General features: G+C 40.6%; 1 protein-coding gene across 1 annotated transcript; it reads left to right on the plus strand.

Moving 5' to 3' along the window:
• Positions 1–14,760: 14,760 nt before the first annotated feature.
• On the plus strand, positions 14,761–92,409 carry HAPLN1 (hyaluronan and proteoglycan link protein 1). Its single transcript, XM_059694160.1, has 5 exons — positions 14,761–14,970; positions 61,733–61,858; positions 78,433–78,804; positions 86,533–86,835; positions 88,816–92,409. Exons 2-5 carry the CDS (start codon positions 61,759–61,761, stop codon positions 89,103–89,105), a joined length of 1,065 nt encoding a protein of 354 aa, XP_059550143.1. The 5' UTR covers positions 14,761–14,970; positions 61,733–61,758; the 3' UTR covers positions 89,106–92,409.
• The last annotated feature ends 51,654 nt before the right edge of the window (positions 92,410–144,063 follow it).

Here is a 144,063-nt window from a genome sequence, read left to right on the forward strand (position 1 = left end):
AGAAGAAGAAGAAGAAGAAGAAGAAGGAGAAGGAGGAGGAGGAGGAGGAGGAGGAGGAGGAGGAGGAGGAGGAGGAGGAGGAGGAGGAGGAGGAGGAAGAGGAGAAGGAGAAGGAGAAGAAGGAGAAAAAAGAAAAGAAAAGAAAAGAAAAGAAAAGAAAAGAAAAGAAAAGAAAAGAAAAGAAAAGAAAAGTCAGGTCCAAAGTGGAAATTCAAAAGGTGGGTATTTAATAAGATTGCCCAAGAGAGCTTGTTTGTTAAGTAAATTATTTAGCATATAGTAGTTAAAATTCTCTGTGAATACAGTTCATAGCATTTCTCTAATAACTTTGTTATTAGTTAGCATTACCTCATGTGAAACAGTGAAACATAAACCACTTGAGATACAAATTTTCTAGGAGGAAAGCACACTCAATAAACTATTGCTTTTATCAGAAATCAAAGGTTTCCTTTTCCCCCATACTTGAGCTAGCGAGGTAGATATTAGTACCTCCTGATGCAATTTGGAGCCTTCAGGGGGTTTTGTTTTTGCATAATTAGCCACATTTTAATGCTACAGTAGAACACATTATCACCTTTACTAAGGAGAAAGCAGAAAACAGAAAGGCAAACATAAAACAAGACAGCCAGTAAAATTGAAAAATCTCAGTTCAGTCTACCTGTGGAGGGAATAACCAGTCCTTCCTCCTGTGTTTCCCTTTTACTCTCACACTACTACACTCACACCGAACACTCACTCCTAGTCACCACATCTGTGGAGGTTTTCCCCACACCAAGAAGCAGCACCCAATTACACTGGCGGTTACAGTGACTTCCTCCAACTTGGAATGTCAGTCACACACCCAGATGGTTACTTTCACTTGACTGGCCAGCTATGAAACAGAGATTCCCACAGCTCCCTTTGGGTTCAATTAATTTGCTAGGGCAGTTCACAGATCTCAGAGAAACATGTTACTTACTAGATCACTGGTTTATTATAAAACATATAACTCAGGAACAGCCAGATGTAAGAGATGCAGTGGGCGAGGGATGGGGAAAGGACTGGAGCTTCCATGCCTTCCCCCAGCAAGACACTCTCCCCACAGCTCCGCTCTGCCCCCATCCTTAGATGAGGTCCAAAAGTCACCTCATTTACGTACAAGAGATACCTTGTCCCTCTTATCACTTAAGAAATTCCAAAGGTTTTAGGAGCGCTGTGCCAAAAATTGGGGTAAAGACCAAACACAGCATTCCCCATTACCTGTGTGGGCCATGTTCCAAGCCCCCCAGTGGATTCCTAAAACCACAGAAGTTACTGAACCTCTATATAGACCAGTGATGGCGAACCTATGACACACGTGTCAGAGGTGACATGCGAACTCATTTTTTTTGTTGATTTTTCTTTGTTAAATGGCAGTTAAATATATAAAATAAATATCAAAAATATAAGTCTTTGTTTTACTATGGTTGCAAATATCAAAAAATTTCTATATGTGACACGGTACCAGAGTTAAGTTAGGGTTTTTCAAAATGCTGACACGCCGAGCTCAAAAGGTTCGCCATCACTGATATAGACTATATTTTTTTCTATACATAAATAGCTATGATAACAATTTATAAATAAGGCATAGAAAGAAATTGACAACAAAAACTAATAATAATTTAGGACAATTACAAGACTATACTATAATAAAAGTTATATGACTATGGTCTCTCTCAAAATATCTCATTGTATGGTATTCAATTTTTCATTTAAAGGAATCACTTCATGGCATCTCTTTGGCATTATCTGCATTGCCAGCATCACTACTCTTGTGCTTTGGGGTCATTATTAAGTAAAATAAGGGTAACAAACACAAGCCCTGCAACATAGCAACAGGCCATCTGATAACCAAGCCAGCTGCCAAGTGACTAACATGCACAGTGTAGAGATGCTGGACAAAGAGATGATTTACATCCCAGGCAGGACAGAGCAGAACACATGAGATTTCATCACAATACTCAGAACAGTTCAAATTTAAAACTTGTAAATTGTCTATTTCTGGAATTTTCCATTTAATATTTCCAAACCACAGTTGATTACAGGTAACTGAAACTAAAGAAAGTGAAACTGCAGATAAGGGAGGATTACTGTGTATATTTCTTACTATCACTATCTTCACAATATCACAATCACCTTCAAGTAAAACAACCTCAGACGCACCTCTCCTTTGTTTCCAGGCTTAGGTGACTGGGCACATGGTATCCACATAAACCATCTCTTCTGACAAGGTCTCATTGCTTTGATGACCTTTGGGTTGCTAAGCAACTCCCTTTTCTCGCCCCCATGTCTGTCCCACTCATCAGTGCTCATCAAACGCTGGTCAGGTCATCCCACATACTCCATAATAAAAACACAAAGTAATTCATGGAATTTCCACATTCCACAGGTTCTTTCATGCTTTAAGAATATTTCATTTTGCTCTCCTTTTTTCTTAAACTTTGCAGAAACAATCTTGTAGTTGATATTGTTTTAACCTCTTACCTGCTTACCTTCCTTTAAGGAGTAACTTCTAGTCCTTTCCTAATGCTTAACATATCTTTTTAGAGTTTTTTTCATTCTTTTCAAATTTTCATATGGCTCATCTGTGCCTATGTAACAAATGTCATATGTCATTTTCCAGGTCAAAGGGTAATCTTTCACAAAACAACCCTTAATTAAAAGTCCTGCCCTATAAAGGAGTTAGTATATCATTTTGTTTTTACAACAACCAGAATAAATAAGTTTAAAATGGTTCTCCCAGGGACACTTTCACAACACCAAGAACAACAACAAAACAGCTCTAGTGATGGGAACTCCAAATACTGTGGCAACCAGATGGGAGCTATTTTTGAACTGACAGGCTGCTCTCAGTGCCTCAAATTATACCACTGGTGTTACTCTTTTTATAAGTGGGCTCATCCCAGCTCAAAAGACTCCAATACCATTTCTTATTAATAGATCTGTAAGGAAGATTTGTGAGGAAGAATGTGTAAATTAGGGTAGGAAAAAATTTTCTCTCTAGTGTCAGTGCCATGCAGAGTCAATTAAGGACACCTTGGACATGAAATCCAATTTTTGTTATGAAGTGTTGTTCTCTTTAATTTACTTTTAAAATAAAACAATTTTTGAAACTTTTGACAAATATTTGTCAATAACTTACAACATGCTAGGCCCTAAAGATATAACGGTGAACGTAATGGACTTAATATGTGTCCTAGGGTAGCTTAAACTCTACCAAGGAAGACCCAATATCAAACATGTCACAAAAATACCATGTATGGAAATTCAGGACACCAAGGGAGTATACGACAGGGAAGCTGAAGCTATAATTCTTAAGAAAAAAAATTAGATATCATTTCCTTCTACTTCTATTACAGTTTCCATAGTTAATCATTCCTCCCATAAAAACTACCATGAGGAAATACATTTGAGAAAAGAGAAATTAATCGAGGCCCTTTTCTGATTCTTGTTTGCATGTAACTCTACTCTTAATTTCTAAAAATGGTTACAACTTGGTAGGTAGTAAACATGTATTATAACTACAACAGCTAAAGCCAATTTAAAATATAACTGTATAGTGATTGAAATTCAAAAACATCATAGGCAGAAGTCTTTCAGCATTTTGGCAGATTAAGTGGATGTTTTTTTCCCAAAAACTATTTCTCAAGTACAAATAAGACCAGAAGTGATTACATCTCCTTTTTACAAATATGCTGGTAAACACATCTTAGGAAGAGAGAATCATATGATGTCTCTGAGGGAAAAAAAAGAAAGAAAATGTATCTGACAAGGCAATTAGGGTTCTTCTGTAACTTTCCAAGCACCAAAGATTCCCAGGTATAAACCTTTCCTTCACAGGTGCTCTGTTGAACAGGAGGACTCAAAGATCTCTGCAGAGTATGGTTTGACAAATATGTAAAGGAGAAGCCAACCTAAACTCCACATACATATACATAAATAATATAGGCTTTACAAGTATATATACATATATGTCTATGTGTATGTGTATATATAAATATATGTCTATGTATATATATGCATATATTCTATTTTTTATTATTTCCATTGTCTGCATGACAAGTGAATAAGTCAAAATAGCTTCAGTAACTGCTGATGAATATTTTGATGCAATAACACAAGCTAGATGATTCAAAACATTAAGAAAACATTATTATTTTATGTTATTGATTAATTCATCAATTAATTGTTATTGCCTAACCTATGACTTGAGGTAAAATCTGCTTCTATTTTGGAGCGAAACGACGAAAACCCTAACAAGAATGTTCATCCTGTCAAAACAACAAACATGGATTATTCAAACCCTCCCTTCCTAAAGGCCAAGTAAAGAAAGAATGGAAATGACAGCCATGGGTCTATTACTTTTCTCATTCTTTGGTAATAGCAGCATACAGAAAGATTATAGACATTAAAATTAAGTATTTTATTTTATAAAAGTCTTTTTTTCCCTAAACTCCAAGGGAAAAAAAGATAGCTTTTGACAGCCAGAACTTTGAAGAATCAGTGAGGCAAAATATGCTTCAAGTTCAATTATTTTTTAAATGGTGCTAGAAAGCCATTTTCAGAGTTAACTTTAAAAGGGTAGTCACAAAGTGACATAAATATTTCACATTGAGATAAAAATAATGCTATGAACCTTAATTTCACATGAAATTATGCAGTTGAATAAAAATAATTAATTACGTTTCATAGCAATATTACTAAGTAGAAAATAACACCACCATTAATAAAGATTGAAAGAAGGCTAACGATTGCACATCAGTAGTAGTGAAGCAGCCTGCATAATAGTCCATGAGACAGAAATGAGGCACTACTCTTAGTAAAAGGCCAAGAATATACCCCTAGTGCATTGAGTTACTTTACCTCAAAACTTTTAATTTATCCCCTTCTACAGAGAAGCTAGAAAATATTAGGACATATTTAAAAAAAATAACACGCATTTTAAAAGCTCACAAATCAGTGCTCTGTTATGTTTTCTAAGTGGTTGCTAGGACTGTATATTTTCATTCAGGATGGGATCTCATAGAAGCTCACTGTTAGCTTCTTAAAATATCTAGAGGCATTAAAAATGGAAACTCAGTGGTTGCAAGGAGTTAGGTGGAAGGAGGGATAAATAGGTGAAGCACAGAGAATTTGTTGAGCAGTGATAATATTCTATATGATATTATAATGGTAGACATATGTCATTACATATTTGTCTAAATCCTTACAATGCACAACATCAAAAGTGGATCCAGATGTAAACTATGGACTCTGGGTGATAAGGATGTGTCAACATAGGTTCATCATTTGTAATAAATGCATCACTCTAGGGAGAAATGTTGATAATGCAAGACACTATGCATGTGTGAGGACAGGAGGAGTTTGGGGAAATCTCTATACCTTCACCTCAATTTTACTGTGAACCTAAAACTACTGTGAAAAAGTTAAGTATTTTTTAAAAATGGAAATTCAACTCAGCAAAGTACACAGTTTTTTTAAACTGATATTTTAGTTATGGGAAGGGCCTTCTGAACTCTCTACACACTATTCTAAGTACTCAATGAATAAGTAATACTCAAATAATACACATCCCCCCCCACACACACACACACATATATTAGGAGTAGCCCAAGTCTGATAAACAAGTATACTTACTCAACTTGATCCAAAGGTAGTTTCTACTGACTCCAAACGACTTAATTAATTCAAATAGTAAAGAATGCCACTCTCAGGCCAAGTATAGTAAATCAGTGTAGATTTTTAAAGTCTAGGTCACAAAACCAAATACAGGTTCTCCCGCTATCTAAAAATATAGTGTTTCTATGAAACCTTTTGTAAACCAGAATGGTATACAGCAAAGAAACAATTACCACCTATATATATAAAAGCCTAAGCGACCTTTAGGACCTGATGACCAGACGACTAGCTGGTAGCTGACACACTCTGACCACCACTCAAAGTAGGAGATGCCCTCTGGTGGTCATTGCACTCCCACAGGCAACCTCCCATGGCCAGCCAACCTCCCATGGTCTCTCCCCTTGGCTGGCCAACCTCCCGTGGTCTCACCCCCCTGCCAGCCAGCTCCAATTGGCCTGATTGAGACTGGATGAGATGGCCCCAATGGCCCAATTGTCAGCCAGGCTGAGGGACCCCACTCGTGCATGAATTCGTGCACCGGGCCTCTAGTTAATTCATATGGAAACATGTTTGAGCATACACAGACTCCAAAAATAAGCTACCAAATCATATCAAATACACTTCATCTTGTCCAGTTTTATGCTAAGGGTAACACTGATAGATACCTTAGGGCACATCTTTGCCAAGGGCCTCACAAAAGAAATCAAGATAAAGCACGGATGTTCCCGTTCAAAGCTATGGCAGCATGAGACTAAGATGCTGGGTGTTGTTCCCAGGAAGGAGGTGGGCAGGCCTACTCTCAATGCTTGGGGTGCCTGCTGCCTCTGTAAGGCTCAGTGCAAAACAAAGAAATGCTGGAAGTTATCTTCACTTTTCTTCATTTTTTTAAAGCATAAATCCTCTTCAGATTTCTTTCAGGTATTGAAAACAGGTGCTAACATAGTTCTGTGGTAAATTTTCCCTCCACGTCCCGCGTGGTTCAGGGTTCAGGATCTGGAAGAGGAGCCGCACACAATGAAAGAGAAAAGACAAGAGATAATTTGGAAATATTGGGGGACCAGGCGGGCAAGTCCAACTCAAGGAGAAGGACTTCCCCTGGTGCTCAGGCCATGCCAACCTTTTATTGGTTCGGGATACACCCATAGCCCTTAGGCAGGCAATTTCCAGTAACAGGCAGACTAGCCCATCAGCAAGGATTTACATAATAATAAATGGGGAAGTTGCTTCAGCTACCATTGTCTGGACTAACCGAGGTGGTGCACAGCTCTGGCCTTTGCTAGGGCTTCAAAGGTCACCAGCCTTCCAGGTTCTCTGTCCACACCTCTCTGCTAGTGAAGACAATAGGTGGTCTCCCACAAGTTCTTTCATTAAAAGTAAAGTGAATTGAGGGATGCCTGTACACATCTTGGTTTTTTAGAGTTCAAGTGAATTGAGGGATGCCTGTACATATCTTGGTTTTCTAGAGTTCAACTCTCCAACCAGCCTTGGAAAAATGTTTTTGGTGAAGGGAGTGCTATGTACAGAGTTATGACAGAATGAAATAGCATGATAAGCATGGAGAACTGGACCCCTACAAAGGAGAGCTAAGAGTCAGGGAGGGCAACGAAGATGCTACCAATAAGAGTGGGGTTCAAATAAGAAAGCGTTATTCAAAATGAGAAGAAGGTGACAGGTGTGAGAAACATTTCCAGCCTTTTTATAGAGTCAACAGAATCTTGACACGATAATTTCCAACTTGTAGGAAAGATCAAACATTTGTAGTGCTAGGCATTGGGAGCAGAACTAACCGGGAAGAGCGAAGGACCAAAGGCCATAAAAATGAGTTAAGTCAGGTCCACAAATCAAAACACATTGCTATTTTTTAAGAGAAGATAAACCTAAAAAGTTGAACTAGAAGTCACTTTCCAATTTTTTCCTGATAACATACTTCCTCTATGGTTTGATGCAATTAAATTCAACAAACTTTTCTCTATCCCTAAATGTACAAGGAATTGTGCTCAAGGTGGCATGGGAAGCAACACTGGAAGACTGAAGAATGAATTCGACATAAATAATCTATTTGCTCATAGTATATAAGAGAGATAAATATATGCTTAACTAGTGAATTTAATTGTACTAAGTTCCATAATAGAGATATAAGGTAATAAACAGTGAGAGGAAAATTAATTCTTAGCCATTTTTTAGAAAAACACATTAATTACAGCTGCATTCTAAATACTTTGATTTGCAGAAATAGTTGGCAAACTTACTCCAGCATACCAGGATGACATTGGGACAATTTCTTAATCTGGTGTGAATTCTCAATTTACTTATTCAGAAAGTCAAGGATTGTGTTAGCTCATTTTAGCTTACCTTCAATTCTAACAACTTTCTACTTCTATTTAACTGTGATTGAAGGGGATACAGAGAGTTTAGAATAGAGAACATTAACAGGGAAAGACTTCCTAGAGATTGTTAGATTCTAAAGGTACTGACAATTCTTTCCATTACAAACTGAGAGATAGTCATCTGAACTTTGCAAATTTTCAAAACTTTTCGTGTTCCCAAATTATCTGTGTCTAAGCTCAAAAGAGATCCAACGCCAGGTGCTTGCACCAGCAAGAATTATCTAGTTGGCATTTAGGGCAGGATTACTAAAGAATTATTGTGCATTTAGCAAAAAGGCTAATAGCAGCTAGACACATAGAGAAATACTTCCTCTTTTTCATTTCTTCATTTACTCATAGAGCCTTCATTCCAGTTTAAACTTTTGTGCCTTAATTTAGCCATATGTTGGAACAACTTGATTGTGGTTAACAAAGGAGTACAGATTTCCTATTTATAGTAGAATCAATTGGCTGGGCTAGTCTGTGAAAGGAAGTATTCAAGATAAATGTATGTAGGGTTATTTCCACATGCACTGTTCAAAGGCTTCTTCCAAAATCCTTGTACTTCCTCAATGCTTAAAATAAACCACAGTGAGCTTTCTAATGACCTCAATGCAAAATATATGATTTATGTATATGTTGTATATATAGATATAGATATGCACTTTAGCAATTATTTTAAATACTACCTAGTGTTTGCTTAATATTTGGTTGTAAGGAAAAAATTAATTTTGTATTCCTGGTGAGATGAGAAAAAAATTTGATTTTATCTATCAAGTTTAGTATAGGCTTGCATATAAAATTTAAAAAACATACAGATATTTACTCAAGACCATTTAAATTAAAATTTAGTTAGGTGTTAATATTCTCTCTAGTCTTCTGGTAGAACTGTTCCTAAACTTGGCATTTGACTAATCTCTCCTTTTTGAAATTCTTCTTAATAAGCTTCTGATACAACACAATCCTGTCTTTCTCTCCATCTTTCTCACAACTCTAGACTATTTTTCTTCCCTTCCAAATAATCAAAGCCCTATACTTTGGTCTCTCCTAAGTAGTCTTGCCCTATGCCAACCTTGATGCATTAGCTAATTCAAACTCATTTTATCCTAAGAAGGACTATATATAAATCATTCCAGCCCAATTAAACTTGGCATCCTTTTCTCTGAAGGTTGTAAGAAGAAATAGTAAGAAGAAAATACGATAAGGACCACATTTACTGATAGTGATAATTGGTTTAAATTAAAAATAACTATATAAATGCAAGTGAAAAATCAATATTCTAGTGGCTGATAATGTAATTCTAAGATAAAGCCTTATTTTTCACTAGCCACAGCCTATTTTCTTAAAGGAATAAAATATTTACCTTCATTGATTATGATTTATACCATCACTCATCAGCCAAGCATGGAAGAAAAATATGTGTTATGTTTCTTTTAATTCTATGAGATCAATAACAATGACATGAATTATTAATCAACCTTTGATGATTTATTATTTATGCCATTGGCTATTAGATGCAAAATACTCTAAACTAGGTTTTTTTTTGGTGGTATCACCTGCTGTTTTATTTTTTAATTGAATTTATTGTGGTGACAGTGGTTAATAAAATTAAATAGGTTTCTATAATACATTATCTGTATATTTTATCGTGTGTTTACTACCCCAAGTCGCCACCCTGATACCTTCTTCTACCTGCCCCCTCCCCCTTCTCCCTCTGGTAATCATCATACTGTTGTTATCTGTGTCTATGAGTTGTTTTGTTTTTAACCAGCTTTTTCAATAACTAGCTTTCCTTATTCGTTTTTATTTTCTCTACTGAATATAAAAAATCTTATCGTCATCTTCAACAATAGCAATAAACATTTTTTGGTAAGCTTCTAACAGCAAGGCTGTTTGCTAAAAAGTAAAGATGCAAAGATATAAATATCGTCCCTTAGGGTGTTTACAGTACACTGGGATTAAAAAAAACACCTAAATACATGAAAGTACAAATAAAATACAAGGCAATATAAAAGTGACAAATGCATGTTCTTAGCGGTAATATGGGATTCTGAGAAAGGAAGAGCATTCCTAATATTAAGACAAAGAGAGCATGACAAAGGACTCAAAGCTGGAGCTTAGTCTAAAATTAGTAGAATTTGTACTAATGAAATAGACATCACTTTATTGAAAAAAATGAAGAAAGGCTTTTGGCATTCTGGATAAAGAAACACGTGAGAGAACAATAGGTTACAAGAAGGTGCTGTGAACCCAAACCAAACAACAGGGAGAAGGGGAAAGCAGGCCCTTACTTCTCAGGAGTTGAAGATATTTATCACATGGTAGGATATTCCTATGGCCTCACTAGCTTCTGAAAAGGCTCTGCTCTTAACAGTTGAACAATTTACTGCCTAATTATTTCGTTTGCCCTTTTGAGGAGCTTCGCTGCAGGACACTTTCCCAGAGTGAGCGAACAAAAAGTGGGCCCCTGGAATGTCACCCCTCCACACTGCATTAAAAGCAAAATAACCTTTTATCAAATGCTTTGTGACCGTTTAGAATATTGAATTTGTGTTTTCATCATGGAGTTCAACAAGAATATAGCCAGTGGGAAGGACTTAATTACAAATGATGTCTTTCTCATGGTTAGGCTGGTGATCTCCAGGGACGCTTTAATGAAGTGCGGAGCCCGCAGACAGGAAAGGTCAAATGGCTTCCCTCCCCACTACCCCAAAGTGCACATAGCTTCACCTTTATGCCAGCAGATGGTCAAGCAGGTACAATACTAGCCTGAGGTGGAAATTCCAGGGGACTGAAACTCACATGGTTGTAGTTCTCTTCAATTCAGTGGATAATAGAGCAGCCTCTTTTAGAGTTAGAAGAGGAGGTAATTTTAAATATAAGTGTATATTTCGTTCTAAGTGTTATATGCTGGAAGGAATGCCATTCTACTGGTGAATTTATTACATATTCATGGTATTTTAGATCGATATTCTTTAAATGGTAAAAATGTTCCTGCTATGTTTATAGTATGCACACATTTAAGTTTGTATTAGGTTAAGCCAGATAAAATTGCCTTTTTGGATTGGTCAAAAATAGTTGAATATTCCATTTTATTGGGTTCAGTCTGGTTATTCAAATTGTCTAACAATTAGCAAAAGAATACAAAGTTACATTTTATGACACCATTCTGATTTAATTTTCATTCTTAAAAAATACTTTTGTACACGATCTTTTCAAAATGTGCAGATTCATATATTCATTATCTCTAACTTTGTGTTTGCTTTTTCAGAACTGTCCTTGATTTTCAACTTTGATTTTTGAGCTTTATATCTCTACAATAGCCAGGTAATTTATAGGAAATGTGACATAAAGTTTAAGCACATAAGTCATTTTTAAAATATTTGGTGTGCTTTTTTCTTGAAACTAAAAAAAGCTGGTCATCCTGCCTTCTCCAAAGTAAAAACAAAAACACCTCAACGTGCAATGGAAAACATGGGTTTCCACGTGAATTAATAATGTTAATAACTAGAGGGGATCTTTATTTACAGAACACCCTTTTGATATGGTTTTCTTTTGAGAAGATATTTGGGTCTTTAATATATTTTTAACTTACACCTTTGTAAAATAGTTGGTCATGAAAAAGATTCGTATTTTATTTATTTACTCAATTTGTTTAACCAAAGCTTATTATGACTTTGCTTGATACATAATAATACTGACTGGTCAAAGTAATGTGCTCCTCTGTAAAGCACTATTTAGTGGAATGTTCATTAACAAAACACAAAAAATTTTAAAGACATGAAGGTAATTCCAATGTAAATTTTCAATAATGAGTAAAAATGAGCCCCAAAAGAATGAAAATGTACATTAATAATTAAATTAAGCCTGAATAACACTTAAAACACACATATTGCCCTAACCGGTTTGGCTCAGTGGATAGAGCATCAGCCTGTGGACTGAAAGGTCCCAGGTTCGATTCTGGCCAACGGCATGTACCATGGTTGCAGGCACATCCCCAGTAGGAGGTGTGCAGGAGGCAGCTGATCGATGTTTCTCTCTCATTGATGTTTCTAACTCTCTATCTCTCTCCCTTCCTCTCTGTAAAAAAAATCAATAAAATATATTTTTTTAAAAAAACACATATTGACAGGTTAAGTACTTATGGTTAAAAATACTGGAGATCTTTTAACAAAGATCAGCAATCAGGCAACTTGGAAGGGGAGGTAGGAAACAGGGGTGAGGAAGGAAGACAAGGAACAACAGAGGTGAGTAGCTGCCATTATTTCTTGAAGCTTATCTCAATTGAGGTTATACCTGAAATTGAAAAAAAAAATTCTAATGTAACTCATTGTGGTCTAAGTTGCAAAACAGATGTTTTTGTGTGGATAACAATTTCAGAAGAGAATGCACTGTGTGCTCTTAATGTTCTGATGAAATAAATATAGGAAGCAGACTCCAGATAAGGGGACAAGGGCCATCATGGGCCAGCTGACCTATCTTCAAGGAAGTTCCCAGAAATTCGTTTTTTAAGCTGAGGGAACACGGTCAGTATTTAAACTATCCTTATATGATCGCATAGGCACACACCACCAGCCTTACCACCTTTATGGAGCTTTAATATAAAGGATATCTGTTTTTAAGTCTAATTCCTTTATGTTCCTTTAAACGCATAACATTCTGGACATTTACAAGAAACTGCATAAACACTCTTTTCATCCTTAACAAGCAGAGGTGTATCATATTCGTATTGGCAGTTAATGTATTGTAACAGCCCTTGAAATAGCCACAAAATTAACGACATAAAATTGCAAATCTTTTAGGGGCCTGTGGGGGGGAAAAACAATAAAACAAAAAAATCAATGAAAAGAGGCGTCTTGCCTGCTAGGTTTTGAAATTACAAGAAAGGTATTGAATGGCCTGTTGGAGGATTCATTTTTAATTATTTCATTTCGAAAATAACTGTCTTCGTTTAGTGAGGGTTTGTGAGTAGCTGGTTTGTCTTTGGAATGAAAGCTTTCCAAGAGGCACGTGTTAAATTTCCAAAAATCCGAATGGTTGGCCAGGGCGAGCCGGAGCACAAGAGCTGGAGAACTGGTGAAACACGTCAAGGAAAAGCAGGAAGATGTCTTACTGTTTTTTTAGACCTCTTTCCCGCCTCTCTCCAAAGAGGAAGCTGCCTTGATGGTTTAGGATTTATCTTTAAGACAATAGCGCCGCTAGCCGCCTCCGCACAGCTCCGACTGCGCGCTCCCTCTCCGCGCGCCCCTCGCGACCCGCGGCCTCTCCAGCTCCGTCGCCCTAGGGGTCACCTGCCCCACCGATCGCCCTGCCTCACCTGCTCCCCGTCCCATTAACGTCCGTCCCTACTGGCTCGTCTGCCCGCGAGAACCCCCGCTCCATTACGCACCCCTCCCGCACCAACCCTCTGCTCCCTCATCCTCTGGCCCAGGAGACCCGCTAGCCCACTGGTCCCGGTCCGGCGCCCCAGCAGCAGCGGTTGTGATGAGCCCGAAGTCTGCCCCGCTCCTCACCCAGGCGGGTGGACGGGAGCCTGGAGCGTGGCCGCGAGCCCCTAGAAACCTCCAGCGCCCACCGCGCCCACCGCGCCCACCGCGCCCACCGCGCCCACCGCGCCCACCGCGCCCTGCACCCGCCTCTCCTGCCCGCCAGCTTGCGCCTCGCCTGGCGAGCGCCCCTCGGGCTTGTTTGCTTGTCCTCGTCCCGGGCCAGCCCCGCGCCCTCCTCCCGGCTGCCTCAACAGCCTTTGCTTCCTGCCGTGTGTTTCTTTTTTCCCCTCCTAGGCTCCATCAAAGGTGGCTCTGTTATTGAAATATGAAGCCATTTCCTCTCCAAAACCCTTGGTTACTCAAGGCGGGAATCAATGGACCTATATACTCTCCCAGGAGTTATAAATAAATGTCTGTTTGTTCAGGAGGCGTTTTCCCGCGTGTCCCAGCATCTTCCAGCGCTTATTTTAGGGGCGAGTGTGTGTGTGTGTGTGTGTGTGTGTGTGTGTGTGTGTGTGTGTGTGTGTGTGCCCGTGAGCGCCCTGTGCCCATCTGGTCTAATCCTGGGTATGGATCCATAAGCCAACCCCACCCATCTCGTCTGCCCCTCGCATTCCACGCTCTATAAATAAATCCAGGTTTCTGAGCTCTGTCATCCAGGGGTACAACAGTTGTTTGTTAAAGGAGATTCCAGCCCAATAGCGACACTGAGTCCAGAAAACAAGAACATATCCCTCTGACAATTGCAGCGGAAGGGCACCTCCAGTTTAGGAAGCGTTATCTGCTGTGGTCAGAACTTGCCTCCCTACCTGGCTCCCCTGGATCTACTTTGGGGAAACGGAGGCTAGAAAGCCACGACCTCTCTCCTACCCTTGAATTTCCCTTGTTAAGCAGAGGCTAAACAACAAAGCGAAAGTTCCGTGTCCCGGGGCGTCTGCCTCACCCCGCTGGCCCACACATCATTTCCCAGAGCCCCTGGCCCCATCCCCTCTGGACGCACCTCAGAGCGGTGAGGCTGCAGGAGGTGTGGTGTGGGTGGGGGCTTGTGGTTGTAGCTGTTGCTTTCCCTGTACTTGGGGATCCGAGCAGAGGGGAAAGTCATCTAAGAGCTGCTGTTTCACAAGGTCTGGGCACAGAGCTGCCCCTCCCTTCCTCCCTGAAGTTTGCATGAAGTGCACGTTAGGCTGTAATTAGGGGATCTGGGAGGAAAACTTTCCTGGTGACGCTTTGCTTTTCTTCTGCTCTTGGTGAGAAAGTGCCTCCTTCTTCTCTGGAGCAGGACCTCTGCCATCCAGCGCCACAAAGACACATTCTACACACAGACACACACATACAAACACACTCGTGCGCGCGCGCGCACACACCCTTGCCCAGAGACAAACTTAAGGTGAGGGGAAAGAGCTTCAGCTCCACTGGATCTCCAGGCTCCAACTTCAGCAGGACTTGGGAGCATCTGAACTTCTGGATTTCGGGACAAGGTAAAACTTCCGCAAGTTTTTTACTCTTTCGTCCAAACCTTGGTGCCTTTAAGATTTCAGAGAGCAATACATATCATGATATATGTATACATTAAAATAAATTTTCTTATTATTTTCTTTTGAATTTAATGTGACACCTCAATTTTTTTTAGGATTCCTGTCACGTAAAATACTGTATTGCAATAAACAAGCTCAGTTGAATTGGGGTGAGGATTAACTCTAGTATCCTGGCATTTGCCGGTGCTACTATAAATCTGGTAGACGTCTGGTTTCCAAGTAGTGGCTTTTTCATCTGTATTTCAACAGGCATTTTTATAGCACCTGAGATGGAAAAAAAAAAAAGAATAGTATAGGCTGAAGGAAATGCTGAGGAAGGGGACTGTCCATTCCAGACTTTTGAGTTATGTTTTAGGGAATCCCCCCAAAATGTATACACACATTAACAGCTGATAGCTCAATTTTGAAAAGGAAATATATTTTAATAAATACTGCCTTTATAATTATTCAACGTGTGTGGGCATATTTTTTGGGGTATCCTATATATAGGTGTATGTGGAAATGAAAGTTATTACAATCATAGATAATGGCAGTTAGGTAGATCATCTTTGAGATGTTACCAATTTTGGTCCAGGCCTTGCCAGTTAACTGTGAATTTAAGGTCATAGAATTATGATGCATTTAATATATTGAATCATATTGATGGGTAATGTTAATACACAACAATTTGTGTTATAGCTGTTAAGATTACTTTTAAAACTTGATTAAAGGAATTATGTAAGTGTTGAGACTGTTCACAACCCTAAGCAAATCTGAACTTTTGGGGGCTTAAATGAAGTTGTTTTCTTCCATTGAATATAACTGTTGTGTTGAAAATAAGATAGTTTATTATTTTGAAAATAGATTATTTTATTCTCATTTATCACTGGAAAAATACACAAAGTGGCCAGTACATTTGGGAATTTTTAGGGTGGAAAGTGTTCCTGTACATGTTCCAGCGTGATGTCATAAACTCAAACATATTGGCTGGCTTCTTGGAAGCTAACGGTTCTTAAGAAATAAAACCTGTGAATTAATTTCTAAGTGAATGTAATATTTATTCATTATGAATGTAGTTTCTGGTAACCATTTTTATTTGATTATTTTGGTGTACTAACTTTGAAGTAATTTTATACACACTTCAGTGACTTCAATATTTTAATGGAATCATAAAATGAGAATTTTGTTCTACCAGAAATATAGCATAGTAATTCTCCTTGGATAACTTTTAATGTAATGTTTCTTAATCCTTACATCAAGTTTTAACTTTATTTCCATTTATTCCTACCCATAAAGAAGTTTTTCCTTCCATTCTGTAAAATGGAATGTATGACAAAGGTTTGGTGAGCATTTAAGCTTTAGTCTTAGTTATTTGGGGGCTATCTGTTATTAATTTAATTGTTTAAGCTAAGAGAGAATGACTACATTTTTGGTAGTCTCTTCATAAAACTGAAGACAGCTTAAAATGGAAACACTAGATAAGGAGAAGTAATTTTGCTTCCTTTTAATTAAATGATCAAGAGAAAACAAACAGTCTCTAGAGATCAGTGGTCTCCAGGAAGAATGAACCCAGAGTCCAGTATTCCAAATAGGAGACCAGTGAGCCTGGACTTTCTATGAGAAACAAGAAAGAAGGGAACATCGTGTTCTTATAAAGAGAGCCATTTATGTCAGCAAGAGCCTGTCTCTCAAAGGAATGACTGACACTGTAATTTAGAAGTACTGAAGAGACTTTCACAGATGAATCAATTCATTATACACCTAGTGCAGTGATGGCGAATCTTTTGAGCTCGGTGTGCCAGCATTTTGAAAAACCCTAATTTAACTCTGGTGCCGTGTCAAATATAGAAATTTTTGATATTTGCAACCATAGTAAAACAAAGACATATTTTTATATTTATTTTATATATTTAAATGCCATTTAACACAGAAAAATCAACCAAAAAAATGACTTCGCGTGTCACCTCTGACACGCGTGTCATAGGTTTGCCATCACTGATAGTGGTTTCACCTCCTTTTCATCCCTTTGGGAGCAAGTAACACATCCAGGATAAATACATTCAGAGTAAGCAGAGTTTGAGGAGATGGTCGTCCTGCTTTTTAGCGTCCTGGGTGTGAAATACCGGTATTTTACTGAGTAGTCAAAGAAGTCTTTGAAATCTTCGGTTGCACTGTACTTCACCTTTGTAAAGATGAACAAGAGTCATATTCAGAAAATAACTCCCCTTGCCAGAAAGTACTAATTTTCTTTTCTTTTCATGCACGTTTTATCTTCCAGATTATATTTTTAAGATAATGATATTCTACCAATTAAAATTCCAATAAAATACAAAACAAATTTGAAAAAAAAACAACAACACTTTCACATTATAGTCTTCTGTTGCCTCTAGTTAGTTTTCCAACAGCCTGGATTTACTATTAGTAACCATAGTACCTGGTCTATGTTATTAAATGTACTTAGTCTGTTATTCAAAGGAAACAAAGTGTTGTTGGGGGAAATAGGGAGGGATGGAAACCTGACTATACTTAGGATTTTAATCAATAGTGTTTAAGGAGGATTAGAGGAAGCAGCTGGTTAAATAAATATTAGGTGTAGAGTGGACGTGATGGTATAAATTAATAATGCAGCTCTTTATTTACACCATGAATGAGAAGGTCTGTGACGGTTCAGTGTGTGAAGCACGGTCCCGGGGTGCCACCTAGTGGATGAGTCAAAGAAGGCGTTCACAGCAACCTTCTACTAAAAAAAATCTGAGACTTCCATTCTGTAGACACTGCATGCAAACTATAGGCAGACACTGGGGTAGGTGCTCAGAGTAAAACTACAGCAAGGGACTTTTATGTAATTTAAAAACTGAGGCACCACTTAACACTTGATTAAGTTCCCGGTGGTTGCATTTAAAATCAGTTTACTCTTTGTTGGGTAATTTACCATCAACTTTCCGCCTCTATGAGGATACAGTTTAATAACTGAAACTTGCTTCTAATATAGGATTTGTGTTGTGCAGAGTGGTCATGACCTAGTTCAAAAAGAGTGGGAGAGGCTGAATCACCAATCACCTTTTTTTTCAAGTGGAAATAAATTTCTGTAAAATGTATTGTTTTCAAGTTTAAAAGGGTAAATACTAGCTTAAAAGTTTAGCACACAGTATCACATATTGCTATGTACATATTCAGATTTTTTTCATTATATATAAAAAAGATAATAGTGAAAATTGCTTTTGGGTAAGTGAGGTTTGCTTTTTATTTTTCTGAAATATTGCTCTCAAACTCTAAAAATTAGCATATAGAACAACTTCCTCTATACCTGTTTATTCATAGGTAGTTTTTGAAGCAGGAACATTGCTTCCATTAAATTGTCATAATGGGGGAAAAAATCCTACACAGGAACAATTACCAGGAAAGCCAGTGTTTGAAAGAAGCTCCAGGATATCATAGAAGATTAATCCATCAGAATATTAAACTGAGAGTTTTGAAAAACTTTTCTCTAGGAGATATATGAATTATTACTCCAATTGGCTCTCAGCAAGATCTATGGCTTAATGGTAATGGTGTTCAGCACATCAGCATTAATCAAGACCAGCTCTGAAATTCAGATGGGAAGTAAAATGCCTCAGTTGGAAAAAAATGATTAATTTGTTACTTGCTGAGTCTAGAGGTATAATCCATAAATCGGCCTGCCCGGGTGGAACGGAAGTTTCCTATTTAGGGAACTTTGGTTTTGTGTGTGGCAGTGAGAAAGAAGGAAGCTGCTCATCAAGTCACACTAGTACTATGTGCTGTAGCTCTCATTTTATACCTGGAAAATTAATTCTAACAAAATCACAAAGTCAAAATTGATGAAAACAAATCCAAAATATTCAAGAGCCTGAGTAACAGAAACAACAAAAAAGTTCTAGGCTCATCATTTTGTTTTCAGAGAATTTTGAGCAGGCATCTTGAAAGTCATTTTCACTTGTTTGCTCTCTCTTAGCTGAGTGGGTAAGAGCTTTCTTTCTTGGTTGTGTGGGCACAGATGGGCCTGGGAGGGCAGCTCTGACACTCCAGGGCTCCAGGAGGGCTATGCTTCCAACAATATGTCTAGTTGGACGGACAGGAAAAGCAAAAAAATTCACTTACACACAGTCGCTGTCCTCCAGTTTGCAACTAAAATTCAGACTGAGCACAGAGTGAGTGCGCACCGTTTGACCCGGGCGCCATGCTCGGTGTTGCAGAGTTAATTGGCTCAAGGACTTCACACGCTGGTGAAGAAGACAGATGGACACACATCGTGAATCACTAGTAAACATTGCCAAGTAGGTGCAGTTTGCCTTCTTAATCTCCTGGGACTTCTTCCTTTGAACTTATCCAAACTTCCCACCCCCCTCTACCTCATAACCTGAGACTCCTGCTCTCCACCCTTCAAGCCAGAGGATCCGATACTTGCCTGGTTTATTGATTTCTTGACTGACTACACACGTGTGAATGAGTTCCACTCATGCCTTTACATTCCAAGCTTTTTATCTCTTTAAAGTAAATGTTTTGTTTTCTGTAAAAACAAAAATTCAAACATCTGGAGGCCTAGCCATCTTTACACCAAAGCGTATAATTAAGTTGATTTACTTCTCCATGGTCTTCAACCTCTCAGGGACTCCACTCCAGAGGGATTCCCTCAAGGCCTGTTTATAAAAAACGTGAAGGACCTTGGGTCCTGTTAACCACTGGCTCCTTCTAGCTGAGGCTGATCAACCTGTCCTCCCACCCTGCCCCCATCCCCAGGGGCATCCAAACCCATTCTTTTGAACCCTTCCTTTTCACTTTGCCATAATCTACTTTCAAGTTCTCACAGCCCTCATCACCATGATTGGGCTGCTGCCCCTGAATAAGTGGACCACCTACGGCTTGTTATATTCTACTGATTGAGCCCTTACTAGTATGCCACCCCAAGTATCTGGGTCTAGAGGGGGGAGACGATGAGAATTCACACATTTGGTCCAAGAATTCCTCTAAGTCAAGGAGCTAAAAGAGGAAGACAGGAATATACACAGGGCAAGCACAGGAACTAGCTGCCACATTGAAAATACTGGTCAAAGCCAACTTCTTTTAGAAATATGTGGATAGGTACTTAACTGCAGTTGGTTTCAGAGACATTTTGACATTTATGCTGATTATAGATTCTGGAAAACTAACTGCAGAAAAAGGAACAGTAAAAATTTGCTGTAATCAGAGTCATTTGTTTAAATTCCATTTTATATTTAACATATGGCATGACAGTCACGTTTTATTAACTGTTTCAGATTTATGTTCTCTTTGATTCTACTTCTTTGATTATGTTTGATGCCCCTATAAGATACTGATCTGGTCTTATAACATAAAGGTGTGCTTCCAATTTTTTAAATTGCTAGGACTGATGGACCGGATTGAGAGAGTTGACTTCCTTCCCTTTCTACCCTGTAACCTAGAGGAGAGGGATCGTTGGCCTGCATTACTCACCACTCAGTGTGATATAAATGCTGGACATTCTGTAGGCACTCTATAAATACTTATTGTTGCTACAAGTGCCCAGCACAGTGCTGGAATGAGGCACTAGGGGTCTCCTTGTCTTCTATCCCAAGTGCTTATATTTCAAATGTCTGGACACCTCCAAAGCCCAGGCCATTCCCTGATTCTGTCTTTATTTCCTTATCAGTTGCTTTCCTATCTTTCAATGGTGTTAAATTCACAAACTCTTCTCAGATTTAAATAATACTGATTGGTATAAATATTATAATGTAATTCAAATTAATCAATAATTTTAACAAAATTTAAGGAAAGTGAGACGGGAGGTGGAAAATAAATTTAGAAGGTCTTGGAACACTATGGGCACAATTTAATAAGGCTGCGCTGACTGATGGAGGAGAGAAGTCAAGGATAGTGTGAATGTTTCAAGGGCAGAAGATAACATGAAGAGGGATGCAATTGACTAAGATTGGGAATAAATGAATAAAAGTTTCTGGAGACGAAGGGGAGTCTAATTTAGGAAATGGGACAGCCAAATCCCATCTAAGTTGTACATATCTTAAGCACAGGGGAGAAGTCATAACTGGAAATAGACATTTGGAAGTCTTTGGCATTAAAACGGGAGTTAAAATCATATGGAAGAGCTCTATAGAGCAGCAAGAGTCATCCACCCTGTGTTGCCAGAGCCAAGCACTAGACACCGAGAATTGCAGTGGAGAAAGTGTTAGGGTTGCTGAAGGAGGAATGCACCAGGCCAAACGTGGTAAGGAATTATACATTTATTAGGTCATCTGGATACCAGATGGGCTGAGCCCCAAAATGGTGCCAGCACCCAGGGATGGGGAGTCAGAAATTGCAAAAGACCCTACATGGGCTTTCTCTGGGTGGAAAATTCTCTGGGCAGGTCCGGAGGGGAAGGATAATGGTCTTAGCAAGTGGAATGTGATCTAAGCAAAAGTGAATATCCATTGTGAAGTTTCCTTAAGGTCAGTTCCCAGGGGAGGAATATCAATTCAATTATTTGATCAAAACTAACATTCCAGCCTTTTTGTTTTATGGAATAGGAATGAAGGCCATATCTTCAGTAGTTACTTCCTGCTGACGGGGAACGTGGAGAACATAGGGGGATGGACTTCGATAGTAGTCAGCTGGAAAACTGCATAGATTCCTCATGGCTGTAGCGCGGGGCGTAGCAGCATGCTCTCCCTGGGAGGCCACGTGATGAAGGCTCAAAGCGGTCCTGAAGGAAGAGGAAAAATGGCACAGAATGCATGGGCCAGAGATGAGGATGAGGAATGGGAGCATGAATGGCGCCACGAAGGGAAGTAGCCAGGTACACCAATTTGTATTTTTCAGTCAGTAGCCCCACGAATTTGCAGAATATGCTAGAGGAGTGGTTAAGCCCCCTATGGCAGTTGCTGAGGGTTATGAGGAGAGGGATTATCTGGACTGCCCTTTCGTGTCAGATATAATGGGTTACAGGGACAGGTAAAGACTGATTATTGAGGACTACATCTACATTGGGTGAGAGATAGACGAGAGTACAGGTTCCTGGTTGGGAGGCAGATGTATGTGTTTTCCCGGCAGAGGAAGAAAAATCCCAGATGGTGGAAGCAAGCTGAAAGGTGTAGGGAGAAGAGGTGGACTAAAGGGTGTGAGGTTCCTTTTCCAGTTCCATGTTACATGCTGAGAGGGTAGTCGCCATAGCGCTACCGATAAGGGGTGACAGATGAGTGGTTGAGATTTTATTACAGTGAAAGTGGGCAGGAACGCTAGAATGGGCTGTTATCCGAGGGAAAAGTGAAAGAGAAGGAAAGGAGTTGAAGCCTCAGGCATGGATGGTTGGATAAGAAGTAAAATGGACCAGCTGTAGGAAATAACCATTGGCTTCTGGGGAAACCTGGTAGTCAACCCATTGGGACCAATGGCCATTCAGTAGTTCTAGGTTAACTGTGGTGTTGCCAGCTGATGATGGGAAATGGCCTATTGTTACATTGCCCTGTGACCTTGTAAAGCATAAAGGGGCTTGAGCAATTAGTGGGGTGTGTAGAGTGATAGGACCTGTGCCCAGGATGAGGAAGGAGCAACTTTAGTAAGAAATTTAATATAAGTATGGAAAAGAAGGGAGGCTTGATCTGCCTGGACTATAGGATAATTACCTGAAAGGGTATCTGTCTTTTTGAGAAATATGGTTTCCTTTTCCTTTTAATAAGCTAGAGTGATTTTTACCTGATTCAATTTCTTGATTGGTATAGGGATGGTAGGATACACTGAAGAGGAGAGGGAAAAGCAGAGCCAGCAATTTCTGTCTAAGGTTGGATTGGTCTGGTTTAGGAGGGAATGGGCAAGGTTAAGTGTTCATTCAAGATGAGTGGAGGTGAGAAAGTTCCTTATGGGTATAGGAGAGGAGGGTTGGAGTAGGATGAGAAGGAGAGCTAATCCCCACTTCCAGGGTTGGGATTGTCCTAAGTGGGGGAAAGGGTACATTAGGGATCTAAAAAGAAGGAAATCTCATCCCATAGAATGGTGGTGTTCTGGGGGCGAGTTTTAATTTGGAAAGCAGAACCATAGGGTATGCCCCAATAGTTTAGCTGCAGTTGGGGTAGTACCCGATAATGGCTTTGCCATCAGGGCTGTAAATTATTTGATAAATGGATTTCCTTTAGGAGGACCCAGTACCCTGGCTGTAGAAGAGTGGGGGGATGGGGGGCGGGATGTCTCTCATAAAAGGTTGAGGGAGGACCTGATCAGCAAGATCTCTCAGTAATTGATGAAAAAGATTTAAAACCGGGACATAGTCTCCTAGAGGAGTCTCTGTGGAAGGGAAGTTTCCTAATAAGAAGGGTCTTCCATACATGATTTCAAAGGCACTAAGAAAGAGGGTGCACGGGGGGTTGCCCTGATGCACATAAGGGCTAGAAGTAGAAGAGTAGTCCAAGGTTCTTTAGTTTCAAGAGTTAATTTAGTTAGTTGAGAATTAAGAAATTCACCTTTTCTACCTTGCCTGAAGATTGGGGCCAGTAGGGGAGGGGGTATGTAACTTTTGGAGAGGAGGATAATGGTCTTAGCAAGTGGAATGTGGTTTAAGCAAAAGGGAATGTCCATTGTGAAGTGGCCTAAAGGTCATTTCCCAGGGGAGGGGAATCAATTCAAGTGTGTGATCAAACCTAACAGAAAGATTGGCTATTTTATTATGAATAGCGCCATCTAAGAGGACAGCAAGCTAATGCTCAAGACTGAAACTCCCCAGTGGCCTGCAGGATACAGGTTATATAGGGCAAAATTACAAGAAACCCTTGGTTAGTGGTTAGGCAGCGTGTTGGGAGCTGATTGTTTGACGGTGAGGTAAGGGTGATGAATCAGGTCTTGAAGACAGCTCTGAGTGTTTTTCCCCCTCTGTCTGATCTTATGGGAAAGTAGCCCTAAGGTTTGTTCCACCTTAGGACTCAGGAACTGATACATCACTTAAATCAAGATGTTATTGTCAGCCTACCAGAGGTGCAGATCATGTGACCATTAGGCAGGTGTTCTGTTGATTATCCAGGGGAGAGGATAGGTCCGGAGGAGGAGGAGGAGGAGGAGAAGAGAGAGAGAGAGAGAGAGAGAGAGAGAGAGAGAGAGAGAGAGAGAGAGAGAACGATTTTTAGAGCTGGATTTAAAACTAACTTTTTTTTTTCTTTCAGCTAAAGTTTCTTCTCCTATAAGTAATCAAATGAAGTAAAACATTCCTTAACAGACCTAGGCTCTGCCCTTCGGGACTGGCCTTGGCCCTTAGGGACTAGGTTCACCTCTGAGAGTCTTGGCTCAACTCTCCCGGGCTGGGTTTGGCTCTTCGGTGCTAGGGTCATCCGTTGGGGACTGTCTTTACCTCTTCAGGCCTAGAATCGACTCCTTGGGGCTACGCTAGGCACTTAGGGGCTAGGCTCCGACCCTCTGGACAGGGCTCAAATGTTTGGAGTTAGGCTGGGTTCCTTAAGCTAGGCTCGGCTTTTAAGGACTAGGCTGAGCTCTTTGGGCTAGGCTAAAACTAACTTTTTTAAAAAATATATTTTATTGAGTTTTTACAGAGAGGAAGGGAGAGGGATAGAGGGTTAGAAACATTGATGAGAGAGAAACATCAATCAGCTGCCTCCTGCACACTCCCTACTGGGGATGTGCCCACAACCAAGGTACATGCCCTTGACCGGAATGGAACCTGGGACCCTTGAGTCCGCAGGCTGACACTTTATCCACTGAGCCAAACTGGCTAGGGCTAGGCTAAAACTATAATAAAAGTCATAATTCTTCTTTTTCTTTTGATCATTCTTCAGTCTTGAGAGAGAAGGGGTGAAGACCCCTCTAGCTGCTTCCTGCTGAAAATTCAGGGGCAGAGTTTGGGATTAGAGGAATGAAACTGTCTTGTATTTACTAGTAATTAAAAATATTTTTTAGTTTCAGATCTATCATGAATACCCTGTACCTTCATAATGTTTGCTTTTTTCCTGAGAGCACTGTCTTTGGTCCTAAAGATGAAATATTTCCTCAAAGACATATGACCTTTAACAATTAAAAAACAATATGCTAAGGATTATCAATATAATAACAACCAGGAAAGAGACTTCCCCCAGAAGGTAGCCAGAAAAAGAGATCACAGTGGGTCTTCCTTTCTCACATCTTGTAACTAAGTAGCCTGTGTGATTCTATTTTTTTCTGAGTCTGAACTTCCCCAGAGGTGTTAATGTAGGTATAGCATATTGTGTTAGCTGCTTTATAGATGACTTTTCATTTTGCCTGCAAGTAATCTAGAGCAACCCTGTTGTCAAAGCATCCACAGGTGCTGAGGACTCTAGGAGATCTGCTGGAGTGTTAAAGTTGATCAGTAGAACAGGTAAATGGCTAACTGTTCAATTCCATAATATCAGGTATTTAATAAGAGATGTGTCTATGAAAACAAAGTAAAAACAAAGGCTAAGTAGAGCAAATTGTAAACCAGCTTCTGGCCTGGCCAATGTAGCTTAGTGGTTGAGTGTTGACCTATGAACCAGGAGGTCACAGTTCGATTCCTGATCAGGGCACATGCCAGGGTTGTGGGCTAGATCTGCGGTGTGGGGAGTGCAGGAGGCAGCCGATCGGTGATTCTCTGTCATTATTGATGTTTCTGGCTCTCCCTCTCTCTTCCTCCCTGAAATAAAAAATATATATTAAAAAATAAATAAATAAATAAATAAACCAGCTTCTGAGTTTTTAATGCCGTCAGTGGAGATTTCCAGATGTAAGGCTACAGGCATCTTTGGTAGTTTAAAATGTCTCTGATGACATCATCAGGTGTCCAGGAAAATTTTCTTCATGGCTTATACAGCATCAGTCATAGATTGTTTAAATGTGAGTTGTGGCAATTGTATATCAAGCTGTCCATCTTTAGTTTTCATGGCTTTAGAGAAAGATAGTTTTAGTTCTCAATGATTCCTAGACAAAGGATTGGAGAAAAATGAAACATGTTTGGAGAATCATAGCAGATATTGGAGGAAACTAAAAGAATTCAGGATCCATTCCATTTTATAAGCAGGGGAAAAACACACCAAAAGCCAATGAAAGTAACTAGAGTCTAATATCTACAGAAGAACAGATTCTTATAAAGAGAACAGATTCTTATTGAGCTTATGCAAATAATAAATTCTTATTTGTCTTAATCATTTTATGATTACAATTATTCCTTAGAGTTCTATAAATCTTTATCCATTTTAAAGGCATAATATTAAAGTTTATTCTCAGAGACTTGTATTGGGAATAAAGAATCCTCTCTATCTTTCTGAAGATGAAACATATTTGTAAAAGGATCAGAGTAAAATAATGACAAAAAAATAATAGATCTGATTATAATGCAATTGACAAAGAAATTTGCTTTTTTCTACAATATAACATTTTAAGATACCAACTAGAATTACAAGTAAAAATATTATATCAGGACTTTACAAACTCATGGAAAATATAATCTCTTGAAAATTCATTTTTAGTAATGCATACAAATACCATATAATTATTATTTCTTTATTTGACAAAGCCTTCCATTTACTTTAGTATATCAAATAGGCCTAATTTGTTTAAATTTTATCTTTTATAAAGAGAGAGAGAACAAATCTCTGAGGCATACCAGGCACCCACTGGAATTACCCAAATCCATATCCAGGTTAAAATAAATAATAATAATCTCCTTTTACCTCCTGAGCCCTGGGAAGTTTGTCAAACATGCTTGACCAAAAATATTACATATCATTATGAAACAATATTAAATTATCCATTTGCTCTGAGTGAAAGTAAAAGATGTCAAAGATAAATGTAGGTAACCTATTATCATCAAAGCCTCAGTTCTTAGGATTGAGAAAACTGTTTTCTTGAGGGATCTAGTACCTGATTAAGAAAACAAAAAACACACAAATGCATTTAAATAAAATATTCAGTCCTTGCTTTCTAAGCAGAAAACTTTTCATAATATCTGGTGCAGAACAATATAGGAAAACTTTGTCCTTGTGACAGTGTGAAAGAACCAAACTTCAATTCTGTATTAGCTTACTTTAGGTATTTAAGTTAACTTAATCTACTACTTTTATTTTAATACTAGAGGCCCAGTGCATGAAATTCATGCACAGGGGGCAGGGGTCCCTCAACCAGGCCTGCACCCTCTTCAATCTGGGACTCCTCGGGGGATGTCCGACTGCCAGTTTAGGCCCGATCCCTGCTCGCCTGCCTGATCACCCCTAACCCCTCTGTCTGCTGGCCTGATCGCCCCTAACTGCTCCCCTGCCTGCCTGATTGCCCCTAACCACCTCTGCTTCAGCCCCCACACCCGAGACCTGTGCTTGCCTCCCTCTGGCTGGCCACAGGCACCTGGGACCACGGGCGGCTTCGCCCGGGACCACGAGCAGCTTCTCCCGGGAAGCCGCAGACGCAGGTGCCCGGGACTGTGGGCGGCTTTGCCCAGGCCTGGCTTTGTCAGGAAGGACATCTGGAAGATGTCTGGTCTAATCAGCATATTACCCTTTTCTTAGTATATATTTTTCAGCTTGACCATTCATAGATTTTCCTTTCTTAGGATTCCTTCTCCACAAACCTCTACAACTTTCCTAGTCCCTCTTACTCTTCTTACTTATTCAGAAATAACCGACTGTATTTTAGGACAAACAACTTCCCTTTAATTCCTTAAAAAATGTATTTCCATACCTTATACCTTCCTTCACTGAACACATACATCATTTCTTTCCATATTAATGTGAATGCATAACCCTTATAACCTTAATTTTTACTGGCAACTAAAATATAAGTAATCAGTATTCTTTAGATTGGCAAATTTATAAATCATAACCTTTAGAAACATGTGTTCTTTTACTGGCAAAGCAACAAACATTTTCATTAACATGTAAATTTATCTTTTAGTTTCTCTGTTATAAGAGGTCAATAGTAAGCAAACAGCCTGGCTGGCCTGGCTCAGTGGTTGAGTGGTCGACCTATAAACCAGGGTTCAATTCCTGGTCAGGGCATATGCCCAGGTTGTCAACGTGATGCCCAGTAGGGGGCGTGCAGGAGGCAGCCAATCAATGATTCTCTCATCATTGATGTTTCTATCTCTCTCTCCCTCTCCCTTCCTCTCTGAAATCAACAAAAACATATATTTTTTAAAGTAAGTAAAATTAGACATATCTAGCAATTAATGTTTTAGTATTTCATGTTGTTATTTCATGTTAGCCCATGTTGTTTAGTTTAACATTTGAAGATTTGGAAATATCTAGATATTTAGTAATTTTTATTCCAAACTCAGTAAAATTCTAAAGTTTCAAGTTACCAAATAGATTTAGAAAATGATTTAAGTACACATAAATTATAATTATTGCTAAAGAGGTAACCTAAAAGAAAGGTTTTTACCCAATTTACATTCATTTAATTTACTTGCTTCTAACAAGTTTAGATTATTACGAAAAATTTACCATACCAAATTATTTTTCTTGCTGACAAAGTTTACAACACAGATAACATGAGTTTACTTGACTAATAAACTCAGGTAGAATAAAAGTATTATTTAATGCTGGTGATTTTAAAGATGTGCCTATATAACCTAACCAAACCAAACTCAGAACCAGCTTTAATGTCAAATATTTTTCCAAATCATGTGATTCTGAAAAGCATTTGGGTTAGTTTGTTCTATTTTTAAGTATTACCACATAACCATTTGTTTAAGCCAATTTAATATTAGAAATAAGCAATACCATTCAGCAGTAGAAATATGTTATATCTACAACACACATACATAGATATACATAAACATACAAATAAACATAAACAGAGATCTCAAAGCTTTAATTTTAATCACTAACTTTGTATCCCAAGTACAATTCAAAACTTAGAGGAACAATTAGATCCAAAGTATATTTCCAGCAGATGGAATAATTTATTATTTTGTTCAGATGACCAAAGCTTTGCATACAGTAAAACAAATAATATGGACAAGCAACATATCTCGCTCACTCACATTCCTATATCTACCCCAACCCCCCCCCCGCACCCGCGCACCTGACACACACACACACACACATACAATACTTTCAGATTTAATTTGCCAGCTTTAAACCAAACTCAAAATTGGCTTCAGTTAAAAACAAAATTCCATGGCTGGGTCAGGCTTCTGCTGCCCACTCCTTCAAGATCTGCTGAAATGTGGAAAAGTGGCCAGAGTTGGTCCCCCAACCCCTGAGATGCAACACAGACTCCACAAATAATAGATACAGTTCCAGTAGTCGATCCTAGTTGCTCGTTGTAACATCTCAGCGCCCTTTCCCTAATACAGCCATGAGGGTGATCCCCAAACCAAGTCAAATGAGTGCCTCAAGGGCCCAACCAAAAGAAATAGGGGTGTGTCCCTGAGATCGCCCACCTTGAGGCTACTCACCAGTAAACATCTAAACCAAGTACCCAGTTTCTCTCACTGAGAAATGAAAGCGCTGACGGTCAGGCGCGGCCAGTCAGGGGCGAGCCCTGAAGGTCCATCCCGGAAACAACCAGTCCAGGCAGCTGCTCGGACAGACCCTGGGAGATTGCTGCCAGCCAGGGGTTTCTGAAGAGGGAGCTGAAAGCCCGCTCAGGGCCGAGTCCCTCCCTAGTTGCCATTTGTGTTTCAGAACAGAAAGAATTTGCCCACCCAGTGCTGGCAGAGCCAAACTAGACACTGAGCATTGCAGTGGGGAAAGATTGGCTATTTTCTCATGAATGGCACCACCCAGGAGAACAGGAAGCTACTGCCCAAAGCTGAAACTCCCCAGTGGCCTGCAGGTTACAGAGTACATGGGGCAAAATTACAACAAATCGTGGGTTGGGGGTTCAAGGTCATGCTGAGAGTTGGCTGGTTGGAGGGGAGGTAGGAATAACAAGTCATTTCTTTGGGTCTTGAGGACAGATCTGGAGATTTTCCCCCAGCAACCCTGTCTGATCTCATGGGAAAGTAGCCAGGGGATTGCTCCACCTTAGGGCTCAGGAACTGGGACACCACTTAGATCAAGAGGTTGCCTTTAGTCTACCAGAGGCTGGGACTCTGGGACCATTACTCAGGACCGGTACTGTCTTTTGCTACGGGAGTTGCTGATTATCTGGGGAAAAGGCTGGGTTTCTGAGGAGAATATATAGGATTTAAAACTAAATTTAATCAAAGTCATAGGACCCTCAGTTCAAGAGAGAAGAAAATCATTTCAGGGAAAAACAATGGCAGGTGGTGGACCAAGAACTGAAACTCTGGGAAAAATTGGTAAGAATGCATTTGCCATTATTTTAACCTTTATATTATCAACTGTAAATGTGCACTGAGCTGGGTAGCATCAATGTTTTATTAACTCTTATAGCACAGAGTCGTAGTCCTCTGCAGATAGAAGGTATCAGACATGTTTGTTGAATTAAATGAAATTAAAATGTCATTTCCCAGCCTTGATGCTCTAATGAAAGATTTTCATAATGATAACCCTGATCCTCAGTAAGACCCCAGCATGTCTGAATTGTAGTTATTTATTCAATTTTGCCCAATACTGAGATGGCTTTAAACATATGTTGGTGCATTTTTTTTCTTGTTGTTTAAAAATCAGTAATCAATGTGTGGTGTAAGTGGTAATTCACCAGAGTACTTGATTAACCTTAGCCCATGTTGTTTAGTTTAACATATAAATGAGTTTGCCACAGAATGCAACTGAATTAAAGTCCATTTTTAATTATTTTCCTGGTTCCTTGATCCTGAAGACCTCTAAATCTTAGATTAGATTTGAAGACCAAAATCCTAAATTTCTCTGGTTTCTCAAAAACGTGCTTTTTTGGGTCTAACTTTCCTTTCCACTGCACCCACCACCCCACTAGGTTGGCCATATAAAATACAACAAATAATTGAATAATTTTAATATAAGCATGTGTCAAATATTGAATGTTATATACAAATACAAGAAATTATTTGTTGTTTATCTTAAGTTCATATTTCACTGGGTGCCTTGTATTTTGCAATGACTAAATTTGATAACCCTACTTATCCACTTGAAGTTACTATAACTAGAATATGGCGAAAAAAGAATTTCTCCATGAAACTAAAATCTAAACTCTCCTTCAAAATGTCAACAAATAAGATATTGAATTTACTTTCATTAGTGAGATAACTGTATTAAAGAGATAAAATAAAATTATCTAACTACAATATACCAACCAGATGCAAATTTATAAAACATTTATAACTATGGTGTTTCATACCCTATATAATAATAGCTATCTTAAGAATGCCAGAAATGTACATTAGTGATCATGTTTTAGTCTAAAATATTTTTTAAATAATGTGCGAGTTAAAAAATTAAACTTTTAAATTTTCACCTTTTCAAGTTGGCAATGTTGAAAAAACAATTTTAAATGAAAGAGCATACATTAAATTATATATATACTGTAAAATGGATATAAATTCTCAAATATTCTAACTACAGAATATCTAAAAGGGATCTTTTCCCTTGTAATGTTATATTGTAAATGTGCTGCCACCTTGTGATGTTTTGAGGTATGGCAACTTAACTCAGTACATTCACATGTTACACCAGATAGATAATTTGGTTAATTCTAAAATCATCCTTCAAGTGCTTAATATTTTTTTCATTTTACCCAAAATTTTAATATGGTTTAATACCAAAGAAGAGCTCTCAAGTACTTAATGCAATTATTTTCTAGGAGTTTAATATATTATCTGCAAATCAGTATATCATTCTTGAGATAGTTACTAAATTGTGTCATTTAGTACTACATTAATTTCTCTTTTATGCATGAATTTAGTTTGCATCTGCATGTGTGTTCAGTTCACTTGACCTTTCATCTTGAATTTCCAATAAACTGTAACTCAGTGTGTCCAAAATGGAACTCATTATCTTTCTTCTACCACAACATGTAATCTCTAAATGGATGCCAATACCATATAATTTATTATCCAAACCAGAACACTTTTGGAAATAGATGATATGCTTTACTAATTATTTCAGCTAAATAGGTATAAGCCAATACTAGCTCAAGCAAACTGGTCTCATTATATATAAGTAATTCTAGTTACCAAACTAGAAAATTTGGAGTTACGGACTACTGGTTCATCTAACTGAGTGGGAGCCTCCATCCCAGACTTCCTATATTCCTTCTACCTATTTTCTCCCTTCTGTCTTCACCTTCTTCTCCATTGTCCATCATACTGGCCGACATTCTCAAAGTCTTGTCCTGTTGTCTGCAGAGGGATCTGCCAGTCAAAAATTCCTTTTTAGGAAAAATTGAACTATTCACTCTCTCTGCTTGATCCAAACTACTGTAAACTGCTAGGAAAAACTTGTATCACCCTGAAGAATAGGAGCACCATACACCTTCTTGTTTCTGACTTCAGCTGGTCCTTAATGCTGTGTGGCTGTCCTACCATATTTCTTCAAAGTGTTTTGCTTCTTGATCTCTCTGCAGCGGATGTCCAAGCCTCCCTACTTTATCCTGAAAATAGAAGCCAGCTATAAAGAACTGCCTTCTCACCGTCCTGCCACCCGAACTAGTCCCTGATTTCTCGCAGCCCCACATGTTCTTTTACTCTTCTATTAGGAGAAAAAAAAAATGGTCTCCTTTGCCTCTACAGCAGTGGTTCTCAACCTTGGCTGCACATTAGAATCACCTGGGAATCTTTTTAAAATCCTGATTTCTGGGCCTCATCCTCTGAAAATTCTGTTTCTTTGTTACCAATATTGTGGCCCCACCCCATAACAAAGAAACAGAATTTCCGGAAGATGAGGCCCAGAAATCAGGATTTTAAAAAGATTCCCGGTGATTCTAATGCGCAGCCAAGGCTGAGAGCCACTGCTCTAGAGTCTAAGGCAGACATTGCCCCCTGAGCTTCATCATCTCAAAAACATCCATTATCAGTTAGCCTCTTTCCCTCTTGTATCTTCATCTTTCCCACTCTGGCTATTTCTTCCTCGTGGCATTTAATCATGGTCAAATCTTTTTGTCTTAAAATATATGAATTTCCCTACTCTCACATACATTCTATCTACCAACCTTACTCCGACCAAAGCCACACCTCATGGGTTACCTCTGCCCACTCTCTACCCCGTCACCCCTCCGCCCCTGAACTCACTGCAGCGTGCTCTTTCCCTCACCTGCTCCACTGAAAGGCTCCTCAGGAGACTCACCAGCGACCTGTTTCCAATGTTTTCTTCGTGGCATTTAATGCTGGCGGCCAAGTTCCCTTCACAACAACCTCTTGGCTTCTTTTTTAAAAATGTATCTTCATTGTTGATAGTATTGCAGATGCCCCTCTGTTTTTTCCCATTGACCCTCTCTAACTGGCAGCCGCCCCTCCCAAACCCCTGGGCTTCTGTGACATCGCACTTCCCTGACTTTCCCGGGACTTCTCTGATGACTCAGTCCCCCTCTCCATTTCAGGCGTCTAAGGGGAAGCCTACCTGCTCCTTGGCAGCCTGCGTTCTAGTAGCCCAGCGTGCCTGGCCCTCACTCCGCCTGCCTATTCTCCATGTGCACGTGCCTCTGCTTCCCTGCATCACACCACCATCACCTATGGGCCCATGGCTCCCAGATCACTGCATCTGTCCAGAATTTTCTCCTGAGTGTCCAAACCACAAGCATCTTATGACTAGGAGGTCTCATAAGCATCTCACACTCCATAGGTCCCAAATGAACAACTTTTTTTTTTCTCCTGTATTTGGCTCCATTTTCTCTCTACTCTGTTTCCAAAAATAAAAGCATGGGAGTCATCATGTTTTTATTCTATTTCATAAGTATCTCTTGAATATACACACCCTTTTCTATCTCCATCAGTAGAAAACTTATCCTTTGTTGCCGTCCTCTTTGCCTGAATTCTAGAAAATCTATCCATTGGTCTGTGTCTCCAGTCATGTTGCTTTCTCATGCATCCCCCCAGCCCCAACCACCCAGCGCCCCCTGAAGTTAGAGTAGTCTTTCTAAATTGTAAATCTGTAAATATTTGCCTACTTAAGCCCTTAAATGCCTTTTCTTTTAGTGAAAATTTAATGCAAATTATTTAATTCTAGAGGCCCAGCGTGTGAAATTGCGTGCGGTAGCCCACCGCTGCTCGCAGCTCCGCCCACCCGTCCTCATGGTGACTGGTCATTTGGTCATCAATGTTGTCATGGACATTGGCATTTTATACATATAGATAATTTGCAAGGTTCTCAGGAATCAAGTTTAGCTAACTTTTCCAGACTCAGCTCCCTTATTTAAAATAACCTAGCATACCAGCTAACAGGACCAAATAACCAAAAAATCAAGACAAAAAAATAGAAACAGATTAATATGAGATATAAATATTAGAGTTAGCAGATGCAGATTTTGTATGAGTAATATTAAAAAATCAGATTGTAAGAGAATTTTTACCAAAGAACTGGAAATGACAGGAAAAGGATTCAAATGGAAATTCTAGAACAGAGACACATAATAGCTAAAATTAAATAGTTCATGCATGAGTTTCTCAAAACGTTTCGGCACACTGAGGAGATGGTTAGCACACTGCAAAGTAGGTTTGAAAAAAATAACCAGACTGAAGTCTGAGAGAAAAAAGGAAGAAAATTACTGGGTGAGAGGTGGAAGGAAGAAGTGAACATATTATGTGGGATGTAGACATTGGCATCCCAGAAGGAGAAACAGCAACGGACAGAAACAGTCTCTTAGAAATAACAGCACAACAACCCCAATAGGATAAGTAATAAATAATCAAAAATAAAAAGTAAAAAACCCATGCTCAGACATGGCATAGAGAAACTGCTGACATGTCAGACTCTTAAAAGCTTCCAGAAACAAAGGACTTAGATCAACTAACAAGTAGCAAAATTAGCCTATTGGAAATAATGCTTTTCTTTCAACTTTAGGAAATGCCAAAAATCAGTGGGTTGGCTTGACTGCATTCTGGGTAGATATTATCTGCGTGGTCTGCTTTCTCTGAAAGAGCAAAGTCTTCCTGCACAGAGGGAAGTAGGTGCACCTGGGGCCCCGGAGAAGCTGGATGGAGATATATTTTAGTGTCAACCCATTTCTACAACTTGTTTTTAGATGCTGTACCATCCTATTGCTACCTAGGAGAATTACGGAAGCTGTCTGGGAGGTTTATATCCCTCTTTATCACTAATGTGATTATTTGTTTTAATCTGGAATACCTTGTATTTAAAGAACTGGAGAGAGTGCAAATACCAATTACTCAGGAAAAAAAAACTTTTAAAAGAATAATTCAAAGATGGAACTCAATAAATCATGTTAAAACATAAGATGCCACATGCATTTTACAGTGAGTTATTTGAACTGAAGCAGGGACCCAGTGGATCTTGTGAGCAGATTCAAACTAGGTATATGGCTTACATTTTTATTTCTTTTTTTTTCCTTTGGAAAGGAAGATGCTTCCAAACTTTGTAACTTTATCGCTATCTGATGTTATTCTAAATTGCAAAGAGAAAAATAATACGATGATTGAAAAGTTTATGATCTATACAGGTTATTTTACAATATTATAACTATTATATTTAATGCACTGGAAGGCAGGCCTGGAGAGTAAAAGCAAAGTTATCACAAAGATTCTGATCATTTCCAGAATATCTATCTTCTCTTCCCAAACACTCAAGAAGTTCAACTCCTCTAAGTCTTTTCTGAGCCCTTCTCTTGGACAGGACTCCCTTACCTTCTATCCTTCCCACCAAAAATAGGGCTCACACTAGCATTATCAATATAACATTTCCTCCAGGCAACCTTACACTGAACTACTGCTTGGAATTAGTCACTTATTTCTGAATTCTCTTTAACATTCTGTATGTACCATTACTTCAGTTAGTATTCTTTTCTATATATTTTTACGTTAACTGTTGAAATGTCTTTCTTTCCCTAATTTATAGCCTCCTTGTTAGCCAATTGTTTTATCCATTTCATGTCCTTCAGAGTTCTGACCTCAAAGGTTAGACTTGGAATCTGAGTTCAAAGGACTAATCTGTTCCAACTTTCCACCCACTAGCAGAATCCCTTGTGTAATGTAATTGACAGATGTTTGTCGATCTGCTTCAACACCTGCAGTGGCAGAAAGCTCTGTGTATTTCACGGGCGATTCATTTCACTTTTCAGGACTTACCAGAAAGTTCTTCCTCACATTGAGCAAAATCAGCTTCCTTAGCTTCCATTCATTTTTCTAGGTTTGCCCTGTGAAGCTACATTGAATAACTTTAATATCTTCCCTGGTTCATATCTGGGCGATTTTTTTCTAAATGCTAAACATTATGTTTTGTTCTGTAAATTATTATTTCAGGCACACAGATTTCCACTGTGAAGATCATTTTATTTCTTCTAGCTCCCAAGTCACATTGCAATTACTCTTAGTATTATCATTATCACCCAAGTATAGGTTTTGAGTCTTGAAATTCTAAGACTAAAAGGGGAAAAACTCATTTATAATAACATGACTTGAAAGCAAACCTCTTGAATTGATCATGCTCAGAGAATTATAGATATGAATAAGATAACGTCTTTGTCACTGGAAAGGTCTACTTTCATTAAACAAATAGCTGGTGCAGCAGAGAAATGGAAAGTAAATGTCAATGCAGAGTTGAAAACCTTTATTTTGAAATCAGAAGGCATAGATCATCTGCATTCTCACTGTGACTTTATTTCATTATGTATTGTTACTACTTCAAATTAATCTTCAGGCAGCAGAATGAGAGGAGCATTGTACCATCATTAAATATCTGATTTCTTAAACAAGTCATATCAAAAATTGAAACCTAGCTTAGTCTGATAGTTATTATTAATGGTAATGCATTAATTGCTCAAAGGTAAAATGAAATAGTTTGATGAGTTTGAGATCTAAATAGTAAAGGAAAATGCCAACTCACTTATAAAGCAAAATGAGATCTTAACTTACATTTATTTGCATCCTTGGAAAAAATGCACCCCATTCTACCCCACCCTCATCGTATCTTGCCTAAACCAGCATGACAATATCCATACTAAGAATGAGAGGTGGCCCTAACTGGTTTGGTTCAGTGGATAAAGCATCGGCCTGTGGACTGAAGGGTCCCAGGTTCGATTCCGGTCAAGGGCATGTACCTTGGTTGCGGGCATATACCCAGTAGAGGGTGTGCAGGAGGCAGCTGATCAATGTTTCTCTCTCATCGATGTTTCTAACTCTCTATTCCTCTCCCTTCCTCTCTGTAAAATATCACTAAAATATATTTTAAAAAAAGAATGAGAGGTGAACAATCTGAGACCCTTGAATAATGATAATGCTTCTAGATTCTGAATGGCAGTAGATGTGCTATAGTTCGGTAACTGTCCCCTCAAACTGACGGGAGGAAGATGGTCATGCCGAGACAGGACATCTGTAGTGCCCGGAATGCCAGGTTGACAGCACTTTAAAGATCTTGCTCCACTTTTGTCTCAGACAAGCAATCTGCCTTGATCCTTACCTTTATTCTGCACATATGGTGCATTTTTTTTCCTTTGGCCTTTTTTATTCAGATTTCCTCTTTGCCACTGGTTTATGAAATATAAATATGTGCCTTGCTTTAATTTTCTTCATGTTTCTGGTGCTTGAGTTTTGTAGAGATTCTTGGATCTGTGGGTTTACAGTTTTCATCAAATTTGAAAATTTTCAGTTTTTATTTCTTCAATTTTTCCTAACCCCCCTCCTCTCCTTTCAAACCTCTAATTACATATTTATTTGAACACTTAAACTGTAGTTATGCGATTTTCTTTTTTGTTTTTCAGTCTATTTTCCCTGTGCTTTATTTTAGATAGCTTCTATTTTAACGTCAATTCCATTAATCTTTTCTTCTGTATTGTCTAACTTGCCATTAATTTCATTCAGTAAATTTTTCATCTTGGACATTGTCTTTATCTCTAAATGTTTTCTATGTGTCTTTTGGAAATGTCTTTTCCATGCTTCTATTTAACATGTTCAATAATTCTTATAGCTTCTTGAACATTTGGAATACAGTTATAATATAGCATTTAAATTATTTTATCTACTATATCTATCACTGATTCTATCATCAGTATCATTTCTGAGTCAGTCCATTGACTGCCTTTTCTCTTCATTATTTTTTGGGGATATTTTTCTGTTTCTTTTCATGCCTGGTAGCTTTTTATTGAGTGCCATAAAATATGAAATTTGCCTTATTTTGTGCTGACTGTTTTTTTATTCCTTCAATCATTATTATACTTTGCTTGGTAATGTGATTAGGGTACTTAGAAACAGTTTGATTCTTTCAGATCATTCTTTGAAGCTTTGTTAGGTGGTACCAGAGTGGCATTATTTTAGTGTTAATTTTCTCCCACTGCTGAGTAAAGATGCTTGTTAGGACTCTAAACCAGTGCCACGTGAATTATGAGGGTTTCTATGTTGGCTGCTGGAAGCGAGTGCTATTGCCAGTGCTGTGTGAATGCTAGTCTCTTGGAATGATTATTCCCTGGTTGGACAGATTCCTCACCCACACGTACTAGTAAGTCCTCAACTGAATATTTCAGGGACAGTTTCTATAAATCTCAAGAGTTTTCTCTTTCTGCCACTCTCTCCCCTTCCTCCCTTCCCCTCCCTTCTTCTCCATTATCCTATGACCTCTGTGATCTCTAGCTTCCTTAGATTTCCAGAACTCTGGGCTCCATCCCCTCAGCTCAAGTTGTCCAATGGGCTCTGCATACATTTCATCTTCCTGCACTGCAAACGACCTTTAGGCAATAAGCTGGGATAATCACACAGCTCACTTCATTTGTTTCCCGTTAATCAGAAGTTACTGTTTTTCTCTGCCTAATGTCCAGTATCATGAGTGCTGTTTCTGTCTATATTTTGTCCATTTCTTTTAGTTGTTTTAGACAAGAGGGTAAATACGGCCCCTCTTACTCCATCTGCATTGGAAACTGAAGTTGTAAATGGTTTTATTTTCATATTTTGCTTCTTTTTACTTTTTTAGTTTCTTTAAAATAGTACACACATACCTATAAAAATTGTGACATTAAAAATATGTGACTTTTTATTTATTTTTTCTTTATTGATTAAGGTATTACATATGTGTCCTTCACCTCCCATTGCCCCCCCCCACTCTTGCCCTCAACCCCCGCCCCCCCCCCCCGGTGTCTGTGTCAATTGGTTAGGCTTATATACAAGTCCTTTGGCTCTCTCCCCCTTACCCCCACCCTCCCCTATCTTCCCTCTGAGGTTTGACGGTCTGATCGATACTTCTCTGTCTCTGGATCTGTTTTTGTTCATCAGTTTATGTTGTTCATTATATTACTCTGCAGGGAAAAAAGAAGGAATTCTTACCATTTGCAACAGCATGGATGGAACTGGAGAGCATTATGCTAAACAAAATAAGCCAGTCAGAGAAAGATAAATATCACATGATCTCACTCATTTGTGGAATATAAAATATGTGACTTTTTAAAATAAAATAAGCAGTGTAGTATTAAAAGATTTATTTGGTAATTAATCACATTAACATGTCTGATAGCTAATATGTAACTACATAAATAGCTTTCAACTTCTTTACCAATATCCAGATTATATAAGATATTTCCCCCTAAGGCAGTGGTTCTCAACCTTATGGCCCTTTAAATACGGTTCCTCATGTTATGACCCAACCATAAAATTATTTTCGTTGCTACTTCATAACTGTAATGTTGCTACTGTTATGAATCATAATGTAAATATCTGATATGCAGGATGGTCTTAGGCGACCCCTGGGAAAGGGTGTTCGACCGCCAAAGGGGTCACTACCCACAGGTTGAGAACCGCTGCCCTAAGGATAAAATCAAGGCACACAAATATAATAATTTAGGAGAAGAAAATGCAAGACCTGTTTTGAAAAGAAAGATATAAAACCCATATCGATTAACACTAAAATGTTACAATGGTACCTATTAGAATAGCATTTACTTGGCTGTAAGTATAAATTACCCAACATTTTCCTTATTCTAGGTTCCAGTGTACTCCTTAAATATTTTTTTTTATAAAACCTTTTAGTCCCCATTACAGATGTTTCTTCCATGACCAAGCAGCTAATGAGAATTCCATGGCCTAAATGCTCCACTTTGAATAACATCTTATGCTTTCCCCAAACTCAGAAACTCATCACACTCCTAAAACCTGTTTCTACATCTGTGACTTTGGCTTTTATGATCTCCTTGGGTGGCTCATTTTTTCCCCTGGCATTTCTAACCCTCAAATTATGAAACAATGTCTCTGAAAAATGGTCTCAGAGATTTCTAACTATTTTCTTGCTTTGGGTGTTTTAGGAGCAAACAGAGAAGACCAAGGTATTTCCATAATTTAAAATGTCTTTTCCATTGTATCCAGCCCAAACAGATAGGACAGAGTACTGATGCCAGGAATGTGTCCCATGCAGCCTTTCTTTTTAAATAAGGTAAAGAGTGCTTCCTCAATTAGTTGAAACTTCTGGGTGGTCTTTTCAAAAATACTTCTTTGAAGAAAGTAGTGAACTAATAATACTGTAAATGTAAAATAACATTAGTCCTTTAACTTTGAAGCTAAGAAAGAATGAAAAGCAACTTAGTGTTTTTGTTTATTCATATAAAATTTCCTATCGCTGACTTTTAAGAGGGAAAATTTCTACATAAATCCAGTAAAAGACATTTTTATTTAAAAAATATGTGTATGTAACTGGGCTTAGAATTAGCCAAGTTTAACTAATTGTGTGTGTAAACTACTTGGTCTGCTTCTTTTTATATGTAAATAGATGTGCATACACACATGCTACATTCTGTATTAAAGTCAGTGTATGATAAATTTAAAAGATCTGGGGATATATAATACATAAAAAGTGTCTTTTATTTCTGAGAAAATTGGCCTTTTTTGGCCTTACTTCACACATTTGATTCTTTCAGCTCTGAAATCACCCCTGTGTGTTCTCTTGATATTATCCTCCCATTACAGTTTGCCTTTGGCAAAATACTAAAGTCATTGGAGTTGCTTTTGTGGGCATGCCATTTTCTTCCAAACACTCCTTTTTCCTTTTCCCTCTTTTCGGCTGGTCAGTTAAAAAAAGTGTATTTCAGTTGTGAGAGCATTCACTGACCTTTAAAATATCCATTTAGGCAGCAGTGCCCTCCAGAGAAACGTAGGACAGGCTGACAGTATGTGTAATCTTTACTACACAGACCCCCATAACTGGGATTTTCATTACTACACTGGCTGTGTCTATGGAATTTGGCAGTGAAAACAGTCACCCTTTAGGTGTTCAGAATGTTTAATTTTGACCTTGGCTAAATCCAGTGACCCCAAACCCTCCCCATCCAACCACCCCAAATAGAAAGGGTAGTGAAATCTGTTACAAAAAAGAAAATCTTCTACAAATAGGGGCCTAAGAATCGGGATGACTGGCTAGTGGACTGAGCAAATTTAAATAAGACAGACTGTGCGCTCATTGTAGACTGCAAATCCTCCAGGCAGGCTCGTCCTAAATGGCGCTTTTGGCGGTGTAAATGCAATGTCTGTACAAAGAATCAGACTGAATCCTGAATGCAGAACATGGAGTAAAATTCCCCATGGTGCTGGTGAGTTTCCTCAGCTCTTGACCAAATGGGCATTAGCCGGCAAATGAATACTGTCAGGGCCTTCAGTTTAGTTTTCTTGGCTTATGGCTTTACTAGTGGAATTATTAGTAACTATTCTTCACGGTGCTTAAGGAGAAAGAGAAGTTTCCTGCTCTGTTCACCATTGCCCCGAATACACCATTTTTTTAGTGTTGTTGTCTCCCCAGTCTGTATTGATAATTCCCTTCTAATAAGCTTTCCTCAAATACCCATTATCCAAAATTTAAAGAAAAAAATGCTGAAAGCTGCATTTGGCAAATACTATTCCAGGAAATTAGCCAAAATTGTGGGTGCCCACAAAGAAGGTCAACAACCATCTGCTTTTCACGCGCATTTCATTATTGGAGAGAATCTGATTTGCCAATTATGCTAGTATTTTGAAGCAGCTCAATTTTACAATTGGGAATAAGGAGCTCTTAAAGTGGGGACTGTGCCAGTGAGCTCATGCCAGATCCATTGTGGGCACCAAAAGTTCAACTTGTGAAGAGAACCAAATAAAGAATGACAGGAACCATGCTGCTGCACAGAGATAAATATAGGCTGTGTTCAGAATAGGCAGCCAAGGAGGATGGTGTGATTCAGTGGTCATTGGGATGACTTCTTGGACAAAATATTTCTCCTGTTGCCTAAAATGTTCACTCTGGAAGATGAACCTTTGAATCAGAAGCATTATTAGAGAAGCAAGAGATCATTAACAAACTAAAAAATGAAAAGAAAAGAAAGAAAGTGTTGTTTTCAAAGGAAGAGAATCAGAAAGGAGCTAACAGGTGGGAGAGCCTAGGAAGGTAGATCTGTCAGTAGCTAGAATGTTCCAGACACCAGCGTGTTCTAAAGAGAGAAAAAAGAAAGATTGAAAACAAAGGAAGGAGGGAAGGAAGGAAGGAAGGAAGGAAGGAAGGAAGGAAGGAAGGAAGGAAGGAAGAAAGGAAGGAAGGAAAGAAGGACAGAAGGAAGGGATATTAGAGCAAATTTACTTAGTCTTATCTGGCTTATTTTGTGACCTAGAATTTCTTATCTATCTAATATTTGCACCTGAAGGAAATCAAGGGGGTAAAAGGAGCCTTTAAATGTTTCCGTTGAAAAGCAGTAATTAGGAATGTTATATATAAATGCATTTGAGACTAGGTATTTTAACACAAAAATTAGTCAATCTCCTGATGTATTTCTCTTTTTTTTTCATTATGTGAATTAAAGAATAGGGCGTTCCAAACATTAACATTGACAGAAATAACTTGCAAAATAGTCATGAGGATGTTTGGATGTTTTCCACCCTATTTGCTGGAGATTCGAGGCCTGAAAATATACAACGTGGGCTTTGCTCTGACCAAGGCAGTTGTACTTAATTGGGGGCGTTAAATGTCTAATCACATTAGGATGACACCAATGCCATCCAATGGGATTTAAAAAGGTCATTCCTGGTCATTCCATAATGGTGAGAGATATTTGGGGCTATGGGTTGCATTTTATATACTTGCCTTTAAAATATTGTTGAATAAGTGCTTTAAATAAAATGTCAGTAAGTAGCTATTCTGCCTATGCATATGGCTAAACAGAAATGTATGCTTTGGCTATAATGGCTATTTTTCAAAGACCTTCATAAACTATTACTAAAAATGCAAATTGTGCTCAAGAGGTTTCTAAAGCATGAGGGCCATGCTTTTCTCCTCAATGGGAGAAACCGCAAGCAGATGCATCCTTGGGTCATTCGCCACATACAGACAGAATATTTGCCAATTGTGCAGTTTTTAAAAATTGATTTTGACTAGATCAGATCACTGAAGTTAATGGTTCAATAAGATTATTGTCTTTTCCTCTTTTCCTGTTTTTTTTTTAAACAACCAGTTGCCCTTTTTTATACCAGTTATGTTTTACATTATTTTAAGTACATTTCCTCTTTTGCCAAAATAGCCTGAATGGTGTTGCTCAGTGGTTGAGTGTCCACCTATGAACCAGGAGGTCAGGGTTTGATTCCCAGTCAGGGCACATGCCCAGGTTGTAGGCTCTATCCACAGTGTGGGGCATGCAAGAGGCAGCTGATCAATGATTCTTTCTAAATATTGATGTTTCTATCTCTCTCTCCCTCTCCCTTCCTCTCTGAAATCAATAAAAATATATTATCTTAATATAGAGATATATAGATAGATAGATGCCAAAATACTTGTCACCTTACCTACTTTAACTTTAAAACAGCCAACTTAAGCATCCTTTTAATTTTGTTGTTGTTGTTGTTATCAATGGCATTTTTACAGAATGAAAGTCTTCCCTTGAAATTCAGGAATGAAAAAAAAAAACCAACACACCCTTCCAGATGTGGAGAAAATAAACTTACCCTGCCCTTGAACTTCACATAATTTAAACGACCTTCTTTTGTTTTGTGTCACTTTGCATCCCACCTGCTTTACTATCTTCTCCAACGCTTTACTTCTCCGACCCTTTGGCCCAGCAGTCGACCAGGACGCTTTCCTAAGTTCACTTGCTGAGCTGTCTCCAGTGGCAGATGTGGGGTGAGAGATAGGACATATGAGTGTGTTTCATTGGATTTGATGCATTGCATGTTCAGTCAGCATTAGCAGAATGAAGAGGCGACATAGACGCCTGTGAATTTATTCATTGCTATAAATTACTCTCTAAAATCCAGTGACATTGAGCCTTCTTACGTCATTGCTGCTATTACTATGACCAATTCAGATAAAGTATGTGGATTTCACTATATTTTTCTCTCATACAAGTCGAGAGAGATTTCCATAAGGTTGGCAGGAAAGGACAAGCAGAGTTCGAAAGTCTCACTAAGGAGATTATATTTGACTCTGGTCTTGTTGTCCCTTCCACTGTTTGACCACTAGTAACAGACACTAGTACCGGTCATACCTTTCCCTAAGACAGCGGGCAAATAAGCCTGCAAGGGCTGCATCAAAGGACACGATCCTTAAGCAAATTTTAAATTAGGAAGCAGGAGGAAACGAGATAGACAACTTGGCCTGGAGTCTTGTTCCCCTATTTGACTCTATTTGTTTTGAGTCTGCCATTGGTGGTAGCACTGTTTCCAACCTTCTCCAGAGTACCAGAAGGAACGAAATAGGAAATGCTGATGCAAATCAATCCCACTCTCACTGAGCCTCCAATGGCTAGCACTGTGCTTGTTATCCATCAGCGTGAGCGTACTCTATCAATAAAGTGGGCTGGGCATTAGCGGTGGAGGTAGAGGAGGTGGACAGTTACCAAGGAGAGACCATGTAAATGCCTTAACAGCTCTTATACTGTATGTTCCCCTACAAATGAACTCCAAGAACGTGTATGGAAATACTGGTAGAAAGGTATAGGAATCGCCTGCTTTTGGCCAAAAGTGGTCCTTTTATGTCAGAGTAGATTATACTTTTCAAATGAGCAGCAAACTTGCAAGATTGGCCCATGACAGGTTGAGGCTGAGGCAGGCCAGAAAGGGTCACAGCGGTCAACACAACATGAAGTGAACCCTCGTGCACCCTCCCATCAGCTGTGTTTTGGACGCAGAAATGCCAATCTCTTTTGTCATTCACCGAACACTCACTGGAAACTCGCTAGATGCCAGGACTATAACGACTAATCAAATATGGTTTTTGTCCTCAGGCAGTTTCAAGTTTTGTAACACTTTCAGGTGCTTCATCATTCATTTGAAAATTATGTGATGGTTTTCTACATTTGTATGAATCATGATGATTTGTTTATTAGGTAAGTTTTGCATTCATCTTCCTTTGTAAGCAGCATATACATGACATGATTAGGACAATCCTCTTTGTCATGCGCTCTAACACAGTAATTTTAGGGCATTACTATGAGATATGTAAAGATAAGGTGGATAATGTGTGGCATTTTGTCTAGAACAGTGGTTCTCAACCTTCTGGCCCTTTAAATACAGTTCCTCATGTTGTGACCCAACCAAAAAATTATTTTCATTGCAACTTCATAACTGTAATGTTGCTACTGTTATGAATCGGAATGTAAACATCTCATATGCAGGATGGTCTTAGGCGACCCCTGTGAAAGGGTCGTTCGACCGCCAAAGGGGTTGCGACCCACGGGTTGAGAACTGCTGGTCTAGAAGACCTGCCAGCACCAGCCTGGTCTCCAGCCAGTCCCTCTGATTACCCTCCTCTCTAGTCCCACTGAGCTCCCTGCAGTCATACAAGCAGCCCAAGCCCTCTCACAGCTCACTTCCCCTGCGGGTGCTACTCTAGCAGACAGCAGTGTCTGTCCCCCTCCTCTCTAGCTAGCTCTCCTCTTGCAGATCCAGCTGAGCAATCATCTTTGCAAAACCGTTCTGTCCACTCTTAGGCTGGGTGAGGTGCCTGCCAAGGCTACTGCTCTGCACAGCTCCAGGGGGTGCTGTTCCCTGTGCCTAGTGGAGAGACCCTTCTCTTTCTATGGAAGTATCCTGGGTATACCTGTGTGCACTTGGCATCCTGCTCTGTTCTACTGCTTGGCGGCCTCCCTGAAGGGTGACTGCTTTGGGATCTGAAGCTGAGCCTTTTTCCGTGTGCCCGGCATAAACTGGTGCCTGTGGATGGATAATTACTTGGATTGTGGCTTCCTTTGGCACAGTACATGATTTAGGCGCTCCTGAGATATTTAAGTTAGGTTTTCTCTCCCTGGATTTGTTCAGATGGTTCACTTAGCCTCTCTGACTGTTTTTTTTTTCCTCTCTCTCTTGTGATATCTGACTTTCAGGCCATTTCTCTCATTTCCGGTGGCTGTGCTGCTAGCTGACTTTTGAGGGGTCCATCGGCACTAAGGGACACTGCTTCTCCTCTTCCCAGATGCTGAGTTGTCTTCCTCCATCCCTCCCCCTTGCCCTCCTTGTCTGTCTTCTTTTTCTACGCTCTTCCTTCCCCACCCCCTCTCCCTCGGTTCCCTGTCCCACTCCTGCTTCTCCTCCTCCTCTTTCATGTTCTCTTCTACTTGCTTCTCATTGGTAGGAGTTTGCACCTTTCACACAATTGCCTACAAAAGCATCCATTTTTAGAAGCCAGTCTCTGAACCAGCCATTTATGTCTTCCTTAGTTCTCTCAGTATTTGCTGTATTGTGTGCATTAAACATTATTTTGGGGTATGCAGCTATTACCTAATCTGAGGGTGATGACTGACAGCGGTGTGTGTAGTGTATGTGAGGTTTTTCTACAACCTTTAACTAGCAGTTACTTTTTTGAAGAGTTGTACAATGCTACCATTTCCCTTGCTTTCTAGGTCCTATATTTTCGGGATTTCACTTCAACACCTATATATAAATCCATCTATGTATCTGCTAAGGTTAACAGGTGGAAGAGTTTATTTAATAATCATTAGTACACAAATAACCTTCAACTGTCATTTGCCTAGCATTGATGAGAATTGGGGTCTTTAATATAATTGTTCATAGAACGACCATTTCTTTTTATGGAAATCATGGGAGAGAGAAACTTTGATTTTATGGTTGCTTCTTCTCTCTTGACATTGACAGGACCCAGCCAGGAGCTCTGTCACTCTCACGATCATGGACTTGAGTCTCTCCATAATATGTTACAAAACCATGGTCAAGTTTGAAATAAAAAAGACCTTGAGGAACTTTGTATTGGTAACCTTAATGCTGGGATTTTGGAGCCAGCTTGAAAGAGAGAGCCTGTGGAAAGCATGGGATAGTAATTTTATGGTATTTGGGACATTGAGAAACCTTTGAGATTTAGGTATACCTGCTGTCCCTACTTTTTCTTGTGAAAATACAGCTCATGTTTTTGTGTTATACTCATAAATGATTATTTAGTCCTGAGTTAGTTCTGACTGGCTGAGCTTTCAGTGCCTGTAAAGAAGGTGGGTCCAATGATCTTAGTTGGCAGAATGAACAAATTTATCAACTAAAGAAGATGTAAATGAGATTATTAAGTTTTAAAAACACTCTCAAAGATTACTATAACTTAAAAGCCTATTAAAATAAATTCTGGGTTTGTGTCTTGCATCACAAAACCAGTTTGGAAGCTCAACTTAATGAGCTTAGCTGTCAATGTTTGCCAAGTTAATTGGAGAATATTGTGGTCTCCCTTTTTGTGCTGTGTAGACACTGGGGCTGGAACAGGCTTTGTTCCTCATAAGCCAAAGAACTGAATTCTGATGATGTAGGATGTGGACCAATGGTAAACCTCCTTCAGGGTCTTGGAAGATATCTTAAAAGTGACAGCCAAGGAGGGTAGGGACTGCATCAAGTGGAGAGGAGAGAGAAGTTTCTGCTGCTAAAGATCACTAATGGATTTATTTTTGTTTTTATCATGACTTAATACAATCAGATACCTCAGTAAGTCACTGATCATAAAATTCTTCTTTGTATTTAGTAAAAAATCAGAATTGACAAATATTTAAAATCTTTCTACAGAGTATGATCACCGTTTAAAGTATATGTGAGTTGCCTGATTCTTGTTGTCGACTAGTTTAGAATTACATGTGGGGTGCAATGATGAGCTTAGAGATGGATTTGCATATGTGGAAAACGTGTTATTTGCATTGCCGCCAAAGTGTCTTGTAAGATGATTTGTAGTTGCATTTTTAGATCCAGTATGAATATAATGTTTAACTGACAGCTGTTGAAATTTTAAACTTTATAAGAAATGTTAAAATTTTAAAGGAAATTGGGTCTTAAAATATTGATATTGTAGCTTAATTAGAAATATTTCTGATGTAATTGAAGTTGATGTTATGATCAGTTTTCTAGCTTTATAATCTTTATTTCTTTTTTTAATTAAATCTTTATTGTTCAGATTATTACATTTGTTCCTCTTTTTCCCCCCCCATAACTCCCCTCCTCCCAGTTCCCGCCCCACCCTCTGCCCTCACTCCCCACCCACTGTCCTCATCCATAGGTGCACGATTTTTGTCCAGTCTCTTTCCGCATCTCCCACACCCCTTTCCCCCCCAAGAATAGTCAGTCCATTCCCTTTCTATGTCCCTGATTCTATTATGATCACCAGATTATTTATTCATTTGATTCTTAGATTCACTTGTTGATAGATGCATATTTGTTGTTCATAATTTGTATCTTTACCTTTTTTTTTCTTCTTCCTCTTCTTAAAGGATACCTTTCAGCATTTCATATAATCCTGGTTTGGTGGTGATGAACTCCTTTAGCTTTTCCTTATCTGTGAAGCTCTTTATCTGACCTTCCATTCTGAATGATAGCTTTGCTGGATAAAGTAATCTTGGTTGTAGGTTCTTGGTATTCATCACTTTGAATATTTCTTGCCATTCCCTTCTGGCCTGCAAAGTTTCTGTTGAGAAATCAGCTGACAGTCGTATGGGTATTCCCTTGTAGGTAACTGAGTTTCTTTCTCTTGCTGCTTTTAAGATTCTCTCTTTGTCTTTTGCTCTTGGCATTTTAATTATGATGTGTCTTGGTGTGGTCCTCTTTGGATTCCTTTTGTTTGGGGTTCTCTGCGCTTCCTGGACCTGTAGGTCTATTTCTTTCACCAGGTGGGGGAAGTTTTCTGTCATTATTTCTTTAAATAGGTTTTCCATATCTTGCTCTCTCTCATCTTCTGGCACCCCTATAATTCTGATGTTGGTGCGCTTGAAGCTGTCCCAGAGGCTCCTTACACTATCTTCGTATTTTCGGATTCTTTTTTCATTTTGCTTTTCCAGTTGGGTGTTTTTTGCCTCTTCGCATTTCGAATCTTTGACTTGATTCTTGCGCTCCTCTGGTCTGCTGTTGGGTGTCTGTATAATATTCTTTATTTCAGTCAGTGTATGCTTAATTTCTAGTTGGTTCTTTATCACAACATCGAGGGTCTCATTAGATTTCTTGAGGATCTCATTACATTTATCGGCGGTCTCACCAGTCTTTTCGAGGGCCTTACTAAGTTTATCGGCAGCTTCTAGACAGTTCTTAAGAGACCTTAAAAGTGTGGTTCTGAACTCAATATCCTCTACTGACAGTTTTGTCCTGTTTCTTTGTCTCCGCATTTTTTATGCTTTCTTGGTACACCCCCTAGTGGTCTTTGTGCGCAGTCTTGTTGCCTTTAAGCCTTGATTGATGTAGGCAATACCGGGGGTGATTTGACCTCCAGGCTAACTGGCTATGAGAGTCCGCTGTGTCTGCAGTGGGAGGGCTTCTGTGCTGGATCTCTAGGGTGGTGCTAATCTAGTGTTTGCCTAAGGCTATCCAGCAAATGGTTCTGTGCAGGGCTTGGGCGGGGCGGGTCCCCGGGGATCTACAGGGCAGGTGGAGCAAGCAGTTATGGCTGCTCTCAGTTCCTTCCCCAGGGGCTCTGCCTCTCAGAGTCCCAGCAACGGCTGCAAACCTCAGAGAGAAAGCTGCCTTCGAGTTCCGACCGAAGCCAGACAGTCCCGCTTCTCCCGTTTGAGTCTGGGTCCCCAGAGACTCGCTCGGATCTGGAGCTCAGAGTCTGAAACTCCCTCCCGATTGAAAACAACAACCGCGCGCGCACTCCGCACCTGAGTATTTCACTTCAGCACTGTGCCTCCTCTGAGTCTGGGTATGATATTCTCTTTCCTCCTAGTTGTAGAATTTCCACTCAGCCAGCCTTCCTGTGGTTCTGGATGATGTCTGTTCTGTCCTTTAGTTATATCTCTGAAGTGGTTGTTCGAGGCAGCGATCTCCGGCGTTAACCTATGCCACCATCTTGGTTTCTCCTATAATCTTTATTTCTAAATATTTTATTTTAAAAACTTTTGTCTCCAATTATAAAGCCTAAAATGAAGGTTGTAGTCACTTAGTAGTGTGTGTCTGAGCTAGATTCCACCCTCATTTTTTTTAATATATTTTATTGATTTTTTACAGAGAGGAAGGGAGAAGGAGAGGGATAGAGAGTCAGAAACATCAATGAGAGAGAAACATCGATCAGCTGCCTCCTGTACACCCCCCACTGGGGATGTGCCCACAACCAAGGCACATGCCCCTGACCAGAATCGAACCTGGGACCCTTCAGTCCACAGGCTGACGCTCTATCCACTGAGCCAAACCGGTCAGGGCTCTACACTCATTTTTAGATAACCTTCATTTAAAGCAGTCCTAACAATTGCCAATTTATTTGTATTTGGACTTTAAAACAGAGAGAGAGTTATTGTCCATGGCTTTAAATGATGTAAAAGGATAATTAAAAAAAAATGGAACTTGTTTAATTTTATTTGCTTTTGTCTGCTTTGGGGGTTTTTTATTTGTTAGAAACCTTGGAGATAGCAATCTAAGCTCTTATTATATATATGTATACATATATACATATATATGCATTCTTTTATAATATTTCAGGAAAAAAACTGTTTACTATACATTGTTGGCTAAAAGGGGTGTTTCATTCTCTTTAAAGTGACCATGTTTAAGTTCTATTTGAATTGTAATTCACTAGGAAATATGTCTACCTTGGTAGAGTTCTTAATTTAGTGCCAAATTCCTTGTCAGTGTTCAGAAATCATTTACTATTACCGATAATGACAATGAGTTATTTGATTTCATACATTAAGAAGTATTTGTAAAGTGCAATTTTGTATTATTCAATAGAATGCTTTGTGGTTGATGCTACTGAGATTTTTGATTATGGAATCAAGAAAGAATGAATCTCTAAGATGACGTCCTTCCTATACAAGCACGCCTAGAAAGCATACTCTTCGAGGGTTTTGTTAGATTGTTTGTGGAGATTACTTTAAGCCAGAAACAAAACAAAAAAATTTTGAAATTTTCATTTTAGTCAAAATTATATCGAGCATGTGGGCTTACTGCTCCCATATTTTAATCATTATTATAAAGTTGATACACCATGGCAACATTTTTCACATTAAACTAAAAGACATTCTGAGGTAGTCTGAGAAATTGCAGCATAACTAATTTATATTCTGGTAGATTTAATCATCTTTTAAGACTAGTTCATGAGATGCTTTGATTTTTTACAATATTTGATGTGTTATGACAGAAAATGAATGCTTTCTTCTGCATTCCATGAAGGATGCATTTTAAAGAATAGAGCAATGTAATATTTACATTGGCTATAGTCTAATTTTTAATGTTCTATAGTAACATTATGACTTTAAGTCATTAGAAGTAGGATAAGTTCCTCAAAGATAAATAGAAGGAAAGGTGTTTATTTTCTTTTAATATCAATCACCATTATTGTCAAAATGTATTGCTTAACATATATTTCTTGACTTACTCCACTAACAACTATCTGTTTAAGAACCAGATTAATAGCCCTAGCCAGTTTGGCTCAGTGTATAGAGCATTGGCCTGCAGACTCAAGGGTCCCAGGTTCGATTCTGATCAAGGGCCTGTGCCTTGGTTGCGGGCACATACCCAGTAGGGGGTGTGCAGGAGGCAGCTGATCAATGTTTCTAACTCTCTATCCTTCTCCCTTCCTCTCTGTAAAAAATCAATAAAATATATATTTTTTAAAAAAGAACCAGATTAATAATTTTAAGAGACAGGTTCCCTCCTGACCCTGGAAACTTAGAAATCTCATATAGCTGAAAAACATTTGAGTAGATAGTGAGAACACCTACAGATAGTATACAGACAGAACTCACAGAAATGTACCAAAACTACTGCACCAACTTCTACTACACTCTAGGGCTTTGTGACCATAAGTCTCCTTGTCCAGCTGTTATACCATATTTTTTCTCTAACATATTGTGAATTAATTATCTGCTAGAGTTAGAACTAGAATATTGGAATATATTGAGAGCAAATCTAGAATTCTTTAGCATGACTTGAAAAGAGTCTTAGTGACTGCCCATATAAATGCATAGGGGGAAAAACATTTTTAAGTAGACATGACACAACAAATTGGTGTTTCTGTGGATACACCCCATCATACCTGTATGATATGGCTACACATGCAAAAGACACTAAGAACACACCATGACAAGAAAGTTGATTTTTACTATAGTTACAACTCATATTCTTTCTTTCCTGTCATATGAGTGGATTTTGACAACTACCTGTCCACTACTATTACCCCTTTGAAGAGATTCCTGATTGAAGAAGACATACCACAAGATTGGAGAGGCATATTTACTCTGCCAACTCTCTTAATAGTGGGAAAATAAGTCAAACAAGGAAAAATAAATATGCAATACTATACTTATTCTGTCTATAAATTTCATTTCCAACCTCAGTGTGACCTGGGTTGGAGAATACAATTCCAACTGAAGGTATTGTGTGCAAATAAATGTTGAATGAAGTGTTTACAACTCTTAAGCATCACCTTTAGGATAGATTTTCATGTAATTTGTAACCTATGAGTGTCAGAATCCTGCTATGTGTGTTTCATTTGTTTATTTGTTCAGCTGTACCAGACTATTAGTTACCCAGAAACAAACAAACAAACAAAAAAAAAACAGTCCAAGTAAGTCCTGCACTTAGTATGTATATGCTCTGTTTTTCCCCTGCACCTTAGATATGCAAACACCACCACTAAGGAGACCGTAAATGTGCTTTAAGAAGTGAAGGGTTGCAGAGTTTGTCCTAAACTGTATCAATATTCTCTAAGAGAGAGCTGGTGAAGAATAACCAGCCAGGAGCAAAGTGAATAGAAATGCTACTAAATAAGCAGTATCGTTATTATCCTTTTAAAAATCCAGGAAAGTTTTGCTGAAGTGTACAGTCCTAAAACACAATAGGAATAGAAGGGAGGGCCTGATATCTCCAATAAAATACGAATACGAATACGAAGGAGGAGGAGGAGGAGGAGGAGGAGGAGGAGGAGGAGGAGGAGGAGGAGGAGGAGGAGGGGGAGGAGGAGGAGGAGGAGGAGGAGGGGGAGGAGGAGGAGGAGGAGGAGGAGGAGGGGGAGGAGGAGGAGGGGGAGGAGGAGGAGAAGAAGAAGAAGAAGAAGAAGAAGAAGAAGAAGAAGAAGAAGAAGAAGAAGAAGAAGCAGAACTAATATGTGTAAGGTTTTGACATTTGTCATCAAATATTTCAGTTGATGGATGAAAAACTTGAACTTTAAGCAGTTGGGTGGCTTCTCTCACAGTCTACAACTAGAAAGTGGCAGAGCAAGAAATAAAACTGAATTCTGCCTTTCCTCCATTACACCCACTACATAGCTCCCCACCTCAATGGGACAGCCTCAATTTACATGTTACTGTTTTCCCATTTAATTATAAATATTCTCCTGATCACTCTGTGCCCTGGTTCAGATGGTGAATCATGTGATCATGTCAAATATCAAAATAATGTAATAAATATAACAATACATAGGGAAGAGAGAAGAGAAAAAATGATGAGTCAGATTTGTAGGCAATGAATTCAGAAATAGAAATATTAAAAAAAAAAACAAGAGAAAAAATTAAAGGATGGAAAATTTGAGGAGGGAGATGAAAGGAAAATGGGCTAATTACAAAATGCAGAGGAGGAAGAGAGAAAGAAATGACTCATACATTTTAAAATGCAGTTTATTCTGAGAATCATGAGGGTCCTAGATTCAACCTCTCAAGTTTTACCTCAATGGCACAAATCTATGACTTGTTGAGACTTCTGAGACTTTGAAGTAAAAAAGAAACCATGTAAATAGTAGAAATATCTACAATAAAGTGATACTAAAAAAGTGGTCATTTTGAAATGACCTAAGCAGTTTCTATACAGGTGGCTAACGTGTACTTCAGCGGTGATTGTAGGCTATATTACAAATCTTAGAGATTGTAATCTTTCTTAGAGAAGCCATCTTAGGACATTCTTGGAATTATAATACGGTACTCATTTTCTTGTGGCATTTTTATTTCCTCAAACTCAGAGACAGTGTGCCAAATATTCCCTTTATTATTCCTTTGCTACTTTTTTTATTGCCCTTCTTCTTATTTTTGAGTGGCCTTTTCTTCCTCTTTATTTACTCTCTTAATATCTCCTCTATAAGTTCTTCTCTTTTTCACTCCATTCCTATCCACTTTCCACCACATTGTTTTTAGAGAGCAGCAATGGGCCCAGAACTGAAGCACTTGAGGGAACCTCAACATCAGATGTACTGAATTGTCAGAAGTCCAGAGAGACTCAGAAAGTGTCTAAGACTGTTTCAGTAACGTGACAGTCATGCCAAACTTAGAGAATATAAATCATGGCAAATAACCTTTTGTAATGCCAAATATATTTTTCAAATCATTAGCCATTTTTGGATGGAAATTGTTCCAAATTGAATCGCCTAGTTTTCTGCATTTTTAATTTTATAAACATAGCAACATTATGAAAAGTTTATAAAATAAGAGGAAAGTATCCATCTGTCTGATATTTTAAGAAAATAATTAGCATGTTATGTGCATTTCTTTCCAGTGTTTTAATGTAACAGTTTAAAAAATAAACACATGTGCACTGTAGGAAAAAAAATAAGGAAAATGAGGGAAGAAAAATGAACATGGGCAAACATTATTTCTAGGGACTTATGGACTCTCTGAAGCGCCATTGCAGATGAAAAACACCTGGTAAAACTTTTTTCATTTTATTAATTTTTTTTGGATGACACTGGTCAACAAAATTACACAGGTTTCAGGTGCACAATTCTACAGCACAGCATTTGTATGCTGTATCGGGTGTTCACTACCCCACGTGAAGTCTCTGCCACCATTCTCTCTCTCTCTTTTTTTTTTTAATCCTGACCCAAGGATATTTTCCATTGATTTTTAGAGAGAATAGAAGAGAGAGGGAAAGACAGAGGAGCCTGCAACCAAGGTACTTGCCCTTGACCAGAATTGAAACCGGGACCCTTTGGTCTGCAGGCCCACGCTCTATCCACTGAGCCAAACCGGCTAGGGCCCTACCACCATTCTTAAAGGCTTTGACCAGTGGTTCTCAAATTTGAGCCTGTCAGACTCCCCTAAGCGAGGGTGAGGCTTGTGAAATACTGATCAATAGGCCCCACCCCTACTTTCTGATTCAAGAGATCCTGGGTATGGCCCAATAATTTGCTTTTTCAGCAAGTTTCCTGGCATTTCTTCTGCTCCCAGACCCATACTTTGCTTTGACACCTACACTCACTCCAAATAGTGAACTTTTAGAACTAACCTGCCTCTAAGATGAAGTTATCTATAGGTTATTTTTCTTATGTTTATCCATAAAAATTAGTCAGGTTTGAGGTGGGTCATGCCATCTCGAAAACAATAGTTTATTCAGTTTTTATACTTTTTCAAAAATACTTTTCACCCTGGGGAGAATTTATTATTATTACTATTACTATTTCGTAGGTGACGACATTGAGACCTGATGTAATGGATATGAGACCCGGAGTAGAACCTGTGCTTTCTTCTTCCTGATCTAGGACATTTGCCCAGCTTCTCAGGTAGCCAGAGGATCATGCCAAGGGCAAGGAAGCAGTAGACTGACCCGGCCAGATTAGGAGGTCACCATGACGACTATGGCTGGACATCCTATTCAGGGCATCATAAATGCTCTTTAGTTGCTTCAGCAGTTTGCACTTTGATAGAACAAGGCAAGATGACTGGGAGAGTGCTACCTTCGCTTGAAGTTTATATAGACTAACTCCCTGAGCGGAGCTATTGTTGTATAGTTGAACAAAGATTATTTTTTCAATCATGGCTTCTCTCTTGAGCATTGGTTATAGTCCAAGCAGTTCTGCATTCTTCGCCATTGTGTGAGTAAATCCTGGGGCTTAAGTAAAGATCCAGTTGTCCTGCACACGCTGAGCAATTCAAATGCATCATTAGTCTGAGGTCTTTAGCTATCATTTGGGTCAGCAGCCTGACTTCTGGATTGTACATACCTGTAGAGTTAAAACAGAAAACAAAACCAACCAACAGCAACAAAACAATCAATGACCCAGCATAAGGTTGCCATTAAAGAAAAAAGTAAGGATAGAATAATCTATAATTTGAACAGTGTAAAATTTATAGTTCTATGAAGGTCTTTATAACAGCAAAACAGCAAGAAAAGTAACTTCAGGAAAAAAGAACACTTGTTTAAATTGAGTTAATTTAACCCAATGGAAAAGTACATTTTGCAGTTTTTTGTTGTTGTTTTGTTCATTTCCCTGCACCACTGACCAGCTTTTAGGAAAAACTGGCCAACCCTCTTCTGCCCGTAAGTAGATCAGACTTTATTAAAAGGTATCAAGGAGGAGAAGATTTCATCTACTTTAAAATAATTCTGTAATAAGATTCTTCTGTTTAATATTTTGTGGTTTCTTTGTTCCTTTGATTTCTAGAAAACTTTACATTGATTCTCATAATTTTAAAACTAAATTTCAAGCACTAAATTGAAACATGTTCATGTCTTTATACCCTTGATGGAAGAAAAAGTAGCTCTTCTCAATCCTCCACATAATAAGACATATAATCTTTAAATGGAGCAAAATCTCCCTCAGTTTTGGCTCCTTTAGTCCTAGTAACTGGTTCTCTCATTCATCCTTCCTTTCAGCCCACAGGGCAGTGCTGGGTGCGGGGCGTGCAGTGGGGAAAGCAGTGGGACTTAAACTCACTGGTGTCTTGTGCAAACAGGGTTGTGATCAGTGTTACACACCCACAGCTGGTGAAGAGGGATGAGGGGGGCACTGGAGCTTGTGTGAGTGAAGTTTTGAAAAACACATGAGAGCTGGCCATGAAAGCTGGTGACATTCCTCAGGGTACACAAGACAAAGGGGGTGCGGAGTGCAGGCTCTGGGGAACACTGCCCAGACTCCAAGCTCCTCACTTTACATGCTGGGGACTTTACTGCTCTGAGGTTTCCAGAACTGTGAAAGGTGTGTGCTCATACACTTACTTCAACTGAGTTGTTCTAAGAAATAACAGTTGAATGTGTGAGACAGTGCCTAGCATGTAAGGAAATATGCGACATTAGCTCTCCAGGCACAGAAAAAAGTATGCATGCCTTCCATTTAGGCTAATTTATCCATTATCTAACACAATAATGTTAAATAATAGATGCAAAGCCTCATATTTGGCCACCCGTTGTTTGTATAATCTCTTTTAAAAGTAAACTAGTAACCTTATTTTTTGTTCTGTGTGACATCTTAGCACGTACCACATAAGCAATGTAGAATAAAATAACTTGAAAACATTATATATCAGATTTCAAAATTTCTAGTCCTTTAAATTGCCCATTTTAAATTCTTTTTGGAAAATTAAAAAAATATATTTTTATTGATTTTTAGAGAGAGAGGAATGGAGAGAGAGAGAGAGAGAGAGAGAGAGAGAGAGAGAGAGAGAGAAACATTGTTGTGAGAGCAAAACATTGATCTAACCTGCAACCCAGGCATGTGCCCTGACCTGGAATCAGACTGGCAACCTTTATGGTGCACAGGATGGTGTCCAACCAACTGAAGCCACACCATCCAGGGCTGAAGATGGTGTTCTTAAAGTTCAATTTTCTAGTGTCATATCTTTTGGTGAGACGGGTGTTATGTGGCCAGGATGGCAAAGATAATTTACTCTCTCCTACCTGGCGTGTATTAATGGCAGTGAGGTACCTGGTAGTGCTCACTGACATATGCCTCTATTCTAATCACAGATCACTGAAGATGTGCAATATCCTCAGCTTTTTAAAATCGAGGCTGGTGTGTGTGTGTGAATGCACATGTGTGTGCACACAATGAGCCACCAAGGAAGTGCTCATGGCACCAAGGTGGTGTCGTAAGCAAGGCAGGGCACAAGCATGCTAAGCAAAGTGCCATCTGACTTTTTACATGTAAGTCTAAAAAAAAAAAGCTTATATTCACTGTAACACAAGTTAAAGTTTTAAGATCATAGTAGGTTCAAGTTAAAAGCCTAAATTTAAAAAGGCAACAAAACAAATAAGTTAAGTTTCTTTTTTTTATTTTTATTTTTTAGAAAATAAGTACAACTCAATGTGGGTATTGCTTTTGCTCGAAAGCAAATATAAACGCTGCTGCTTACTAAATGTATGACCTCCAGCAAGAAAGTGTGTCAGGGAAAATGGAAATATCTGTCTCATGGTATTATTACAAAGATTGCATGAGCCATTGTATGCACAACGCTTAGCATAGATTGCACTTGGCAAATAGTAGATATTCATTTAAAAGTAGTTACTATTATTATTTATAACCCCCATGCTTGCATATTTAATTAGACTCTTGGACAGATAATACCTTAACTCAATGAAATGAGCACTTAGTGGCATACTTTTTAATACTTTGGTATGGAATTAAAGGAGATACAGTGGGGCCTTGACTTACGAGTGTCACGACTAACAAGTTTTTCGAGATACAAGCCATCTCTTGGCTGATTTTTTACTTTGAGTTGTGAGCTAAAATTCGGATTACGAGCCAGCTTCAGATACCCCACCACTAGTTGGCGCAGAGTGAATGCCACAACATCAGCCCAGCATCACGTGTTTCACTTGTTCACTTCTTGATTTGACATACGAATAATTTGAGTTATGAGCTTCATCACGGAACGAATTAAACTCATAAGTCAAGGCCCCACTGTATATAAATTTGTGCTGGTTTGCTCATTATTTTTTGTTTGTGTGTATAATTGTTCTAATTATATTCCAAATTCCCAAAGAGTCACTTTTATTATATTTGTTCACTCAAAGCATGTTCTGGGCTGAAAACAGATAATCTACACTAATAAAAGACAAAGATGCTAATTGACCATACCTTCACTGCCCCATAAGCCCCGCCCACCAGCCAATCAGAGTGACTATATGCCAATTAACTCACCCAAGATGGTGGCGGGCAGCCATGGAGCTGGAGCAAGCAGGAGGCTTGGTTGCCCGGGCGATGGAGGAAGCCAAGCTTCCTGACAGCCCTGAGCCGGCTGTGGCCTCCGCTAAAGGCAACAAAGTTTCAATTATAGAAGATAAACAAATCCCAGATACCTGCTTCCAGCCAGCCTCCACTGGGAGCTTGGGTGGCTGGGGGCCATGGCCAGCCTGCAAACAGCCATCAGCCCCTCACCCAGCTGGTCAGGCACCCCAGGGGACCCCCACCCTGAAGGGGCTGTGGCTAACCTGCAAACAGCCCTCAGCCCCTCACTCAGGCTGGCTAGGCACCCCAGCGGGAACCCCCACCCTGAAGAGGGTGTGGCCAGTCTGAAAACAGCCCTCAGCCCCTTACCCAGGCTGGCCAGGCACCCCAGCGGGACCCCCACCCTGATCTGGGACACCCTTCAGAACAAACCAGCCAGCCCCCCACCCATGCACCAGGCACATAATAAAAGGGTAATATGCAAATTGACCCTAACAGCAGAATGACTGGGAATGACAGGTCACTATGATACACACTGACCACCAGGGGGCAGACGCTCAATGCAGGAGCTGGCCCCTGGTGGTCAGTGCACTCCTACAGGGGGAGCTATGCTCAGCCACAAGCCAGGCTGATGGCTGCCAGCACAGCAGTGATGGTGGGAGCCTTTCCCACCTCCTCAGCTGCCCTCAGCTTAGGCCTGGTCCCCGCTGGCAAGTGGACATCCCCCGAGGGCTCCTGAGCTGCCAGAGGGATGTCTGACTGCCAGCTAAGGCCCGATCTCCCGGGGAGCGGGCCTAAGCCAGCAGGTGGACATCCCCCGAGGGGTCCCAGACTGCGAGAGGGCACAGGCCGGGCTGAGGGACCTCCCCGAGTACACAAATTTTTGTGCACCGGGCCTCTAGTATTTAATAATGGTATTCCATGGACAAAAGTCAGTAGCATAAAAAAATAATAATTTCTCCAAAAAATCTCAGAAGCACAAGCCAGTAGTGAACTTCTGACAATATGAGTAAATCAGGTAGAATTTTGAAGGTGACACTTCGTTTCCTGGAAAAGTAACTTTCTGAGTTTGCTCGCCCACAATCTTCTTTCTGCAGCACAATGAGGAAGAAGAAAAGGGTTAAAGCAAACATGAAAAACTGAAGCCCTAAGCATCACAACAATGCCAATTTTTAGAGGGGAGACAGCAGAGAGGTTGTGGTCCCAAGAGAGACTCAGGGAACTTTGCAGACAGTGCCTTGGGCTCCGGAGCAGAGGCTGGCCTGCGAGGACCTCCAGGAACAGGCTCAGGGCTCTTTAATAAGTATTCCAGGGAGTCAGGCTTTCTTGGAAAAAACAAATTAGTGGGAGAAGCCAGTACTGTGCAATTTCAGTTTTAAAAATAGCCAGGCATTGTGAAGGCTGCTGTGTGCGTGAGAGAAAAAGAAAGCCCTTGTTAATATTTGCCTCTGCTTCCACACTAAGACAGAGCAGCTACACTGACATTTTTGCCCCGCCGAAACTGCAAAGGTCATAGGGTTTGTATCACTTGGAATGAGTTTTTGGTCCTTCCCATGACAAAGTTTGGGGGGTGGATTGTGTCCTATTGTATCCATCAATCTTGCAATAGAGGACAGCCAGGTGATGGCTCTGCCTCTTTCACTCAGGACCAGAGCTGCTCCTTGATGTCTGTTTCAGCTCTTCATTTGCCTAATTGCCCTGGGAGCCTGGCAGGGACCTTCCCTGCAGCTGTGGCTCAGCTGACTGCAGAGACCCTACCTGGCACTCGAAGTTGGTGCGTCAGCAGTTTAGGTAGAAATGAATGAAAAATCAATCAGGATGACTGCAGTGGTAGCACGCACAACTCTAACCTAGTTTGTCCATAACTTTCAACTAGTCACCATAGACCCAAGCAGTGTTTAAGATGGTAACTGAATCTGTAACAAAAGTGCTGCTTCTGCTTAATCAGGCTTTTTTTTTTTTTTGTCCTCTTTTCCATTTAGAACAAGCAAATCTAACCTGCTTAGGGAGCCACATGGAAAATGAATGATATTGTCTAGTTTCATGCAAATATTCTCTATTTGCCCCGGTTTAACATTCAGTGATAAATTTCCAGATATGTATAAAATTGTTTTATTAACTTATACTTCAAATTCAGAGGTTCAAACAGCTTTTTTTTTTTAAAAAAAAAAGGTCTGTTATATCCTTGCCACATATCTTTGTAACTTGCTATAGCACTCTCTTATCAAAACTACACTGTCTTAAATTTTACAATTCTGCAAAGATAGAGTTAAACACTATTTGGACTCTGGCTACATGAGGGAAAGTGAAATTGTTCAAAGCTGCAGTCTTCGGCTCCCAAAGACAGCCACAGAAACTTTCTGAACAGATTGGGTTAAACATTTTTACAGACCCATTCTGTGATGATAAGGCGGCAATAAGTTGTGCAGTGCAACACTCCGAAGGGCTCCAAATCTCACACGCCTCTGTATGTGATGCTCTCACAGTGAAGAAGATTCTTGGGGCTATAAAGATGAAGAGCCTACTTCTTCTGGTGCTGATCTCCATCTGCTGGGCTGATCATCCTTCAGACAACTACACTCTAGGTCATGGCAGAGTTATTCACATCCAAGGTAAGAAAACACAGGTTCTCTTATGAACGTCAAACGAATTTCAAGTTCCTTAGAGTTGAGATGCTGGGTTTGTGTTTCTTCATTAGTTCTGCTGCACTGACTTTTCCCTTTCCTTTCTGCTAATTGGTGAACATGCTCCCTGGCTTTTGAATGCGATAGCATGACAGTAGAGATAGGAATTGGGGACAATTAAAGGGGAATGGCTTATGAATGTCCGACTGCAGGGAATTGATGTAATTGTTCCAGGCTTTTTAGCACAGTTGCTACCTTTCTTGTAAGTAGAACAGAGGACATAAAGTTTATTTCAGTGCAAGGCAAAGGGGGTGGGGAGAAATAGGAAGTAAAACTTACGATGTAAGGTCATGCTGCTAGCTAGAGTAAGCATTAGGAAAAACTATGTGGAAATGAAAGTCAGACAAGCTAAGCTTCAGGAGAAAGTAACTCACCGTGTTATAATCTCCTTTGGTGAATATTTAGCTCCGATTGACCAGTATGTTGCCTCTGCATGTTTCTGTTCAGCTCAGCTGAACCCTCAGCCTTAGAGCTGTAACGAGGTTTGGGGCTGCAGTGCAATGCAGCTATTTCCTCAGTCCCAGCTTCAGACGAGGGGCATCCTGCATTCAGAAAGCTAAGAGACTTATGCAATAAGGAAAAGATCGTTCTAAAGGAGCTGCCGCTTCTCTCTTTGCCCTGGTGTGCTGAATAATTAAAAGAAGAATGACAGGATTTAACAGTTTAAACATATGATGACATTAATTTTAGATGAACTCAGTTTGGGGACCAGAAGCATTATAAGTTCGCTAAGAGACATAAAACATCAAGTTATATCCTCAAGGTCAAAAGTGTAGTCTCAGAAAATTGCATCCACTGTTGCAAAGTATGAGTTGTGAAGGTCAAATGATAGTGTAAGTCTGGCTAGAAGTATTTTCCTGTACATATTGTGACTACACAAATAGGGTTCTGAATTTGACAATAGCTTGCTGTTTTAGACATATCTCTTTCACTTCTTTTGGCTTCCAACAGCTTTATGTTTTTTGCTGGACTGTGAAAAGGAATTATATAATCATAAATCGTACTATGCAAGCTGCTGACTCAGCTGTTTTTTAATGTATACAGCAGAGGAATCAAAGCTGTTCCCAGACACTGTATTTACACAGAGAGATTTCTGATGAGGAACAACATCTTTTTAACATCTAGTCACAGAATATAGTTCAGCCAAAAGGTTAATACTGAGTCATGATTACCAATAGCAGGTTTAAAGCTGATGTAAAATTAACGTTAGCTGTGGTTTCAAGTTATTATTAGACAGATATCTGTTATATTATGAACTATGTACAAACCATTTAGTTTAAAGTGCACTCAGAGTATGCAAATATTATTTTGGGAGTGTATTAACATTTTAAAAGCTACTCCTGGGGAGCCTTTAAACTAGACTTGAGCTTCATCAGTGAGGAAAACTTCTGTGGCCCCAGCCTTCCCATCTCATATACTCTGCTGGAATTTAGTGCAAAGGAATTTCTGACACGAGGTATCAGAATTATCCACAGTATTGCATACACTATCAAATTAAAAAATAACTTGATAGTTCATTTTTTAATTGTAAATTCATATTCTTAGAAAGTTACTCATAGCTTTCAAATAATAAAACTAGACAGCCTACCTTTTGCTTGTAGAAGCCTATACTGAAATGTAATTTGAATCAGGATTATGATGCTATGTCCATACATCTTAATTTATTTTAAAATTGCTCCAAATACCTGTTCTTGTTGTTTTTCATCTAATAAAAAGTTTTCTTTTTCCTTTATGATAGCATTTCGGTTGAACATTCATATCTTCAGTCCTCCAGAGAAACACCTCCAAGTGTCCTGACATAATTTCGGTTGTCATTTACAATGCAAAAATAACATGTATAGCACACGAGAGAATCATTATAGCAGATAATCTGCATTCCTCACTTGAAATACTAGTTTCTCATATTTAAACTCTTATTTGTCAAACTACATTAGTTTCTTATATTTAAACTTTTATTTGTCAAACATGGCCCAAAAGGAATTTAAAGGAGCTTAAACCCTCATAAAATTTTATAAGAATTTTGTAGTCAGATGACTAAGTTAGTAAATCTGGCTTTCAAATTCCTGAGTTGTACTGATAAGCACAATGGGCTCCTCTCAGTGATAGAAAATTGTTCAGAATTCGCATTACTGCAATAACACCTTTTCTATCTCCCCATGTTTATTAAATTTCTATGTTTGTATTCCCAGGCCCAAATGACACCAGGGCAATATGCACATTATTCCCAAATTCCCCTAAGCTGCTTTGATGAAGATGTTCAACACTTAGATAGTATGTTCTTGAGTCTCAGGCATAAGAGTTGCCTAATTATTTTTTGAAGACTTCCTCCCAAATTTGTTATGGGAGCGTCTACAGATACATGGGAACAAAAACATTTAATCTGGCTTTTTCTTTTTAAAAAAAGTGGAATTACCAGGAAAGAAAATGCAAGTATAGAAGCCTGTGCAGTGTTTCTGGTGAAAAGCATGTGTCTGGTTATGAAAAAGGAAACTCGCCCAGTTTCCCATGAAGAAAGACACAGCCTTTGATAAAAAATGCACGTATACTCATTCATGCCTTTTAACGTTTTTATTGAAGCTGTTTGAAAGCAAGCTTTACTTGTCCATGGAGTCTGCTAATGTAGTTCCCAATGTAGAAGACAGTCATTTCTTAAAATATAGCTACAGGAAGAGGTAGCTGCTGTTAATACTGTCTCTACAACACTTTCCACTAATACACTACATCCCTCGTTTCCTGATATGCCTAGTCAAACAACTTCTAACTCCTTTGAAACTCGAGGTCCAAAAACTCTTTCTGTACATTTTTAATTACCAGTAGACGTTCAAAGGTAAGGAATACACTTTTTTAAAACTGTTTTTTTTTTAAGGAGACATTTACATAGACACCAGAGAAGTCATATGACCATTTGCCCATTAAACAATGTAAAAAGCAAAATAGTGAATGCAAAACTGCTTGACCATATTCAGGTCCGAGAGCCAATGGCGTCCTTCCTCTGGTGGTCAAATGCAGTCTTCCGACAAGTTCGAGACTTTCCCCCCAATGCCACTACTGACTTTAGATATTGGACATTTAATTTCTTTAAGTTTCCTTCCCCTCACCTATAAAATCAGGCATAATCACCATTTATTCCGTAGAGCTTTGTAGGAATTAAGTTAGGTAATATTTGGATAATATTTGGATAAGTCATTACTACTGAGCCTGGCACACAATAAACTCTCAATAGATGACGGTTATTATCATCATGTTTGTTACTTCCTCACTGCCATGGAAAAGGAGACTGGTGGAAAAGCTCATGCTTTTCAAACTTATTTGTAACAGAACCTTAGTTCTAATGAAGTAAACATTCTATAAGTTGCCTTCTTTGCCCTCTTTAGTTTCACAAATGAAAATTTCCCCCAATAGTATTATCCAGTCCTCTTACTTTCCTTGTAAACACAGAAGCTTTTCAAACTTAAGTAATTTTCCTTTCATAGACTTATTAGGTGAATGCAGATAAGCTAAATGTTGTTCTTTTATAATTTTAAAAATAGTTTTAAAATAACAAGAATAAAATTATTGCCCTCTATTTAATAAGTAAAATGTACTGTCACTTTCTCAAAAGATAAAACAGTAATAGTTTTTAAGGGAAGAATTGTCAGAAGTTTATCTCTCTGGGTAGAAAAATAATGTATATCTAGAATCCTTGGCAGAAGTGGACATTCCCCATCCAGGGGTTTGGCTCCTTTATCCTGTGTGTCTCAAATAACTCCTCTGTCCCTGCTTAGCATGGGTTACTTTTTTGTTAAAATAGCTCCATTTCCCCATCAGATGGTCAGATTTTTAACACCACAACTATATAGTTGTGCCTGGAACATAGTATGCGCTTAATATGTATATGTTTGTTAAATAAATGGATGAGTATAATCGAATACATCCAAATTACCATTATCCTAATGAGCATTTCTTAAGTCCCGTGGCATCCAGGGCATTTAGCAATGCAATGACATAATGTGTAGGCTTAATGAACATTAAGTAGATGACTGCTTTCATTATAATGATGATAAAAGCTAAACCATAGTTTATAGAATTTAAGGACTTAAGATGACTTCAATATATGATATCTAGATTAATATCTCATTGTACAAATAAAGAAATCAAGACCCAGAGATTTTATATTTCTTGTCCCTGGTAGCATGGCTAATGAGGAACAGTGTCTCTTGGCTAATCCCTTCCCCTCTTCAAGTATGGGCTCATTTCTCACCTTCTCAATGAATTTTCCCTGACTATTGCAGTCTCCTACTCCTATGGACCCCAATCTCTCTCACATCTTTTCCTTTTCTCTGTAGCACTGGCTAATGACTTTACCTATTTTGCATAATAGTTTGTGTCCATCTCAAGGTCCGTTTCACAAGTACAGAGACAGCTGATGTATCCAAGTCACCTAAATCAGTACCTGGCACATAGTAGGTGGCCAATACATGTTTATTGAATAAATCCAGGACCAAGATCCCAGTATTATTCCTAATCAAGTTCTAGTCAGTCTTTCCAAATGTCAGGGAAATAGTTTCAGTTCGTAGAAAGAGAGGCAGCAGATGAAGAAGAGGATTATGAGATTGGGTCATTGGTCGTATGCATGGCTCCCACACTGCACCCAGCATCTTACTCTCCATGAGGGTCCATCAGAGGCAGGACGCAGGACGCAGCAATCTTCCTAATGTGTGCATGCAGCTGTGAAGAGCAGTCATTTTACATTTGGTCACTGCAATGCTACCTTGTTCCTTATGTAATATCTGCAGAGTCGGGATCTGGTGGTGCAGAGTGGATCAAAAGAAGTGGAGTGAATTTAAAAATGTATGATCACAAGCCATCCACTGAGCCAAAGTTTAATGGGAGAAGTAGATAAGTGCTACTCTGGCTTAATTTTCTCTCTTCCACTGAAAACTCATTTGAATTCTATGAGTCTACTATGAAAAGTTAAATTAATTCATTTTGTCTTTTTAAGACAGAGTATGCTATTTACAGCCACAAATGAAAAATTCACAAATATCAAGTATAGTTCCCAAATGGCATTTAGATAAATATATACAGTGTTAATAATTCTATCTAAAAAATATTAGCTATAAAGTATCTGAATTTCATCATGAAATCATAAGAATTGGCAATATCATGAGTATTAGATAACTAATTCTAAAATCTCTTTTACTATAGGACATGAAACCAAAAATGTCAGAAGAACCTACTACCTTGAATACAGGCTTATCATTTGGTCAAACTAAGAATATCACCATACAAATATAATAAAGGAGTCCAGAAGGAAAATGTATATATAGGCAAATATGTACATACTAGTGGCCCAGCGCACGAAATTCATGCACGGTGTGTGTGTGTGTGTGTGTGTGTGTGTGTGTGTGTGTGTATGTCCCTGAGCCAGGCCTACATCCCCTCGAAGTCCGGGAGCCCTCGGGGGATGTCCAACTGATGGTGTAGGCCTGCTCCCCACAGGCCTAAGCCGTCAGTTGGACATCCTTAGCGCTGCCGCGGAGGTGGGAGAGGCTCCTGCCACCACTGCTGGGCTCTCCAGCTGTGAGCCAAGCAGTGCTCCCCCTGTGGGAGTGCAATGACCACCAGGGGACAGCTCCTGCATTGAGTGTCTGCCCCCTGGTGGTCAGTGTGCATTGTTGCAACTGGTCATTCTGCTGTTCGGTCGATTTGCATATTAGCTTTTTATTATACCGGATGTAAAAATACTCACATACTGCACACATACATTTACACACTTATTCACGCTGTTACAGCAAAGTACCATATACTGGGTGGCTAATAAACAACAGAAATTTATTTTTCACAGTTTTGGAGGCTGGGAACTTCAAAAATATGGTGCTGACAGATGCAGTGTCTGGTGAAAGCTGGCTCTCTAGTTCATAAATTGTCATTTTTTCTCTGTGTCCTCAAATCACTGAGGGGGACAAGGGATCTCTCCCAGGTCTCTTCTATAGGGTACTAATCCCATTTCTAAGGGTTCCACCCTCATGAACTAACCATCTCTCAAAGGCCCTACCTTCAAATGTCTTCACATAGGGGATCAGGTTTCAACAAATGAGTTTGCTAGTGGTGGGGGGAGGGGAATAAACATTCAGTGTAGAACAAGCACCTATTATACATAGCCAGTGGGGATGGAGTGATAAACAGAACACATGGCTTTGTCTTCTTTGAGCTTATAGTCTAGTGAGAGACAGACATTTCTGTGGATTTAAAACTATTGATTATGATAACTGCTATAAGGAAAATTATGGAATTCTACAGAGAGAAGATAACATTACATATTATTACCTTAAACAGAAGCATTCAAAAAAGCAGTATCTTTAAATTATAGATATAAGTTAAATGTGGTAATATCTTTCTTCAACTATATAGCTGCTACACTAGATATGTACACATATAATTATACCTATATACATATACACAATGATTATAAATAGTAAAATCAATGAATGAAATGATTATAGATTGATATACAATTTCGGTAAGTTGCTGCTGGGCATAAATTACATTGAGGAAGATTGGGAGAACAGATTTGGACAAAGGAGGGGGGACTCAAGTTATCTATTGGACATGCAATTTAAGACCAGCAGGTAGTTGGTTTACTAAGTTTGATATTCAGGAAAAATGTACTACTAGAAAGTTTGCAATTGTTAGCACATAAGTGGTATTTATAGCCATGAGACTAGATGAGATCACCTGGAAAAGAAGGAAATGCAGATAGAGGCAAGGAGATGACCCTGGTCTGAGATCTGGAGACCCACAGCACCAACAGGTGGGCACAAAGGGGATGTGTAGGTTCCCAGATGCAAATGTGCTCCAAGTCTGAATCCTCATCACTGATATGTGGTCACTTTCTCTCATATAATTTTTCCCCAAAGTTTAATTTAGTTGCATACATTTTAAGATGGGGGATTTTTTTTAACATTAAAACCTTTTGTCTGTTGAAAAATTCAAAGAAGTGCTATCTTTCAGCCTGCATTCCATTGGACAACATCAGTGGGAGCCAGTTCATGCATCAGAATGGGCATGTCCTTCCCACTCCCTGCTGTCCTCAGGACAGTGGTGCTCCCTCAGCCTTGCCCACCTGGGCATTTGTGTTTGACTTACCTTTCATTTTATTTGAGCACTAAATTTAATACTCAGCACATTGAATGCCATCATTTCATGATTGCTTATTAAATAAAGAATCACAGGATCCCTTTTGCCTCCAGGATTGACTCTGTGACACTATTATTTGGTATATTTTATACTAAGTGAAGACATTAACCAACAGTGTCCTTTCTGAAAATTACAGATAGCTTGACCTTATACTTCACCACAAAGTGGAAGTGGTCTGAGTGGAGACAAGTAGATTTGAGATCTACCCTTCTACCACATGAAGACATTTCCAATAATTAAGGACTGTGTGGTTAATTACAACTTAATGAAGAAGAATGACTCATGCTAATGTTTTGGTTTCCCCATACCTTTGGAAACAAGCCTCCATTATAGTTAAAATCCTGCAAAGTATGTTTATATTAAGAATGTCATTCACCATGTTAGTGAAATGTTCAAATTTTATTTTCCAATTTATTCTCCTGTAATGCATTCCTTAATCTCTTTATAGCTATGATAACCCAAATTGCTTATTCTAAGTCTAAAATATAAGAATTAAATCTATTTCTTTATCCATAAACCTTTGATAACATGGATCAATGTAAATTCTGAAAATTATTAACCAAAACAGACAACTCTGAGTTGACAAAACACTAAGATTGTCTCTAGTTTCTGGGACAAGTTGCGCTGGACATAGCCGTGGCAGTAATACTAACATACTTACATTACAGTGTGATGCACAATGGAAAGTACATTACCTGAGTCATCTCATTCAGCCCTCCCCGCGACACTGGAGAATGGCGGTTATCTTCGCTGAAGTTGAGACAGGTTCAGTCACTTGCCTCGGGTGTAAGGTTATTATGCAGTGAAGCTGAGATTCAAGCTCAGGCAGGCAGCTCTTGTGCTCTCTCATACAGGAGCCATACAGCCTCCATATACCTTTCCTTAGAACCTTTTAAGTAAAGCAGTGGGTAAATCGGCCCCCGTTTTATTCCATTCAAGTAATATAATTATGTTCCAAAAGAAATCAAATCATTATATAGCTGCTACACTAGATATGTACACATATAGATCTTGGTCTTGGACCTGGGAGAAACTTTTCCTACAGGTCACCGTGGCGATTCTTCAGAGGAGTTAGAGCAGTGGTTCTCAACCTTGGCTGCACATTAGAATCACCTGGGAATCTTTTTAAAATCCTGATTTCTGGGCCTCACCTCCGGAAATTCTGTTTCTTTCTTATGGGGTGGGGCCACAACATTAGTAACAAAGAAACAGAATTTCCAGAGGATGAGGCCCAGAAATCAGGATTTTAAAAAGATCCCCAGGTGATTCTAATGTGCAGCCAAGGTTGAGAACCACTGAGTTAGAGGAATGAGGCAGGGGTGGGGTGGCAGCTGTGTAAACACATTCCACCGCTATCCCCCAATGATGACTGTCTGGAACCCCCCAAGGAAACTCAAGAGGCGGCAGAAAGAAGTTGGATTATATAGATTCAGATAGATTTCTTTTAAAGCAGTGGTTCTCAACCTTCTGGCTCTTTATATACAGTTCCTCATGTTGTGACCCAACCATAAAATTATTTTCGTTGCTACTTCATAACTGTAATGTTGCTACTGTAATGAATCTTAATGTAAATATCTGATATGCAGGATGGTCTTAGGCGACCCCAGTGAAAGGGCCGTTCAACCGCCAAAGGGGTCGCGACCCACAGGTTGAGAACTGCTGTTTAAAGGCTTCTTAGTTGGTGGTCCTGAAATGCACTCTTGTCTTGGTGAGAACCAATGTATTTAGAGAATCATCAAGAGTTGGTAAGATGTGACTTTCTCAGAATCAGTAGCTTCTAGGAACTGTCTCTGAAAGAGCACAGGTAAAGAAGGCCGTGTGGAAGGTAGAAGCTATTGCACACCTGCCACACTTTGGACACTCAGTGACTCTTTGTTAGTTAGAGCCAGCTTTTCTGGGCACTCACAGTATGCCAGGCAGGAGGAAGTTCTCAACATATGGCCTCATTTAACTCTCACCGGGATCCTGGGAAGAAGGTGGCTTGACTCTATTTTACTGATGAAGAAACTGAGGCACAGAGAGATTAAGGGACACAATGGAAGGGCCATGGAGTATTTACTTAACCAATAAACACTCTCCGTTAAAAAACAGATGAAATAATAATGAATGTGAAAAGATAAAAACTCACATAGAACTTAATCAGCAGAACAGAGCCTAAGTCACTTAGCCTACTTCTGGTACAAAAAGAGAATTAAGAAAAAAAACACATTTTTTTCAGGATATTAACGGAGTTTCAAGTTTGTATCTCAGCACAGTGGTTTTTATTAAACTGTGTTCAATTGACCCCCTAGAGCTATTGGGGGGAGGGGAACTCTTGATGCACATTTCAAGCAGAGAAGCTCACTTTTTGTCGCATTTATATTACAAAGGTTTGTCTAAAATACCCTTTGGGGAGAAAAAGTTTCACTGTTTCTAAATTTTTTAAATATTGCCATAGATCAACCTCTAGGCTCTAAAATAGTGATAGCATTTATCCTTATTTTTTACTCTGAAACTTGGATATAATAATAACATGGTATACACTTGTGGTTACCATCATCCAAAGTAATACTATATCTAGGTGTTGGGTAATTTTCCATTAGAGAAACAATTTAGCTTAAGGCAAGGAAGGAAGACGGATATGGTCAATACCTAAGAGGATGCTTTATGGCACATCAGGTCATCTGATGAAGGTCTTGACCGAAAGGACATATGCCACTTAAAGACATTGTAAAAACACAATTTGGTTCAGCTGTAGATTGAAGGGAAACAGCAGGGCACAAAGACTCTACCATGGTTAGAGGGAAGGTAGGGGTAGGAGTTGGGATGGAGGAGAGAAGTAAATTCGTATTGCCTGTGAGACCAAAGGCAAGATCAAAGATGGTGAAAAACAGCAGTGAGCACTTTCCAGCAAAGAGCAGCCTTCACTTATCCCATTTTCAGCATTGGGCTTTTCCTTTATAGTTCAAAACTAGACAACAGCGAGGACCTTTGGCAATAGCATCTTTAAGGAATATGGAATATGAGATAAATTTTTCATGTTTTAAAGACATATTTAAAGATAGCATTGTATTAACAGATCAATAGGTCTTCTGCAAATATATACTCCTTCAATAATGACAATATAGTGGGGCCTTGACTTACGAGTTTAATTCGTTCCGTGACAGAGCTTGTAACTCAAATTACTCGTATGTCAAATCTTAAAGTGAACGAGTGAGACACGTGATGCTGGGCTGATGTTGTGGCATTCTCTGTGACGTTCGCTGCGCCAACTAGCGGTGGGGTATCTGAAACTGGCTCGTAACCCGAATTTTAGCTCACAACTCAAAGCAAAAAATGGGCCGAGAGACGGCTCATATCTCGAAAAACTCGTTAGTCGGGACACTCGTAAGTCAAGGCCCCACTGTATATAGCAATTTTGTTAAAAGCTTCTTAAGTATCTTTTCTAGAGTACTCAGATAAGGTTTGTTTGTTTGTTAAATTCCCTCAACTATTTAATTTCTTTTCATACCATTTTCATTTAGTTTGTGCATAGGTGATACATTCACATGGTTCGAAATTTCAAAAATGTGCAAGTAAACACTGTGAAACTCTCCCACGACCCCTCTTAGGCAAGCATGTCAAATTCTTGGCCCGCGGGTGCATGCCTCGTTTGCTTTGCCCGTGTGAGCCTCTGAGTTTGACATGCTTGCTCGAAGGAGACATTTACCTCACTTTTCTATAGGCTACCGAGGTTATTAGTTTCTGGTAAATCCTTTCAGATAGAGTTTATGCAGATATACCTTTCTTTATTATTTATACAAATGGTGGGAGCACCACATATTCTTAGAGCAGAATTTGAACTTCTGGTGAAAGCAAAGACAGGCTAAGGACAAGTCCAGGAAGGTCTCAAACTCAAGTCAAGTAGTTGAGGGCAGAGGGCAAATTGGATCCTCATTAAAGCTCCTCTCCTGCCCCCTTCAGGTCAGCCCTCCCTGAAGCACTGAGTCCGAGAGAGCCTCAGAGTCCTTTGCATTCAGGAATAGCTGGGGAGGAAACTAAAGCTCTGTCTCTGACAAATTAAAAGTAATCAGCTCCCAAAAGGACAGCAAAGCCCAGCCATGTTGCTCAGTGGTTGAGTCTCCACCGATGAACCAGGGCACATGCCCAATTTGGGGGCTCGATCCCCATTTGGGGGCATGTAGGAGGTGGCCTCTCCCATTATTGATGTTTCTATCTCTCTCTCTCCCTCTCCCCTCCTCATTGAAATCAATAAAAATATATTTTTTTAGAAAAGCATAAACAAAAAGACACACACACAAAAGGACAGTAAAGGCTGGATGGAGGTAAGGGTTGGGCAGAGCTAGGACCAGAAAGAGTTTCCAATGCAAAGCTGAGCAGACACATCAGAATTACAGCGAAATGATGGGAGCTTCTCACTCCAGGTGAGCAGCTTTAGGAAACATTAGATTCATTCCAATCTGAGGGAAACAACATAATTATAAACAGTTTAAGTTTCATGAGTAAGATACTCCACATTTTCTTCTTATGTAAGGTACAATGAGAGACCAATGTCTAAATTAGTCATTCTGCTTAAATATTGTCTTTAACACGTATATTTAATTTTTGAGAGCTATCTAATTGCATAAAGCAATAGTAGGTGTCCACGTCTACTGCTACAGCCAAGCACAGGCTCTAGGCACACTGGTCGATGTCAGTCACGGACACCAGCGCGTGCCAGGCCTTATGTTGCTGTGAAAGGAACAATGTGAACGAGGCGTGGAGAGGAGGCAGAGGGATTGTTTTCAGGAGACTGTGGCAGGCACAGCAGTTAGGATACAAATCCGTTCTGGCTGCTCATCCTCGGGCAGCTTTGGCTACCCTAATGAGAGTAACAGCTTCCAAAGTGTTAGTCTTACACATCCAAACCCACTACAGTGAGAACAGATGTCACAAAAATAAGGAACTATTTTTAAAACCTGTGCAGATTTTTTCAAATGACTCATCATGGAGCTGACAGTTGAGTCTCTGCCTCCCAGTTTGGAATATCAGGGAGGAATTAGCTTTCCGTTTGGGTTGATGAAACGCTTTGGAAATAGGTAGTGGGGGTAGTTGCACAACATGGCAAAAGTAATTAATGCCATTGAAATGTGCTCTTTAGAATACTTAGAATGGCAAATGCTATGTATATTTTTCCACAATAAAAAAAAATTCAGATGATGGTGGTAGAGGGAGGTATTTTTAATGTCCTAGTTTAGTACCTTATTCAGCCATATTATAGTCCCCAATTTTTTGTTTTTCCTTTTTACATTTTATTGGTCTAGGAAGTCCAAAGTCTGTAGACTACTTCATCTATACACCAGTGAGAAAGTAACCAACCAAGATGGTTTATTTGAAAATGCATAATTTATTTTGAAAAGAAAACTTTGATCTGTAGCACCTTCTCCTCTTTCTGTTACCTTTGCATTTTTTTTTTTTTTTTGGCTAGGAATGGCAAAAAAAAAGATTATATTTTGAATAAAACTAAGAACAATAAATAGCCCAATACCATATTTCTAATTGTTTTTCTGCAACTACTTACTTTTTCTACTGTTTGAAAGACTTCACCTAAATTATAAAGCAATACAAAGATCAGTCCTTTGGTCATGCCACTGCTTTTATAATTTTGTGAAACTGAACAGTGTCCTGGATTTCACAAAATTTGTAAAATAATAACGAGGTCCTGCTGTTTTCCCTGGAGACAACTGTGGTCTTTGAAGGGCATCAAAATTTTCAAGTCATTGTCATTGAAACTCACTAATAGAAATAGGAAACTTATGTAATTTACAAATTGAACTTAAGAAAAGTTGAAACCCCCCAAATAAGCACATATAAGTTCCTTGTTTGTTTGTATATATATAAAGGAAAACAAGCAATACTCATTCTGGTTCTCAAGGTTTATTTTTATCTTTTACATTATATTTGCTTTGCAACTGCATGTTGATCAAACAGTTTTGATTTAAACATAAATTTAAGGGTCCAGGTTTTTGCATCCAATGATCAGATTCAAGACTTCCTCTAGGCAAGACAGCACAGTTTGTCATCAGCACTCAGTCCCCTTCCTGCTCTTTGTGCCTTCCCTCTTCCTCTCCAGTTTAATGAGTTTCCTGGCTGATCACTATCATGACAGCTTGCCATAGCAAGTCTGAAAGAATCTTAAACTCAATGTCCTCATGACAGATCTGTCACTCAAATAGCTAAATCCTGGTAGAGCCTGCAATGGAACCCAGAGCTCCTGACTCACTGGCCAGTGCTCATGCCTACATCTCACCTGTTCTGCAACAGGCCACTTCCCCTCCACCTTCAATGCTCTATAATTTTCACTGTGGATCTTCTAAGGACAAGCAAACTAAAAAAATAAGATATTCTCAACAGGTCAAGTCAGGACTTTAGGTTAATGAACATGGCTCTCAGTCACTCAATGTGTTACAATTTACACATCTTTCTTAGGGTTCTTTGAATTTCAGTCAGAGATTTCTGGCATCTATTACTTTTGGCACTTAGCCCCCCAAAAGATAAAAATAAAAATGGTAGAAATTTGTACACTCTGGCTGATTAGAAACATTGTTTTGTGGGAAGCCAGTGGATTATTGGTGCCTGCTCAGTTCTCAATATTATAGCACAAAGTCACCATCTACTCACAATGCTGGAGTAAAATAAACAGTGCCTAAAAAAAATCAGAAGCTTATACTTCTAAAATACTACAAGATTATTTACAGTTAACCACAGAAAAAAATTAGAAGTCTCAGTCCTTTGCACGAGAGTTTTGATCTTTCCTTTAACTCTTTAATTTATAAAACACTCAGATCTTGTATTCATTCTGGAACACCTTATGATTATGGTAAACCACACGATAATTTCCAAGTTTCCTGCATAATGGAGGTGGTATTTGTATATTTTTTTACTCCATATGGATCAAAAATGTATAAGTAAATGACAATATAGGTTAATATATGCCAAAATTATTCTCAATATCAGGCAGTGTCATATTTGAGAAATATTGTGGGAAGTATATGCAGTAGGAACAGTTAGCAGTGAGTAGACACTTACTTTGGGTGAGCCATTATTTTAAGTGGTTTATGTGTCTACTCTAGTAGATATTACTACCCTAATTCACATACAATAAAATTGGGATTTAGATGTTGCAGAACGTGCTCAAGGCTACACACCCAGTACATTAAGGAGATGAAGCTACAACAAAGTCTTTATCACATTAAAGCCCTGTGCCTAACTACTGTAATACCCCTATTCCAGTGCATTTGGGCATTAGTTTTGACTTTACAAAGCTTAGAAGAATCATGAAACTGCAACCTCTTTTTAAAAATATATTTTTTATTGAGGAAGGGAGAGGGAGAGAGAGAAAACATCGGTGAGAGAAACATCAATCTGCTTTCTCCTGCATGCCCCCTACTGGGCATGGAGCCCACAACCCAGGCATGTGCTCTGATGCAGAATTGAACCAGTGACCTCTCAGTGCACAGAAGGATGTTCCATCAACTGAGCCACACCCACCAGGGCGGAAACCTCTTGTAGCTGTGTGTCACGTCTAAACTCAAGTCCCTGCAGGAGACGGCCCAACCCCCAGGTGTCCTCCCACGGGGCTGGGGAGATGTTCTTTGTAGCCCTCAGACATAACTACGCAAACTTAGGCAACAGCTTTTTTCCTCCTCCCAGAAAGAAGACATTAGAGAGATTTAGGTAGAACTTGGATGCAGTAATAGGGGAAAATTACATGTAGGATAGATAGAGTGGGAGATATTTACTTTTCATCTCCTCTAATTCCGTGGTCCTAAAATAAGAAGATAAAAAATAGAATCTAAAGGAAATGCTTAATGATCTGGATTCGTTTTAATTAAGCAATTGTCCTCTCTCCTCTTTTTTTTAATCTATTCAAAGTGGGATTATTAATGGCTTTGTTAAACTTTTCAGTTTCTGAGGATTGGGGCTGACTTATACATGAAATTATGTTTGTTTTTCAATATTACATAATTCTGTTTGCTATATGATAAAAATAAAACCATTGTATCTATTTTTGTAAACTTTTATATTTTAAAATCTGAATCCTAGGCATGCCATTGAATACGTTTTGAGATCTGCCTGGAGATGAGTGGCTACTCTTCATGGTATCTTGTGTATCTTAAATGATTCATGGACAAAAGTTACTCAGTACCTACCTGCCTAAGGCAGGCAGGGCTACATGAAAGGCAGTCTTGGCAGCCTTTGAAGGCTGTGCATAGATGAGAAGCTTTGTGTTTCCAGGAGTTCTTATATCACTTTCTCGTTTTCAAATCTTGCACATCCTCAAGAGACCTTGTCAAGGTCAGAAGCACAATGAGCTAACCAGGGGAAACCCCAGAGAAAGCCAAGATCTGAAAATAACAGCAGGTTCTCTAGCGAACCGCAGCCCTGCTGACTTGGCAAGCTTAGAGCACTGCAGTACTCTCTGGGAGGCAATAAAGTCCTTGGAGGAGGGACGAGGAAAGCGAAAGGGCAAGGAAATGAAAGGTGGATGTGATAAGATAACTGTTAAATAAGAAATAGCAGGAAACAAAGAGAGAGGGAGTAGAAGGAGCTTTAAAGGAATAAAGAAGTAATTATTTGGTTAATCAGAAAATAAGTATAACTTTGGATACACTTTTAACATTCAAGTTTTGAGGAATATATTTCAAAATCTGCAGGTTTTATAAAGCCTTTGCTAAAAATACCTTTTGTGAAAATAAAATATGTACATGCTGCTTAAAATACTCCAGAATGACATTTTAATCACGGGTATATATTTGAATAGAGGCCATGTGTGAGGTTATTCTAAGTTATTTGGCCAGAAGCATAATAAAAGTTAATCATGTTGTTTTATACTTTTTTTCATAAATACAATACAGATTTATTGTATTAGAAAGCTCACCTAGGAAGAGAAAAGTTTGCCTACAAAATTTTTGGTCTATATTAATGAAATAGCCATGATACTTTGTCATTTCTCTTCATCTTGTTTCTACATTTTTATATTTAAATGTAAAAAATAAAATTTATTATGAAATCACCAAACTTCAGATGACTATGGAGCTTTATACCCAATATTTCTTAGTGATTACAGTGCACATTTTTCCTTTTTTCAATGGTTTACTAGTAAAAGACATAGCTACTTTATGCCCTCTAAGTATCAGAGGTACCTTTCTAGGTGGCTCAAAGAGACCACTGCTCAACAATGCAAAGACGCTTATCACCCAATGTTGCTGTTCATCGGATACCCTGGATTGGTAGCATATTTCATTTCATAAAAATGTCTAAACGCATCTTAATTGTTCTTCTCTTTCTTTTTTAAATTACAGCAGAAAATGGCCCCCGTCTACTTGTGGAAGCAGAACAAGCCAAGGTGTTCTCACACAGAGGTGGCAATGTTACACTGCCATGTAAATTTTTTCGAGACCCTACGGCATTTGGCTCAGGAACCCACAAAATCCGAATTAAGTGGACCAAGCTAACTTCAGATTACCTCAAGGAAGTGGATGTTTTTGTTTCCATGGGATTCCACAAGAAAGCCTATGGAGGCTACCAGGGGAGAGTGTTTCTGAAAGGAGGCAGTGATAATGATGCTTCCCTGGTGATCACAGACCTCACCCTGGAGGATTATGGGAAATATAAGTGTGAGGTGATTGAAGGATTAGAAGATGATACTGTGGTGGTATCATTAGATTTACAAGGTAAGTATCTATAAATCACGTCAAACTTAGAAACTATAATTAATCATTACTCTTTGTTTTTCATGACCAGTGGCTACCATAATGATGATGTGAGAAACCGAAAGTCCATTCATAGCATATTTTTTAATTCTTTTGCTTTTTGTAGTCTCTCTATGATTCCAACTTTCATATTTGAAGGGTACACACAGTGCTTATGTGCAAAATTGAAGACATTTGCACATAGGAGAAATGTGCAGTGTAACTGAATAATATTCAGAAACTGCTTTATGCTATTCAAAATTTAAATCTCATTACATAATTATTAAGAAATTCAGATTTGATATTTTTTCCCAACTTTTTTTTAAATATATTTTTTATTGATTAAGATATTACATATGTGTCCTTATCCCCACGTTACCCCCTACCTCCCCCCACCCCCGCTCATGCCCTCACCCCCCCATTGTCCGTGTCCATTGGTTAGGCCTATATGCTTGCATATAAGTCCTTTGGTTGATCTTTCCCCTTTACCCCCACCCTCCCCTACCTTCCCTCCAAGGCCCGACAGTCCAATCAATGCCTCTCCGTCTCTGGATCAGTCCTTGTTCATCAGTTTATGTTGTTCATTATATTCCACAAATGAGTGAGATCATGTGGTATTTATCCACTCTCCAGTTCCATCCATGCTGTGGCAAATGGTAAGAGTTCCTTTTTCTTCTTCCTCTTCTTAAAGAATACCTTTCAGCATTTCATGTAATGCTGGTTTGGTGGTAATGAACTCCTTTAGCTTTTTCTTATCTGTGAAGCTCTTTATCTGACCTTCTATTCTGAATGATAGCTTTGCTGGATAAAGTAATCTTGGTTGTAGGTTCTTGCTATGCATCACTCTGAATATTTCTTGCCACTCTCTTCTGGCCTGCATGGTTTCTGTTGAGAAATCAGCTGACAGTCGTATGGGTACTCCCTTGTAGGTAACTGACTGTCTTTCTCTTGCTGCTTTTAAGATTCTCTCTTTGTCTTTTGCTCTTGGCATTTTAATAATGATGTGTCTTGGTGTGGTCCTCTTTGGGTTCATTTTGTTTGGGGTTCTCTGCGCTTCCTGGACTTGTAAGTCTATTTCTTTCACCAGGTAGGGGAAGTTTTCCGTCATTATTTCTTCAAATAGGTTTTCAATATCTTGCCCTCTCTCTTCTCCTAGTACCCCTATAATTCTGATGTTGGTACGCTTGAAGTTGTCCCAGAGGCTCCTTACACTATCTTCATATTTTTGGAATCTTTTTTCTTTTTTCTTTTTCGGTTGGGTATTTTTTGTTTCTTTGTATTTCAAATCTTTGACTTGATTTTTGGGATCCTCTTGTCTGCTGTTGGATCTCTGTATATTATTCTTTATTTCAGTCAGTGTATGCTTAATTTCTAGTTGGTCTTTTTTCATATCCTCCAGGGTCTCACTAAATTTATCGGCGGTTTCCATAAAATTCTTGAAAAACCTTATAAACGTGGCCTTGAACTCTATATCCAGTCATTTGCTTTCCTCCATTTCTGTCATTTGTAACCTGTTTCTTTGTCTCCACATTTTTTATGCTTCCGCATTGGTAGAGTGGTTTTATGTGCTAGGTGTCCTGTAGGGCCCAGTGGCTCAGCCTCCCCAGTTACCTGAGGTGGACACTCTTGGTGCACCCCCTTGTGGGCTTTGTGCACAGTCTTGTTGTAGTTATGCCTTGATTGTTGTAGGATCACTGGGAGGAATTGACCTCCAGGCCAATTGGCAGTGAGAATCAGCTGTGTCTGTAGTGGGAGAACTTCTGTGCTGAAGACACCCTTCTGGGGCAAGACTTGCTTCAGTGGGGCTTTGGTGCTCACTGAGTCTGCCCCCTGAGTGTGTCCCTTATGGATCTGAGGAGTTGTAATCTGGATGGTCCCCCTCTGACAACTGGGTACACTGGCTCTTGGATCTAAGGAGGTGCTAATTTAGCCTCTGCCTGAGGTTACCCGGCAGGAGCTACAAAGAGAACTGCAGATTCCCCTTCCTTTTTTGGAGTTTGGAGGTGCCCTGATGAGGCCCAGCTGTGAAGCAATGCAAGCTGCTGTGGGGCCTTGGGCCTTCTCTTGGAAGTTCTGGGTCTGTCTGGCCCAGCTGCACTTTGTTAGGTAATTTTCAGGTTGCAAAGGGCCGGGGCATTCATATGCAAAAGCCTCTGCCGCAGCCTGGGTGGGGCGGGGTCTCAGGGAATCAAAGGGTGGAGCAAGCAGCTATGATGGATCCTCAGCCCTGCCCTAAGGGGCCGCGCGTCTCAGTGTCCCAGTATCCCAGTAATTGCTGCAACCACCTCTGAGGGAAAGCCGCCCTCAAGTTCAGAGTTCTGCCTGCTGCCAGACAGTCCAGTTTCTCCCCGTATGAGTCCTGGGTCCCCAGAGACTTCCCAGAACCGGAGTTCAGAGCAGTTGGGAGCTTGTGACTCCCTCCCGATTCAAAAATACAGCCGTGTCCTCAGGTGCCAGCCCCTTTCTCCGTGCGCGCGCACGCACTTGAGCCTCCGTACCTCTGCACTTTACTTCAGCAGCTCCTCTGGCTCTCAGTGTGTTTTTCTTTCCTTCTAGTTGTAGAATTTCCACTCAGCCAGCCTTCCTGTAGTTCTGGATGATGTCCGTTTTGTCTTTTCGTTGTATTTTTGAAGTTGTTGTGGGAAGCAGCAATTTCCCGGTGTTTACCTATGCCGCCATCTTAGTTTCTCAGACTTGATATTTTTTTTATTATACTTCTAAAATTATCTTAGTTTCAAAATAATTACAAGTTTTGTGAAGGACATCTACTAACTGAAGTACATGCAACTGCATTCTGTAAAGTAACTGTGAAAACTTAATTTAACAATAAGGTAAAATTTTGTGTGTATATATATATATATATATATATATATATATATATATATATACTAATAAAAGAGAAAAATGGTAATTGGCGTACGACGATACCCTTTTCATTGGCTAATCAGGGCTATATGCAAATTAACTGCCAACTAAGATTGGCAGTTAACTGCCAACAAGATGGTGGTTAATTTGCATATGTAGGCACAATGCAGGGAGGCGAAAGGGAAAGCAGGAAGAAGCCCCCTGCCACTGACAGTGATCAGAAACCCAGGGGGGAGCTAAGAGCTGGGGGGCAGGGCAAAGGCGGCCCTGGGGCCACCTTTGCCCTGCCCCCCAGCCATGATCGGAGAATCAGGTGCCTTTTCCGCCCTGGCCAGTGATAGCCAGCGATGGGAGCTGGGCACGGTCGAAGCTGGCAGTCCCAGGAGCTAGGGGTCCCTTGCCTGGGCCTAAAGCGAAGCCCACGATCGCGGGGCCGCTGCAGCTGTGGGTCCCCGCTGCCCGGGCCGGACGCCTCAGCCAGAGGCTTCCTGCAGGGGCAGGGGTGGAGCCCGCGCGATCGCGGCACCCCCCGCTGCCACTGCAGGTCCTCGCTGCCCGGGCTGGACGCCTAGGCCAGAGGCGTCAGGCCTGGGCAAGGGGCTGATCCTGCAATTGGAGGGTGATTGGGGTCAACGCCTGAGGGCTTCCCAGTATGTGAGAGGGGGCAGGCTGGGCTGAGGGACACTCCCCCCCCCACACACACACCCAGTGCATGAATTTCGTGAACCAGGCCCCTAGCATACATATATATATATATATATATATATATATATATATATATATGTATATATATATATATATATATATATGTATATATATATATATGTATATATATATATATATATATATATTACATTCAGTAGATTCAAAAACAAAAATGTATATAAAGCTAAATAATAAAAAGTGTGTTTGTCCTCCTGTGTCCCCTCTGCCCAAAGCCCACACACACTCTAAATGCCCCACCAGTAGGGAAACTCTTCTGTGTGGTTTCTCACGTATCTCAGAACTCCTTATATTCATGACTTCGAGTTTCTTTGCCCTGGAGGATACATTTCGGCTGCACTGATAGAACAACCTCTTTCTGTGCACATAAACTGTAAGTGTGTGCTTGTTAGGAGCTCCTTTCATAGCCTAGGATGGATCTGTGCCTTTGGGAAAGTATGTGTTTGGTCCACTAGCACATCATGGAAAATCTACCTCTGAAGCCCTCAGGACCCCATCACATGTATGGAGAACTATTAGCTTTACTTATCTAATAAATTACACAATGGAGTAAAGTGCATTTGTATGATCTTCTCGTCTCTCTTAGTTGTAGTTCTTGGCTCCTGATCAAAAGCCACCTTGTGCTTTCAGTTTTTATTAATTCAAATTAATATCCATGAACATTGGTGAAATTGAGCCCAAATACACAAAAATGTAATCTGAGGACTTTCAGAAATAGAAAAATAAGTTTACATATGTACACAGCATTGCCAGGCACTATGAGAGGCACAGAGGAAGGTGAAACTATGCGGCATGGTCTCTGCCTTTTTATTACTAAATATATTTACTTTATGGAGTTATTGCAATTTACTTTAGTTTCTACATGTACCATGGTATGAAAACTTTCATATGTCTAACAAATTGATATTTGCCAACAGCTAGGATGAATTGAACTGTGCAATCCTAAATCTTAAAGAATGTGTTTTCAAAACATATTTGGACTGATGAAACTACTCACATCATTTGATATTATTCATTTCCATGTGATGTATCATTCTTATTAATCCCTTTTGTAGTGATGCATACCAGACCTCTATGGAAAAGTAAAGAGCTTCTCATTATATCTTGACATATAAGTATAAAATCATTATACTTGGAAAATAGCTATACACCCTTCTTCATACCCATGAAAGTTTAACTTTTTATAAGTGCTGGATAAAAACAATCACCGTTTGCTCCATAATTCAGCTGTAGGAATTGCACATTTTCCCAGAGTCAAGAAGGTTTTTGTAATAGTCTGAGATGCTGAAATCTTAACAAGCTGGAAGTAAAATAGGTAAATAAGTAAATGCTAACAAACATGTAGTTCAGAAATGCCCCTGCTTGTAAGAAACATCTGAGTGTTTAAACGTATGCAGTAAATGTGTACGATACACTGAAGCTTTTAAAGTCTTGGCCGAGTAAAACATAGACAGTAACTTTGATGTACTAGAAATGTGTTCTTTCCAGCATCATCAAACATTAACTATAATGTATGTATATCTTTTAAGTTAATAAAACAGTAAGTTGATCATTTATTCTTATAATTGAAAAATAGTAAAATTTTAAGATAGAGTTTCATTTTTACTTTAAGAAATGCTTGCTTGAAATTATGTTAAATTTGAAAGAAACTCAAAAAGATGTTACACTGGATTTAGAACTGAATCAATATTTTATCAGTAACATTCAGTGATCAATCAAGGACTAATTACTAAAGAAAATTTTTTTCCTAACACCCATGAAAGTCCCTAAATATACTACAATAAATTTAAACCCAAAATATTGTCATGGTTTTTTTTTAATTATTTTAAATTAAAATACTCTACATTCTCCACTGTTACCATCTTGAGCCATATGAGAAATGGAATTCAAACCATATAATTTCTTCCTCTCGCCACATTGAGAGACTGAGATTTTCTCTCACTTGATGTTCAGCTGCTAAAGAAATCTCTATGGATAAATTAGGTATTTTTATAGCAGCATTCCTGGGGCTGCTGAGGAAAGAAGCGGTAAGGCACAGGGGACAGGGAGCACTGTGGCCGTTCCTTTAGGGCGCTAATTAGGTTCTCAGCCAGGTGCCTGAGCATGGCTCTTCTTAGGTAGAGCCACCTCCAGCCTGCCCTTCCATCATCACTGCAGGGGGCAGTGGCAACCCGGAGAGCCTTTTCCTCCTTCATGTTGGCTCTGGTTCAGCTTACAGATCCCTCAGCCAAGAACCTGAGAAGGCAGGATGAGACCGGGAAGCCTTCCTGGATCTTTGCCTGCAGTGGACAGTGCCAGCTGGACTGCCCCAGAGGGACAAACGTGCCCTGCAGAACCCTTCGGCTGACGCGACTTGATCCAGGCTATTGAAATCTCTGTAGAGTCTTCCAGGACAACTTATAAAAGAAAACATTTCCTCTGTACTGGTTACACTCTTAGTGAATTGTACATTCATCTTCAATAGGGTCGGCGGTCTCATAAAAAATAGCTCATGTGATATAATTCACCAAGTTACTGTCAGTGGGACAATGTTTTATATTCCACATGGTAAAATATTAATTATTTCTAATTACATTCTAAAAAGCCAAGGCAAGGACTTGAACAATCGCACTGAATTATCTTTTAGCAACTATGGGGGAGACATTTTGATGCAGTGGTCCTTCTTAAAGTCCAGCAAATGGTATAACTTTGCTTTCTTATGTAATCCGTGTCTTTTGAAGTAACTGAGCAGCAGGCTGTAAGACAACTCAATCACCTCTTGATTATTTGACTGAAAAGTATGCTTTTGGAAAACCATTGCATCTTCCCAGGCAAAGCCAAGTGCCAAGTCACACCATTTACATTTGCTAAAGGTTTTGCCCTTTAAAATATTTATTCTTTGGCATTAACTGAATCAACAGATGTCTATTCTATACCTACCTTGTATAGGACGGGGGCGGAGGGGGGTGGGGAAGGAGATGAAGGGCTATAGTAAAAATTGAAACAAATAAGAGAGCTGTGATGTTTTTTATGGAGGTGTTTTTCCTAGTAAAGAACTGCTTTATTCAGATGAAATAAGACTGTTTAATTAGATTTTTGTTAGATATGCAAAGGATTTCACTTTCGGGTTTCTCCAAATCAGAAGCCTTCTAAATGAAAGTTACTTATCTGCAAGTTTTTAGGAACTGGAGAGCATTATGCTAAGTGAAATAAGCCAGTCAATGAAGGAAAAATACCACATGATCTCACTCATTTCTGGATAATAAAGACCATTATAAACTTATGAACAAAAATAGATACAGAGGCAGAGCTGCCTCGAACAGACTGTCAAACTACAGCAGGAAGGCCGGAGAGGGTGGGAGGGCAGGAGGAGGGTGGGTAAGAGATCAACCAAAGGACTTGTATGCATGCATATAAGCATAACCAATGGACATAAGACACTGGGGGGTAGGGGAGGCCAGGGGATTGTCAAGGGCGGGGGGGAAAAAAAAGGAGACATATGTAATACTTTTTGTAATACTTTAAGCAATAAAAAAAAACCCAAATTATATATTATTATCTACATTTGAATAATTGATCTTTGTTTTTGCATTTAAAATACAATATTAAATGAATTAGTAATTATATAAGAATAATTACTAAGAAAAAAACATTGTGAATTTTGACATATACCTTCTCTTTCAGCACTATTTCTACATCCCCTACCATGCTTAGTATTCAATATTGATTTTTTTCCCAGACAAAGGGAGCTCAGGAAAACACTTTTAGGCTTAGTAACCAGTAGCAGATGTTAAATTCTCAAGGAGAGCTATTTGGAAAATATAATCTGCAGGTGAATCACATCAGAAAGGAGAATTTCAAGGCTTGAGTTGAACTCTTAGCAAAAGAGATAAATCATTGAAGTTATCAAATCAAATAGCACACTGGGACATGCTTAGAGCTGAGAGGCTGTTTGAAGGGGAGAGGGACCATGAGAAACCACTGTAAGTTGTCCAAAAACTGCGACTTCATCTGATGGAGATTCTATTATGTTTTGTTTTGTTTTTGTTTCTGTTTTTGTTTTTGTTTTGCCAGTAAAGTGTGATTTGCCTATACCTGTTACTCTGGTGCCACCAATAACCCCATGCTTTCTCCTTTGGACAGGTGTGGTCTTCCCTTACTTTCCACGACTGGGGCGCTATAATCTCAATTTTCATGAGGCACAGCAGGCTTGTCTGGACCAGGATGCTGTGATTGCCTCCTTCGACCAGCTGTATGATGCCTGGCGGGGTGGGCTGGACTGGTGCAACGCTGGCTGGCTCAGCGATGGCTCAGTGCAATACCCCATCACCAAGCCCAGGGAGCCCTGCGGAGGCCAGAACACCGTGCCTGGTGTCAGGAACTATGGGTTTTGGGATAAAGATAAAAGCAGATATGATGTGTTCTGCTTTACATCCAACTTCAATGGTAAGATATTAACTGAACTGCCTTCTTCCCTCCACCATTGACTAATAGGTACTATGACGCTACACTTGACTTTCAATCTTATCTACTTAAAAAGATAAAAGCTTTGAAGTATTGCTCTAGTTTGAAAAGATATAAAAAAAGTTCTTTGATGTCCTAAATTTTTTTAAAATCCACAGAAGTCAAGCAAAAGTGTAGACTTCCACTATTCTTGGGTTTTATTGCGTCTGATTGTTACTATAAAATAGTTTAAGCTATGATGTTGTCTGGGGTCTGTTTCTTATTGCAAGGATGCTGCTGCTACCATGTGCCCGCCCTAGGATATAGCTCTCCAGGTTGAAGTAAGGGTGGCTTCTGTGTCATGTTCTCCTTCACTAACTTACAATGTCAGTATATTCATAAATGATCAGCAAAGCTCAGGGTGAAGAGAAGTTTGCAAAAAGAATAAATAGAAATAACATTGCCGGTGAAAGCAGAAGAAAAGAGATCCAGGTTGCTTCCATGTTGATGACTGATTCTTTGCCTTCAACATCACTCCCAGCCCTACCTTGCTCCATCTAGGCCCAGCCACATAATGTGGGGGTGAAAATGTTGGTTCCTTGATCAAAAATCATTGAGAATTTTAAGATGGTGACAGCAAGGCAGTAAGCTAATCATGAGGCCATGTGCCACTGCACAGGCCACAAACCCATGAAGTAAACTCTGACCCCCTTCATTGGTATATAAGTTCCCTGGTGACATGTTTGGAAAAAAATTGCAAGGAATCAGGGATCAACAAACTTTCTGTATGGGGCCAGATAGTAAATATTTTTTGTTTTGTGGGCCATATGGCCTCTTTTTTCAACTACTCAATCAATGTAGCTTTGTGTATAGTAACACAAAAGCAGTCATAGGCAATATTAAATGGAGGGGTGTGGTTATGTTCGAATGAAACCTCATTTGACTCCTGTTGTAGCTTGCTGACCTCTGGTGTAGATGATAGAACTAACGCTAGTAGCTAATGTTCCAGCGGCCTCCACTCTTTCTCAGAACCACATCATCTTAGTCTAGAAAGAATTGGCAAGCATTGATTTACACGTCAATAATCTATGTTTAATGAGGGGTAAGGAGATATTACATTACAATGTATATCAGATAAGAGAGTGATTATATTCTACCGGAAATCTTCAATTGGCATATGCCACTTCAGTCAGTTGATGTCATATTTTATGTATTTTATACATATTGAAGGAATCTCAGTAATTAACACTATTCAATAAGTGGGTGAGATTAGCTTGCTCTTTCTTGTGAAATTGAAAAACAAAAACCAAAAACACTTAGGTATCAGGCTCCCACAGAATAAAGTTGGAAAAAATAAGTAAATGCATCCTCTGCTAGGGAGTGAACAGACTAGGTCCACAGTCTGAGCCAGTATTATTTATGGCAAGTGACTTCCTGTATTTTTTTTTTTTTTGCATTTTCATACTGTAGTCTTTGAAGAAGAAGAATGTCTTATTGATACCTGTAATGAAAAGGACTTGAGGGCTTTGATTTTTTTTAAATAGACTTTTATGTCAGGAATGTTTTTTGATCCTTTCACATTCAAATTTTGCCTCTCCAGAAACTTGTGCTGGGGTTCAGTCCCGCCACAGGCAGAATTTCAATAGCCCTTGCTTTGAGCGTGGACTTCTGTCTTCCCTAGCACCACAGAAGGGCCTTTTAGTCACTAATTAGCGAACAGAAACTGCATCTGCCATTTCCCTTTTCCCTTTCAAAGCTACAAAAGGGCATGTCTGAACATGGATGAAGCGGCAAAGAAAAATCAACTGATTTAATGGAGAGCGACTCGGGGGCACTACATTTGACTGAGGTCCCAGGTTCCAAAACCTCTACTGACATTGCTCCATACCCCACTTCACTGGAACCCACGTCTGTTGGGCTCCTCCCCTCCCTGCGTGGCTCAGTGGCACACAGGCCCACTGACCTCTCTCCTCCTCTCCGCAGGCCGCTTCTACTACCTGATCCACCCCACCAAGCTGACCTACGACGAAGCGGTGCAAGCCTGTCTCAGCGATGGTGCTCGGATTGCGAAAGTGGGCCAGATATTCGCGGCCTGGAAGCTGCTGGGATACGACCGCTGCGATGCGGGCTGGTTGGAGGACGGCAGTGTCCGCTACCCTATCTCTCGGCCGCGAAGGCGCTGCAGTCCTACCGAGGCCGCGGTGCGCTTCGCCGGCTTCCCGGATAAAAAGCATAAGCTGTACGGTGTCTACTGCTTCAGGGCATACAACTGAGCGTGCCCTGGGGCACGTCGGGTTTAAAGTCATTCAGAACATGTGAAAGGCGTTTTGTTTTGTTTTCCGTATGAACTCATGCAAGTTACCAAAACTGTGATAACCCTTTTTTTACTTACTGTAAAGAGTCATTTTCATAAAGACCAATTCATTAATTTGTTTTTTGTAAAGCTATCATTCAATATATATTATAAATTAATATAATTTTAAGGGAAGTCCTACATAAGGAGGCTTTTGAGCCAAACCCTTTAGGCTATATCATCCCAAGGAGGCATCCTTTCATGGGCGGGGCATGCAATAATTTGAGGATTGCTAGGGTTAAGGAAAGGAAAGTTACCCGGAGCAGCAGCTTCCACAAGCACAAATTTTACACACTTGTACGATTTTGAAATGCACAAGAAACAAGTCAGAGCAGCAGATTTGACATAAGGCTTCTTTACATAAACTGAGATTCTGAGAGGTGGCACAAAACTCAGTCTCACAGGGGAATAATCTACACTTTTCTAACAGTTCCTATTGCAAGTCTCCAGTAAAATATTTTACTCTTCAAACATCCTGCCTTTTGACCAAAAAAAAAAAAAGAAGAAGAAGAATTCATATGGACTCCAATGCATAGTAAAAAGCACAGTTAAAATTCCTTAATAACCCCGTTTATATGAAGTATGAAATTTAAATAAGCAGATAATATTTAACCCATGAGAGACTCTACCTTCTTCTAATTAAAATTACACACGCCTAAGAAGAATTGCGTTATCTTTTGAGTAGCTTTACTGAGTTACATTTAAATTCTAAGGGTCGTTGGCTAAGCAGCATTTAGCATCTACTCAGGGCAGTTATATAGATAAACTGCTGGACAGAAAAATTGTAAAATTTAGCAGCTTGATTTTATGTTAGCCTATGAAATGTTATTGTCCTATAAAAATAACTTTATTTAATATTTCCTTCTTATTTACATTACATTAAAACATTTAAATCATAAAAGGAATGAATAACTGCACACTTTCCTAACCAAGAAATAAGGACCCAACTTTCAAAATTCTTTTTTTATTATTATTTGTATGTACATTAGAAAGCCCAACTGGTGCCTGTGGTTGGGGGGAAAATGTCAACCAAGTAGTTCTAAACCTTCCTCCATAAGAAAATGTGGTCCATGATATCACTTTCCCTGCTGGTCATCATTAGGTGTAAATGAAACACAACCTGTCATCATAGAGTTTACACTAAATTCATCAGGCTGTAAGGGAAAGGTAAGGCCAGCTTCAGAAAAACAACTTTTGCATTAGCAGCTCCAATCTTAAATAAAGCTCTGTTTTCCTATATTTTTATGACTGTTGAGACCCCACAGGGACCAATATTTGTATTCAAATTACATTTTATGGTTTCCCATTGTTTCACAATGAGTTCTAATAAATGGGATTTAGTATCATAACCCAAGTATGACATAGCTGGTGTGCTTTCATGAATGTTTTTATGTAGATTTTCTTCCCGTGAACATGAGTTAATAAATCTGTTTCCTGAATTGATTGTGGTTGCATTTAAAGCTCTGTAATAATTCTAATAAATGTACTCTCTAAATGTAGAGTTACATGTGTGGAAGATACAGAACAATTGGAAGTCAATAAAACCATAACTATACTTACATTTTCTAGATAAAATGTTGTAAATAAAAGTAAATCACTTCTTTTATCAAAAGCATAGCTGGAAATTTTCAGATGTTTTAATATTAAAAGATGACAGTGTATGCATGCACATTTTTACATTAGGTTGGATATGCAAATTGTGCAAAAATTACAAATATAAATCCAAAGAGATTGTGAGGTTTAACTCAAACATTGCTGATATAAATAGAACTTGAACTTTTAAATTAAAAATATCTGAATGGTCTATAATAAGATGAATATGTTATTTAAAGATGGGACTATCTCCAAAAGAGTGACTCTAACACCTCAACTATGGGGGTGAGCTCGCTGGAGGAAGCCCATACTTGAATGATTATTACCCATGTTATATGATTTTTATTGGAAATGCAAGTAGGAACAAGTTTATATTGAAGAAGATATATAATGTTCAGTTAATTGCTGCAAAGCTCTATCTTTATAATGTTAAGCATAGTAGCTACCATTTCTTAACTTTTGAATACTAACTAGTGTAGGAACTGGTGCTGATCAAAAACTCTGGACTGACTTTTAGCTGATTAAAATCTAAATTGATAGCACACCATTTTTCTAAGCTTGTAAAGAAAATAAATACTGCCGGGCAGAATTTTTATCTTCTGATTTCCCCTAAAGGATGAGGATCTCCTTACCCTTTTGGACTTCTACTTGAATAGTTCTTGGTTTGTTTTTTTAATGTTACCATTTTCCATTTTCCACCAAATGTCTATTTTCCTACTTCATTCCCCAATGTATCACTGAGAATATTGAAAAAAGAAAGGTTATCCTAATACCTTTCTGAACTGAAAATCAGTACAACATTGGCTAATTCAGAAATTGCTCCTCAGACTTCGGTTCCAAGGCTATCAGAGAAATAAGATGGGACTCAGTGTTAGAAAATCTTGCTTGGATCATTTTGTCCATGATTCACACTTGTAGCCCATATAAGCAACAAAGTTTATCTGCAAGTTTCACCTGGAGACCTACATTTGAAAACCAAACAATAAGGATTCATATAAAAAGACAATAGGAATGGAAGCAAGTTAATCACGTTAACACTGGAAGCCATCTCTTAATGACTGCTGCCAGATTTAGCACAGTAATTTTTAGTCAAATATGGTATTTGTAAGTTTAAACTTTTTCGCATAGGAAGGGGGCCGGTACCTGGTAAAGTTTTATTTTATGCAATAATGTAGTTGCTTATTATTTTGGCAATTAAAAGTAGACTCAAAGGAGATTCCAATTTGGTTGCTGGCAGCCATACTGGGTTTCTGGATTCAGTGCTCCAAAGAATATGGTGGTCTTATGGAGTAGCTGACCACTAGGAGGGGAGGATTAAAAGGGAATTACTATCAGTTCTCAGCATAGAATGCATCAAGAATAATCAGTGGATAACTGACAGTTTTGTTGAGAAGTTAACTGTATCACAGCTCACTACTGCCAGAGCAGCAATGATGTACAACAAGAGAAATAAAAAATACGGAAAGTCAGTAAGGCACCTGATTAAAGAAAATCAGTATTTAAAGGCATTTAATACCTCCTGAGTACAAATTGGAGGAAAGGAACCAATCTGTATTATAAAAATAATGTTTTCATTTTCTGTAAGATACAATGAACTGGTAAACAAACATTAAAATACAATTTTGTGTTAATGCAGTATCTTTTGATTCTTCTGAATTGTATAACCTTAGCTATTATTCTTTGTGTCAAACGCTATAAATACATTATTTTAAAGAAGACATCTACCCATTTTTTTGTAATACATTTGAGTTCAAATTGTAAACACATAGCAATTTCCATTTCCTGGGAATTTTGCAATGTTAAGAAAAAAAGGGAGTATATTTATGGTGTTGCTAAATCAACAGTAGTACTATCCCAGAATCTAATGGCTTTTTTTTTTCTCTCTTTTTATATGATGCGAAGTATAATTTATTTTGCTCATTGGTTAGCAATTCCATAAATCTGTTGTGTTGGTGATTAGATTAAAATACTTGAGATACTTTATGACTTCAATTATTAGTTCTGAGTTAAAAGATCTCTGTTTATATAATAAAATTCTTCCACTCCAATAACAAGGGGCATTTTTTTTTTAATATTTCCATTCCTTTCCTGAATTTTCAGTGTGGAAAGTTGTTTTTGGATTTTCTTAGTATGTAGAAATAGATTATTGGGTGCAAGAGTCTATTGGTGATACAATGACTTGAACACAAACACATCCAAAACAGTCTGAGTCATTGATATTAAAACAAAAAGTGCACTTAAATTTTTTCCCATTCTAATTTGGAATACATTGGAAAACCTTGGAGAAGAAATTTCAAGAAGATGAAATTAAACTTCTTTTAGTGTTTAAATTCTAACACAGATGAAGTATATAATTTTTAGTTTGCATGCAAATTTCATGTATTGCTATAACCTGATCATATACAAAACCCACTGGGTACTAGTACTGAAGAGTCCTATGGAGTTTCATCATGCTTAAATAAAAACAAGTTAAACTGTTCAGATGTAATGTCCTTAGTTTCCAACCAAGTGACAAAGCTTAATCCTAAGATTATTCTTGAGTAAAAAGGACCCTGTCCAGGAGAGTCAGATATGCCAGGAAAATAATAAAAGCAAAAGATTATTGGAGCATATGAGGGAGACGTGGATGAACTAACGATAAACTAACACTGAAAGTGTAAGAAAAGCATATTCCCTTTCCTGTCTTGACTTCTTGGGCTGTCCACTTAGGAGTATTTAGAGGCACAACTTAAAATGCCTCTGTAGTCTTTGCTTCTCAGCTGGTGATAGCTGAGACATTGACAGCAGACTACATCCCCACTCTTAGGGAGGAAATTCACTACACACATTTTCTTTGTCCTTAGAGAAGCAAACAAAACTTATTTATTTTCTCTGTATTTCTTTCAGGCCAATAAAATCTTGTCACCTTCATAGCCACGCATCATTTGAAACAACTTGGGTCAGCCCAGAGGGTGATTCCAGGCCTTTCTTGAAATCAACCAATTTCCTTCTTAGCTTATCTCTGACCATTGGGGCTGTTCAGCATCACCTGCCTCAGCTATTAAGAGGTGGCTCTTTCATTCAGTTGGTACCTGACCGCAGCTTGAGCTCTGTTTATTAGGGGAATCCTCCCCAGATGGAGAGAAATCACAGATTCTCCATTACCTAACAATGAAACTATTGGCTTTGTCAACAAATGTAAGATGGTGATAGAATTCTAAGAATATTTTATTCCCATATTTTTCTTTCTAAGGAAGGGCTCAATCGCCAGTCTTCATCCTGTTTGAAATACATTTTGTTTTGTTTATATGTTTCTCCCATTGATTTTCATCAATGTAAACTCTGCCTTCCAAAACTCATCTACAATATGCTAATTAGACTGGACGTCCTTCCGGAAGAAGCCAGGGCTGCGAGGGCCAGTTGGGGCTGTAGGGGCTGCGAGGGCCTGTGAGGGCCAACAGAGGCAGCCGGGGCTGCAAAGGCTGAGCCCCTTGTATGAATTTCATGCATCGGGCCTCTAGTCTATATATATAAAAGGCTAATATGCTAAGTGTCCGTCTGGGTAATGATGTCACATCATGATGCCTGGCTTCCTCTCCCTAGTGACTAGCCTCCTTGAAGTTTCTTCAGCCCAGGAATACTACTTGCTTTACAGCCAAACCTGAGGGGTCTCAGGTTTGATTCCAGTCAAGGGCACATGCCCTGTTTGCAGGCTTGATCCCCAGTTCAGGATGTGCAGGAGGCAGCTGATCAATGATTCTCTCTCATCATTGATGTTTCTCTTTCTCTCCCTTCTACTCTGAAATAAATAAAAATATATAAAAAACAAAAACAACCTTTAAAAAATAATAAAAAGAGTGCAACCAAGACATAAAGAATTTTTAAATCTTTCCTCAACCTCAGTTAATTCTAATATGCAGCCAAGATTGAGAATCACTGATCTTAATAGGTTTAGGAGGAAAAAATTAAAGCTATTCAATTGATATATATTAATTGAATAGCTTTAAAAAGTTAAAGCTATTCAATTAATAAAAATATAGAATTATATTGTTATTAATAGAATTATATTGTTATTAATAGTTCACAATTAAACATACTTTTTAAAATAATATAATTGGTTTAAATTTGATTGAACTTAGAATAGTTTTTAAACAAATATTCCATCCATTTGATGTACTATTTTCTTCTGGTTATAGTTCCCATTAGTAAATGTGTACCTAAGAACCTACTTATCTGCCTGCCTGCCCTATTATTGTCACTTTTGCAAAGATGACTTTAAACCATTCATACACATTCACGATCAAACTCTTTCTCATCTAAAGTACTAATATCCGAGGGCTATAACTGTAAATGTGTAAAATATTTTTGGGGGAAGAATCAAATTCCACATTAAAGTCAATGTCTTCTGAGTTTTCAATTATATCTCAGAAATAAGAGAACTATTCCCACTGTGAGCTCTACATTACAAACATGGGGCTTTCAGAAAAAAAAGCCAACACAATGCTGGTGAAATAGAAAAGCGGATTGGGGGTGCAGGAGACAGAGAAGAAGAGACTTAGGAAAGGGAGGAGGGAGAAAGAATCTACCTTTGTCCTGAGTAAAGATATATGTTTTGATGAAATCAATTTACCAGGTGCCAGAGACAACTTTTTAAAACTCTAAGAATACACATTAAAATACATAAATGCATCTGCTTTTCAAAAGCATATTTATTTTATGGCATATGCATATGGAAACAAGCATTCCCTATTACTTATCACTAATTCACTCATCACATAAAAGACATTGGGTTGTTTTATGATCTGAAGACAGCATTCAATACAGTGGTTAAGAGCACAGAGTCAGAGTGCTGAGGTTCAAATCCAGCTCTGCCAAGTACTGTCTTTGGAGAAATCATATATTTCTTGACCTTGGTTTCCCCATCTAACTATAGAGACAGTGATATCTGATTAATGCCTGCCTCATAGGGTTATAAAATTTGAATGAATTAATGTATTTTGGTAATAGTTAACACAATGTACCACACTGTGCTAAATATTTTACATATATAATTTATTTAATTCCCTTAACCCTGTAATATAGATATTATCATCTATATTTTCTAAATGAGGAAACAAAGGCCCAGAGAGTTTAAATGATTTGCTCAAGGTCACATAGCTTCTTGTAAGTAGCAAATCAAGAGATGGTTGAAGAAGTCACCATGTTAACCAGTGCACCACATTTAACCTCATGGGAAATGATGGAACAGCTCCTGGTACAGAGTAAACACTCTGTAAACATTAGTTCTTATTAAATTATAGTTTATACATAGATTCAAAAGTTAAATAAACAAAGAAGGCTCAGTTTCCTCATCTGAAAACAGGGATCAGAGTACCAACATTATACCTTTTTTGCTCATAATTAAATGAGATTATTTGAAGTTCATTATAACTCATCATTAAATACTACCTTGAAATATCATTATTGTTCATTTTGTAACTGTGTATTTCTTTAATATATAATTAAAATTTTCATTTGCATACACTTTGGGTTATTAAGCTAAATTATAAGTTTACAAAAGCACAGACTACTAATATTAATTTAATAATTCTCCACTCTCACTTCAAAGGCTAGCATAGTGTTATGGATGTAGTTTAAAAATTAATAATTTTTTTTATCATATATTAACACATATTTATAGTAAAAATACTGGAAAATACAGGTAGAAATAAAATGAAAATCATTCATAATCCAAATATCAAGGGGAAAAATAAAGGTTTATTTTGTTTAATAGTATTGTATTGTCCATGAAGTATGTAAATAAGTCATAGTTTTTAATAAAAATTAGATCAATAATATAGATTTTATTTAAATATTTACTAAATTAATTAATTGACTAATCAACTCTAAAAAATGTAAAATGTATAAACTATGTCATAATAAAAGTATAAATAATTTCCTAATTGGCTTATAGGTCTGGTGCAGCAATTTGAATCTGCGGCAACTCACCCTGATGCAAGTGAAAAACACCAATGATACAATTCAATAATAAATTAGCTAGAAATGTTCTTTACTGTCCTCCAGCTTCTTTAGTTCTGAGCCTCCTGCAGGGGGCACAGAGGCCAATGGCCTGGCATTGGCAGAGGGAACAGGACCTGCCCCTTCATTTCCTAGCATTAGATGACACAAAGGAAAGACTAGCAGCTAAAGATATGGAGGCCTCCTATCAGAGCACTTCTTTGCAAAAAAAAAAAAAAAAGAGGATAACATTCTATTTTGTATTCCCTCCACTGGGAAGAAAAATTCTAAATTCCAAAGGGAAAGGCAAAAAGTTAACTAATTACCTAACTGGATTAAAAAGAATAAACATTAATTAGAAAGGTGTGCTAACAATATAGCAGTTAGTTGACACCAAAAAGATACAGAAAACTGTTGATATATGACAAATTCATTGGGAACTTGCTCCATACTAAAGGTCAGAGGTGGGAAGTTCAGCATCAAGGTATGGAGGGTTGGTGGGAGAGCACTGCTCAGGATGAACCTCGGAAACTTAGAAACACAACCAGTACAGCATAACGGTGTCTAGACACTGTGCCTAATACTAGAGAGCCGATGGAGGAAACCTATCTCTGTGGCAGTTGGGCTGTAGCACGTCTCATCTTATTCGCTAAGCCTAGCTTCACAAGTCCATTTTGACATGTAACATAAATAAAGTCTTCCCAATAGTGTTGGAAATAATTCAAGGATAAGTGAAACACTGAAAACATAATTAAAGTTTACTCCCATTTGAAATGTAAATATTAAGTGACTTTTCACATATAGAAGTCTTTAAAAAATTAAATTTACAAACATACAGTATTGATCTGAGGCCATGAAAGTCACTTCCTTCTATGCAAATAATAAAAAAATGCCAGCAATAATGTGTATTGCCTTTATGCTCTCAAATATCTGTGAGCAATCAATATGCCTATTATATCCTGAAAGGCAATGTACTAACATGTTCATGGGGGTTATCCTTTTTCTTTCTATTTTTAAAGTTTCCACAGCAAAGATATATTATACAAAAATTACTTAACAAATTAATGTGCCACAATATTAATACACTAAAGGTTTGGTGCACGAGATTTGTGCATTGGGGTGGGGGGTCCCTCAGCTTGGCCTGCCCCAGGGGATCGTCCTAAGCTGGCAGTCAGACATCCCTCTCACAGTGCAGGGCTCTCGCAGTCTGGGACCCCTCACTCCTTACCACCCACTTGCAACAGTGAGCCTGGCTTCTGGCTGAGCAGTGGTCCCTCTGTGGGAGCACACTGACCATCAGGGAGCAGCTCCTACATTGAGCATCTGCCCTCTGGTGGTCAGTGCGCATCATAGTGACTGGTTGTTCTGCCCTTTGGTCAATTTGCATATTCGCCTTTTATTATATAGGATTCTCCTTGGAGGCTAAAAATTTCCCCCCAAAATGGAAAAACTATTTCAGAGTTGATTCTATAAATTCCTCCCCACTGCATCATACTCTGTTGCAGTTCTGCCACTGCAAAGCCACCTTATAAACTCTTGGTGAGGATCTGAATCACTTCTAGTTTTTCTCAAGAAGTGCCATGGGCTTTTTGGATAAAACGATTTTTTACTGTACTGGATCAACTCACCTTTCAAGCACTTAACATTCCTCACTCTTCTGGCCACTTGCTGTCAATGATTAGTCCCTTCTAATTGTTGTAACCACTCAAAACACACTGCGCAGGCTTCCAATAGTGACTTTAGTGAGAAATGCCTGCCTTTTGTATTACATGGTGGATGATCCGAGTCGAAGCGAAAGGAAAGAAACTGTAATGCTCCCCAGTGGGGCTTTGTTACATCTTCTATAAGGTGGCCACAATCAAGCTCCTTCCATAATGTCCCCCGGAGCTAGGTGGAAGTGCTCCCCCCTAAAACAGGCACCTGTCTGGGGCGCAGTCAAGGTTGACCTTCTTCAGGAATTTTACCCAATGCTAATATCTGCTGCAGGCCCTTTATGAGTGCCTGAGATTGGGAGAGAAACTCATCACAGCACTTATCCCATCGGTTAAGATTATTTGTTGATTAAATGAATTAAGGCCAAGAGTTCTTGTTCAGCAATCAAAGTTGTACCCATATTTCTAATAGACACAATGATTTAGTCCTTGGTGATGTATTTTTTTTTAATTACCAAAATTATTCACAAATATGTGTTTTTAAAAAACATTCATTGAGTTGTAAAACCAAACACAATGTAAAATTTGTCATACATGTTCCTTTGGAAATTTTCTGCATGGGCTGAACAGTTAAAGTTTCTTAAAATATAAGACTGGTGACATTTGAACTGGAGAAATTTTTTCCTGGCTTAGCAAATCTTTCTGTGGCAAGCGAAGCTTTTTTCCATTAATTGAAGATCTTCTTTCCAGGGTTCATAATTAGAGGCAAATGTCTCAAAATTGTACACATCCATGGAAGGTTTGATATGTCTTTAAATAATAATCCTGGGCCCTAGCCAGTTTGGCTAAATGGACAGAGTGTTGGCTTGCGTGCAGGAAGCAACCAATCTATGTGGCTCTCTCACACCAATTTCTCTCTCTCTCTCTCTCTCTCTCTCTCTCTCTCTCTCTCCCTCCCTCCCTCCCTCCCTTCCACTCTCTCTAGTAATCAATGGAGAAAATATCCTCCGATGAGGATTAACAACAACAAAATAATAATAATCCTGGGACACCTATTGGCTGGGCCTGTGTTGCTATAGACTGCAGACCCTTGATGGAGTGAGGTAAATGCAGTTTGGGTAGTTAGTGGGGAAGCAGATCTTAGGGATGGGGTTCTTATTAATCATTTTCAAAAGATATAAAATTAGTGTTTGCCAGAAAAATTACTATAAACTGAAAGTCAGCTGTGTTATGACCTAGGACTTGGTCATCTGTGTTCTGCTATGTGGCATCTCTGATATAGAACACTGAAAGTTTCTTGAGATCCAATGCTGTCTGTTTGCAGTTCTCCACTTCCTGCATAGTTCTAGCAGCATGCTCTCTCAGAGGCTGCTCACTGTGGGTCTCAGTAAAGGTGCAGCTTGATGGAGGGGGGATAGCTGAAGAGGTGAGTCTGATGTGAAAAACGAAAATAATTCTAAGATAAAACTGACGCTTATTACTTTTTTAGTCTGCAGACTTATCTATAAAACACCTTGGCTTTCCTCTATAGCAGTTTCCTTTATGTAAGAACTCAACTACTGATAATGTGTTTCCCTGCCAACTGGCAAAGGAGAAAGGTCACTCAGGGCAGAGACTTTTTGGATTAATTTAAGACATACTTTACAGGTTTGGTTTAATTTTAGGGAAAGAGTTTTTAATTCAATTACTAACGAGTGTTTGCGTTCTTTTTAGTTCATGGAGCAAATGGTTCAAAATAGATCTATTCATCAGTCCTTGTTAAGTATCTGCGCATTGTCTGGGTTGCCACATTTTATGTCCCAATTTAAAAGTCATTCAAGTTCAAATTCTTTTTAGTTGCAATATGTTCAGGATCCCTGGGGAGTTTGTGAACCAGATGGTGGCAAATATGCAGAGTTCCACCTAATCTAACATTTTATCTTAAAATAATTGAGTTCCTCCTCTTCCTGCAGCCTTTAATAAAAAGCAAACTATGTAACAGGAAAATGCTATTGATGCTGTTCAAGTGTTTTAGGTGATTTAATACAGGCAGTCTTGGTAAATATGAGAAGAAATTGAGTATAAGATGAATTTCCTAATCCACTGGCGCTCGTCAGCTTGCTAAATAAATGAGGGGGAATGCATGTGACTTGTCTTAATGGAACTTGTGAGGGCCCACGAATTTTAAAAGCAACCAACTTCCAGATTTGACTGAAATGTTTCCTGGTTGACCTAGTCAGACAATGCTGTGTATTTCAGGAACTCTCAAAGTATTTGCTGCCATCTCACACACAACAAACACATGGAGGCTCATGATGCGGCACAATAGTATTTTGAAGTATCAGTTTGCATCTTTCCTCCCAAATACGAGATGTGTTCAGTCACACCCTGAGGGCTTCCTCCCCCAGGTGCTCCTGTTGGATACAAGTCGCCTCTGCAGAGCCCAAGACAGAAATCTAAGACACTCAGCTCCTCAACAGCACTGGCCTAACTGGAAACTGAGTCAGACGCATGCATTGCAGAGAAGGGTTACTGCTTCCCAGTAGGTTAGCAGGAGACAATGGGGGCTTGCCATGTAGACAGAAGAGCAAGTGAAGAGAAGCAGAAAGTCTCTACACGTTGCCCCTGTTGACACAAAGGAGTTGTGTGGGCGTGAGTCAGTGCCGAACTGATGCCCTGTGAGGCCACCAAGCCTTAGCTTTTTCTGCCTTACAGCTTCAGAAGGTAAGGGGTGCTGCTTCAAGGACACCTCCTGGTAGCCAGGAGCTCTCCACACTCTCTGTGAGCTGGAAGGTGGTCCTCGCTGCCAGCCACAGCGCAGGCTCCAGCTCCAATATCCCACTTTAGAGTTGGCTTCTGTGGATCATCCTGGCAGCGACTGCCTTAGGTCTCCTCTTGCTGACAGATCTACTCTGAGATGCAGACTGGATGAAGGAAGTCTTAGTGTGCTCAGGAAGAACACTTGTGAGGGAGCAAGAGAAGAGGAAAAGCTGAACGGCAAAGCTATTGCAACAGAGGCTTCAGGCATGCAGAACAAGGATGGATGTTTAAGATTATCTTGACTTGAGGGAAGAGGCAAGGTCTTTGTGTCCCTGGACTGACCAGTCCTTGGACGTGGGCTGCTCCAAGAAGTCCCTTCAGCAGAGATCAACTTTTACTGAGGGACTCAGATATGAGTATTCAGCAGCCAACATGCCTGGCAGCTGGGAGAACAAGTACCTCCTAAAATGGGGTTCTTTCTTCCCTGACCTAGGGCCTTTAGCATTGATTCCCATGCTTATTCCTTGATATTTTATTAAATAAGTTATCAAAGTCTTGCAAATCTTTTTTGTCAGCTCTCTCCACTCCAGTCACACTTTGTACTTGTCCCCCTGCATCACGCTGGGAGCTAACTGTCGTTATAGGTTGAGAAATGAGATAGAAAGGGCAGGTCCTGAAGAGAGTCACCTTTGCAACACAACTCTCTCAGGTGAGGTTGCTTCAGGTTTCCAGGCAAGGCAGGACCAGCTTCATCTACAAAAACCGAAGCCCTATGGGGACTGGGATACTGAGCATCATCCAAACTGTTACAACAGCTCCCTTTCCAAATCCTCATGCTCTTCCTCCCTCCCAACCACAAAATAGATCCCGTGATGCTATACATTCAACTCATCTAATCATCAGCAACTCCGAGGTCTTGTTTTAGCCATGACAGCCCTGTGGTATAAAAGATAAAAATTATTTTTAGATAATCCTGACCATGCCTTGAGCCCAAAATTGAAAAATTCTACTTTATAAGTGTGTTTTGCTGCAGCCCTGCAGAGCACTCAGAAGCAGCCAGCCGGTGTCAACATTCCTGCTAGGAGGAGCGCTGGACCAATACTGCATTAACATCAAAGCAGCATGTCTGCACCATCACCGTTCACCAGAACGCAATGTCCAAAAAACAATGTTCGTAACTTCCACAGAGTTTATGTAATCCACCTTCTAGGTCAAATGGCTGGTTTTCAAGATTCTGATGTACATTAGCATGCCAATAAAATACTAAGCTCTGACAGCTTTTTCACACATTCTGTTCAAACAAAAATCTACAAACAGCTTCATAGAACAATAATTACCTTAAAGATATAATTATTTTAAGTAAACAATTTCCGTATAAGCATTAATTTTTTTCACATATATGCATTTTTTAGGTATTGAGAGCAGAGAAACTTCCAGCCATTTCAAGGTAAATCCTAAACTTTAAGTATTGGCAATAACCTCATGATAATAGAGGACTGCTGCTAAGCAGAATGCTGGAGAAATGGGATTAAGATGAGCAGGCAGTGCCCTAACTGGTTTGGCTCAGTGGATAGACTGCAACCGTGGGCAAACTACCGCCCGTGGGCCACGTCCGGCCCATTTGAAATGAATAAAACTATTGAAAAAAAAAAGACCGTACCCTTTAATGTAATGATGTTTACTTTGAATTTATATTAGTTCACACAAACACTCCATCCATGCTTGTTCCGGCCCTCCGGTCCAGTTTAAGAACCCATTGTGGCCCTCGAGTCAAAAAGTTTGCCCACCCCTGGGATAGAGCATCAGTCCGCGGACTCAAGGGTCCCAGGTTTGATTCTAGTCAAGGGCATGTACCTTGGTTGCGGGCACATACCCAGTAGGGAGTGTGCAGGAGGCAGCTGATGGATGTTTCTATCTCATCGATGTTTCTACTCTCTATCCCTCTCCCTTCCTCTCTGTAAAAATCAATAAAATATATTTTTAAAAAGATTATAAAAAAGATGATCAGGCAGTCAGTGATATAAAAAAAAAACCAAAAATGTTCAAGTAACTCAAGATTAGTTTAAGAAAGAAAAGAGAATTAAAGAAAAAAACTGATGTACCAAGATATAGTGATTTCATTGCATTTAGAGACAGGCCTACTCGGATAATTTTTATTTATTAGATTCCCACCATCTTTATAAGAAAAGGATTTAGACATTGAATGCCACCCAGCAACTGCGTAACTGGTCCTTTAGAACCAGCACTGACAGCGGCTCTGTCTTTAGAGAAAAGCTTTTCTGAACAGTTACAGGGCACTGACATTGCTGACACTAAGTTTGGTTAGGAGAAGGTGGTACTGTTTTGGAGTATATCATATCCTATAATTTTATGTGACTAGGTTTTTCCACAATTTAAAATAACTGTGTTTCTAGATAAGTAGTCCCTAGATAAAAGTAAGTTGGGATTTCATACTGAAACGAGAGAAAACTTTGGAAAGAATTCCGTTGCTGACTGGCGAAGCTTCTGGACAAAGTGTTTTCAAGGAACAATGTATATGCAGAGGATATTTTCCAAAATATTTTAGAAATCAAGGTTGAGTGCCAGCATCCAAAGTTAATGGTTGAACTAATAAACTGCTTTTGAAATAATGATCATAACTTGCTATATAAAAAGTAACATAAAGATAGTTTAAACCGCCATGTAAAATATTTCAGACAGGATTTCAAGTGGATAACTAAAAAATGAAAATAAAAACTAGGAAAGCACTATCATAAACCACTTCTAAATATTCTTTAGTTCTCTAAAGGCCCCAGACTTGTCTTCAATCTATACCTACAGGGGTTAAGAACAGATGTCAGACACACATTTTTATTCTTATATATTCATACAGCTCTGGTGGGCAGAGAAAGGGCTGTCTTGGAGTTGATCAAAGCCTTGGGGACCCCAGCCGATTGCATTAACTGTTTTTGTGAACAAGAAGGATATGTGTAGTGTGCCACATGAAACTTAAAAGCGAACGTTAGGAAAGCCTGTTCTTAAATATCTTTTGGCATCGATAGTGTTCAGTCACGCCATGCCTCTGTCTCTTCGTCTTTTGGCTCCTTCCCTCAAATCCCTATTTCTTCCGAGTGCACCACCATTCCACCATCTCTTTATTTTACTGCACCCAAGCTCTCCTATTCCACTGCAATCTATTACACAAATGATTTCCCTAATAAGAACACTTCTTTTTAGCAGAAATTCCTACTGCCAGTGGTTACGATCACTTACTTCTTCAATCCACTCCCCAAGCAAAATTCTGCATCCCGCAGACAGATCTACCTAACTGAGGTCCAGACCTCTGGGCATTGAGGATATTCCTGATCCTCCAGTAGACAGGCTCAGAGGAGGGGTCTGCTCAGGGCTGCTTCTGGCCTGACCTTGTGATCTATATTCTCGGCTTCTCCTCTTCAGTGTCCCAAATGGGCCAGCACCGAATGTGTCACATCTTTGGGCTGGGCATCATATACCACCTGTGGAGAAATACCTTTCAGCCATTATTAATGCAGCTTGCTGTTTTTTGGGGGGGAAGTCTGTATTCAGTATGTCTGGAGCCCTACAGGGCCAGACCCTGCGAGGTTCCGGTCTGGTCTGCTAATTCCCACCTGCAAATGCTCCCTGTGGGAACGGCCAGGAGGGCTCCGGCAGGGGCGTTTCTCTCTGAGGCCCCACTAGTCACAGCCCACAGACGGCTGGAGGCCCTGGTAAGAGGAGGGCAACTTATAGGTGAGTCCTTCTTCAAAACCTCCTCTCCCTTCAAACAAGCCCTGTGACTATAGCCTGTGAAGCATTACTATTGTCCTCCCACCTGCAAGACCCTGGAGATCCTTGACTTAAACAGAAATAAATATCAGCAACACGCTCAAAGACAACCATCGAGGGTAGCAATGTTCCAGAGAGACTGCTAGAAGATACCACCTGGTGGGGAAAAACAAAAACAAAGCAAACGAAACACCAGCCTATAAATTTTATATTTGTATCATGGAGAAGAGTTGAAATAAAAGCCATTTTCAGAGCAAAAATCTTCCCGTAGTTACTTTTCCCACTAAATTTAATTCCAATATAGTTATCTAAGCACCTCCTTCAAAATATTTAAGTTCTGCAAACTAAAACAATGAATCAAACATGACGTTTTTAACAGTGATAACAGCCAAATTTAACTTCTTCACAAGCCAACTCTCAGATACTTACAACATTAACCTCAGGTTCTGATATATATAGTAAATTAAAAGCCCATTTTGTAAGCCGCCCTAGGCAAAGGATACCAATGTCTGGGTTTTTCCACAGAGAGACGGAACTTACAAACAACTTCACAACGTTTAGTCTTACATTCTTTGACCTATAGGCTCTGCCATCAATTATGTGTTTAGTGCCTATTTGCCAAGGCACTAAAGACATGCTCAGAAGAAAGTATCCAGGAACATACTATTTATTAAACTGAAAAGGAATTATGGGAGAGTCACTTTTTCAAAAATAGCCATTGTACATCTGACCTTTACCAGTGAACAAAAGGGTTTCATTTGGAACATAATTACATGACCTAAACCACGTGCACTTTGCGCAATGCCCGTCACATTTTATTCTTCATAAAATAGGCTGAAAGTTCCCAGCTTAAATAAGCAAACTGAGAAGCATGTGCGAGTCCACATTTACAGATGCCCTTTAAAGTGCTCATAGAACTGAATCGGATACAGAGCAGTTTCAGCTTCTTTCCCCTCTGACTGACTCAGGTCCTTTTTTATGTTTCTGGGAAGTGTCCCTCTCTCTCCACCTCAGACCTCAGCCTGCATTTCTAGGGCACTGATGCCAGACTCCTCCCTTCCCAATGGTCTCCAGCTGCTCATCCTCTGCCTCCCCACCCTTCACACCCTGACAGCTCACAACCGAGCATACTTCTCCCCGAAGGACATTTTCTCTAGGAAGACATCTACCTAAGGACACACACACACACACACACACACACACACACACACACAGGATTTGACCTGAAATCTCAAGTCACTTACCTGGGATCATTCACCTGACTCCAAGGTCCCCCACCAGTAACAGGTCCGCCACGCCTACCCATTCACCTCAGGCCCCAATTACACCCAAACTAGCATTCCAGTCAATTCCCACCTGTTCTTCCTACAAAAATTCCCCAAGGCCTTTTAAGATACACTTGCTTATCACTTATTTTGGCATATCTGTCTTAACTCTCCTGGACAGATATAGAAACTCCTCATCCATCCTCCCCATAATCCCCCATACACATGGCTACCCACTGCTGTGATTATTGTTGTTCTGAGTGCTTTCTAGAAGCAGGTCTGCCTCCCTGTTATGTCATAAACTATAGGACAGCAGGGACCGGGCCTAATTATCTTTTGTGCTTCCATGCATCCACTTGATTGGGAAACATAATTTTACTTGATGTCTAACACGTAGGCCCTAGCAGGGAGCTAATGCTCTCAAGTGATAATGAATAAGAAATATAGTTCTGCTTTGAGGCCCAAAGTGCCTGTATATATCTATTAGTATATAAAGAATATGTAAGTGCAGTGAGAGAGGCAGGAGGAAAATAGAAAATAAATGGCACTAAGTGGTTGAATGAACCATTAAAGTCCCACACAAATTATGACTTATTTTGGAGGGGTCTTTGGAATTTTACTAATAGGTATCCTCTCAGGAAAAGGGAGGGGGGATGGGAAATATCTGTAATATTATGAACAATGAAAATATATTTTAAAAAAGAAAAAGGGTCTGCTTGTACACATGAACATACACACACACACACACACACACACACACACACACACACACACACACACCTTCAAGATAGTTTTAGGAGGTCTTTTGCCTTTGAAATGCATCCCTGAATTCCAGTAGAGAGCTTTTGGGCTGGTATCCTCAGACCATAGATTAAGGACACTGAGCTTTTGAAAATGGTGTGAGAGGAGAACACCCTGTCATCCAATAAAGACTACAGTTTTAGGGGAAGTGAAAGGAAACAATGGGAAACACAGACAGTGTCCCTTTGGACCACTCTGGCTCAAATAGCTTTTGCCCCAGCCTTTGTTTGACTTTTATTTTAAGCCATATCTGGCTTATAATTACAACTAGCTGTGGAGGCAGCATGGTTTTTGTTGCAATTGTTGCTGTTTCTTTAGGAAACTAAAAGAGACAAGATTAAAGGCCTCTATCCTTTTCACCTCAGAAGGTAAAAGAGCTGAGATCTTTAGGAGCAAGTTGTTCTTGGGGGAAATGTCTAATGTGTAGGGTAGGGAACTGGAAGAAAGGAAGGTAATGGCTTGCAGAGAAGAAAGATGAGGAGTTAAGCTTGTTTTCACCATTTAATTCCAAACTTGGAGCTTTGCAACCCTTAAAACTTTTCAATAGAAGTAGGATTGAGTAGGAGCAAGCAAACATGATGAAATATGGGGGAAAAAAGGAAAAAAGAAAAACCAACAAACACAGCAAATGAGATACAGGAAAATGTTAAAATTATATGAAAGGCTTAATAGAAGAAACCACTACTTAGAGGGAATACGACATGCTAGCAGTTAGAAATAAAAAATACGCTGTGTCTCCAGACTACAGGAACCACTGCAAAGAGTAGAATGCTTTGATCGGAGTCACTGTAATTCAGCAAGCCCAGGGTTTCTTTTTGGTCCCATATAGCCACAACATTTCTTCCTGGAGCCTTCCAAAGATTCTGCGTGACTTTCACCACTTAACAACCTAAACAATAGCAGGGCCTATCGTCTATTTAGCACTCCCACTGTGCCAAACACTGATCCTTACACACGATTGCCCTCAATCCTCACAACTACTCCATGAGGTAGGTGCTGGGGGAAAATGGAGGATAAGCAAAGGTTACCTTTCTCAAAGTCAAACAGCTGATGAATGCAGAGATGAAAGGATTTCTTCTCCCAGCACTCATGGACCTGGAATGCATTGCAGCCTGAACTAACTTGTTAACTGGTTAAACTGAGACATGAAGTCAGGAGTGTAAAATGAATTTCCTAGCACCATGGCAGGCCAGACAATGAGAACAGTCCAGCAACCAAAAGACCTTTCGAAGTAACGTGGATTCTTTATTTGAGTAATGCCTCTTAAGCTCCCATTTCCTCCCACCCACTTCCTTACCATCCTGCAGCTGCTCTGCTCCTTCCTTCCACTAACTATCTAAAAAACCTTCTTTTTCAGTCCTTGCCACCCTCTCTCTGGGTTCTTTCCTTTTTCTTCTCTTGGCCAGACTTTTTATAATTCTCCTGATTTTGAATCACGAAAGCCAACTACACAGAACCTCTGTGACAGCAGGATAAGCATGCCACCCAGAATGCACCAGCACCTCCTAACATCAGTCACATCAGTCACGCCTGGAGGCTGCGCACCCGACGAAGCTCAGGCCCACTCTCCTTCCTGTCCCAGGTGACTTTGGGAAACCTCCATTCTCCGTCCTGTCCCAGGTGACTTTGGGAAACCTCCATTCTCCGTCCTGTCCCAGGTGACTTTGGGAAACCTCCATTCTCCGTCCTGTCCCAGGTGACTTTGGGAAACCTCCATTCTCCGTCCTGTCCCAGGTGACTTTGGGAAACCCCCACTCTCCTTCCTGTCCCAGGTGACTTTGGGAAACCTCCATTCTCCTTCCTGTCCCAGGTGACTTTGGGAAACCTCCATTCTCCTTCCTGCCCCAGGTGACTTTGGGAAACCTCCATTCTCCTTCCTGCCCCAGGTGACTTTGGGAAACCTCCATTCTCCTTCCTGCCCTGGTGACTTTGGGAAACCTCCATTCTCCTTCCTGTCACAGGTGACTTTGGGAAACCTCCACTCTCCTTCCTGCCCTGGTGACTTTGGGAAACCTCCATTCTCCTTCCTGCCCCAGGTGACTTTGGGAAACCTCCACTCTCCTTCCTGCCCTGGTGACTTTGGGAAACCTCCATTCTCCTTCCTGTCCCAGGTGACTTTGGGAAACCTCCACTCTCCTTCCTGCCCTGGTGACTTTGGGAAACCTCCATTCTCCTTCCTGTCCCAGGTGACTTTGGGAAACCTCCATTCTCCTTCCTGTCCCAGGTGACTTTGGGAAACCTCCATTCTCCTTCCTGCCCCAGGTGACTTTGGGAAACCTCTAATCTACAGCGCTGCCCAGCAGCTGTCACAGGACACTGGAAGAACTCTCCTGAAAAGTAAAAGGAGCCTGGCCAGCGTGGCTCAGTCGTTGAGCATCAACCTATGAACCAGGAGGTCACAGTTCCATTCCCAGTCAGAGCACTTGCCCAGGTTGTGGGCTCAATCCCCAGTGTGGGGCCTGGAGGAGGCAGTCAATCAATGATTGATGTTTCTATCTCTCTCTCCCTCTCCCATGCTCTCTGAAATAACTGCAAATATATTTTTTAAAAAGAAAAAAACCTGCAGAGGGGCTGGGGGCAGACTACTCTTCAGCTGGCAGGGAGAAGAAAGAGCCTAAGAGCTCCCATATAGGAGTCGCTTTGGTTCTGTGATATTTGTTGTTTCCTTCAACTGGCCTTACATGTCATTGGAAGGCGGGAGAGCAGGAACTTCAGCACCGTGTCAGTAGACTGTAAATCTACATACAAGATGGCAGAAGACATGTGTTTAAAAAAAAATATTTGAGGCAATGTTTTCAAGAAGAAGGTCCTTATGTACCACAAAATTATTGCAGACTCAATCTGGATACCTGCACTTCCTCCAGGACAAATTGCTCTCTCTTCTCCCCTACTTCCTATCCCCTTGGTATCTACTGATTCACAAAAGGAAAGGAGAGATTGACTTTTTCTGAGGAAGCTACAGAAAGAAAAACAGAGCCAGTGACATTTAAACTGAATTTTGGTAAAAAACAACAACAATGACGAACAAACGGAAAAAAACACTAAGATTTTACTTAGTTATCTAGAATTAGAATATCATGAAATATTAACTCCCTACTGGATTTTTGAGCGCCTTATTCTGTGTGGGATGCTACTATTCATTTACCCTTATAATCAGTACTAGAGGCCCAGTGCACAAATTCACCCATGGGTGGGGTCCAGCTGTCCCACCCCGATGGGGACCGATCGGGCCGATCGGGGCCAGGCTGGTGGAACAGTGGGGATGCAGGAGGTTGGCTGGCTGGCCCTACCCCCGATCAGGGTGGGTGGTGGCCAATCAGGGGTGGGGCCAGCCGGGGGGTGGGGCTGAGGGAGATTGGCCAGCTGGCCCCACCCCTGATCAGGCCAGTTGGCCAGCCGCAGTCCAGTCGTTCCACTAGTTCCAGCATTCTGGTTGCTGGCTTTTTTTTATATATATAGATAGATTATCTCCACCCATAATCAGCTAAGAGGTAGCACTGCTATTCTTCAATATAATAAGTCAATAATTTTGCTCTCTCTGCCTTCCTATTCTTGGGAACACTAGTTTTGGTCCAAGAGGGGAGGAGAACCCTGAATGTGACTCATGAGCTCATGTCTTTCCCTGCTGTCTTTCCATACAGACACAGGTTAGTGTCCCCAAGAAGCTGACTCTGAGGAAAGAGGATTAGCAGAGGGAGAAGTCGAGCTATTTTGCAGGTTTAATAAAAAACTTTATCTGATCTTGTGGGGAGTTCTGGAGACAATGGCCTTTCCAAGTTGTCCCATATTGTGCTGAAATGACTGAGCCTTTATATACTAGTCAGTGAATGTGGGCCACCCCAGGAAGAATATGCACTTAAGTCAGGCAACAATGCCTACAGCATAGGAATGCTTTCAAGAGAACAATATCTGTAGTCTAGCTTCTCACCACCCCCAGCAGGCCTTCCATGAAGAGGCATCTGAGTGATGCATTTTCATGTCAATCACATATACCTCCTGGTCTTGTGGAGGCTGCACTGTTTTGGACACTTGCTGGATCTGGTACCCAAAGAATCCAAGCACCAGCATTGTGACTGCCCCATGCTAACAGAACGCCTTCAGCAGTCTGTAGGCTAGAAGAGTACTGCCTTCCACCCAGTTCTTTTCAAGCCTGTAGGCATCAAGTGGGTGATTATCATGAAGTGCTATTTATTCTAGAGTACATTTAGCGACAGCTTGTACCAGCCTTTTTCCACCTTCTGCCCCTGTGTCCATTCTACTGAAAAGAGTCGGTTCTCTTCATTTAACCATATTCTTGTTTTCTGCAACAATTGTTCCCAGTAAGAGCTGAAAATTCTCTATTTGAGGCTGTTGCTATATACACTCCTATGGTCGCATTTAGCTCCAGCATATTCATGCACCATTCTTTTATGCTCATGGACACCACTCAAACATCAGGTTGCAACAGGTTGTGTACAGATGGTTGGGTCAAATGGACTATGAAAGGAAGGGAGAATCTTGTGTCCACTTGACAGGTTTAGCTATTTTAGGCAGAGTTCACCTTTCTATTTTTATTTCACTGGACTGTCTGTCAGTAGAATGTTGGATAGGTTAAATTCCACTGGGAACACTATACAAAACAGGGGTATATTTTATAAGGCATTCCCAGAGATTCAAACTTAAGATATATATCAATAATGTGCTGGCGAAACTGGTACTTTAGGAGAATTGTTTCTTTAGGCAGACCTTTAATGCTACTCATTACCCAACTTCTAATCCCAGTTTTTCACCTGGAGGGTGCTTTCCTCCACTTCCTTTGATGCCTCTCCAATGGCAGGGGCTGGGAATGGAGGTGAGGAGGATAATGATCTTCACTAGGAGGCATCTTGGGCTCTGAGTGTGGGCATTGAGGAATATCAAGTGCAGGAGTTTCCAGATTGGGGGATTTTAAAGGCCAGAAAATTTTCCCAAATTAGAACACCAAGATAAAACTGCCTTTTAACTTTGCCAATAAGAATATTAAAATAAAAACTTCTACATACTAATGTTATTTCATAAAATACAGGACATTTTAATATCAACATAAAACAAAAACAATGTTTAAAGGCCCGGTCCCCTCCTTAAGGAGGGTGGGGGGGCCCAAACCCTGGCACAGATGATCACTGTTACACATAGATCAGTGTGGAAACCACAAATCAAAATAATACAGATCATCTTCCCTTCCCAGGGGAGAAATGGCACAGATTTTACCTCAGTAACATGAAATCATCTTCTCTCCACCCTCACCCCCCCCACCCCCCGCACCCTTATCCTGCAATGCCAGCATTATAGTGGAGGCTTCTTATGACTTCTATCTTGGAGAACTTATTTAAACAAGGGTGGGAAAGATGTGTAACTTTCCTGGGCCCTTGTTAAAAGGATGAACCACAGATATTACAAGCCTGCACTGGGGCGGTCACTCCAGCTAAAGAAGGATTAGAGGAACCTCAGTTTCTGTTCTGCTACCCTGGTGACTAGCTAGTTTGTCAATATTAATGATAGGAAAGGGATCGGAGGCAGCTTCACTAGGAAGCCGAACTTCACACTCCCCAGGAACCACTGGTCCGTTCCCTGCAAATCACTGGGGGAGGGCCCAACAAGTGGGGAGATGGACACATGCAGCGAAGTTGGGGTGATGTAGGGAAGGTGCGTTCCTGTCAGTCTAACCTGGGGAAATAATTGGCTAGAGGGGTGGAGCCAATGCAAGTGCACAAAATCTGAAGGATTCATTGGTTAAACTCCTGGTTAAAATTCCCAGACAAAGAGCTCTCCCTCTCTTGTTCCTCTTGCTTTGCTCCTGCTTCCTTGCATTGGCCTGCTCCATGACACACACTAGCCCGCCATGTAGCCCTAGTCCACACAATAGACTACAGCTGGGAACACAACTAAGCTAGCCAGATGCTGGACTGGAGTGGATTTTGATCTGGAGTAGAAACTCTGGGCAGTGGCTTTGATTCTAGCTCTGCTAAAGACAAAATGGGGATTTTTCCATGGAGGGTCCGAGGGAGACAGGACCTTGGAAGGAGGCTGCCTTAATGTTACATCACCAATAAATCTCCACACGGTACCTCACCTGCCTGTGAGGGCCTCAGGAGATCTTTGTCCCTGGGGCACCCCAAGAAGCCCACTTCCACCAGCAACAGGTAGGCATGCAGAGGAAGGACACCCCATGATAACAGTCCACATGTAAGGGTCCTGGAAGTCACCATGTTGTCCTAACGATAAACGAAAAGCTAAACAGACTGAAAAATCAACATTTTTGGATCCATAAGAGAAAAGATGTCACAGGACAAACTGCTGCTCCCAAGATTGGAGAAACCGGTGAATGGAGGGAGTCTTGGGACCCAGTGCGGGGTTGGGAACACCTGAACAGTAATGGACTGTTGCTGGAGGCTCAGTGTGAATAAGGCTGCGTTAAAATCCTCAAGGGACCGAGTCAGCGGGTGGGGTGGGGGGCACAATATTGTGAGATTCATTTCCAGGAGTTTGACCAGACTCCCACATAAATATCAAAGGAAACTTCCCTCTTCCCAGGAGGGGCAGGGGAAAGGCACCACTTAGAAATATGCCAGAGCACCTTGATCTTAACAAGGCCCGCCCTCAGGCGGATCCAGTTAACCAGAGGCTAATCTGCTGGGATTTTATCAGAGCATAACTGACTCTAGGAAGGGAAATACCAACTCCAGCCCACTCTAGCCACCCTGCCCCATCAGAAGGAAGAGAAAACACTGAAGTTCACAGTCGGAAGTCACAGTCCCACTAAAAGACTGAGACCTAATCATAAAACATTAAGAATACTTCCCCTCCCCCCACACCTCACTGTCACGTGATTAAAGCCTCTTTACAGCAGTCCCTGGGACCTGGCACATCATGTCTGGCTATTAATTAAAAATTACAAGGCATACCAAAAGGCAAAACCACAGTGTGACTAGACAGAGCAAGCATTAAAACTAGACATGGCGGGATGTTGGGATTATCAGACTGGACATTTAAACAACTGTGACTCATATGCTAAGACTCTGATAGATAACGTAGACATCATTCGAGAACAGACGGGCAATGGAAGCAGACACAGGGAAAACCTGAGGAAGAGCCAGAGAGGAATGCCACAGATAAAACGCACTGTGGCAGAATGAAGAACGCCTTTGATGGGCTTATTGGTAGGCTGGACACGGCTGAGGGAAGAATCTGAGCTAGAGGACATGTCCACCGAATCCTCAAACACTGAAGAGCAAAATTAACAAAGATCCCCAAGAAAGAAAGAAGAAAGAAAGAAAGAAAGAAAGAAGAAAGAAAGAAAGAAAGAAAGAAAGAAAGAAAGAAAGAAAGAAAGAAAGAGAGCAGAATATCCAAGGACAGTTGGACAACTACAAAAGGTGTAACATACACGTAATGGGGATACCAGGAGAAGAAAGAAAAACGATATATATATTTTTTTAAATATATTTTATTGATTTTTTTTACAGAGAGGAAGGGAGAGAGATAGAGAGTTAGAAACATCGATGAGAGAGAAACATCGATCAGCTGCCTCCTGCACATCTCCCACTGGGGATGTGCCCGCAACCCAGGTACATGCCCTTGACCGGAATCGAACCTGGGACCTTTCAGTCCGCAGGCCGACGCTCTATCCACTGAGCCAAACCGGTTACTGCAAGATAAACTGTATTTGACTATAATAGAAAGATAAGGGATTGCTAAAAGTGAGGGAAGGGGATGATGGCAGGTGAATAGCAGAGCACAGCGGATAGAGCGTCGGCCTGTGGACTGAAAGGTCTCAGGTTCGATTCCGGTCAAGGGCATGTACCTTGGTTGCGGGCACATCCCTGGTGGTGGGGTGGCGGGGGGGCGGGGGGGTGGGTGGGTGCAGGAGGCAGCTGATTGATGCTTCTCTCTCATCGATGTTTCTAACTCTCTAGCCCTCTCTGTAAAAAAATCAATAAAATATATTTTTTTAAAAAAATTACAGACTGGGCAGCTTATAAACAACAAAAATTTCTCTCTGGAGGCTGGCAATCTGAGATCAGGGTGCCAGAAAGTACAAGAGCGAATCCTAAGGTAAACTATGGACTTTTTCATAGCAATGATGTGCCAGTGTAGATTCATCCTTTGGAAAAATATACCATTCTGGTGAGTGATGTTGATAATGGGAGACACTATTTATGTATTGGGGCAGGGGGTAGATGGGAAACTACCTCCCTCTTAATTTTGTTATAAACCTAAAAACTGCTTTAAAAATATTAAGCTTGCCCAGCCAGCGTGGCTCAGTGGTTGAGCATCAACCTATGAATCAGGAAGTCATGGTTTGATTCTGGGTCAGGGCACATGCCCAGGTTTCCAGTTCAATCCCCAGTAGGGGACATGCAGGAGGAAGCTGATCAAGGATTCACTCTCATCATTAATGTTTCTATCTCTCCTTGCCTGTTCTACCTTCCTCTCTGAAATCAATATATATATATATATATATGAAAGATATTAAGCCTTTTAGAACAAAAATTTGTTGTTTTTTAAAAGAAGGATTTAGAATCCATCTTCATCTCTCCCTGCAGGAGAAACCACAAACAGAGCTGAACATGTCCCCATTTGTGCCACCTAGTGGCTCTGCCTCTGAATGACAACCTCTTAGTCAGAGAAGGAAAATCTGGGTGAGTTAAGTGGCTCTACCCTGAAAAAACACGACAGCTCTCCTAACTCCCCAGAAGAGTTCAGCAGTGCTCCAGTTTAAGAACCAAGTAGATTAAAATATATTTGTCTGTTTGTAGAGGATTTATCTGGATTCAGCAAAACCTGCTTCTCATCCTCAGGCTGTTCCTCAGCGTGAGAAAGACAATTAAGGAGCCAGCCATCCTCCATGGCACCATCTTGCAGAGCGGTGGGGGGCCCCCTTCAGAATGAAGCTTCAGGCAAAATAGCTGGTGTCTTCATGGAGGCTGGTTCCTTGGGAAAGAACTGAGAAACAGACTCCGTCTTAAATCTTCCTGCAACCATGTTGACTCGGCTAGTTGGTATCCTCTTTGTGCTTTGCTAAATGGAGAAACGACAACATTGCATATATTATCTCACTAAATTCAATCCTCATAACAACTCTAGAAGGTAGGTCTTTTCATTTCCTATTTTGGTCAGTGAGAGGGCAAAGGCTCAGAGAGGCTAAATAAAACTCGCCCTACTTACAGCTAGGAAGTGGCATTGTTGGCACCTGATGCTTCGTCTCTTTGGCTTCAGGAGTACATTTTTCTTTCTTATCACATTTATCTAGATCGTAGTTTTAATAAACTAACTGATATTCTTTGTTTTGACTCCCTCCCCCAGTATATATTCTGGGTTCATTGCCTCAGGGGAGGGATGTGGCAAAACAGAAAGCTGAAAGCTCCAGAAAATATTTGGGATTTGTATCCAAAAAGTCTGAGTAGGGAAGTTAGAGGATCAGGGCATCGATAAAGACTATAGGAGGAGTGCCAGGTACTGCGGTGGAGGGAAATGGGTCTAACATTGTCTCATGACTGCAGAGGTGAGATAAATATGAAACAAGAGATGCAGGTCTTGAGAAAAGAGGCCCCAAAGCCCTCTTCCCTTGCAGAGCCATCACGGCAATGATACACTCAGTGTGGAAATGTCCAGACACGTCACCAGGGGTACATGAGTGTAAGAGGCCTGTCTGGGACCCTCATGCCCTGTGGAGGCTGGAAACTGCTGGAGTCATCAGAGCTGCAGAAGCCAAGCCGGGGCACCAAAACTGGGCTGGAGAGAAGTGCACACCTTGTAGCTGACAACGCCCTGGGGGCAGAGTGGGGGGGGGGGTAAATTACCTGGGTTTGTCTGTCTTCACCCCCTTGAAGAACTGAAGCACAAAATAAATGTCATTTTCAATTACAAAACCGTAAAATTATACTTAATACAGCCTTGTATTAGTTTCCCAGGGTTGCCACAATGAATTATCACAAAATGGGTGGCTTGAAACAACAGAAATTTATTCTCTCAGTTCTGGAGGCTAGAAGTACAAAATGAAGGCGGCAGCCAGGCTATGCTCCCTCCAGAAACCCGAGGAAAAACTCCTTCTGTGCCTCCCCCTCGTCTCTGGAGGTTGCCTGCATCCTTGGCCCCTGCCTCACTGCAGCCTCTGCCTCCCCCGGTCTCCACGTGGCCTTCTCTGTGTGTCCCTCTGAGTCCTCTCCTCTTATAAGGACATCCATCCGTCACTGACTTAGGACCCACCCGAATCCAACGGGACCTCGTCTCTACTTGACTAAACCAGAAAAGGTCCTATTTCCAATAAATTCATATTCACTGTCACCAGGGATGAGGACTCGAACACTTCTTTCTGAAGGGGTACGATGCCACCCACTGCACACCTGAATCTGTGGTCTTGAGGGAGGCAGTTAGGCAGACATGACAGAGCAAGGACGATGGGCTAGGAACAGAGGGCACCAGGGAGGAAAACCCCGGCAATGGGCAGAACCGGGAGAACAGGGACCCCACCCCCAGGTTGACCTTTTCTCCCCTAGGACACCCCTGGCCATGTGGTTCAGACCCCTTGACCTTTCATGTCACCGGTGTTCGCACACTCCCTGACCTTTCCTTCCCTGGCAAGTTGCTAGTCGTGCAGTAGACCCCCTTGGAGGAGGAACAAGGGGCCAAAGAGTGGCCTCATGAGATTCCCACTCTTGCCCTTTCGGACAACTCCCTTAAGCATTAACCCCGTAGGGATAACATCTACGCCTCCGGTTTGTTTCGGCTGCGGGCAGCAAAACCAGACAAGGGATGCCAGGTCGGCCTTCAGGACCAGCTGCATTGACTAATGACCCCCTGCCCTGGTGCTGACCGATCAGTGGAGACCATGACCCTGAAAGGACACACCTGGAAAGCTGATGAATACTCTATTGCAGCGGTCGCCAACCTTTCAGACATCACGGACCACTGGTTGGCGACCGTTGCTCTATTGAGATCCTCCCCTGGGGCCTCCTCTAAAATCCCTTAGGAGGGATGGAGGGCCCAGCACGGTGTACTCTATCTCATGCTCTCTCTCTCTTCCCTCCCCTTCACTTCCCACCATCCCCTTTCTGGAAGGCTTTCTTTTTGGAACAGGCCCAACCTTTCCCCACCCCCTTTGCCCAGACACGTTTTCCTTGCCTCTCTCTTTCTCCTAAGCTCCAAGAGCCCTTCTTTTGCCTCTGTAACTTGTTTCCTGAGCCTGTTTCTTCCATGGCTCACTTCTACCTCTGTGACTTTCTAAATAAACTTTCTCTTATAGTTTGAGTATTAGCTCTGAATTCTTTCCTAGCCAGAACTCAAATACCAAGGTTTGCTGGGTGAGTCTGGTCTGACTCCACCAGTCTAACACCTGGTGCCATTTGGCTGCCAACAGTCTGGGATTTGTACCCCCTACACACGTGGGTTTGGTGGGGAAGAGGTGACACTTGCAGGGTTAAGATCACTGGTATCAGGATGGCTGGTCCTGCGCAACTGCTAAGGTGATGTGGGACCTTGAGCAAGGCAATTAGCCTCTCGCCTGGATTTCCTCATCTCCACAGGGGCTGGGATGTTGCCTATGATGGGTTCTAGCACTGATATTTAAGGGTCCTACCAGCCCTGAGTGAAGGACTAGATGATTCTCCCCTCTTTCTCCTCCCCCATCCCCCCCACCCCAGTGTGGTTTAAGAGTTATCACAAGATTCTGTGATCTGAAAACACTATCCGGCCACCTGGGGCCACTTCCTTCCCTCCTGGCCTGCTCTTCTCACCATTAGAATCAAAAAGGTATTAAATTACACACAGACAAATACATTGTCTCCTGAGGCCACTGCAAGGATAATCTGATTCTGAATTACAAGCAATTATATTGACAACAGGGTTCAGTTTTGAAATGCTAAAACTGCAGGTAGGCCTGCTTTGGAGGAAGAGGGGGGGTGGGAAACTAGGACATGATTTAGAGGAGAACATGCTAAAGACATAACACAGGGCTTAGAGTCTGCATGATTTTCTTGGTTATAATTACAAATGCATCCTAGAAAGAAAGCAATAACAGAGAGCCAAAAGCCAAGGAACAAAGGCTGGCCCAGGCGCCCGCCATTCATCTCCAGAGAGAGCTGGAGAGCTGCTAACGTGACTGGACCCAGCCTGCACCAGGAGGCCACAGAGAGGTCTCACTCCAATAAGGAGACAGTCTCAAGGACTCCCACTGCGGACGGTTTCAGAGGCGGAGTTCTGGCTGACATCTGGGTTGCTTTTCAATGCCTATCAGCTCTGTGAGTAAGAAAGCACAGCCACTGACAATGAGGGTCGAACTCAGGATCACAGAGCTGTGGCAGAAGCTTTCTGCCCTGGAGACAGACAAGCAGCCTGGATGCCACACTCACTAACTCTGTGACTTCAGACGCGTTATTATCTCTGCTAGCCTCAGATAAAATGAAGATTATTATTTCGCCACCTACCTAGAGGTGTAGTTGTGAGATTAAATGAGATGGTGCAGGTCAAGTGTTCCACCGAGCGCTTGGCTCAAGAGAAGTATCTGTAAATGTTACTTATGTTACAGATGCAGAGCCAAAGCTGAGAGATACTCACTATTAAGTGGCACGAAAACTACACAGGTAAACACCTCTGGGGCAAGACTCCAGGTTCCTCACTCCTCAGTTCTTTCACAAAACAATAGAGGAAACTAGCCAGAAATAAGCCGGGAATGCTGTATTTACAAACAGCTATCTTGTTTGCCCTGTGCCAGGCCCTACTCTAGGCACTTTATTAATGCCAAGCCATTTAAGTCTCATAGCAACCAAAGAGGCAGGCACTATATCATCACCATTTTATAAAAGAGGAAAATGAAGACAAAGAAGGTCAGCGACTTGCCCAGGGTCACTCAGGGTCAGCAGTCCAATGCTGTGTCTAGGGGTCCTGAAGCAATTTACTCAGAAGCGTGAGAGTGTCATTTTATTTAGACCATTTCTATAGAAATTCCTTCGCTAAAACATAACGTTATTTTTAGTACATATTTTAATTCTCAAGACATACAATAGTCTAGATCTGTGGCCGGCAAACTGCGGCTCACGAGCCACATGCGGCTCTTTGGTCCTTTGATTGTGGCTCTTCCTAAGCCTTAGGAGGACCCTAATTAAGTTAATAACAATGTACCTACCTATATAGTTTAAGTGTAAAAAATTTGGCTCTCAAAAGAAATTTCATTGTACTGTTGATATTTGGCTCTGTTGACTAATGAGTTTGCCGACCACTGGTCTAGATGGTATGCACAAATCTAAGCCTCCCAGTTATCCATGACTAAGAAAAGAGCCTACAATTTCATCCTGTGTAGCATAAATTGATAGTCTATCCAGTTAGTAGCAGTTTCATAAATAGTACAGTTCTATGAGATAACTATTTTCCATAAGACAGCCTCACAAAATTTACTTAATAACCCACCTCAATAGTCTCCAAATTTCTATAGTTTCCTAGACATTACTTAAAAATTAATCATAAATGTCCCAAGCATCTAAAATAAAGTATAGAGAAAATAAATTAATATTTACTTGATCTTGCCTGTGAATCTCTATATCTACCCTATGCTGAGATATGATGACATTTCATGGTTCACAACCCCTACTCCCTCAAATATCCTGGGGCTCCAGAACTATGCATTTGGCCCAGGGCAAAGCAAAGATCATCAGCCAGCAAAAAAATGCACGCTCATAAAGTTGAAAGTCTGAGCAAAAGATGAGCTGCTAAAGCCTGATGTTTTAAAATGAGAGGGAAGAATCAGGGTTATTGCCAAGTGCCTGGCAAGAGTTACAGATGGGAGAATGGGAGTAGAGAATGGTGTCCTTTGCTGAAAAGGAGACCTTTAGAAGAGGGGGCAGGTTAGCACACAGCATAAAAGTAGTTCAGTTTCAGACGTACTAAATTTGAAAATCCTTCAGTCATCTAAGAGGTGATCACAAGTAAGTCGTTAGATCTATGTCAGAAAGCTGAGAAGTGGGGCCTGGACTGGAAATATAAATATGAAAGTTTCCAGCAGATTGTGACAACAATTAGTTTGAATGAGATCTCCTATGTAGAGGTTGTCGAGTGAGGAGGGAAGAACACCTAGATCTCCCATGGGAGGAGCTGAGAATCTCCAATATTAAAGTTGGGGTAAAGGAGAATTAAGTCAACAAAAATTACTGAGAAAAAACTTGATCACAGAGGTAGAAGGAATACCAAGAGCATAGGGTATGAAAGCCAAAGACAGAAACTGGTCAACTGTGTCCAATGCTGCTAAAGTAGAGATAAAGTAGGATAAGGCTGAAAAGGATCCACGAAGTACCACCATGGAAGTCCCTGGTGATCCTTGCAAATGTGTTTTCAATGGAGCAGAAGATGGAAATTATATTACAGTTCTAGAGGCCCAGTGCATGAAATTTTTGTGGGCCGGGGGGGTGGGGGTGGGGGCGGGGGGTGTCCCTCAGCCAGAATTGTGCCCTCTCACAGTCTGGGAGCCCTCGGGATATGTCCACCTGCCAACTTAGGCGCTGGCAGTCAGACATCCTTAGTGCTCCCGTGGAGGCAGGAGAGGCTCCCACCACCGCTGCTGTGCTTGGGAGCCATGAGCCCATCTTCTGGCAGAGCAGCGCTCACCTTGTGGGAGCGCACTGACCACCAGAGAGCAGCTCCTGCATTGAGTGTCTGCCCCCTGGTGGTCAGTGTGTGTCATAGCGACCAGTCATTCTGCCGTTCGGTCGATTTGCATATTAGCCTTTAATTATATAGGAAGTTGAAGAGAAAAGGGAGACAGTTGGCATAGTATCATACCAGCGAATGCTATGACTAAAACTATTACAAGAACTAAATGTACATCTATAAAATATTATAAAATATAAGTCACACAAAAATATACAAAACCACTGCTTGAGCCTGGAGAACCAACAATACAGACGCTGTAACCCCTGTGAGAAGAGATCATACACAATGTGCTCCACATTAGCCCTGGCTTTTTCTCTAAGGTAGGTTTCCATGTTCAAACATGGGGAGACAGAGCCGACGCGGAGTGTGACTGAAGCAAATTTTGAAGTGTGAGAGAAATTCAGGAAAGGAGCCCAGAAAGTGACCAACATATTCCCCACAAGTTGTGGGACAATGCCTAAGCTGCACATGAGTCAGGTGAAACGTCGCAAACCCAGATGAAAACAGCAGCTGGAAAGCTAAAAGCTGATCACGGATTTCAGCAGCATGCAGCCCTGAGACAGAGGTTAGAGTTTAATCCCTACCAAAGAGGAGATGCTCCAGTCAACATCACAAAATTGTAGTCAAAATCTCGGATGGGGCATGTCCTAGGAACAGAGGAAACCCGAAAGGAGTAAGATCTGCACAGGAAGGTCAAATAAGGTAAAACAATTAATAGTCTCGCCCTAACAAAGCCTAAATTCACACCTCAGCAGGATCTATCTGCCTGCCAAAAAAATAAATAAACAAAAAGGACTAGCTCTTTTTGAAAGAAATCAACAGAGCCTCTACAGTGTGTTTTTTTAAATCCACAATCTCCAAACTTATGAAGCATGCTCATGCATAGAATGCACTAAGCTAGCGGTTCCCAACCTGTGGGTCACGACCCCTTTGGCGGTCGAACAACCCTTTCACAGGAGTCGCCTAAGACCATCCTGCCTATCAGATATTTACATTACGATTCATAACAGTAGCAACATTACAGTTGTGAAGTAGCAACGAAAATAATTTTATGGTTGGGTCACAACATGAGGAACTGTATTTAAAGGGCCAGAAGGTTGAGAACCACTGCACTAGGCTTACTAAAAACCAAGAGTGGGGGGGGGGGGGGGGGAGATCCACGGGTGATTCAAATATTAGGGGAAAATGTTGGTTGAAGAGTAGAAAATATTAAATAAGCAAAAATTGGAATCTATAAAAATCAAATGGGCATTTTAGAATGAAAAAAAATACAATATTTGAAATTAAGAAATCATTGGATGGGTTTTACAACAAACTGAATACAGTTAGAAGACTGGATTGGTGAACTGGAAAACAGAAACAAAAAAACAAAGGGGAAATGAAGTAGAAAGTAAGAGACATGTAAGGCACAGTCAGAAGACATAAGTGGTATAATTGGAGTACCTGAAGGAGAGGAGGGGGGATGGGAGAGAAGCAATATTTGAAGAGATAATGATCTGGGCTACAATATTTTCTCCCTATTTCTGCAGCCATCTTTGTATCCTGAAATGACGTTTTTTGCTCAAAGGCTGATATCTGGAAAACAGCCTCTTGTATTTTTGAATACCTGCCGTCTTAGCCCGCTTGAGCTGCTATAACAAAAGGCCATAGACTGGGTGGCTTGAAACACAGACATTTCTTTCTCACAGTCTTGGCTGCTGGGAAGTTCCTGCTGAAGATCCTTTTCCAGCTTGCAGCTAGATGGCTGCCTTCTCACTGTGTCCTCACGTGGTGGAGAGAACGAGAGCTCTGGTCTCTCTTCCTCTTCTTATAAGGACACTCAAACCATACGGGGTAGGGTTTCACCCTGATGGCTGCATTAAACCCCCCAGGTACCATCACTTTTGGAATTAAGACTTTAACATGGGTTTTTTGGAGGGAGGCACACAAACATTCATTTCAGAACACTTGCCATGTGCACTGGGAGAGCTGAGCTTAAGGCCAGGCCTGTCTGATGTCAGATTAATGATTGCTCTTTCTCCTGTGCTTTGATGCACCCTTCTCACATACTAATGGTCCGAGCTCCCAAGCCAATATATTCTCTATGTTCTATCATAAGGGTAAGCAAACTACAGCCTGTCACAATTGGTCTTCCATGTCATCATTCCCTCTCTCTTTCCTACCCAATGAATAGCTAGGGTCTCCCAGAGATTTCTGGTGAATGAGATTTTCACAAGTCCTGTCTTCTAAGCAACTCATTAAACAAAATATTACAACGAAGCTTGTAATCCAAGTTAGCACCTAAAAGCTAGAGACTGATGTCAGGCCACTAGGGTGACCGAGCAGTGTGGAGCAGTAAGTGTAGATATTCTATTTATATCTAAATCTCAAGTTACCAAAAAAAAAAAAAATCACTAGTTGATATTCCCCATTTGTATTAGAGCTGGTTTTTCAGTCAAAATTGTTTTTTCCCCCTTCCTTCTAGGGTATAATTAGGTTCTTTATGCCTTATTTCTATAAGTATAATAAAAATACATTAACTGTATCCAAACACAGCTTCCTGGCTCCAGACCAGGTCTGAATGCAGAAATTGGCACCGCAATCATAACAATTACCAACAGCAAAGTCTTTTTCAAAGTTTTTCTTATGTATTTCCCTTTCATTACACAAAGGATTAAATAACAAAAAAAATTTCTATGCTCTAATAAAATCATCCATTTTTAGCCTTTTAACTGATGGGGAAAAATTGTTTTGTTCTTAGTGAAAATAGAAAGCATAGATGCTAGCAAATGAATTCATATCTAATTATCCACTTCTCAGTGTGCGGAAAAGCAATCCCAGGATATTTAAGTTGCAATATTCTGCCTAGAAATCAATGTAATAGAAGCTTGATTTTCTATAGAAAATATTTCTTATTGCTTTGAATCATATTCCAAATTTCCAAGTGTAAATGTCCACATCAGCTCGGTTTCAGTATTTAAATATAGTGCTGGCAGAACTGCAGGGCTCTCACAACAAAAACGTATATTGACTTTTAGAACAATTAAATCCTTGCCGATACTAACTTAGTGTGTTCCCTTTCCTAGCTTTCAGATTTGAAACAACTTATCTGGTTTAGTGAAAAATAAGCAAGATTTGTTCAAAGCGCCATATAGGGTTCACATACTTCTTGGACTTTGAGTCTCCCAGAAGTAATCTATTCTGAGACCTGTCCCAGTTTTTCAACCAATCAGATCAGAAATAACAGAGTTGAGTGCTAGGAAAAGGCAAAGAAAATTATAGACCCTTCAAATTTGTATTCACACAACTTCCAATGTTATGCATAGTGTGCCAGGATGATGGCATATTGCTTTAGCTCTTAAGGACCTGGCACAGGAATGGAGAAAGGACACAATAATTTGTATGAATTGCCTTTCTGTGAGACACTCTTCTGTAAAAGTCCATACAAACAACCATTCTGGGTCATAAAAACCATGTGTGTGGAATTGTCTAGTTCCACCAAGATAGCGAAATAGATTTACTCTTTTGTCTTAAACAACCACCCTCCCCAGAAAAAAACAACAGATAAAATATATAAAACGGTGGATTTTAGATATTGAACAGCAGGCAGCACTAGACAGCAATCCCTCAAAAGAGGAGAAACAAATGAAGCAAAAAATGCCTTTCCATCCGTATAGCTGAAAAGTAGAAATCACTCACAATCTTCAATCATTCTTCTTTCATCTTTTAAAATGTGGAAAAGCATCCACTTATTCAGCAAATGTGTATCGAGTCCTAGTATGTTGCAGTTATAGGCATTCAGGACTAGTAAGGGAGACAAGCAAGGAACAATTAAACCATAAAATAAGTAATATAATTTCAGCTGATAAAGATTGTAAAAGTAAAATATAAAGAAGGGCGAAAGACAAAGTATGTGCCTGTCTTAATGTGAAAATCATGAAAGTCATTTTTAGGAGGATGTTTGAGTGAGAGATCTGAGCATTGAGGTGTGCAGATCTAGAAAAAGAACATTTCCAAAGCAGAAAACGTTGCCTATAAAGGCCATGCCAGAAGAATAAGATCAAGGTAGAAAAGCATTGTCTGGTAGACAATGAGTCCAGAATGGCAGGTAAGGGCCGGATCACGGAGGGCCTTGGGGCTATGGGAAAGCTTAGTATTTTATTTCAAGTAGATTTACTTTAAATCTTGGAAAGTTTTGAGCAGGTGAATGACATGACTAAATTTTTATAAAAAATAATTCACCTGGACTTGAGTGTGGAGAATGTATAGTATTGGGTTGCAGGTAAGTACATAAAGACTAAATAGAAGACAGTTTTAGGAGCAGAGCAAGAAGTGATAGGGGCCGAAACCGGTTTTGCTCAGTGGATAGAGCATCGGCCTGCGGACTGAAAGGTCCCAGGTTCGATTCTGGTCAAGGGCATGTACCTGGGTTGCGGGCACATCCCCAGCAGGAGATGTGCAGGAGGCATCTGATCGATGTTTCTCTCTCATCAATGTTTCTAACTCTCTATCTCTCTCCCTTCCTCTCTGTAAAAAAATCAATAAAAAAAAAAGAGAAGTGATAGGGGACCAGAATGGTAGCTCTAGTTGTGGTAAGAAGCAATTTTATTTCAGGATACATGCTCATATTTATACTAAAATATATACTACATTGCCAATACTGTGTGCTAAGTACATTCATGCAATGGCTTGTTTGATAACACAGCAACCATATGAGATAGGCATTATAAGTAGTATGCCCATTTTACAGATGAGGAAACTAAAACACAGAATGGTTAAGTACTTAAATATTATAAGCTATTAAGAGGTGAGGCCTGGATTTGACCTCATGAGCCTAGCTCTAGAGCTCTAAGCTCTTAACCATTATATCCGCGCTGTAGAACCCACAGGAACTGCCAATTTCTCACCTCAGTCACACGGGGTGTCTTTTCGTTTAGCCAACATGATGTGTAGCTCTTGTTGAAAACAAAATACTGGAGGTTAGGGTTCTCAAGCCCCTACAAGGATATTAATGGGCTAGAACTGGATTTTGTTGCCAATGCCCCAAGTTGCAAAACAGAAGCTGAGAAAGGTGTAAATGCTGTTAATTTCATAGCGGTATGACATACCTGTACTGGGAAAATGCACGCTGCAGGACTCTGGAGTCTTTCCTGCAACTCACAGAGGTATGTTTACCAACAGCTATTAATTAGACCATGCTTTCAGAAATCTGCACATTTTTTCTGCTCTCGTACAAGATGTATCATTATAAGGGATTCTATTACAGGATCCAAGGCATCAGATGAACAATTTTAGAAGCAAAAACCAGAAAGGAAATTGAGATAGAGATAGAGATAGAGATAGAGATAGAGATAGAGATAGAGATAGATAGAGATAGAGATAGAGAATTTATATTATATCAGTGCATATTTATCATATGACCTATCCTATCTAATAAAAGAGAAAAATGGTAATTGGCGTACGACGATACCCTTTTCATTGGCTAATCAGGGCTATATGCAAATTAACTGCCAACTAAGATTGGCAGTTAACTGCCAACAAGATGGCGGCTAATTTGCATATGTAGGCACAATGCAGGGAGGCGAAAGGGAAAGCAGGAAGAAGCCCCCTGCCACTGACAGTGATCGGAAACCCAGGCGGGAGCTAAGAGCTGGGGGGCAGGGCAAAGGCGGCCCTGGGGCCGCCTTTGCCCTGCCCCCCAGCCATGATTGGAGAATCAGGTGCCTTTTCTGCCCTGGCCAGTGATAGCAGGAAGTAGGGGTGGAGCCAGCGATGGGAGCTGAGCACGGTTGAAGCTGGCAGTCCCAGGAGCTAGGGGTCCCTTGCCTGGGCCTAAAGCGGAGCCCACGATCGCGGGGCCGCTGCAGCTGTGGGTCCCCGCTGCCCAGGCCGGACGCCTCAGCCAGAGGCATCCTGCAGGGGCAGGGGCAGAGCCCGTGCGATCGCGGCGCCCCCCGCTGCCACTGCAGGTCTCTGCTGCCCGGGCCGGACGCCTAGGCCAGAGGCCTCAGGCCTGGGCAAGGGGCCGATCCTGTGATTGGAGGGTGATGGGGGTCAACGCCTGAGGGCTCCCAGTATGTGAGAGGGGGCAGACTGGGCTGAGGGACACTCCCCCCCCCAGACACACCCAGTGCACGAATTTCGTGCACCGGGCCCCTAGTATTATTATGTTACACTAGAGGCCCGATGGGGCCCTCAGCCTGGCCTGTGGGATAGGGCCGAAATTGGCTCTCCGACGTCCCCTGAGGGATCCTGATTGCGAGAGGGTGCAGGCCAGGCCAAGGGTTCCCACCGGTGCACAATCAGGGCTGGGGAGGGACATGGGAGGTTGGCCAGCTGGGGAGGGACCACAGGAGGGATCCAGGGTGTGTCTGGCCCTTCTTACTCAGTCCCAATTGGCTGGTCCCCAGCAGCAAGCTAACCTACTGGTTGGAGCATCTGCCCCCTGGTGGTCAGTACATGTCATAGCAAGCAGTTGAGCGGCCTTAGCATATCATTAGCATATTACACTTTGATTGGTTGAACAGACGACCAGACACTTAACATATTAGACTTTTATTATATAGGATATTTAGGTATATTTACCAAAGGGTGTATATACAAAGTTTTGGTGATATGAATCCCATTGTTCTAATGAGACTTTTTTCCCATTAAAAAAACAAGTGATCAAATTTTATAAGATAACATTCCCTTCGAAATTAAAATACATTTCATATTCTTTTCAAAGAGTCACCATTTCCATTGAGGTTTTTGTTTGCAATCTCAGAGTATTAATTCAGCAAAGAAAATTAAATATTAATACGAATGTGGGATAGATCATTTTCTTTCTTTCTTGGGTTTAGAGCTTTGTTCTGCTTTTCATGCTGAGTACATGAGGTGAATGTAGATGAGCCAAATAAAATTAGACATATTAGCATGTCACAATTAATACCAAATGACAAAAAATAATTTCTGCATGCCAACTTGAAATGAGATTTTTTGGACCCATTTTAATTATCAGTAGTTTCAGTTTTATTATTAATTACCAACTGCTGGAGCTGACTACAATTGGCTTCATTTGCATTTTAAATAATTAGTGTTTAATAATGTATTATGCATTACACAGATATTCATAGAGAACCCAAGTTTCAATTACCTGTCACTTCAAATTATAGGCTCCCAGTAATTAGCTTCTGCCACATAACCCATAATGGAACTGACCAAAGTTAATAGAAAGTGGGAATAAAACTATATAGCCAGTTAGGCATGAGTAGATTTCAAAATTAAGCAATTCATATACCTTTTAATATATTTCTCTGCAGGAATTAAAGAGTTGTCTGGTGAACCTTTCTAAGTCTCCCTCATTTGTAATAAAAGAGATAATAAAGACAGTGTCTGTCGCATACAGATTGTTCATTATCCATATAAAGGAGTCTTGTTCAGTTGTCAGGATTTCATCAGTGATCTGCTTTAAAACTCTTTTGAGTCATGAGTTATTTCTAAAAGCAGAGATAACTAGTACATAGTATTATATGTGGAATAAAATCTGAAGTCCTCATCTGACCTATGAGACCTTGAGAGTGGGGCCCGTGGAGGTGGGGTGGAGGGGAGGGATGGAGGTGCCTAGCCTGAGAATGCTTGGTAAGTTTGCCAGTTGTGGCCAGGTTTGAGAGCACCACCACACATGATCATGTCCAGAGCTGTAAAGCCTGCAAAGTTATTAGAAATGCACATCCCAAGGCCCCACCCAAGACCGACTGAATCCGAAACCGGGAGCAGAGCACAGTGTCTGTGTTCATTAGTAAGCACTCTGGCAGATTGTGATGCCCACTGCAGTGTGAGAACCAGCGCCCCAAGATGTTGCTATTCATAATGTGTTTTACCTGCAGCAACATCAGCATCGCCTGGTGGCTTGTCAGACACGCAGAACCCCAGACCCATCCCAGACCTCCTGAAGCCAAATCTGCAGTGTAACAGAATCCCCAGGTGATTGGCAGGTACGTTGAAGTTTCGAAGCACTGTGCTAAGACAGTGGTTCTCAATCTTGGCTGCAAACTGGAAGTACTTGGAGGGGCTGCAAAAATGCAGATGCCTGGTGAGCTGAGCAGGCAACTCCTGGTTCTCCCCACTTCAACACAGAGAGCCCTACTTTTATCCACTTTATATACCTGTGTTTGAGATAAGCTTTCATGGTATGAAGGGCTCTACTTCCACTAACCACATTTGGCTTCAGCTACTGCCCTTTTCACTGGAACAACCTCAGAGAAAATCACAGTCGCTGAAATAACTAAATGAGTCTGACTCTTGCCTCTTTAGAGCTCACAGCGTCCTTAGCTCCCAAAGCAGCCTCTGCTCCTTCCTGGGTGTCTCGACATTCCCTCCACTGCTGTGATATGTTCCCTGCAGCCCTCACAGTGCCAGAGCCACTCTACTTGCCCCGCCTCTCCCCTTAACTACTGGTCACTTTTTGTCCCTTTGCCCTAAAACACAGCACTGCATCGCCTTGGTTTTGGAGTCTCTAATAAAAATAGTTCCTCCAGCTTCTGCCTCAAGTGACAGAGTAGGTGGGGTATGTCCTCTCACTTCCTCACCATAAAAAGAAACCAGGAAAGCCATTCCCTTAGTGCAGAGGTCAGCAAACCGTGGCTTGCGAGCCACATGTGGCTCTTTGGCCCCTTGAGTGTGGCTCTTCCACAAAATACCACGTGCAGGTGCGCACGTACAGTGCGATTGAAACTTCGTGCAGAAGTCGGTTTTCAGCCTGGGCGAGTCTATTTTGAAGAAGTGGCGTTAGAAGAAGTCAGGGTACCTTCGCTGAGGTCGACCCCTCAGATTGAGGACGTTTTTAGCAGAGACCAGCTTAGGTGTACTCTAATTAAGTTAATAGCAATGTACCTACCTATATAGTTTAAGTTTAAAAAGTTTGGCTCTCAAAAGAAATTTCAATTGTTGTACTGTTGATATTTTGCTCTGTTGACTAATGAGTTTGCTGACCACTGCCTTAGTGTTAGTGAAATGAAAACACCCACAGGAATGTGCTCACAAAACACGATTCCTGAGAGCCATCTCTTCATGCTGTGTCAGACATACCAGAGCTAACCACCACTTAGGTCCTGTTGGAACCAGCTGGATTATGTGAGCAAACTGAGTCTCACAGGGACCGAGTCTCAAGAAGCCCCTTAGACAGTAGATGGAGATACAGGGGCCTGGTTCTATGAGTCCTGATTCAGAAAGATCTGCTTTCACCACATGCAATCTGCCTCTATTGTCTGTGATCTGGCATCACTCCCCGCCCCCACGCAGTGTACCATCCGCCTGGAGCAGAGGTAGCCAGTTCCCCACTCCCAATGGAAGGCGGGAGAGCAGGAACATCAGCACCATGTCAGTAGACTGTAAATCTACATGCAAGATGGCAGAAGACGTGTGTTTAAAAGAAATATTTGAGGCAATGTTTTCAAGAAGAAGGTCCTTATGTACCACAAAATCATTGCAAGCTACTTGGTGCTTGAACACAGATCTTCCTTTTTACCCCAAACAGTTATTTCCATTCCAAACTTACATGTTATTTCTTGTTTCCAACAAAGCTTGCTTTACTATGAAATGTCATTCATCCTGAGGCAAAAAAGTGAATGGATAGTATTTTCAGGTGTAGGATATTCTTGAATCATGTGTGGACAGCTGAAAACTTTCATGTTTCAGGAGCAACAACTAAAAACCACCAGAGCCTTGTTTCATTGTGGTAACAATGTAATAATGTCTTAAATGAATCCAATAAATTAAGTGGACTAGTTCCTGGACTATAGTTCCTGCTCAAAAACTATTTGTGGAGGGAATGAAAAATGAGTTTAGCAATGAATGAAAAAATTAGTGCAAGAACAAGAAAGTTTGTGCTTTTACATTAGTTGCCTAACTCTGGATATCAAAGGTTGTGAAAACTTGAAGCACAGTATTTCCATATTTTTTTCTGCTATACTTTCTTTGAAAGCAAAAAGGTGGATATTTAATCTCTACATTGATTTCAAAAATTCACATATTCACACACTTGCATAAACATTCACATGATAAAAGCATACCAGTGACTGCTATGAACTCTGTAATGGGGGCTGTATTGGCTAATTTCACACAATAATTTCTCGATATCCGGACCAAGTTAAATGGCTGCATGAAAATTTGCTACATATTTTTCAATTCTGTTCGGATGGAAAATATCTACTTTGCCTAAATAGGCGAGAGTGAAAGTCACAATGTACTGTCATCCAGCATGAAATGACGCTGACATTCACTCTGACTCTGCAGGCTCAGGTAGACATCAATTGCAATCGTATTTTTCTAAACACTCTCTTGTCTGATGTTCTAGAGACCCCAGTAGTCAGTATAATTCTCATCTGCTAAGCCATTCAGCCTCTGACGTAGGTGACAGGCAAGTGTGGAGCAGAGTGGTGAGACATGGACAAATGCCTCCTCCCCCCTTTTTTTGTCCTCTGCTTCTGATGCTGCTGGTTAGTAGACCTGCCCAATGAATATAACATAACAGGTACTTGATCGCACCTGTGGCAAGGAGGTTAGTTTCAGTTTGGTGTTATTAACTTCATCCCACTGACCTCCGTTTCAACAGGCTCTCTCTCTAGCTAAGGCAGTGGTTCTCAACCTTCCTAATGCCAGGACCCTTTAATACAGTTCCTCATGTTGTGGTGACCCCCAATTTCATTGTTACAAATTGAACATAATTAAAGCATAGTGATTAATCACAAAAACAATATGTAATTATATATGTGTTTTCCGATGATCTTAGGTGACCCCTGTGAAAGGGTCATTTGACCCCCAAAGGGGTCGCGACCCACAGGTTGAGAACCACTGAGCTAAGGAGTACCAACCAAATATATTAACAAGTCCAAAGTCAGACTTGCTGGGTGTACATCCTAGGGTATGCACTAAGATTTCATTGTAATCTTGTGCATCTGTTTCTTCATCAGTAAATGGGTATGCCAATAAAATCAACGTGAATAATAAGACCGGCGATTGAGTCATTCCATGAGCAATTATTTATCAAGTGCCTGCTGCATGCCAGGCACTATTGTAGGTTGGGAACATGGCGATGATCAAAACAGGGGAGTCCCTGAGCTTATCAGTGATGGCGAACCTTTTGAGTTCAGCATGTCAGCATTTTGAAAAACCCTAACTTAACTCTGGTGCCGTGTCACATATAGAAATTTTTTGATACAGTATTTGCAACCATAGAAAAACAAAGACTTACATTTTTTATATTTATTTTACATATTTAAATGCCATTTAACAAAGAAAAATCAACCAAAAAAATGAGTTTGCGTGTCACCTCTGACACACGTGTCATAGGTTCGCCATCACTGGCTTACATTCTTGTGAAAAGAAACAGAGGGCAATCCACGTATGAGCTTGACCGGCACACAATAAACTGTGCCTTCTACACATAGTTACTGAGCTCTCTGCAACCACGTGGGTTAAAAATAGTGATCTCAAAGCGATATTCTCTTGAACATTTGCTTTTCTACTTGCGATTTCTGTATTTTCCAACACAATTAAAATGAACAGGATCACTTAGGTGAGATAGTCACAAAAACAACAAAAGAGCCACGACATAAACTAACCGATACCTAAAAGTGTTTCCATGGTGTCTCATAGACGTGTGGTTCAGGGAATGACTCAGTAGACATTACCTGCCCATGCTGTTTTCAGCCTGGAAGCGTATTTTCCAGCCTTAGCACGTGGCCCGTTCATGCTCAGTTATTTCAGCATCTCTCATTCTTTGGTCCAGTCTCTCTCCTGAACCTTCTCCTTAGTGGATGGACCTGACTATTATTGTTGGGTTTCCAAAACCTCATTTAATGAAAATTATTCCATTTTTTTCATCTTTATACAATCAGAAACTCTCAAGCAAACATTATTGCTAGTGAGCTTCACCTATTTCTTGGCTTTTCAGGTAAACTGTCTTCTCTTGTTTAGCATTAAATGCTTTGTAGTTTTCCCTAACTCTATGCAAAATGTTATAATTAATATTTTTCTTCTTTCCTCTTTTCATAATCAGAGCATCGCCAAATTCCGATGCCTGCTTTTTAATGACATGTCTGGCTCTACATAGATTAGCAGAGCTTCTAAACATCCCAGAAAGTCTTCTTCCTTTCCTAAATCCTTTTCCAAAACCATGGTATTATTGTATTACTGTCATTCTTCTGGAATTACTTGGCTAATTTTCTTCCATTTATTTTGCTGGATTACTTTTTTTTTTGCTTGCTTATGATATTTATTTTTAAATTCCCAAATTACTATTTTTGCCATGCATATCCTTATACAAAATGAAAGTATCTGTAAATTTACCTCATATTTTAAGAAGAGACTCAAAATTAAAAGTCCAAAGTATTACCATATGTTAAGCATGGAAGATATTACTTAAAACAAAGCTTTATGAAAGACAGATATTCTCAAATTTAGTTTTAAGAAATTGCACTTCCCTTTAGGGCTGAAACAATATTCCCAAGACCACTTGTTACTTGACAAAAAATATATATGAAAATTTCTGCAGACTCCTTTCCCCAAACATTCCTGGCACATGGCCCTGTTCCATAAATCTACCTTGCATGTCACTCTGTCCCCAGCCAGCCTTCTGGTGCCAGGTATATGATCACATCACACTATCTGTACTGGGCTTGCTAAGACTACTGCTGATCTCTCTACCTCTCCACCCCTCCCCAGTGGGGGCATGGCCCATCTCTTAATTCTGGAAAGCTCAGTTAAGTCTTACCAAAACTATCCTGAAGACATGAGGAATCATAAAGCATAGCCAAGCAGCACTTTAAAACTGTACAGTTTCTTGGCCTATTGCAGACTCTGTAGGCTCCTCCCCAGATCTCTATGAGAGGTTTCTCTCAATTTCCGCACATCTGCCATCATGTTACTGAAGCCAGCTTCGCTCCTCAACAGAGGAAGGACCTTCTGCCAATATTTTCCATTCCTTGGAATCAAGATCCCAGAAAAAATAAAGAGAATATTTTAAAGTAAAAGTTTACTCTAAAAATATAGCATTTTTTTTAAGAGAAGAGAATAACATCTACTTCGTAATGCAGAACAGCTCAGCTCCTTCTGTTACAAATTCCTTCCAAAGTAGGATCTTGATCTTAAACTTGTTTAACTTAAGGATCCCCTGGAACAGCTCCCCCATAAACAAAGGGGGGAAACCTTCCCTGAAAGATAAAGGCACACCTCTATCTAGAGAAACTAAACAGGCTGGCTGCTTTCAAATATCAATCTCCCTTCCCTCACTTCCCACTTTCCCCACCTATAGCCATAAAGCTTCAAAACTCTTGGGGTTCAGTCCCAGAGAAACGTGTTATGCACATGTATAACTTGACTCCAACTCTTTGCTCCTAATTATGAAACAAGTATTGAAAACTGAACTTGACTGTGATCTCAAGCTGAGGAGTACCACATTTTATTTTGGAAACGTGAGCCAGAGAACACAGCCTCAGGACCAACCAGTCTGCAGTATGGCTCTGTTTATGCAAAGCTGAGGCTGCAATAATCACCTGTTTAGAGTTCAGTGGCTGTAAGGAAGGAACTAAAGACATGACCTCATAAAACACACAATACGATGCTACGGAAGAAACCCAAGGGAACCAATGTAGAACTTCCAGACTGTAATGGAGCTTGCCCTTCCTATGATTGATATGAACTGAGTTGATCCCAAAATGTCCCTGAAAAGGGCATCCATAAACACTTTGTCAATTTGGAATCCAGCAGGAAACAGGTGACGCAATCAAATTGGATAAATTGAAGAGAGCATAATAAAGGGACTGTTCACAGAGGCAGGCAGCTGAGGGAAATCACAATTTATAGGGCAGCACCCCTGGGCCAATAACAGTGGAGAGCTCTTACTACCCCAGATCTGAAGGGTCAAGGTGAGAGAGCAGTGGTGCAACCAGGAGGCAGAGAGGTCTATGTGGAGATGGGGGCCTGCTAGGAGCTAATGATGTTGCTTTAGGGATAGAAGCATCACATGGCAGTCCCACAGGATTGCGAGGGAGCCAAGGGGACACACACCACCGTCACTCGTCTCTTGCTCTGATCTCCTGCCTGGCTTGCTCCCCATGGCTGAACCCAATAGGAGCAATCTACACAGTCAGCCCACAGGCACAGGCAGGAGGAGAAGGGTGGAGAGAGTATCTGGAGGGGCAAATGTCCCCCTCAATAGCATTTCTGGCCTTCCATTTCTGCCTTGTATGAGGGGCGCCTGACTTTGGATCAGAGAATGAATAGGAAGCCAAACTAATCTGAGAGAAAAACTAAAACTTAAACTTAATGGCTAATTTATTTAGGATTACTAAATCAATTTCTCCATTCATCTTAAGCGCATGATGCCTAGAATAGGTGATCTCCCTCTGCCTCCAAAATATTTTGCTATGCATACAGAATTAAATTTTATTTTGTAGGCAATAGGTTCTGATAAATTCTGACCTGGAGAATGGCAGGCCCTTTTGCATATTAGTTCAAAAGATTATATTTCTACATGGATCTAGAATATTACTACATTAATAATATACCAGATATTAAAGAGAGTGGACTAGAGAGAAGATGATGGCTGTGAGAATCTTGGAAGTATAATTAATAGAATTTGGTGGTTGATTGAATATTGGCATTAAATTAGAAGTCCAGAAGGACTTTTAGACTCCTAGATTTTTTTAAATGTGTAGATGGTTAGGAAGAGGTTCAGATAATTGTTCAATTTGGAACATACAGAGTTCAATGTAACTGTGAAATCCAACAACTGAATATATACCCATCACACAAAAGAAAGAGATATGGAAGTTACCATAAGGTAGAAAGTGGTTAAGGCCATGGTTATGAAGGGATCAGGTAATGATGGAGAGCAGAACAAAGAGATGGCCAATAATGAAGGCTTTAGCAACAACATTTTGAGAAATCCGCTCTCTTCTTGTTTTAGTGCCATTGCTAATTTTTCCCATTAGACTGTAAGAGCAATTAAGGACAAGGACTTGGCCTATCCTATCTAATAAAAGAGAAAAATGGTAATTGGCGTACGACGATACCCTTTTCATTGGCTAATCAGGGCTATATGCAAATTAACTGCCAACTAAGATTGGCAGTTAACTGCCAACAAGATGGCGGCTAATTTGCATATGTAGGCACAATGCAGGGAGGCAAAAGGGAAAGCAGGAAGAAGCCCCCTGCCACTGACAGTGATCGGAAACCCAGGCGGGAGCTAAGAGCTGGGGGGCAGGGCAAAGGCCGCCTTTGCCCTGCCCCCCAGCCATGATCGGAGAATCAGGTGCCTTTTCCGCCCTGGCCAGTGATAGCAGGAAGTAGGGGTGGAGCCAGCAATGGGAGCTGGGCACGGTCGAAGCTGGCAGTCCCGGGAGCTAGGGGTCCCTTGCCTGGGCCTAAAGCGAAGCCCACGATCGCGGGGCCGCTGCAGCTGCGGGTCCCCGCTGCCTGGGCTGGACGCCTAGGCCAGAGGCGTTAGGCCTGGGCAGGGGCGGAGCCTGCAACCGCGGGGAGCTGGGGGTCCCCTGCCCAGGCCTGACACCTCTGCCAGAGGCCTCAGGCCTGGTCAAGGGGCCGATCCGGTGATTGGTGATCGGAGGGTGATGAGGGTCAACTCCTCTGGCCGAGGCATCAGGCCTGGGTGAGGGGCTGAGCCGGGGATTGGGGGGATATGATGGTCCCCTTGCCCAGGCCTGAAGCCTGTGTCAGAGGCGTCAGGCTTGGGCGGGGGGTGGAGCAAGCGATCAGAGGGAGATGGGGGTCCCCTGCCCAGGCATGATTCCTGGGCCAGAGGCCTCAGGCCTGGGCGGGGGCCAGAGCCAGTGATCAGGGGGAGATGGGGGTCCCCTGGCAAGCCTGACACCTCTGGCGGAGGCGTCAGGCCTGGGCAAGGGGCCGATCAGGCGATCGGAGGGTGATGGGGTTCTTCGCCTCTGGCCGAGGCATCAGGCCTGGGTGAGGGGCTGAGCCGGGGATTGGGGGGATATGATGGTCCCCTTGCCCAGGCCTGAAGCCTGTGTCAGAGGCGTCAGGCTTGGGCGGGGGGTGGAGCAAGCGATCAGAGGGAGATGGGGGTCCCCTGCCCAGGCATGATTCCTGGGCCAGAGGCCTCAGGCCTGGGCGGGGGCCAGAGCCAGTGATCAGGGGGAGATGGGGGTCCCCTGGCAAGCCTGACACCTCTGGCGGAGGCGTCAGGCCTGGGCAAGGGGCCGATCAGGCGATCGGAGGGTGATGGGGTTCTTCGCCTCTGGCCGAGGCATCAGGCCTGGGCAAGGGGCAGAGCCAGCAATCGGAGGGGTCTGGGGGTCCCCTGCCCAGGCCTGATGCCTGGGCCAGAGGCATCAGGCCTGGGCTGGGGGCAGAACCAGTGATGGGGGGAAATGAGGGTCCCCTGCCCAGGCCTGACGCCTCTGTCTGAGGCGTCAGGCCTGGGCAAGAGGCCGATCCTGCGATTGGAAGGTGATGGGGGTCAACGCCTGAGGGCTCCCAGTATGTGAGAGGGGGCAGACTGGGCTGAGGGACACCCCGCCACACACACACCCAGTGCACGAATTTCGTGCACCGGGCCCCTAGTTCTACATAATAAAAGGCTAATATGCAAATCGACCAAACAATGGAACAACAGGTCATTATGATGCACGCTGACCACCAAGGGGCAGACCCTCAATGCAGGAGCTGCCCCCTGGTGGTCAGTGCGCTCCCACAGGGGGAGTGCCGCTCAGCCAGAAGCCATGAATGGGGCTCATGGCTGACAAGCTCAGCAGCAGTGGAAGGATACTCTCCTGCCTCCGTGGCAGTGCTAACGATGTCCGACTGACGGCAGGCCCATTTCCGAGGTCCTAAGCCATCAGTCAGACATCACCGAGGGCTCCCGGACCGCATGAGGGCACTGGCCAGGCTAAGGGAACCCCCATTCCCCAAGTGCACGAATCTTGTGCACTGGGCCTCTAGTCTTGTTTATAACAGATATTTTTTAAAGTGTTTGCTCTAGCAGAGTGTCTGGCACATGGTAAATACTCAATATATATTACTGAATGAGCAGTGAGTTCAATCTGGCTAATGGGAGAGGGTGATTGGATTTAGGAAATGGCGTTATTTAGAGATCAATTCTCTCCCAAGGATTATCCCACCTACACCTCTCTCAGGGTTCCCCATTGAATCTGAAGTTCTTTTTCCCGGCTGACTGTTGCTGGGAATTTACAATATATCTTTTTTACTTCTATTTCTTAATTTTCAAATGTGTCTTGATTCTTGCATTTCAAACTTTCTTTCAGGTCTAGAAGTAAGAAACGAAACATTTTAATCATGCTGTTGTATTCCATTTTCCCCGTAGAAAAGCTTTTCTGACGTGGAAAACCAGAGGCCCATTCTAAGTTTGGAAAGCAATCACCGCCAACTGAGAGAACACATGCTTATAAATGCAGATAGGTAAGATACTAAAAATCTGAGAGTACTTTAAGGACTGTGTATCTTAAAGCAGTGGTCTCCAAAGCAGGGTTGCTTACCCTTGGAATACCCCAAACTCTCCAAGGGGCACATGGGCCCATAAAGGGAAGCAATGTTTAATGGATGATAGTAGTATTCAAATCATTATGGTAATTAGATTCCACTGAGTGTATTTGTAAGACTGATATTACATGTTAATTTTAGAATGACAATATTTAAAATATACCCCCAAATGACATCCTTTACAATTGTCTAACTTTATGATGAAAACATTTTTGGTTGACAACTTAAAAATAATGGAAATTTTATTTTAAAGCAAACACTTTAAACGATCATTTAAGAATTACTGCCTTAAGGCAGCACTTTTAATCTTCAACAGGGACGATTAGATGGAACTCTGAGTTAAATTCCAATTTAAAGCTAGCATTTGCTTATTCTGTAAACACCTCAACAAAAACCATTTTTGGGGATTGGAACCAAGATGGCGGCGATATAGGCAGATGTGTCCCAGGTCGTGTCCCGGAGCAAATGGAACGAGCAGCTGAAGCTAGTAACACTCACACCGAATTGGCGAAATTGCTCAGCTGGTGAGAGGGTTTACAGCCGGGAAGAGCAGAACTCCCCTGGTAAGGTAAAAAAAAAACCAGGGATTTGGGCAGGAAAGTTTGCCAGACCTCTGAGCCCAGAGAGTCGGAGGGAGACCGCGTGGCAGACAGCCGCGTCCCTTGGGACAGGCACAGCCCCTGACGGGGGAAAGGAGAACCGCGGGATTCCTGGTGCTGCCAGGGAAATTGAGAGCTGGGTTCTGTGATCACGGAGGACTGAGCCTAAAGGGGGCAGCCTGAAGAGCTGACCTGACCATGCAGTCCCTGTAAGAGAAGAAGCTTACAGAAACCAAGCCTTCCCCGTTTCCGCGGCCGGCATTTGTTTGTTTGTTTTCACTGAATCCTGTTCATGGGACATTTCGGATACAGACACTCACCTGTGCTGAAGAGAGGGAGAGTGTGCTGGGGAGTGGAATCTGGGGAGAGACTGGGGAAAGAGGGGGAGCCGGGAGAGGTGGTAGTGAATTGAGTGCTGAGACACCCCAGAGCCCGGGACTGGGGCAGCCACCCGCTCCTGAGAGGGAGTCTCCTCCCCCCAGCCCCCAGGCAAGGAGCACAGCCACACCCAGATTCCACCCTCTACGAGATGAAGGATTAAGATAACCTGATCAGTCCCTGGGAGTTAACAGGGTCTGGCCTATAGGGGGATTTTCAATCCCAGCAACAACATAGCGCCGGTAACTAACTATTACGCAGTCAGCTCTGGGCAGTGAACTTCCACTGGACAGAGAGGCCCTATAGCCTCAGAGGCCAATCCCAGAACACTGCCACCCAGAGGCTGACCCACAAACTGACTCTTTGCTAAACACAAAATAAGGCAGTCTGGGAAATAAATGCGGCATGCTTTAAAATAAGGACTGTGGTTTACAACACAGAGGAACAGTATATCGCAGGGAAACTCAACACTCTCCTGAATACCTGGAAGGTCTAAGGCAAGCCACACTGAAGAATAGAAGAAACGAAGGACCTTCACTACTGCAATTTTTTTTCTTTTTTCACTTTTTAACTAAGAAACCAATTTTTTTTTCATTCTTTTTTTTTCTGTTCTCTTTTTTTTTCTTTTTTTTTTCTTTCTTTTCTTCTTTTTCCATCACCTGATTTTACCCTTTTAATTACTACCTTCTTATTTTTAACCAGTATTATTACTGCTACCATTTTACCATTTTTTAAAGTGCCATTTTATTTTTTCTTTATTTTATTTTGGGATTAGTGTTCACCATTCTATTTTCATCGTTATATTATTGGTTGTTTCTAGTTTGCATTCATATCCAGGGAGCTGTTGCTGGAATTTGTTGGGATTAATGGCTGTTCTATAGGAGTATTCTCCTCATATAAAAAGTCTCTTCCCTCTTCCACTTCATTCTCTCTTTTCGCTCTTTTTTTTTTTCTTTTCTTTTCTCGCTTTTATTTTCCCCCTTCCTTTTTCGCAATTTCATTTTTGCACTCCCTTTTTTTTGGTCCCTACTTTTCTTTTCCTTTTTCTCTTTTATCTTTTTCTCTTCCTTCTTCCTTATCCCCTAATTCTCTTAATTCAGGTGGTCACCTTTAATTGGGGTTATTAATATCGTGAATATATTTGTGTATAGTGCCTGGTACGTGGTGCCTTGTTGTGTTGTATTTTGTGCCTTTAAATCAACGCAGCAGATCCAAGCAACAGCAACCTCCTGAGCACCTCATCCTCTGCTGAGGAACAGCAGCTGTACGTGAAACCTCGCCCCACCAGCCGGAAGAGCCACCACAGCTGTGAACAGCACCCACCAGAGGAGCTGCTGCCAACTGAAGAGCAGCTGCTACCACAACCGCCCGAAGAGCAACCACAGACCAAGGAGTCACTGCCACCAAGGGAGCAACCACTGAACAACTCAACGTCTAGATATGTCAGTGAGATCAAACATGGGTAGACAAAGAAACCCCCAAAGGAAAGAGAAGGAGGACTCTCCAGAAAAGCAGCTAAGTAATACAGAGGCATGCAACATGACAGATAAAGAATTCAGAATAAGGATCCTAGAGTGCATAAACCGGATGGAGGAAAAAATCGACAACCTCTTCAAGAAGCAAGAAGAAACAGATGAAAAAATCGATAACATATGGAAGAAGCTAGAAGAAACAGATGAAAAAATCGATAACATATGGAAGAAGCTAGAAGAAACAGATGAAAAAATCAACAACCTAAGTAAGACCCAAGAAGAAATGAAGAGTGATATAGCTGCAATGAAAAACTCCATTGAAAGTATCAACAGTAGACTAGGAGAAGCGGAGGACCGAATAAGTGAATTAGAAGACAAGGAAGCAAAACACACCCAAAATGTACTGCAATTGGAGAAAAAAATTAAAAGACAGGAGGAGAGCCTAAGGGAGCTTTGGGACAACATGAAACGAAACAACATACGAATAATAGGAGTACCAGAACAACAGAAAGATGAACAAGGATTAGAAAACCTACTCGAAGAAATAATATCAGAAAACTTTCCTGAGGTGGGGAAGAAAAAAGTCACACAAGCCCAGAGAGTCCCAAACAAGGTGAACCCGAAAAGACCCACACCAAGACACATCATAATCACCATGGCAAATGTTCAGGACAAAGAGAGAATCTTACAGGCTGCAAGAGAGAGACGGAAAGTTACATACAAGGGATCTCCCATTAGATTGTCAAATGACTTCTCAACAGAAACACATCAGGCCAGAAAAGAATGGACTGAAATTTACAAAGTGATGCAAAGCAAAGGACTGAATCCAAGAATACTCTATCCAGCAAGGCTATCATTCAAACTTGAAGGGGAAATAAGAAGCTTCACAGACAAAAAAAGACTAAGGGAGTTTGTCACCACCAAGCCAGCAATGCAAGGAATGCTAAAGGGACTGGTATAAAAAGAAGAAATAAAAAGCTCAGAAAGAAAACAGCCACACACACACACAAAAAGAAATGGCTACAAACAAGTACCTTTCAATAATAACTTTAAACGTAAACGGACTAAATGCTCCAACCAAAAGACATCGAGTGGCTGAATGGATAAAAAAACATGACCCATACATCTGCTGTCTACAAGAAACCCACCTCATTAGAAGGGACTCACACAGACTGAAAGTGAAAGGATGGAAAAATATCTTTCAGGCAAATGGAAAGGAAAAGAAAGCTGGGGTAGCAATACTTATATCGGACAAAATAGACCTCAAAGTGAAGGCCTTAACAAGAGATAAGGAAGGCCACTTCATAATACTAAAGGGATCAATACAACAAGAAGATATAACCCTGGTAAACATATATGCACCCAATGTAGGAGCACCCAAATTCATAAAAAAACTCCTGGAAAATATCAAAGGAGAGATCGACAAAAATACAATCATAGTAGGGGACTTTAATACACCATTGACAGCACTGGATAAGTCCTACAGACAAACAATCAGCAAAGATACAGCAATCCTAAATGACTCACTAGATCAGATGGACTTAATAGACATCTTCAGAACACTTCACCCCAAAGCCAGAGAATATACGTTCTTCTCAGGTGCTCATGGGACATATTCAAAAATAGACCACATATTGGGTCACAAGCAAAGTATCCCCAAATTCAAGAAGATTGAAATCATAAAAAGCATCTTCGCAGACCACGACGGCATAATATTAGAAATAAACTACAATAAAAACAACCCAAAATACTCAAACACCTGGAAGCTGAATAGCATGCTATTAAATATTGATTGGGTTACCAATGAGATCAAAGAAGAAATTAAAAACATCCTGGAAACTAATGACAATGAAAACACAACAATCCAAAACCTATGGGACACATTGAAAGCAGTCCTGAGAGGGAAGTTTATAGCTCTACAGGCCTATCTCAAAAAACAAGAAAAAATGGTAGTAAATCATCTAACTCTACAACTCAAAGAATTAGAAAGAGAGCAACAAGAAAACCCCAGAGTGAGCAGAAGGAAGGAGATAATAAAGATTAGAGCAGAAATAAATGACATAGAGACCAAAAAAACAATACAGAAAATCAATGAAACCAAGAGCTGGTTCTTTGAAAGGATAAACAAGATTGATAAACCTCTAGCCAGACTCACCAAGAAGCAGAGAGAGAGGACCCAAATAAATAAAATCAGAAACGATAGAGGCGAAATAACAACAGACCCCACAGAAATACAAATGATTGTTAAAAAATACTATGGACAGCTTTACTCCAACAAACTAGACAACCTGGAGGAAATGGACAAATTCCTAGAAAAATACAGCATTCCAAAACTCAATCAGGAAGAATCTAAAAATCTCAACAGGCCAATAACTATGGAAGAAATTGAAGCAGTCATCAAAAAGCTTCCATCAAACAAAAGCCCAGGACCAGACGGCTTCACAGGGGAGTTTTACCAAACAT

This window comes from Myotis daubentonii, chromosome 4 (assembly GCF_963259705.1).
Source record: "Myotis daubentonii chromosome 4, mMyoDau2.1, whole genome shotgun sequence".
Classification (NCBI taxonomy): domain Eukaryota; kingdom Metazoa; phylum Chordata; class Mammalia; order Chiroptera; family Vespertilionidae; genus Myotis; species Myotis daubentonii.

What these genes read in the sequence shown, in the direction of transcription:
- HAPLN1 (XM_059694160.1), top strand. Translation starts at nt 61,759, where the DNA reads ATGAAGAGCCTACTTCTTCTGGTGCTGATCTCCATCTGCTGGGCTGAT. An exon ending in CAGAGTTATTCACATCCAAG is followed by an intron (nt 61,859 to 78,432) that starts GTAAGAAAACAC and finishes TTTAAATTACAG; the next exon opens with CAGAAAATGGCCCCCGTCTA. An exon ending in CTTTACATCCAACTTCAATG is followed by an intron (nt 86,836 to 88,815) that starts GTAAGATATTAA and finishes TCCTCTCCGCAG; the next exon opens with GCCGCTTCTACTACCTGATC.